The 111,060-nt window shown below is 35.4% G+C and overlaps 7 protein-coding genes and 1 long non-coding RNA gene across 10 annotated transcripts in view; 5 read left to right on the top strand and 3 right to left on the bottom strand.

The window, feature by feature from the left end:
- Positions 1 to 16,664: 16,664 nt before the first annotated feature.
- On the top strand, positions 16,665 to 18,175 carry LOC117329132. Its single transcript, XM_033886877.1, has one exon. The coding sequence runs from the start codon at positions 16,703 to 16,705 to the stop codon at positions 18,029 to 18,031; it is 1,329 nt and encodes a 442-aa protein (XP_033742768.1). The 5' UTR covers positions 16,665 to 16,702; the 3' UTR covers positions 18,032 to 18,175.
- A 10,027-nt stretch (positions 18,176 to 28,202) lies between these two features.
- LOC117329131 lies at positions 28,203 to 33,810 on the bottom strand. The gene is made up of 4 exons (XM_033886875.1): positions 33,749 to 33,810; positions 33,160 to 33,190; positions 29,415 to 30,231; positions 28,203 to 29,172 (listed from the first exon to the last, which is right to left on the bottom strand). The coding sequence occupies exons 1-4, from the start codon at positions 33,754 to 33,756 to the stop codon at positions 29,099 to 29,101; spliced, it is 930 nt and encodes a 309-aa protein (XP_033742766.1). The 5' UTR covers positions 33,757 to 33,810; the 3' UTR covers positions 28,203 to 29,098.
- A 10,086-nt stretch (positions 33,811 to 43,896) lies between these two features.
- On the top strand, positions 43,897 to 54,776 carry LOC117329129 (kinesin-1 heavy chain-like). Of its 3 annotated transcripts, none has more exons than XM_033886872.1 (18): positions 43,897 to 43,960; positions 44,580 to 44,730; positions 45,190 to 45,303; positions 45,701 to 45,843; positions 46,344 to 46,385; positions 46,617 to 46,655; positions 47,102 to 47,281; positions 47,697 to 47,981; positions 48,461 to 48,658; positions 49,083 to 49,187; positions 49,885 to 50,001; positions 50,214 to 50,306; positions 50,581 to 50,664; positions 52,309 to 52,425; positions 52,900 to 53,113; positions 53,231 to 53,311; positions 53,434 to 53,523; positions 53,812 to 54,776. In XM_033886872.1, exons 2-18 carry the CDS (start codon positions 44,602 to 44,604, stop codon positions 54,103 to 54,105), a joined length of 2,325 nt encoding a protein of 774 aa, XP_033742763.1. In that variant the 5' UTR covers positions 43,897 to 43,960; positions 44,580 to 44,601; the 3' UTR covers positions 54,106 to 54,776. The 3 variants fall into 3 exon arrangements, with proteins under 3 accessions (XP_033742763.1, XP_033742765.1, XP_033742764.1); XM_033886874.1 differs by having other exon boundaries at positions 53,838 to 54,111; XM_033886873.1 differs by lacking the exon at positions 49,885 to 50,001.
- Positions 54,777 to 57,524: 2,748 nt separating this feature from the next.
- LOC117330080 lies at positions 57,525 to 69,481 on the top strand. The gene is made up of 9 exons (XM_033888299.1): positions 57,525 to 57,532; positions 60,760 to 60,877; positions 61,097 to 61,237; positions 61,892 to 61,959; positions 64,926 to 65,198; positions 65,901 to 66,105; positions 66,458 to 66,547; positions 66,658 to 66,753; positions 67,329 to 69,481. Exons 1-9 carry the CDS (start codon positions 57,525 to 57,527, stop codon positions 67,623 to 67,625), a joined length of 1,296 nt encoding a protein of 431 aa, XP_033744190.1. The 3' UTR covers positions 67,626 to 69,481.
- A 4,361-nt stretch (positions 69,482 to 73,842) lies between these two features.
- On the bottom strand, positions 73,843 to 78,683 carry LOC117330079. Its single transcript, XM_033888298.1, has 2 exons — positions 75,702 to 78,683; positions 73,843 to 75,600 (listed from the first exon to the last, which is right to left on the bottom strand). The coding sequence occupies exons 1-2, from the start codon at positions 78,681 to 78,683 to the stop codon at positions 73,843 to 73,845; spliced, it is 4,740 nt and encodes a 1,579-aa protein (XP_033744189.1).
- A 3,325-nt stretch (positions 78,684 to 82,008) lies between these two features.
- Positions 82,009 to 100,383, top strand: LOC117330078. The gene is made up of 18 exons (XM_033888297.1): positions 82,009 to 82,083; positions 83,118 to 83,238; positions 84,013 to 84,153; positions 84,401 to 84,489; positions 84,873 to 85,061; positions 85,570 to 85,863; positions 87,062 to 87,266; positions 89,366 to 89,458; positions 89,558 to 89,650; positions 90,100 to 90,393; positions 94,632 to 94,805; positions 95,059 to 95,130; positions 95,436 to 95,500; positions 96,753 to 96,917; positions 97,984 to 98,158; positions 98,652 to 98,735; positions 99,124 to 99,216; positions 99,848 to 100,383. The coding sequence occupies exons 1-18, from the start codon at positions 82,076 to 82,078 to the stop codon at positions 100,139 to 100,141; spliced, it is 2,649 nt and encodes an 882-aa protein (XP_033744188.1). The 5' UTR covers positions 82,009 to 82,075; the 3' UTR covers positions 100,142 to 100,383.
- Positions 100,384 to 102,195: 1,812 nt separating this feature from the next.
- Positions 102,196 to 103,194, bottom strand: LOC117329128. The gene is made up of 2 exons (XR_004533110.1): positions 102,968 to 103,194; positions 102,196 to 102,353 (listed from the first exon to the last, which is right to left on the bottom strand). It is a non-coding gene; the product is annotated as an uncharacterized LOC117329128 (long non-coding RNA).
- A 2,992-nt stretch (positions 103,195 to 106,186) lies between these two features.
- The window catches only part of LOC117330077, a gene marked incomplete in the record, with an annotated part of 14,712 nt that continues 9,838 nt past the window's right edge, over positions 106,187 to 111,060 (top strand). Inside the window, 4 exon segments of the mRNA XM_033888296.1 lie at positions 106,187 to 106,204; positions 107,612 to 107,767; positions 109,162 to 109,244; positions 110,391 to 110,442. Coding sequence (XP_033744187.1) covers positions 106,187 to 106,204; positions 107,612 to 107,767; positions 109,162 to 109,244; positions 110,391 to 110,442 — 309 coding nt within the window.

Raw genomic sequence — 111,060 nt, 5'->3', positions numbered from 1 at the left:
GTCGGGACACCTTAACCATTCAGCCACCGCCGCCCCCTTCCAGTACTACAGGGGGAGACTGGAGGTTTGTATATAACCTCATTACTACCCCTCCAGTACTACAGGGGGGGGGGGGGGACTGGAGGTTTGTATATAACCTCATTACTACCCCTCCTGTACTACAGGGGGAGACTAGAGGTTTGTATATAACCTCATTACTACCCCTCAAGTACTACAGGGGGTGACTGCAGGTTTGTATATAACCTCATTACTACCCCTCCAGTACTACAGGGGGGGGGGGGGGGGACTGCAGGTTTGTATATAACCTCATTACTACCCCTCCAGTACTACAGGGGGAGACTGGGGGTTTGTATATAACCTCATTACTACCCCTCCAGTACTACAGGGGGAGACTGGGGGTTTGTATATAACCTCATTACTACCCCTCCAGTACTACAGGGGGAGACTAGAGGTTTGTATATAACCTCATTACTACCCCTCCAGTACTACAGGGGGAGACTGGGGGTTTGTATATAACCTCATTACTACCCCTCCAGTACTACAGGGGGAGACTAGAGGTTTGTATATAACCTCATTACTACCCCTCCAGTACTACAGGGGGAGACTGGCGGTTTGTATATAACCTCATTACTACCCCTCCAGTACTACAGGGGGAGACTGGGGGTTTGTATATAACCTCATTACTACCCCTCCAGTACTACAGGGGGAGACGAGGTTTGTATATAACCTCATTACTACCCCTCCAGTACTACAGGGGGAGACTGGAGGTTTGTATATAACCTCATTACTACCCCTCCAGTACTACAGGGGGAGACTGGCGGTTTGTATATAACCTCATTACTACCCCTCCAGTACTACAGGGGGAGACTGGGGGTTTGTATATAACCTCATTACTACGTACCCCTCCAGTACTAGAGGGTGAGACACGAGGTTTGTATATAACCTCATTACTACCCCTCCAGTACTACAGGGGGAGACACGAGGTTTGTATATAACCTCATTACTACCCCTCCAGTACTACAGGGGGAGACTGGAGGTTTGTATATAACCTCATTACTACCCCTCCAGTACTACAGGGGGAGACTAGAGGTTTGTATATAACCTCATTACTACCCCTCCAGTACTACAGGGAGAGACTGGAGGTTTGTATATAACCTCATTACTACCCCTCCAGTACTACAGGGGGAGACTGGGGGTTTGTATATAACCTCATTACTACCCCTCCAGTACTACAGGGGGAGACGAGGTTTGTATATAACTTCATTACTACCCCTCCAGTACTACAGGGAGAGACTGGAGGTTTGTATATAACCTCATTACTACCCCTCCTGTACTACAGGGGGAGACTGGGGGTTTGTATATAACCTCATTACTACCCCTCCTGTACTACAGGGAGAGACTGGAGGTTTGTATATAACCTCATTACTACCCCTCCAGTACTTCAGGGGGAGACCGGAGGTTTGTATATAACCTCATTACCCCTCCAGTACTAAAGGGGGAGACTAGAGGTTTGTATATAACCTCATTACTACCCCTCAAGTACTACAGGGGGAGACTGGGGGTTTGTATATAACCTCATTACTACCCCTCCAGTACTACAGGGGGAGACACAAGGTTTGTATATAACCTCATTACTACCCCTCCAGTACTACAGCGGGGAGACTGGAGGTTTGTATATAACCTCATTACTACCCCTCCAGTACTACAGGGGGAGACTGGGGGTTTGTATATAACCTCATTACTACCCCTCCAGTACTACAGGGGGAGACTGGAGGTTTGTATATAACCTCATTACTACCCCTCCAGTACTACAGCGGGAGACTGGGGGTTTGTATATAACCTCATTACTTACCCCTCCAGTACTACAGGGGGAGACTGGGGGTTTGTATATAACCTCATTACTACCCCTCCAGTACTACAGGGGGAGACTGGAGGTTTGTATATAACCTCATTACTACCCCTCCAGTACTACAGGGGGAGACTGGGGGTTTGTATATAACCTCATTACTACCCCTCCAGTACTACAGGGGGGGGACTGGGGGTTTGTATATAACCTCATTACTACCCCTCCAGTACTACAGGGGGAGACTGGGGGTTTGTATATAACCTCATTACTACCCCTCCAGTACTACAGGGGGAGACTGGGGGTTTGTATATAACCTCATTACTACCCCTCCAGTACTACAGCAGGAGACGGGGGTTTGTATATAACCTCATTACTACCCCTCCAGTACTACAGGGGGAGACTGGAGGTTTGTATATAACCTCATTACTACCCCTCCAGTACTACAGGGGGAGACTGGGGTTTGTATATAACCTCATTACTACCCCTCCAGTACTACAGGGGGAGACTGGGGGTTTGTATATAACCTCATTACTACCCCTCCAGTACTACAGGGGGAGACTGGGGGTTTGTATATAACCTCATTACTACCCCTCCAGTACTACAGGGGGAGACTGGAGGTTTGTATATAACCTCATTACTACCCCTCCAGTACTACAGGGGGAGACTGGGGGTTTGTATATAACCTCATTACTACCCCTCCAGTACTACAGCGGGAGACTGGGGGTTTGTATATAACCTCATTACTACCCCTCCAGTACTACAGGGGGAGACTGGAGGTTTGTATATAACCTCATTACTACCCCTCCAGTACTACAGCGGGAGACTGGGGGTTTGTATATAACCTCATTACTACCCCTCCAGTACTACAGGGGGAGACTAGAGGTTTGTATATAACCTCATTACTACCCCTCCAGTACTTCAGGGGGAGACTGGGGATTTGTATATAACCTCATTACTACCCATCCAGTACTACAGGGGGAGACTTGGGGTTTGTATATAACCTCATTACTACCCCTCCAGTACTACAGGGGGAGACTGGAGGTTTGTATATAACCTCATTACTACCCCTCCAGTACTACAGGGGGAGACACAAGGTTTGTATATAACCTCATTACTACCCCTCCAGTACTACAGGGGGAGACTGGAGGTTTGTATATAACCTCATTACTACCCCTCCAGTACTACAGGGGGAGACTGGAGGTTTGTATATAACCTCATTACTACCCCTCCAGTACTACAGGGGGAGACTGGGGGTTTGTATATAACCTCATTACTACCCCTCCAGTACTACAGGGGGAGACTGGGGGTTTGTATATAACCTCATTACTACCCCTCCAGTACTACAGGGGGAGACTGGGGGTTTGTATATAACCTCATTACTACCCCTCCAGTACTACAGGGGGAGACTGGAGGTTTGTATATAACCTCATTACTACCCCTCCAGTACTACAGGGGGAGACTAGAGGTTTGTATATAACCTCATTACTACCCCTCCAGTACTACAGGGGGAGACTGGGGGTTTGTATATAACCTCATTACTACCCCTCCAGTACTACAGGGGGAGACTAGAGGGTTTGTATATAACCTCATTACTACCCCTCCAGTACTACAGGGGGAGACTGGAGGTTTGTATATAACCTCATTACTACCCCTCCAGTACTACAGGGGGAGACTGGGGGTTTGTATATAACCTCATTACTACCCCTCCAGTACTACAGCGGGAGACTGGGGGTTTGTATATAACCTCATTACTACCCCTCCAGTACTACAGGGGGAGACTGGGGGTTTGTATATAACCTCATTACTACCCCTCCAGTACTACAGGGGGAGACTGGGGGTTTGTATATAACCTCATTACTACCCCTCCAGTACTACAGGGGGATACTTTAGATTGGTTTAATCTTAGTAACCCTCATGTATGACTGAGGGATGCTCAAGCATTGTATTTCATAATGATCTTGTGTTGATCCCCTCAGATGCTGCCAAATTTCGTTCGTAGGTAGATTTGTAAATCTTTAGATATAGGCATGTTGGCCATGAGTGCACTCTAAAATTTAGGCATGTCTTTATTTTATATCTACAAGGTTTTGTCCCTGCATTATGTTTTGTTGTCAAAGTTTGGAGTCAAATGATCTCTTGCAATATACTCTCATTTTAGTTTACCTTCATTTTCAAGACATAATTTTTTCTCGTGACTTTCGTAGTTTTCAAAATTGCCCATCGTATCATCATTACCTGTTTCAAAAGGTGCTTTTTGAAATTAAAATAATTTCTTTACTCATCCGAGTGAGGAAATGCACAGCTTTTTTTGTTAATTAACAACTACATCTATGTACAAGTGTTTGTGGTATTTAAATTACAAATATCTCCATGTATATATTTTTGTTAATTTAATTACAACTGAATATGTATATATTTGTATATATTGTTTTGTTAACTAAGTTAGGGCTACATTTGTATGTATATTGTGTTGTTAATTAAAAAATATATTTAAGTACAATTTAGATAGTTATCTTAATTGATTTACAACTACTGGTATGTACAGAATGCTGTGTTTATAATTCAATTAGTTGTAAATGTGTACAGTGTACAAGTGAGTCTGTGAGTCTGTTAATTAAGGATTTATCTGCAGAGGTCTGTAAAAATTATCCTTTTCAAAAAATATATGTATCAAAACAAAATTGAAAATTGTCATATATATGTTTAAAGATATCTTCAAATCGGTATTTAAAAGTACTAGTTACATTTTCATATCATATGTTTACAGTCAAATCAGAAGTTGTATTATGAATATTTGTCACCCAGTGTACATGAAAAAATGATTGAAACATTTACAACTGAGTTTTAATGCAGATTTGAAATTATACTCAAATCTTTTAATCTTGAACTCTGATCTCTTGAAGAGCCAGATTTACTCGAAATCAATATTTAGTTCTAATGGTGGAAATTCTATGTAAAATATGCTTGAATACTCAGGATATCTCAAAAGTTTCATGGCCCTATTAACTTTGAGTGAACAAGGTTCTACTGTATAGTTGGTGGTTCGAACATAGCACTTACACTGTATCAATGAAACCTTATTAAAACAATTGAAATTAAAATTCAAGCTTGACAATTTTATTAAAAGCTGAACTTTTAGAGGAAGTATAGGTACATTAAATGCTTCTCATAGGTTTTGACCAATTGCAAAAAAATTTAACAAAGAAATTTCTAAAATGGTTTGCAGAAGTCAGTTTCTACAAGTAATTGAAATGTGAATTTTCTTTAAACAAGAAGGTAATACAAATTGAAAAAAAGAAGCTTTTATCCATTTATAATAAAAAATTATTTGATTAGGTAAGTCTTTTAAATCTCTCCTTTAGAAAGAGATTTTAACCATAATTGAACATCCTTGAGTGAATGGGGCAAAGTATTGTATTTATAAATGAGCGTGTAGTAGCATGTGGCTATCTAAGGAATTTAATCAAACTTATCCTGGAGCATCATTGCACCAATGTATGTTTTGTGTTAATGTTCCTCTGTCCTGGGGGCAAGGGGAATGGAACACAGTACTGCAAAAACCAAATCTTTCTTCTTCATTTGGAGGAAAGGATTTAACCAAATAGAGTTCAAAATTGACAATCATTCCTGAAATGAACTGGTGCAAATCTTTAATATCCTTCTCTATATGTACAGAGTGGTTGATAGGTCTCACACGACTAATTCAGCCAATCAGCTGGTGTGGTCAGTGGTTGATATATAGAAGGTCTTACACAACTAATTCAGCCAATCAGCTGGTGTTTCATCTGAACCAAGTCCCTAAAGAAAATGTGTTTCTTAAGTTTGTAGCCATCTCCTGAGTAAATAACACATGAAATGGACACTTTCCATATACGAGAATAAAGATTAGGGACTTGAGATTTTAAAAATCAAAAATATACACTCCTGGTATAAATAGAAAGATGAAGGATTCCAGGTGTAAAAGGCCGGGGATTCCCCAGGTGGGGGTTCCCCTGTCCACTGTAAATATCAGAATCACTGTCTTCCAAGTCCATGTGTTGTTCTTATATGCTATTAAACCTATCCAATAATATCATTTTTCTGGTAGGGAAATCTTCAAACTTTGATTTGGTATAAATTTCACATTATTTGAACTTCAAATAAGCGATTGAGGGGATTTAATCATTGGTTATAACAATACATATAGTAAACTGATTAATGTATGAGACCTGATAACAAGTAGGAGTAATATAGTCCTAGACCAGTTCTCTCCCTGAGTTCTGTACTCTAGCTCTCACCAGGGCTGTACTCTGCTCGATGGATTCTTAAGGGAGGTAACTGATCATGAGGAGTGTACCAGTCTAATATTGTCCCTCAACAGGTGACAGGGGACAAAACAGAGGAATGGAAGGTAAACCAGAAGATGCTTTTGTTAAGATAGAAAAAATGACCAATTTAATCTAGAATATCCATAAGTTGTAAAGCTCAACAATGTGTTATGATCAATAGATTTTTTAAAGATTTTTTTTTAGCTTTACTTAATTATTGTATAGCTGAGAATTTTGCTCCAAGAACTGTAATACAAATAATTTAATGAAGTATGAAAGCATTTTATAGGGAATACAAATATGAAAAAATGAAAGATGAAAATTGATTTCATAATCATATGTGAGTAGTTTAATAATTATTTCCGAAGATGATTAAACCAGTATTTTTGAACTTATTGTTCTAGATATACATTAAATCATCTGCCTGTCATAAACAGAACATTACATTATTTTACTTGTTGAGAATATGTTTGGTTTTGCAGCCACTTATTGAAACTTTACAGGAGAATGTAGTGGATATCCATTTAATGGAGGTCTTAAGGTTTTACTTTCAACCAAGGCAAGTTGATAGTAACTTTCTATCAATTATGTTACTTTTAATAATTCTGCATGTATAATTACCAAACTTTACATTGAACTGGATTAAATAACTTCTTTGATTAAGTAATTCTCTCATCCATTTCATCACACTATATGTCATACTAGATGTTTGTGTTGTGCTTCATGTGTAAATGTATGAGTGCTAGTTGTGTAAGTAACTTTACAGGGACGTACATACAATGTATGTCTCTGGTAACATATACTGACACTCATCACTGTCAAAGTTCACATTGTAAGTGTAATCCTATTTTAGCACTTGTCACATTGAAAGCCTTCCCCTATATTTAAGATTGTGCTAGTTGAGGTTTCTGTATACTAGTGGCTTCTATTGTGCACTATTCATCAATGTGTAAATTTGTTTAAATTTAGTTTTGTGCTGAAATTTAGAATACCAAAATAACTAGGTTTACAGTTAATTGTGTAGTATGCCAACCTAGATAAATCACAACCTTATCTAATTCCTTTTTCATTCTTATGCATGTTTCCCCTAGACTATATAATCTAATGGGAAGTTTTAGCACCCCCACCATCCCTTCGGTATTAGTGGTTGTGTCCTTGGACAAGACACTGTAGCCTTGTTGTTCTAGATGTATTGTGACGTCTTCCTGTGTTGTTCAGAGAGGTAGTCACAAACTACTGCAAGCATACCCCGCCTCAGAATTACACTGGCTCCAAACAGGCAAATCTTTACATATCTGACTGTTTAGCACTATAACTGATGCATGGTAAAATTCGGTAGCATATACCATTATTGATGGTGTCTGATGTTGTGTACTAATAACAGTTATCAGTAGAACAGTTATACTATGTTTCTTAGGGGCAGTGATTAGATATAGAATTCGAACACATTACATACGTAATTATATATTAATGTAATTAAACGATGTAAATGGTATTGAATATCACAAGAATTTAAAAATGAAGAAAGTTTATTTTTATACTTTAAATTATCTCAACTACACGTAGTTGAAATGAATAATGTGATACAACCTTCGTGCTATGTTTACTTGTTTTGTTAATAAAGAAATGTTGAGTGCCGTTATGTTTACATACAGTATTCATTTATATATTGTACATGTTACCGAAGTGTTAACAATGGCGCTTTTAACTTGTTCTTATACTGAAACCAATGTACCAAATAATCCTTTGAAGAATAACAAGAACAAAATGAAGGTTTACAGCTGTCTTTGAAAAAAGAATCGAGAAAGATAAGCCCATCTGAATGCACCAGTGCCAGTTTGCTACGATGCGAGTTATGATGAAATCGAGGTTACACAACGACTGGTTGTTAGCTCAGCGGAGGTGAGCTTATGCCATATCGTGGCATCCGTCGTCCGTCCGTCTGTCAACAATTGACTTATTTGACTTCTTCTTCATAACCCCTGATCGGAATTTGAACAAATTTGGTCAGAAGCATCCCTATGGGTAGGGGACTCAAAATTGTACAAATGATGGGGCTGACCCCCTGGGGGCCTCTGGGGCGGGGCCAAAAGTGGTCAATTTGGCGATATTGATATAAACGACTTCTTCTCTGAAACCAAGCAAAGGCTATCGCTCATATTTGCCTGGTAGCATCACTATGGGGTGGGGATTCAAAATTGTACAAATGATGGGGCTGACCCCCCAGGGGCCTGAGGAGTGGGGCCGAATGTGGTCAATCCGACTATATTCATATAAACGACTTCTCTGAAACCAAGCAATGGCTATCGCTCATATTTGCCTGATAGCATCATTATGTGGTGGGGATTCAAAATTGTACAAATGATGGGGCTGACCCCCCAGGGGCCTGAGGAGTGGGGCCGAATGTGGTCAATCCGGCTATATTCATATAAACGACTTCTCTGAAACCAAGCAATCGCTATCGCTCATATTTGCCTGGTAGCATCATTATGTGGTGTGGATTCAAAATTGTACAAATGATGGGGCTGACCCCCCAGGGGCCTGAGGGGTGGGGCCGAATGTGGTCAATCCGGCTATATTGATATAAACGACTTCTTCTCTGAAACCGAACAATGGCTATCGCTCATATTTGCCTGGTAGCATCACTATAGGGTGGGGATTCAAAATTGTACAAATGATGGGGCTGACCCTCTGGGGGCGGGGCCAAAAGTGGTCAATTTGGCGCTATTGATATAAACGACTTCTTCTCTGAAACCATGCAATGGCTGTCGCTCATATTTGCCTGGTAGCATCACTATGTGGTTGGGATTCAAAATTTTTTTTTTTTTTTTTTTTTTTTGTGCTCAGACTGTTGGGCTCATCATTTCAATTTTGCTGGATTTTTTCCTTACATTCTCATTTCTAACTATTGCACACTCCATACTCCAATATATACTATGCGCATCATCCTGCACCTTATGCCAAATTATACACGCACTCACATACGCCCACATAGGATTACGCACACACACACGGTATCATGCACTCGCACAACACATTCACCTATACAGTCCACACCTGCTCAATCAACAATCTCAGTAACACACAGAGAGCGTGCACGCATACAAAATATATTCACACAATATGCATTTTACATACTAACCCGAACCAACAATCTCAGCCACACACAGAGGACGCGCACGCATATAAAACATATTCACACAATATGCACTTTACATATTTAACCCGCTTCCAAAAATAACCACACGTACAATACACATACAAACAAATACACAAAAGCACATGCTACATACTCAATTGCATTCACATATATTGTTCACATGCATTTTGTAATTTATCATAATGTTTTTTATTATAGGTGCGTGGCACCAAGAGCCTCCAGGGTTATCATCATAGCACTTTTTTCTTTATATTATTTTTTTTTTTAATTGATTTAATTTTTTAATGATAATTTATACATTTATTTTTTGTATTACTTGCATTCATTCATTCATTCATTCATTCATTCATTCATTCATTCATTCATTCTATAGTTCAATTGTTGTTTCTATAATAAAGCATTTAAAACATTCTGAACATAGTTTATCGTCACTATTTTCTTTTTCTTCGATTTAATGTACATTTCTAAATTACTTACTAATAATGCTTTTACCTTTTCAAAGATGGAAGCGTCAGTCAATATATTTCTATTGTATTTTATATCGTTTCGACATTTCCAAATAGTCCATTTGTATGCAATTAAAGCAGTATTAAGGAGTATAGACAGATTATTATTCTCTTCGTATCCCAAAATTACAATTTCTACCGTTAACATTTCTTCTCTAAATTCTGGGATATGTTTTAATATTTGTGATGAACACATGTTCAGAATATTTTTTACAGTGTTACATTCATAAAAAAGGTGTACAATATCTTCGATATGTGTTTTACAGAAATGGCATTTGCCATTTGAAGGACTAAACATGCTAATTTTTGATTCAGTGTAAAGTACATTGTGGACACATTTCCATTGAAACTCTTTCATTTGCATCGTAATAATAGTATTTGTGATATTTTGCCATAATAACTCCCAATTAAATTGTTTTTCAAATTCAAATTCCCATTTATCTTTACATCTTGGAATTTCGTCGGCTTTTATTTTACTTGTAATCATTTTTGGTTTAAGGTTTTTACATGCTATCGGCTTCCCATCTTTTCCAATTATATCTAGATTAGTGTCTATTATAGGATATACACATTCTATCACTCTAGTATCATTTCTTTTCAATATATTTAACCATTCTATAGGGAAAGCAATTTTGAATTTTGCCAATTCTGATATACAGTTTCTTTTATCTGTTAACATATTAAAAATTTCGAGATCGCCTTTAAAATTATTTCTACGCTCGTCCCATAAATCTTTGATTGCAAAAATGTTACTCTTTAGAAAGGAATTGAAAAATATAGCCTTCCTTTTATACTGAATGAAATGATTTCCAAATATAGGCTGTTCTAAAATTTTATTTCTACTAAAATCAGAGATGCTAGATTTTTGAAATTTTGCCCACACTTCTATAAGTGTTCTGTTAAAACTTGGAATTTTTGATAAGTCCATAACTCGAACGTCAGAGAGTTTGCATAAAAAATTCTGTATTCCGTATGTTGTATCCTTGTACCCAATCCAATATTTACCAATGGCATTCCATGTGCTATTTTCACATTTTATTATTTTATATAATGTTTTATATGTCTACTATAAATGTAATCGGTAATATTAATAATTTCCATTCCACCATCTTTATATTGGTTAGATATGACCTTACGATTGACTAAATCTCTCTTTTCATTCCATACAAAGCCCCATATTAATGCATCTATTTCTTTAGCATATCTCTCTGGAATACCGCGAGCTTCTATTTCGTAATCTATAAGCGATATGATTAAGGATTTTATTACCAGACTCTTACCGTATAGTGTTAAGTTTCTGCTTTTCCATACCTGCACACATGCTTTGATTTTTTTAATTTTCTCCTCCCAAATTGCTTTGTCATCGATAATGTAACCATGATGTACCCCAAGTGTTTTAACAGAAGTTCTTGACCATGCAATGTTTGTATAAATTGGATTTTTATCTTTCAAAATTTTACAAATGATGGGGCTGACCCCCCAGGGGCCTGAGGGGCGGGGCCAAATGTGGTCAATCGGGCTATATTCATATAATTGACTTCTTCTCCTGAACCAAGCAATGGATATCTCTCATATTTTACTGGTAGCATCACCTTGGGGTAGGAATTTGAAATTGTACAAAAAAGGAGTCAAGTTGGCTAAATTGATTTAAACAACTTATTCTCTGAAACTTAGCAATGGTTTGACTGGTAGCATCCTATTGGGGTAGGGATTCAATATTGCATAAAGGAAGGAGCTGACCCCCAAGGGGGCAGAGGGCAGGGTCAAAAGGGGCCAATTGGTCTAAACAAGTTCTTCTCTGAAACTAAGCAATGGATATCACTCACAAATTTGTGTGGTAGCATCCCTATGGGGTCGCGCCAAAAGTCAATTTAATTTCATGGATTAATGCACTTTTTGGCATTTTTAGTATTAAAATAAAACCAATGTACAGGTACCCATATAAAATGCTTATGATATATATTGACATAGCAATACCAGCGACAAATATACTTAAGCATCATTCTTTTCTTTCATATATCATGAAACCAAGTGATCGATACAGGCCCTCTGGGCCTCTTGTTGTATATGGTATTTCTTTCACTCGAGTCCGTAATTTTTCAAAAGTTACAAAAACACGAGCTTAAGCGCGTGCTTTTTGTAACTTTGGAGAAATAACTAACGAGAGTGAAGAAATAAACTCGAAGCATAAAGAACCATGTATTATGACACTGTTAAAGACTGACATGTCCTGGCAACGGGACAGAATCGATAACCTTCCTCACAAGGGGCCACAGGGCCATGTGGTTCAACAAATGTGCACATACCCTGAGGTATAGGTTCTGTAATTGGTTGACTGGTAAACATAATGTTTATACAAAAATGAATTCTGTTATTTGTTACTAGTATACCATTGGTCGATATTGATAAAACAACAACTTTTTTTAAAATAAATTATTTGTTCGTATGTACATGTAAGGGATTTCCGTAATTATATTCTTATGTCAATACACATTTTTGTTGAACCAAGTATAACGCGGAATTTAGTTCGGCATATAGACGATCTTTAATTTGATCGTAATTCAATTCAGTCAGAAAGCTGTAATTTTCCTCGGCAGTGACCTCCTTTATAACTTAACTGCGTCATTGCTGACCATATTTGTTACACCTATTGGAACCATGTAGGCGTTAATTGGTATATATATACAATCTTTAATTTGCTCTTTATTCAATCCAATCAGAAAGCTGTAATTTGCTTCGGCAAGGACCACCTTCAAAGTAACTACGTCACTGTTTAATGTATTTATTACACCTATTGGAACCTTGTTGGCATTAACTAGCGGATGAATATTCTTGTTGGTTTCACGAAGATTCAGTACACGGACGACTTTATTATCACATCTGTGTCGATGCAAACGTGATATTTCACAGGCGTCTGCATCTGGTTAGTTTCTTAAGACAAAAATCAGCTCCTACTCTGAATGGTACAACAAAATGGCTCTCTCGTTTTGATTAAGCCCTCCACATTTCGACTTAAATCCTGTCAAAAAGAAAGATTTATGAAATATGCGATAAAGTTTCTTAAAAGTGTGGTTTCAAAATAGCCCAAGAAGCATATACAATAGCTTGTGTGTGCTATTGGTAGCGTCTAGTCCTACATTTAAGGCTAAACATGTACATACAAAAGTACGCAAACATTTAGCGCCCTTTTTGTGCTCAAAATGAAAACATATAAGTTTACGGAGAAAATGCTACAACATAATTTTTTCATTTTTTTTGAGGAAACTAAATAAGAACATGCCGATAATAACATGTTAGATATTATACATGCAAAACAAGAAGTTACAAGTTCGAATAAATGAGGAACTGGAGACAAAACATTTTCTTAAGTTTAAAAATACAACTTCCTATTGCAGTCCAAGTATTTGGGAACGTCTATTTTGCATTGAAATATTGTAAACAGAACTGAAATAAAATGTTTATAGTTGGTTTCATTAGTACACAGGGACTGACAACTACACTTATACCTAACTGAAGTGGAATTTCCACTTGCAAAACGGCCGTCATATTCCCTGATAAACATAAATATTAAATGTTCTTACAACTGCTGAATCAATTTTCTGACAAGAACGCTACATGATAGATTTTAGTTGGTTTACACATGAAACCACCTAATCCGAAATCCAATATGGCTTCCTCGTCCTAGAATCTGATTGGCCATTTCAGTGTTGGTCTACATCGTTGTTCTATATGTCCTAGACGACCATACCTGATACCTGGAAGATGACGGTTGGTAGCGAAATTTACATCATATGATATTTGTTTTGACTTTTGGATGTAAATGCTTACTGGTTACCAAATGCACGTAGTGCCCTAAATATTACAGGATACTGGCTACGGGAACACATATCCCATGGTTCTCTGTCCACTGATGTAGCCAGCTGCAACTGATAGTTGGTATGTGCCACAGGATATTGTCGGAAGGTGTTCCATTTCTAACTTTGGACACCGCAGTCGCATCTAGTTTGGTTAATAGTGACTTGGCCCTGGTAAGATCTGGCACGTCTTTCACACATTAAGCTAAGTATTTGTGAACACTAATGCACGTTAATTTTGTCAACGTGCATCCTATCCTTTGCCTCCCGCTCTGGTGTTCGACTTATATGAGTCATCGGATTCCATTCTAACGATTTGCCTTGATGCCATTAATGAAGCAATGGAGACAACTTGTGATGTGAAAAATATCCATTGCTTGAATCGAGTGTGATATGACTGCAATACCCAAATGGATTAGTAATGGATACATCAGCTTGTAGGTCGTCATGTTGAGTCTGGCAAGGTTTTAGAGATTGTCATCTTTCTCTAGTCAAGAGAGACTACCATGGTGACTTGTAATCTTCGCATCATTACCGCTTCAAGGTCTTACTGTGTCCAGAATGTAACCATTACGCAGGGCTATACTAATGTGCTACAGAATGTCTGCAGTAGAAGATTCTCTGGAGCTTGTGATCAGAAATCGGGAATTGAAATATGTCTACCGTCAAGTATGACAGTCGCCCGCTTGCCAAAACATGCTTCGCAGAACACTATGTTATGCTCTAGAATGTTTTCCTTTGTAAGATGTTCCTGTCCAAGGAACAATGGAACAATAGTTAATGCGTTTACTATGGAATGACGTGTGCTTGGTATATTGGAAACTGACATCTTAAAAAGAGTTGAACACTGTTCCCAGGAGATATTCGTCTTCCCTTTTATCCAGAACAATATCAGTGCGTTATCGTGGTTTGGAGTGTAAATACCAGTGTCAGTAGAGGACGAACAATGTGAAAGAATTTCTAGAAACTGTGTTCTTGTCCAATCTGACCAGGCTTTACAATCTGGATGGAAGTCTCCTTCATTAACAGCATATGTGATATCTCCAACATATCTCCTTTGATCTTGAAGGTATCCGGGAAGTAATCATTGTACTTTCCTCAGTTCGAATGTAAACGTCAGGATTAAGATCTTTAACTATGATATGACGAAACACATACGTAAGGACCAAGGGCACCACAGTCTGTGATACTAGCTGAGTTGATGTTTTGCACACTTTGGCAAAATAGTCGAGTTTTGATTGAAACTATTTATACATAGTGTTCATTTGGCGTTGGAAGACTGGTCATAACATAGATCGTTTATGGATAATAATGGGATGTTCATCCACGTATCATCATCAACACCAACGTTTTGATCTTCAGGTTGCGACTTTCGTTTCTGATAATTTTTTAAACACTTCGCACACATGTCAATCTCTTGATCATCAGTAAAGATATTGCCGTCTGCTCTTGAAACGTCAAGCAACCAATTGTGCTGAGAAAGTCTTATGCTTCTAGCATATTTCTTGTTTTTTTAATGATTTTCCTAAAGACAACAACTTCACAACCCGCACCTTCACACATATCTTTATTGTGAGAACGGTACGGTACGGTATAAAGTTTCCGTCAGACGCGATTTTGTTAAAACTGTAAAAAAGGACATTTTCGCGCGTTGAAATTTCCGCTTAGTCAGCTTCTAAACTGTTCGCAGTGTGGTTATTTTCGTGCTGTCAGTCGTACTTCAAATATATTTTCGCATTGCAATGTCATTGGTAATGTATATTTAAATTTGAGTACGAGTTATCTCGGACGACAAAACGTTTGAATGGTTTACCACCAGGAACTTGCGTCTTGGGTTTTGTTGTATTTAGTTTATTTGGTGGAATTATTCGCTTGTCAATATTTTCACGTGTTTTATGTTCGAATATGGCTATTTTCGGGTAGATTTAATATGATCGTGAAATAAGTGAAAACTTCCAAGCCGCGAACATTTCCATATTTACAGTAGGATAGAAGCGGCGCTTTGATATAACATTTAAAATCACGGACATAGAAACTATTAACGTGAAGAAATGTAAAAGGTGATCTCAGAAGAACGGGGTATTGGGGTATTGCAGGATTTGGTTAGTCACTATCGTGTACAGTAATATCATGTAGTATGCCGTATTTAATGTTCTGATTATAATTAAAACTGATGGCCATTTAAGGACGAAGCCAATGTCGGCATTATTTGTATGCTATGCGTATTACGGGTTGTTATATATAAGGAAAGCCACATGTGTGCATTAAGGTTTGTAGTCTTTCTGGGTGGTCTGTTATGTCCACTAAGTTTTTTTTTAACGAAATACTTAAAAATAAAGTATATCGGCAGTAGATTTACTGTTGTAATATTTCGGTATTTAGTTTATGGTTCAAACTTTCCTATTTCGTTAAAATAAATCATTATTTTTTATCTGTTTCATAACAATCTGCGTTCTTACTTTAGTTATCAAGCTGCGTAATTAGTTAATTGGGCAAGTGCATCATCATTTTATTTGGGCTAATTGTAAAGCAGAAATGACATATCTATCTGCTTAATACTTAAAAATGAGTAAAGAAAGGTTCAATACGTTAAAAGTATTCTTTTATCATTTAATACTCGTCAGAAATGAAGTATGAATTTATATTGTGTAATACATATACGTAAAGTTGCTCAATAACTAATGTATTTCTTTGATTCTGTTAAAACGGTATGCCATTCATTCCATTGTCTTGATGTAAATATAATGTAACACTATTACTATGTTGCGGTACAAGTAGATAAGAATATAACTTAATTTGAAATATCATTGTCGGATGTCACTACTCCCACCACACATCAACGTACATCGGGTTTTCTGAAACTAATATGAGGCCTTTACACTTAAGGATGAGTCACATCTTATCTCTCCTAAACAAGCAAGAGCCCGGATGTTCCCCATTACTGTATCGTTGGCTATGTTTCCATCGTCCTCAATACACACTTACATCTTGTGGTATACACTAAACATCATCCAACACCGTATCCTGCAATGGCTAATTGCTTTGTAGTCGTGTTGTTGTCCATGCAATGTTTATACGGGTTATGTATTATTCAAAAGAACGTTAATATTCGTCAAGGTATCTTCACATGGGAAGATGGATTCAATCAACCTGGATGTCGTCTACTTGGACAGGAGTTAACTGGCGACAGTCTGAATGAAGTTCGCGTTCTTGGTCTGTCAGAAAGACGTGGCGGTAGTTCAAGGAGCAAGGAATATTGGATAGCGGCGCGTGTTCAGTATACAAAATGGATGAGGCTTACAGGGTGTTTTTTAGTTAACATACGCAATTTTATATCAGTCACAGGAAATAATAATGTGAGAGAATGTACAGCATATTGTGAGGGATCACTTTTCGGGTTAACCTCGGAGCGTTGCGTGTGTATCAATGCTTCTAAAAAATTTGAAGAAGATGATGATAGCTATTGTAGAGCCGCCAAGTGCCCTGGAAATGCTGAGGAATTTTGTGGCAATGTTGTTTTCGCTACTCGGAGCTGTGTTTGTGTCTATGAACCGTTGACTTTAGTTAGTGATGATGCTATTGGGAATTGTAAAACTATAGAGCTAAATCGACAAGGTGGAAAGCTCCAGACAAATGACTGTAGCGATCGACATACATTTCTTTGTCAAGGAGGTAAAGAAAATGAAGTTGATCGTTATCGACAGAAAATGAACTGGACAGAATCTGGATTTGCCTGTTATCGCGAGCATGGAAAACAATTTTACGGCGGATATTTTGATATCAGAAACCCCCCTGATGGTCAACATTGGGTTGGGGTTTTCCGCCAGGAAGCATTTTATTGGGGGAAAGTGAGTAGCCAAGATGGTGATTTCGATTGTGTGTCCGTTACTGTTGATGCAGATGGGCGATTAGAGAAAACTGTTAAGAAATGCAGCTCCCTGCTACCCTTACTTTGTGAAACATTTCAGTATTCAGACAATGAAATTGATTCAACATGGAAAACATTTACGACCAACTACAGTGACACTTTGACCACACCTACAGACATGTATGTTAAGAACACAGACTCGCGTGATCTGAACGTACAGTCACTGGTGATAGGACTTGTAGCAGGAATGGTCATCATGCTGGTCATCGTGTTAACGACCGTAGTCATTTTACGACGTCGGAAGAGCGCAATCGAAGCTAGAGCTATCGTAAATAGACATGTTGATAACAACATGGATGGCAATTACGACCAGTTAAATCCTAATAGAGAAACCGGCCATTATGCTGAACTTCAAAACAATGCCATAACGTATGATTACATATCAACAATAGACACTAATAGGGACTATGTTGAAATCATTGAAGGATGACGTAATAGTCGAAATCTCCCGAAGGCCATGCGATAATCAAAAGTAAATAATGTCCTTGAGATGGATATACATAGTAATAATAATAGAAAACACAAACCAGAAAACCACACGCGCTTTCACATGCTTTGAGAGCAAGCTCTTCAAGTGTAATTACACCTGAAGAGCTTGCTCTCAAAGCATGTGAAAGCGCTTGTGATTTTCTGGTTTGCGTGTTTTATTATTATTACTTTATATATATTTTTTTTTTCAAAAGAGTATTTTAAGTATTTCTCGAATATTTCTTAACTCACTGATATAGAAATATATATTGTGGAGGTAATATAAGAACTAGATACATGTACGGTGCAATGGTTAAATGCTAAATATGATATGAAAAATTCAGATACGAGGGAACAGGATGAGGGGTTTTAACGTGTAATACTCATGTGTAAGATATTAAAATCGATAACATATGTAGCTCATCAAACTTGCAATAATTAAAATACAAACTTACATTAATTGAAATAAGCTGTTTCAATAAGCTTTCATTACAATGTTGTGCGGAAAATCAAACATACGGCAACAAAATCTAACTCAGAATTTGTTAATATCTTTTGTGTCGTTTGTACAGTTGATACTCCATTATTCCATACTTTCAGCTTTTCTAAACATGATATCTCCAGCAATGTTTTGCTTTCACTGTTGTCGTTCCTTACTTTCTGATATTTTCGTGTTAGTAAGATGAAGTCCGAAACTAGGTAAACGGTAGTTCTTAGCATTACGGATGTTATATTGTGAATTAAGCTGTAAGATAGTTTGGCGTCCGATTAGCGTAAATTTTGTAGAAAAAATGCAATTTGCTCCTTTTCGTTTATTTACTAGTGGTTCTAGACCATTTTCTGAATATAAGAGGGTGTTCCAATAATAACACGAATATACTTAGTATTAGTATTTTTAACTAAAGACTTAAATTTGCAACAAAGACTTTCAGCTGTCTATCACTAACATAATTATTTAAATGTAAACTTTATTTTACAACAATTGCGAAACAAGTTATATTTTCTTATATTAATCATGCATGTTTGTCCGGATGTAAGCGTGAGGGGTCTTACTGTGGGATGAAACCCGGGGAAAACCCACGTGGTCTGGCAGGTGACCCCATACCTTTTCACGTCCGATCAGAGAATCGAACCTCGGTCACCTAGGTGAAAGGCAATTGTGTTACCACTGTGCCACCCGACCACCCATATCAAACATTATTAACCAGCCCCGCCATTTCTTGTGTTATATGTCCATAAAAGGGAGTTAACCTAATGAAGTGTCAAGCAGAGGCATTTGGATGATACCACACATTTTATCATACAGCATATTTATTATACATGTAGATGTCCTGAATGTATTTGTTAAGTAGATCCTAAAATGCACCAGGGACTATTTTTTGTAGAACTGTTTACGAATGTCAAATTGTTATATCCAGTTCATCTACTCCTATATCTAGCTAAAATACTATTTTAGACTATTAAAGAGTTAATGGCATTTGCATTGTTTGTTATGTATTGTTTGTTATGTATTGTTTGTTATGCTTTGCTTGTTATGTATTGTTGTGTATATCGAGGGATTGTTCGTTATTGTTATCACGTCAAACTAAACGTTTAGGTGGTAATGTATTCATTGACAAGTTATCTTCGTATTTTATAATATCACATTCAATGTTAAATGCAGCTGTTCCACCTTGTTTAGGTAATTGACTACCAGGATGGTTGTTTGTAGGCATCAATTCAGTTCACTGAATTGTTAACCCGAATCAGACATACAAATTATTTTTAAATTCAGATTTTATAGTTGTTTAAAGTTGTATCATAATTTCAAATTAATTCCAACGGTAATATATATATATATAAAGGTATCCAACAATTAACGGACAGAACAATGTTGTCTTTGCCTCAATTATAACCTACGTCATTCCAAATTCACAATTCGATCTGTATCCTGTGACTACACACTACTGATATGCTGTTTTGCCTGGTCCACCACAAATACAACCTATGATAGCTGATTGGTATAATGTATCCATAATTTCAAACAGTTGGTTATCTTTGCCGGGCACTCCCCAATTACATCTTTGGCCTTTAGACTAACACCAAGTGATTAGTTAAAGATTACATATAGATGCACTGAAATGATAATTACATTAAGCTATCGATATTTTTCATCCTAAACAGTTACACGGATCATCCCGAGGTATGCCATATATATATATTTTTTTTTTTATATACATTTTTATATACTCGTTTTTTTCTGTAACATAGGTGTATTTTGTTTGCATGCGTCATCTGTAATTTTGATTTGCCCAAATTCATCTTTAAGATGAGGTATACTAGTAGTATCTGTTGTTTAGTTAGTCAGGGGACAATTAAAAAAAAACATTTTATTGACCTGATAACGTTGGTTCCTGAAATAAGTAAGGCTATTTGAAGTATGATTTCTCGTATTAAGTTAGAATTTAACCAAGGTTTGTCTTTAGGTCCGTATTATCACTATTTTTGTCAGTATACAATGTTCACTCCCTTGCTTTATTCAAATATCTAGATGTAAAAATGTGACTTATGTCATCTGGGACTTGTCCTTGAAAATAGAATTTGCAAGTCTGTCTCTAAATACTCCTTATTTTGCGTCACTATAACATCTTACTTTCCTTGTATATGTCGTAACAATAGCATTCTCAACAGTCATCTCTACACTCGACCACTGGTGGTCAGAAATGTCGTTTTCGATGTCGATTACGTCAGCCAAACTAAACGTACACTTGACAAAAAGCTGTATTTAGTCTTTATCAGTCTGTTTGTTGAAAACTTTCGTCAAGTGGAAGGGGGGTTGATTTTTTCACAAATTACATGCGTATATTCTGCATAAAAACAACATTGGCATTATATACTATTTCTGTATATGGAGTTTCATACAGAGCGCTATTTAATGAAAGTCAAATGCCATTCCAAAACGAGTGGGCGCTATTTTGAGGCCTGTATAATGTACTAGAAGGAATCTCTTGTTTAGAAACTGGATCTCTGTCCAAATAACTTCATCCGCCTGAAATTCTAAGCTTGCTCTACGACGGATGTATAAGCAATTAGATGTGTTATCAGTCATCCTCCTTTATCATTGCGTCAACGTTCATAACCACCCAGGAGTATATCACCGTTAGCTATTGATGTATTAAGGTTAGTTTCGGTGGCACAAACTATATCACTATCGTGTGCCAGTAACGGAATGCTTTTTTAATGATGGCAGGCCATCATGATCACAGAAGATAGTAGTTCACTTTAAGCTACATAATCCCTTATTCATATGAACAATCTGACTGAGAAAAGTACAAAGTCTAATTCAGAAACATTTAAAAGAAAAGTCTGCGAATCATTCCCAAAGTTTCGCAAACTGCATAACTCGCCATCAAATCGTGATTCGCCTTGGACTTTGGGGCAATCAGATGAGCTTATCTCTATCAACCTTGTCCCCATTTACCACCGCCATTACCCACATTCATACATCCTTTCATGCTTACACTGACACTCTCTCTTACCTATTTCCTATATGATGTATATAAAATGTATATAGATGTACCTTATCAGGGTCATAACTGATCACTTGTATAATTGTTCAGACATCAATGTATTCAATTTTAAAGGGTTTTGACATGCAGTTTAACATTTAAACTTCACTTTGTATTACGTTTTATGAACTTTCAGTTCGATTTGTATACATCTTGTAGGGAGTTATCGGCAATCATTTATCAGTGATCATTAGGAATTGCCACCAATTGGTCATATATCAATTATTACTTGACCTATTTCAAGTCATAAAATGCACATCACATCATCAGTGATCATAAGTTTATAAGTACTAATGATGCTCATAGAATAACGATCGTTAAATACCAATTTACATCATTTTGTATAAATGATCATAAGTTTATCAGTACTAATTTAATGGTGCTCATAAAGTAATGATAGTTAGTTACCAATACACATCAATTATTTGTATTAATTTTCATCAGTTAATCAAAACCAATAAGGAAAATAAAGTAAGGCTCATAAAGTTACCATCATGAGTCATGATGTATCAATCAATGATAAAGTTAATCGGTTTATTGATAGCTTTAGAAATCAAAACCTTTAATAAATCTTCCAGTCTTTGCTGTACTTTAGGCTTTTTTACTCATTAGTTGACCATTGTTAATAATTTTATAAATAAAAAAAAGTAACATCATGATTACTGGAGAAATTTATCGGGACATGCTTACTTTACGCACAAATTCATGCTTAGCTAGAATTCGTATAAATTCCACATAATTCTGAATCTTTGTTTTAATGGTTTAAAAGAGCGCTTATTTAAACAAATAATTTATAAATCTGAAGAGAAGAGATGGGCTTTGATCAATGAAAATCGACATCAAGTTTATTGGGAATTAGCAATTGGTCAAACAAAAGATGTTGATACAATTAATAATTTAATTCTTGAGAAAATAAAGACATTCACTGATATTACTATTCCTCCTAAAACAATAAGAGTCCGATCTAAGGACACACCACGAATGCCTATGCTAATCAGATCCAATATGAGGGGGGAAAAGACGTCGTGAAATAGTAAAATATTCAAAAAAGAATAATGACTGGTTAAAGTTTAGAACTATACGTATTGAAGTTTTTCATCTTATCCTTGAAGCTGGAGGTGATAATTTGATAGAAAATGTAAAGTTTCTCTTGTAGATCAATCATATCTTCAGGAAAAATGGCGGAGAATAGCCAAATCTATAGGTAACATTTTATAGATGAATGATGTGGTGTTGAAAATGAAAGGTCTGGACACACGTATAGATGAATGAAGATTTATTCGGAGACAGATCAGCATAGATGTTGTTACTCTGATTCCAAGGTAGTCTGACTTTACATATACACGTGTATAATGACCAATATTTTTGTCTAAAACATGTTTCGGTACATTCGTCCCTTTCTAAAGAATGATGGCAGATTAGAAATAATCTGGCTTCATTGATAATAGGGGTACATTAACAAGTTTTGCAGATTTAAACTTCCTTCTAATCTTACGTAAACATTTGCCGTACATTAAAAATAGTAATATCGTAATAATGCCTTGAATTGCAATTACGCATGTAAAATGTTGTGTAAAACATTATTTAAAAAAACAACAAATACTAACTCAATTGTGAGATAGATAGGTAATAGAATTAAATATTTTTTATGGTGTTTTTAAAATATAGGGAAACTATACATTGTAATTTCCAAATTAACTATACTGTATACATTGTAGCACTACATGTCGCTATTTACTGATAGTGAGAAAAACACATAGCTTGAGGGCGTAATACCGCCTACTTATTCAAGCTTAATATACCTCGCACTCCAATTAGGCTGAGGCTAAAAAATGAATGTAATGAATTACAAGACAAGAAAAAAAAAAAAAAAAAAAAAATAGCAACAAGTTACGCTAGAATTGTACGAAATTACTTTGATTCATTGAAAATTAACTTTCATGAAATACATAATGTGCTAACTGTTTCAAAAATGAAGATATGAATAAAAAAAATGTGCTTGTTGTGTCGTCTACCGTACACACAATCAAGCCGTGATGTATCGCACTCCAATTAGGCTGACACTAAAATAAAATAGATGAAATGAAATTTACCAGAAAAATTCCTAGTTATGTATTTGTGTTATACATGTATGTGTACATTCAGATACTCTCGAAACATATAATGTTCGGCATAAATTCAAGAGGTATTCCAAAATCCGTAGTAATACATTTATAAATGATGTTCTGGTCGGAATACATTGAAACCGAGTGTTTCTGATCTGATAGTGCACGTGTATGTGTAGTGTGTTGTCAAAGGAGAACAGTAGATTTATCATACCATGTATATATTATGTGTGCGTAAAACCGCATCACTATCTCTTATCTCCGACAATATGACGATGTTTCATTTATTATATAATCCCCGTGTTAAATCACGTGGGCGAAACTCATCATAGGATAATGTGTAAATATGTAAAATTTATATGTGTAAAATGTAAAAACAATTAATATTGAAGTATCGTATGAATTTTCTGGTAATGATATGAAAACAGCGCGATTTCGATAATTCATAAAAAAAATAATTATAGTAAGAAAAATGTTTTAGATGTATAAATAACCTAAAGTGATTTCAAAAACATGTATATAGCTATAAATGGCAAATGTTTATGAAGAAAGCCAGAAGTCAAATCAACGTACCTGCATCTTGTTACCATGGAATTTCCCTGTCACCGATGATCGTATAGTGGTTTCGTGGACATATAGTTTTACTTCACGTTGTGATGGCATCATCCCAGGGTGTCCGATGTTATACGGCGCCAGTATAGATGAATTATGTGGTGTTGAAAATGAAAGGTCTGGACACACGTATAGATGAATGAAGATTTATTCGGAGACAGATCAGCATAGATGTTGTTACTCTGACTCCTAGGTAGTCTGACTTTACATATACACGTGTATAATGACCAATATTTTTGTCTAAAACATGTTTCGGTACACTTTCTCTGTAGTGTAGCTGTTACGGCAACGGATGTTTTGCGTCGTTCCCGGTTCTCGATTCGAAGGAAGGAATCGTCGTCAGTTATTACTTTACAAGGATTTATAAACCACTGGATGTACCTGCATTTAAATGTTGATGATCTTTAGCTGTTCAGTGCAATAAATCAAGAGGAAATTTGTTATAAGCTCACAAGAACAATTTACAATGTTTTTTTCCCCTAAATTAAAAACATTAAATCCTTGAGAACCAGACAAAATTTGGTATCATTAAAAAGGTCATGTGTTTTCCCCATCGATATATGATACATGTGTATTGAGGCAGTAAAGAGCTTGAAATAGCCAGTTGAGTTCGACTGGTGAGGTTTGTCATTGCAACGGTTTTGTTAAATGGATCTCACAAAGATGCAACGGTTCAGTTTGAGTGGCTGCAACGGTTCGGTCCAGCTTGATGTGGGTTCTTTGTAACGGTTTGGAACTTCCGAGCATAGATATCAAAACTCTTTCAAGAGGGCACTGGAATATCATTAGGCTATCATGTGGCGAATAAACCGATATATTTTCAAAAGTAATGGTGTATGGCTTACACTTCGTGATTCTATTCACAAAACATAAAGCAATGGGACGTATCTGATGAAACTCAAAATATAAATAAAATTACTGGCAATGTTGAAATCAAAAGTACACACATTGCAAGGTTCATGTTCAGGCATGACAATCTCACGTAACTTTGTTTTTTATTATTTAGCATTATTTGCTAATTTGTCCTATCGTTGGAGGTAATTTCATTTCATTATACAGGATTCCTGATAGACCAGCCAGTGTGTAATATTCCGTGCCGAATAATTGGCGAGAAGCTACACTTTCTATCTTATTAATGTTTCTAACATGACGCGACCGCAAGGAATCGAACGAGGGACCCACAGTTCGGGACGTCTAACCCTCATCGTTTCACCTTCGTGAAGATCTAAACAATGGCTTATGATGCCTTCAAAAGAATCGTGTCTTTTAAAGCAGTAGCTGCACATAAACGGGTCTATTCGTGAAATTGAAAATTAATCCAAAACGTACACTTCTTTACGAAACCTTTGCAACAACAATCTTAAAAACCATAATTAATTTCATATTGAAAAATAATTGCTGCCCCAATATGCATGTTTTCTATATCAATGGAAAGTTGATAATGTGAATATGATTCATACGTTTGTTATCTATGCGTTTCAAGGCATTAACTGATGCTATGTTGGGATGAATCCAATAAATAATGATATATTATCGGAAACAGTCGACAAGAAAATCATTTCTCTAAACTATTTAACATATTTCTATGGATCCTTTGGTTGACAAGCTGCATACGACAGTTCTTTCAATGTACAAATAACACAACAATTACCAACTACCTGTGAATTTAATGTTCAACACTAATTTTGACTAGACACTCACCTTGTTTTCCCTTCGAAGCAGGAACCGGAAAGACTCAAAATCCATTGCCGTAACAGTTACACTACAGTGAATATACATAGTAACAATCAATGTTCGGATACATCCTCTTGATCAAGTTAAAGCTTTTCATGACTTCTTTACATTTATATCTTACTCAGTTGACAATAATTGTAATGAAACAGATTTACCTCCCCTTAGTCAACTTGATTTTAAGGATCATCTATATAGCAGAATAATGTTGAATTTCAAACACGATTAAATAGCTTAAAATTGCACAAAAATAGTCATGTAATATACCAAAATGTTTGTTTGGACATGAAGTGTCTTAAAATCACAAATAATTTGATGTAGATGCTAACAATTTCTTCTCTAGAGTTACTTTGTGGTAAGTTGTAGCATGGAATAATTCTAAGCCACAAAAATAGCCAAACCTGAAAAATAGCCCATCTGTCATGCTCACAAGTGTCTATAGCATAGGGTAGTAGCATTTGTTTGACCGGATTTGACTTTATGTAGGTATAAACACATATTTAGTTTTGACCTTGAAATGCAAATGGCGGCTGTGGATGATATTACACAAATATGGCATAAAGGGAGGCATTTCAGCCATTAAAAATGCTCCTATATAATACATTTAAGACATCTGATTATAGTAAGAATGACCATTTTAAGACAAATTGTCAAACTGGTGAGTTTTGGGCCTTTTTCAGAAATATATATCTTTTACCCCAAACTCAACGGATGAATTTTTTCCCCTAAAAACAGTCTTCCTGCCATGTCTAGAGTTCTCTATAGTATCTAATATGAGCATGACATAATTGTCTGATCTTATTCACAACCGCGATTTGCATTTCAAGGTCTAAATAAAATCAGTGTTAATACATATCATAAAGTCCAATCTAGTCAAACCAATGCTCCTATTTTGTGCTTTAGACCCTTGTGAGCAAAACGACATTACTGTTTTGCACAATAAATGAGATACAAATGAGTTAATTATGTCCCTCTGAAACATGCATTTTTCTAATGTTTTGTTGACATTTACGAACTACTGAACAAATTGAATGTCAACAGCAAGGCCCACAGTTTGACATGATACATATCAAAATTTTATCAAGTTATTTCTATTAAATAACACCCTAGTAGGGATGTATAGCCTTGTAAAATATCAACTGTTTTGGCTGGATTTGCTGTTTAGATGCCCCTTAATGATATAATAATCAGTGACCAATTGATAATAAACCACCGGGACCTGATAATCTTTAACTAGTGACAAGTGACAAAATATCTCACATTTGAAAATACTATTAAAAACCCCCACTGCTCTTGGTATGATTTCATTGTCCTGGAAATCTAATTTAAATACTTTTCATAAAGGAAAAGTGGATACTGATGACTCCAGTAATTAAAGGCCTACTTGCAGTTACATCCTCTTTTATCAAATTACTTTAAAATTAAATATGTATATATACATGTATGTATCAGTGAACACCAAAAAGGATTCCAAACACATGACTCAACTGTTAAACAATTATTGTTTCTATATAAAACAATTTTAGAAAAATCTTGCTGAAGGGAAAGATATTAGATTTGTAATATGTGGTATAAGTAAAGCCTTTGACAGAGTTGGCACAAAGGGCCATTATACAAGCATGACAGTATGGAATTAAAGGTAATCTCTTTAAAGGGTTTCAAAAGTATCTTTTTCTTCAAGGCAACGAGTTATATATGAAGTTATAGTTCTAGTTTTAAAATATCAATCCTGGTGTTCCTCAAGGAATAATAATTGGTCCCTTCTTCTTTCTACTCTTTATAAATGATAAAACTCATGAAATATGAACCTATTTAAAATTGGTCGTTATATGTTGTTGAGGATGTGGTTACTCCTTGTAATGAACTGAATGAAGACTTTGAATCTGTCAATAACTGGGCTATTCATTGGAAATCTTAATCCTGATAAAACAGTTATTTTTACAGCTCCAAGGAAAACAGAAATCTTCCATCTCTTATATTTCAGAATCAAATTATAAGTAAAAATTATAAACACTTGTATTTAGGCGTCTCCTTCGGTTCCAATGGTACACGGATTGATTATAATATTTATGCAAGATATTGATGATCAAGCTTTTAAAAGATTATATGTATTAGGAATACTCAAACACAAAATTGATAGAAGTTCTCTAGCAGCTTTATGTGATACCCATATTCGAATATGCAGGTAGATGACAATTTGTGTATGTGTAGGTCTAGGTGTGTAGGTGTGTTTGTGCCATGTTCCAAGAGAGTATGGAATATCTGTATATTTTTACTTTTTGTAGATATCTATTATTTTGTTCAAACCGCCATTATTATAAGACTAGTATAGGCTTTGCCTGTTGTCTGATGCAGTTGTATTTTTCTATCAAGAACGATACAATTAGTTAAAATGAAAGTTAAATGGTACTGATTATGAGGGGTGGTATCAAAGATCACGATTTTACCATCACAGATCATGACATGATGTTGTATCAATAATCACGACTTTACCATCACAGATCATGACATGATGTTGTATCAGTGATCACGAGTTTACCAGCATAGCAGTCAATTCCGCGCTTCAACGGGCCTGCATAGTGAAGCAAAGCAGACATATGTACTGCATTTGTTAGAGCATAGGGGTTCGTTACAAAATATATGATATATATACAAATGTATTGACAAGGCAAGAAACAAAGTCATTGCCAACCTGGGGCGCCATTTTTTAAACAAACAGAGAGAGAGACATAAAATCTTAATTAAGGATGATTTCCATTTTTTACAAACTTTAAGTACTCGACTGGTCATCACTGAGATCAAGTACATCTGATATAGACCTTGCCTTTTGGTCGATCATATTACTTAAAGACATACAAATTTTCATTAGTAAAGATAAACTCTAGGTTTCACATTGTTCATCACTAGATATTTCTTGATCATACATCACAATTTCATCTTTAGAGATGGCATTTATATCCTGGTAATCTAGCTGCAGTTGTTGTATTTGTACGTCAAATTGTGTGTAACGCATTTATACATATCCAGATTAAATCAGTTATCAACAGATCCACTCCTCAATAGTGAAGCACACATTTCCCTGCCACGGCTTCCGCGCCAGGCCCGATCTGCAAAATGATATTAACACAATGCCGATTAATTTGATAAAAACTGCAACAATGCATTCTGCCAAAATTGTAACTCATTGAGAGTTAATTATTACCATAGTAAACACAAAAGTCCATTGTTTTACAATAATATATGCTATTGAAAAGGAATTATTGTATTCCATATCTTATATACCAGATAGCCCTTGTCGATAGATAATTACATATCTCTCCTGGCGTTTCTATAAGAAGATTGAACTTACACGCAGCTAGGACACTGGTCATTTCGGTCTCCAGTTCATCAGCAAGATGGCGCACTGCATTCGCAGATTCGTGTATGGAACCATGGTAAGTCTCTATTGATGTGACGACAAAATCGTGTATGTCTAATGGCAAAAGGACAACAATGAATGCGGCCCCTACTTTAGATGCGGCGCGTGCTCCTATTGCCGCACCTGCACCAATAGCGCCACCTGCTTCCCTTGCAGCCTCCATTCCAATAGCTTGTGCACTCGCTTTAGCTGCAGCACATGCCCCTATTCCAACAGCTTGTGCTCCTTTTGCAGCCCCTGCACATCTAACAACATTTGCCCCCACCCTTGCTCCTACATCAGCACATCCACCCACAGCAGCCCTTCGAGGTGTAAGAGGTGCTCTCAGAACGCGTCCAAGAGCACCTGCAACCTCCATTGGAGTAACATTAGCTTCGACAACACATTCTCCATTTTCATCTGTTACATTCAATTCTTCGTTCAGTCTTTGACTTGTTTCTCTATCATCATCGATTGCTTTCTGGACGTTTTGCATGATGTCTTTCTCTGTGAAATACTTTCCGATTAAAGTTCCGATGCTAACAACACCGCTAAATACTCCAACACCTCCAAATCCTACCATGGCCAAGGTCGACACACCACCCGTGAATGGAACCAGTGCAAGAGAGGCAAGCGTGCCAATACCTGATACAATAGCTGTAGTTGACCCGGTCAATCTACCAATATTTACTTTTCCTTGCATGGAATCCAGTTCATCTGCAAGCGTTCGCAGCAGTTGTATGGTTGTTCTCCTTCGGGACTCCCACACCTAATCAAATCACAGTTAAGGACATCATTGACTATATGATTAATTGATATATCAAACTGAATTATCCGTCTTCCAAACCAAATTATATAGCTATATTTGACATAATTACTCTTTTCTTTGAAATTTATCAAGGCAAATATTCACGGAATGTATGTTTTAATAGTTTTTTTATGTGAAAAAACAAAATCCTTGAACTCGATTTTGAGTTTAAAAACTTTTCCCTACATTCAAACATACCTTTATATACATCAGTGCATTCTAAATAAATAATTTACCTGTTGTGTTGTGCTTTGTATTGCATGGGACCCTTAGATATATACAAAATGTAAATACACGCTCATACAAAGGATGCATTAGTGCGGTGATACTCAATCGTCCTATTTGATATATAAGCATAAATACCGCGCCATCAGCAACATGTTGCAGGGCTTGTACCCATTGTGTATTTGGAGATAATTTATTTCTTTGTTTTTTTAGAGTTTATATGTTTATATCTTCCTTTTGATCTATTGATATAGTATATAATTATATGCTAAATAAAATTGAAAGTGACGACGTCTATAGGGTACGTGTAACCAGCTACATTTTGCACACATGAATTTCATTGTTTCCCCAAGTTTGTTGTAACAATACGCATTGCTATTTTTTCTAGTCAATTCGAAATCCAAAACAGCTGAAAAAAATCCAACATTCTATTATATTGATTTGAAGCAAATGACGCGAGCCCATTTGGCCACTGTCCTCTTGTGAAAAGTAACTGTGCATTCCTGGATGGTTATAGATGATGCTCACGTTATTTTCAGGAATTGTAGTGGCTTTGAGGCTTAAGCATGATCACAGTTCACCATTCCAAGATGACCGTGGGAGAGCCCCTAACTATGGTAGTTTTAGTGCATTATGCTCCAATTAGTGGTGGAATATCTACATTTACTATAGTCTGGTGGGGGTAGTTAAGTAAGTATATGTTATTGCATAGTTTTCTAGCCACAAGAGAATGTGTCATCAGCTGACTCAGTTGTCCTTTCAACAGTATTGACTCATTTTTACTAATATTCTCCTAGCAATATTAACAGGTAAGCAATATTTTGAGATCGTCGAGTATTATGATCACGCAATTCATTGATTCGATTATTTAGTATATCTGTTAAATAGGACATCTAGCTATTTAACAGATATACTAAATAATCCATGAATGCTTTTATGTAGCTGGATTATTTTATGGTAGCGTGTTCTTTCCGACAATGACTCTATTCCAGTTTCCTGGTAAAGGGAATCATGACTACCTAGTTTAATGACACCACATATTATTCTAATAGCTTCAAGTTCGATACACTCTAACAGTTTTACATATTCTATTGTGAGCGTGTCCCACACTTTTCTATATGTCACAAAGGTACAAGATATTGAAACCATTTCATACTTAAGAATTATCAATACCTAAGGAATTCTCATAATTCTAATCTTTAACATGAGAAATGGTATATATGGAAATGTGTTTTCAATCACGAAATTATCATTTCTTCTTATTTTAAAATGTGTCATCAGCTGACTCAGTAATCCTCTCCACAGTAGTGACTAACTTTTACTAATATTCTCTTTCCTACTACAGTTCCAAAGAAATAGATTGCGTAATGTCCAAAGGCAAGCTTTTGTAACATTCATGTAGGGGCTGAATTCCATTATTTAGTCAAGTAACAGACGTGAAATGAGATGGTTGAAATGAGAGAAAATATATACATCGTTGTATTATCGTGGAAATCCATCTATAGATCAAATGTGTGGTATGCTGTAAGGTTGTTACAAGAAATTAATGAATGGAATTTGTATCCTTTTGAGTAAGCTGAAGAAATATTGGATATTGTACATGTAGGTTTAATTTGTGTATTTACGTTTTTACTTGATTAACATGCAATTGCATTAAATGACTATGTATATAACCTCACGCTGTACATTTAAATGTATCTAAGAAGAACTAATAAGCTAACTGTTGAAGCTGATAATACCCAATATGATGCATATGTCTAATAATTACTTATAATTACAGTTTGTTATATCTAACATATGAAAGCTTTGCTTGGATGCAGGGGCACTCAGTCTGAATCTAGCACACTAAGATGGATGGCTACTGAAGGAGGAGTAAGACATTTTATGCCTGAACATCTATAGTGCTGCTGGATTTAAGGCTGGGTGCCAATCCTGTATCTAAGCAATAGCTATTAACTGAGAACAAAATCTTTTTATAACTCTGTAACATGATCATAATTTGACAAAGGATATACTAGAACCTTATTACCTCCCTTTTCCACTAATTGTTAGTTCTTTTTATAATTACCTCCCTTTGACCATATATAAAAATCAATATATTCATAAAAAAAATTCTATCTCCATAGATATTTCATCTCCATTGACTTAATTTATATACATATTTCTTATACTTCTCCACTTTCAATTGTTTTAGTTTAATTCTACTATTGTTCTGTCTGTATTGGGGAAGACTTATATAGGCCAAGCCTGCTGTCTAACCCATTTGTATAAATGTTATACAATAAAATATGTTGAAATGAAGAAATATGTCTAACACGTGAGGTGAGTCCTTATTGCAGATGTATTTACACGGGCTCGTTCAACGTTGGAAGCATGCAGTTTAAGTCAGTTATTGTATGATATCTCGTCACTCTTTGATCAAAATCCAGGCGATAACCTATATTTACTTCATTGTTGTCACAGTTAACTGCGCACGCACACACGAGTGTTAATGGCCATGTAATCATGATAGGCCATGAAAGGGGATTATGTGTGCAGTCGACTGTGGTAGTAATTGCTTGATTACACTTTTACATTGCGAGAGTTGAGAAGTATGTAGTAAGTGGACACTAAGAATTAAATACCGGTATTAGTAGTGTAACCTGTAATAGCAACCGTATACTTACTCAAAATGTCTTCCTCGTCAGAACCGTTGCTATACAACATAAAAATATGTGTTACATAAGGAGCAGCCTTTCTGGTCCATACTTCATACCCGAGCCGATGGTACAACTATCTCATAATACATAGATGTGTTAGGTCCCTCAAAGCGTGCCACACGACCTAATGCTTCAATGTCGATTTAGTAATATATGCATTTTGTACCAATTAATGAATAGATATTTTATCATAACATTGGTTCGTTCTTCGGCTTGTGAGGCCAGGAGCTAGCATATTAAAATCAAGAAGGGGAGTTATAAAGAATGGGCGTAAACAGATCTCATTTAATGTAGTCGGTTGCTTTTAACCAACATAACTTCATCAATTTAAGTTTTGGGTATCTAATACATTTTTTAAAGATGAAATAGTGTGTATTCTTGGCCGGTGACAACATTCTTTATAATTTCAAGTAAGCCTACATATTGCACATGGCTACTGTAATACGGGACTCTACAAAATCGACTCGCACATAAATATTATGCATTTGAATGACTAAAATTTGCAATATCATCTTAAAGATAAGCATTAACTATATAATTTACTGATGACTTACCTCGCCATATTCACAGATGTATTTAACTTCCTCGTCGTAGTTTTGAGAATTGCGCACTTGAAAATAAATTGTTCTACGAGGTGTGACGGAGGTGTACAATTAGAAGCTATAGTGGGGACTTACCTGGCCATAGTGAACTGGTATTAATTCCGAGAACAGGGTACATGATCACAATGAGGTGCACATGGTGCATGGCGTGATATTATCAAATTGAACATATTTGAGTATACACCGTGCACTCAGTATATGTATGACTTAAATCACACATTTTAACTATGAATTACATTAGACGAATTTCCAGTCAATGGTCCGTATATGTATTAAAGATTCAAGGGTAGTTACTCCCTGGAAGAAATCAGGTTGAAATCAACAAACCACGTATGTTTTTGTCTTAATCGCCATTTTAGCTTTCTCCTCCGATGATGCGGTAAGAGCGTTTCATTAAGTAATAAAATATAGTATTTAAAAATAAAAACGAAGAGTATCTGATTAGTTCATTTTGTTATTGTAAATCTTTTATATTAACCCGTATTGCAAAGCTAGAACATTAGATCAGCTATATATCGTAAAGGGAACAATCTTTTGGTTCAATGAACCGATCTCGCGGCATAGTTGGATGAGAAGGTCAATATGACGTTGTCCGTAAAAGCATACGTGGCTTGTTAAATCGACCCGACTTCTGCGCCAAAGACGGATCATAACAATATCTCATTAAGGTATGTGAACTTTATTCATTCATATATTAAACGGCATAACAAGTGTCAATTTCGTGTATTTGGTCCTGATAACTAGCTGCCAATTAGCGACCTCATATTCGGCGGAAAGGGATACATCTACACAGCCATTATCCACCTACTTTTTTTCGATTACGTTATGCCATAACTTACTCAGTACTTGACCAATTTCTGCATGTAAAACATTTGTTAGGAAAACCAATATTTTATCTTAACGTTGATATATAATTTAGAGGGATCAACGAACTGTAATATATAAAAAGTACAGTTTTAAAACGTCCTATTTTTGTCTTCCGAGGGGTTACTTCCTTGATACGTTTCCACTCGCACGCACGCACCATGAAGAATACGTATTACACTCTAAGAGATAGTGCTTTACGGTTTCAATTTGACCGCAAGTACAGAAAGGATTTCCAATCGTCTTTTTTTTTGCGAATTAGGTGATATCGAAGAGAGCTATATTTTAAATGAAGTCTGGCATGATAAATTTGTCCCATTCTTTTTCCAATAAAATAGTACATGTACATGGAAATGTTCACCTATTCAGAGTTGAGATGAAATTTCAGAATAGAAATGGAAGAATAAACTTTTATGTTAGTAGACAATTTATTCCATAAGTTAAGTGTAAGAGGAAAGAAAGAGCAGTCATAAAACGTGGTTCTAGCCTGTAGGTTAGCAATATTTTGAGATCGGCGAGAATTATGATCATGCAATTCATTTATTCTATTAGGTAGTATATCTGTTAAATAGCTAGATGTCAGTCCATGAATGATATTATAAAGCTGTCAACTCTAAATTTCAATTTTCTAAAAGTGTTAATACGATATGACACTTTAGCAATAATATTGGCAATGTGCTGTTTCCAATCAGCGTTGTTAGAGATAGTTACACGTAGGTGTTGGTGAAAATTGACTTCAGAAATAAGGATGTTCGTGATGAATTTTTGGTCAAGATCCGACCATCCTTAGTACTCTAGAAATGATGACAGAAACGCCTTATGACCTGTTCACTTTCAGTCGCATACACGTGGTTCTAAGTTAATCATTCAAATGAGTACCGAGTCGACTCTTTCAATTGATTTTTAATGTTTGATTTCGGTTTTCTGTAAGTTTTTCATATAAAAACCTTGGAATCACTTTTCACATTTATCCAATTTATGTTAAAACAAACAAACTACATGTACTTTAAGTTAGAAATATGGGATTTACCCCAAATCTTCATTGCTACCCACAATTTTGAACGTGTTCTGTGGGACGCAATGAACCAGCTGCGGGGGTAAAACAAAAGCATTTGCTGCATAGCACGCGCTGTCATCACACCGGCTCATCTTGCGCTGTAATCATTTTAAAACTTTTTATTTTGACTATTTATGTATACCATCTGTACACCACCTAAGATTAATTACAATATTTCTATTGACCATGGTTTGGGAATGCATACCAAGCTCTTGAAAAAGACGGTAAAACTACTGTTGTCGCGTTTCAACAAGTCAAATTCCAATTTCAGATTTTTCTTCTTTATTTTCTAATTCATCCTAACATATATATCCAATTTACACGATGTTCTCCTTTCAAGTTTACTCTCTATTTCTGTATCTCTTATATCTCTGTTCTTTCTAACTCTCCAATATTCTGTCACTTGTTGTTCTCTATCATTCTCTGGTGTTCTCTCCGTTCTCCCTGTTCTTCCTTTTCTCTCTTTGTTCTATCTATTTCCTCCCTTCTTTTCTCTCTGTCCTTTTTCGCTCATGTTTCTGACATACATATAATGATTCTCTGATCCTCAGAGAAGTCACCCCCTTAAGGCCACCTACCAATCCACAGGTTTACCTCTGCATCACCAGTACTGTGTTTCTCTATCATCTTTAAACTTCATTATTTACAAAAACCAATACTGATATTAAAAATCTATAATCCAGCATCTCTAGATGACACGCTCTAGTTAATAACCCTATTAATAACATTTTCCTTGAAACATTTTATATTCATTCAATTTAGACTTTAAGTATTTTTAGATACATCAAATGGCATTTTACTCAATACAGTGCCCAAACTACTGCATTGTTAAAAATAATAAAAACAGTTCCATCAACTGCATAACTTACTCTTTAAAATGATATCAACAGTATTATCTAAATGATTATTATCAATTAGAACTGACAACTTTAATTCAAAAAACAAAAACAACTATTTATACAGGTAAAGTGTCAAGCCTATCTATGTCCCTGTGGGGTGTCACCCATCTGACCATCATGATGCTGGTCCAGAATGACACTAACTTTCCGAACCCAAATCTCAATTAAGAACACTTACATAATTTACCTGGCTAACAGGATTCACACTACTACACTACGAAGGAAAGTGAAAATCAATATAGATATTTGCTATTTTCACAAAGTAAGCCAATTTGGTTGTTATTTATATTTTTGCGCAATAAGTTTAACTCCATCAAAGAGTATCAGCATGTCTGTACATAAATCATCTAGTAATGAGAACAATAAAAAATATACATAATTATTAAATGTTTGATATCAACTGATTATTTATCACAGTTTCTTCCTTTTTACTTAGTTTTTACTTTCATTTTTTACCTTACTCCCTTTATGATAAAAGATTGGATTAATGGTGCGTTTTATAACCAAATTGTCAATTAGAAATATCCCGCGTCGTGGTTAATATATGAAAAAAGTTATAGAGCAAAAACTAATGGAGTCAATAAATATACAGACCTAATATATGCAATTATTAGAGATTACCTCCTATTAGTAATTCTTTCTTAAATGATATCAGATGATTTTTCCTCTCTGAATCTTATTGTTTCACTACTTCATCTTGATCTCGAAAAGCAAGATAGGCATTTCTAAACGACGCAATCCATCCGGGATGCGGTTTTCAAAACTCGGATGACCGGTACTTCTAGTTGTTTTGCCTAAATTTAACCATTGTCAACAGGAAAGCTTTATCTGCAGGCTCACATTGAAAAGGATATTTGTCAACATAACCACAACCAGATAAGAAATAAGCTTATTTCATATAGTTTGGTTTGGTTTATTTTGTTTAACGTCCTATTAATATCTAAGGTCATTTAAGGACGGCCTCCCGGGCGTGTGACATGCATGCGTGTGGTGAGTGCGTATGTGTGTTATGGGAGGCTGCGGTATGTTCGTGTTAGGTCTCCTTGTAATAGGCCGGAACTTTTGCAATTTAAAGTGCTACCTCACTAGAGCATACTGCTGAAGACACCCAGCAGGACACTCCACCCGGTCACATTATACTGACAACGGGCGAACCAGTCCTCCTACTCCCAATATGCTGAATGCTAAGCAGGAGTATCAACTACCATTTTTAAAGACTCTGGTATGTCTGGGCTTGGGGACAGAACCCAAAGCCTTCCTCACAACGGTGAACGCTCAACTAAAGGCCAAAGGTGAGGCATTGTCAAGGGAGACATTAGGAAGAAGAAAGTTGTTCAGAAAGGAGAAAAGATAAGATCACAAATTTAGCCGCCTCTTACGATCATGCAATAGATGCAGCAGGTACAATTCTTACGCCCGACCTTCAGGGCCCATTTCATATAGGATCCAAGTGTGAATTACTAGCTTCGCGTCGTTAATTCCTTTTTTTCAATTATCTTTTTGTGTACCTTGATTCGTTTGCCAAAGGAATCAATCATGAGAATATGATACTGGTCAGAAAACGTCATTACAACAACTTAACGTACACAGAATGGTATTCTGCAGTGTATCATATCGGTCCTAAATATGTTAAATTAAATAATGTGGTGTGCTGGGATATCGTCAGTGTTTTCTTGATATCGACGGGAGGCATACATTTATAATGCAGTAGATCGAAAGACATTGTCAAATCAACCAAATAAAGAAGACATTTTAAAAAGGAAGCTTAAAAAAATGAACTGAAATAAAAAAAAAGTTTGATATATATATTTTTTATTTAGCAACACAACTGACGACGAAGGTTGACAACTTTTTGACTCGTGTCCTGACCATATATATATATCTTTGGATGGGTTGATGATGAACATTGATCTACATGTACTGAATGTCCATTGCATTTATCTTATGCTCATCATCGGTGCCCTCATTTGTACCCCATCTCTGTTCCTACATCATTATATTCAGTAAATACACTCTGTTTTTCGCATAACATCAAACATTATTCATGTTGAATAATGATATATTGTGGACTCGCAAAAGTTCATCAGTCATTCTATAAATGACTTTTTAACAACAATATAATTTTTGTTGTCTTTGCTATTCAACTTTTTGTAATAAACAAGCTTCAGTCTCTGAACCTGATCCAGGCTTACACAAATATATTAATATTCGGCTATTCGTATACACAGTAAATAAAACATTTCAGCGAATGCTTGTGTTAGATAAAAGTTACCCCTTTCGTATTACGAAGAAAACCACAATAGTTAGTGAATTAGGCAGATAGATCATTATTTGATTTCACTGAAATGCATTGCCAAAGTCATGAACATTGATGATCCAAGCATGGACCCGATCCTGCCCCAACAAGGAAACATTCTTTTCTTTTCGTCACGTAGCTAAAAGCCCCATTTTATAAATATTTTTTTTTGGTTTTGGACGCCTTTAAAAAATATAGTCATGTCCAATATTACGGGATCAATAAAACCAGAGCAAAACAATAAGACAAATATGAAATTTGCATGCAGACCCGTGGAAAGGTACAGGTACAATGATAATATAACCTGACGTTTCTGAGTGTTAAGTGACTTCTGTTTAGTAAACGACAACAACGATACATTTCACTTCGTCCCAAACAAAGATAAAGAAATATTCCAAATGAGATCATGATGTCGACCAATGTCATCATCAGCCTTCATCTTGGTCAATCGTGATTGTGGGAACAAGTTTTTGATTATCTTGTCAAGTTGGATATGTTAACAACGCTGATATAGGAAGAATGAGTATTACTATCTATAAATGTAAAATTAACAATAAAGGGAAATTGAGTTATACGTTGTCCCTGCTGGTTACGTTGTAGACAGATATCGAGGTAAACAGCTGATGACGAAGAGTCTGTAGTGTCCTTGATTTTAAGTTCCAGAAGTTATATCCGATGGACATGGTTTATAAACGATCATTATACAATCAATATTGTGCCCACTCTTTTGAATATCAAAACGTTTACAATAATTTTCTTGTGTTTCGAATGTATGATCAACTTACATTTTCTCTATTTTTTATTTCATTAGAAGTCATGGAAATCCTAACTATATTGACACTGATTTTGTCTGAATTACAAAAAGACAGTTACTTCATGACGTGCAATTATGTATTGGTAAATCCAGGCGTTTTAATTTCTAATCTACCTCGACTTTATGATTTTGATTTCATTTTGTGTTACTTGATGAGATCCTTTTCTGCTAAGATAACGTTCTGTTATTCGATTCCATTAAAGATATATTGAAGTCTTCTGTTGATCATGTTTAGTTGATACTCAATCAGTTTTGTTTTACAGCATTCATTTTATCCATTTTGATCTATAAGATAGTAATAATAATATGTTTTTAATCAAATTTTAGATATAATAACAGTAACGTTCAGTACAGTATTTACAGCTATGCCCAGTGCATATCTGCACATGGACTTTTGGTCAATGTCTATCAATAACTGAGTGACATGCAGTCTTCTTAATAATAAAAAATAGCTGTACTGTATACCTGGTATTTTTCGCCTCAGGTTATTTTCGCCCTTGAGCAACACAAAAGATATTCGCCCCGTTTTAATTTGCCCTTAACTACTTTTAAGAAATGTATTTTCCTCGTCCACAATCGGAAAATTCCGTTCGGAATTCTCGATACAATTGCACTCGGAACACTCGGGATTTATCCAGTTCCCCCATTTTCTTTTCTTCGCATATCCCGCTGAGGTGTGAAATGTAATCAGGTGTGAAATATACAACGTTTACCTGTGTTCAGATTTACTTTAGCCTTTATTGATTCAAATATTATTAGGTATGCCTGGTCGATTTTAAGCAAACACGATGAGTGGTAAGTTCACCGTGCCGTGACTAATTAGAAGGCTACTGACCAGTGTTTTCTTTTGTTCATTTGTCATCAATTGAAGCCACAAGCGACGGTGTAGTCATAAAATCAGCCTTCACAATGGCAGAGACCTATTTGTGTGCATAATTTTAAAACATGTTTGGATTTTGAAAGTTACTTAGTATTTAAAGCTTTTGTTTAAAATCAAATATACTAAACCTAGTACGCTGTCTTAGCCGATGGTTTCGATTTAACTCCACGTGATATCGCAAATTTGCAAGGCCTATATTTAGATCTAGATTTTATTTCACATGCACAGATTGGAATAAAACAATTACCTATTTTATAAACTAAGTGTAAATATATAACACGTGTTGCCTGTAATTGTATAGGATATAACACACTTGGAAAGTACGAGGGTATGTTTTGGATCCGACTACAAGTAGCCTACGTACGATAGCTTGTAAATCATGCAATTGAGCTTGAAATTTTCGCCGTCATCTTAAATTCGCCCTATCATCAAAGGGCGAAAATGGCGAACATTAAACGGGGGCGAAAATTACCAGGCATACAGTATTTGAATTATGTATGTGTGTGAATTGTTTAATGTACACACATATGTATCATGGGTTATCTCCCCTGGATTGTTAGTATTTTACGACTCTCATTTCAAAATTTGATATCTTATTACACAATGTCTATAAATACACAGTCGGGGAAAATCTATGCCGGCTTTGCTTGCTATTCGATACCATTTGCTTCAAACTTTCTTGTAAATGAAAGTGTTGAAATGAAATAAGCGGCTGATATTGAAAAGTTTGTACATTAGTGTACTTTATTTTAGATTCTAGACGTGTTCAATAAACTGTTTATTTGAATACAACACATCTTCAATATACCGATAGATAATGAAAAAATGACTTCACAAGGACCCTGTTTTGAAAAGCTCTTTAATATAATCAACTTCGTACGGAAAGAAAACCAAGTTAAATATCGAAAATGTTATTGAATAAAGAAATTTAATTGATTAACTTTTTATTTTGTGATATGAAGTTAGACTCATTAGATCCTAATAGACTCGCCTTGTGGTTCCGTTATCATTTATTTTGAGAATGTGATATAACCGGGATTAGACTTTGATTTGTATGGCGGCTGTAATCGAAGAAGCAGACACGCTTACTCTCTCGGAACACCTGGTCATATTCTACTTGCGTCATAATTACTGTTTTGTTATCATGCCTGTATTTTCGCTCATCGACAGGAGGTGACTGGGGTTTCTTCCATGTCATCTTTCTTACTTAGAATACGTTCAGCTAATGCCAACAACACCACTTAAATTGTGATTCCAAACTCCACGAAAAAACATGCCTACTATAGACAAATCATCTGTGGAGGTTGCGAGGAAAAGTAAGGGAAGTATGCTGACACATGATACAATGACTATAGATGACCCAGTCATCTTAGTGATATTCACCTTTGATAGGATTAGATCCAGTTGATTAGTTTTTATCAGCAGATTTACAGTTGATATTTTTACACTCTCATTCCCTTACCGATAAATGCATAGTACAACAGTAAAGCATGCGTTTTGATCTGAATAAATTCCTTTATTTTATACACGTTAACGATAAATTTCGGACTGCAACCAATAGATAGGTCAGTGAACGGATGCGTAAAGGACCTTTATACACATTTGTGTAACGGAAATATCAAATACAATTAGTGTTTCATAGAACAAACCAAATAAAGCCGGAAAGATGTCAAAGTATCAATATAGGGACATTTAACATGAAGCGGAAATTATAAAATTGAAACGCCCATATCAACAGTGTATAATAGCACATTAAATACCGATATATCATCCGGCTCATATGTGTAAATAGCTCATCATCACATGTAGTTTAATCTTTCTAGTGATTTTTTTTATCTTTAGGAAAGACCTTAGAAGAAAAAAGTAAAATTGTTGTAAGAAGTTTAATGGCTTTGGTTACTAATAAAGAAAGCTCCTGTGAATGATTTAAACATTTCAACAAACTCTCGAAGCAGTTATTGAGATATTACACAAACCCTCATAACAGTTATTAAAATATTAAACAAACCCTCAAAAAAGATATCGAAATATTAAACAAACCCTCAAAATAGTTATTGAAATATTAAACAAACCCTCAAAATAGTTATTGAAATATCAAACAAACCCTCAAAACCGTTATTGAAACATTAACCAAACCCTCAAAACAGTTATTGTAATATTAAACAAACCCTCAAAATAGTTATTGAAATATCAAACAAACCCTCAAAACAGTTATTGAAATATTAAACAAACCCTCAAAATAGTAATTGAAATATTAAACAAACCCTCAAAATAGTTATTGAAATATCAAACAAACCCTCAAAACCGTTATTGAAACATTAACCAAAACCTCAAAACAGTTATTGTAATATTAAACAAACCCTCAAAACAGTTATTGTAATATCAAACAAACCCTCAAAACCGTTATTGTAATATTAAACAAACCCTCAAAACAGTTATTGAAATATTAAACAAATTCTCAAAACAGTTACTAAAATATTTGATTAAATATTTAACAACCCTTTAGCCAGTAGGTACGAGTACATATACATTACATATCGGTGAAGGAAGGTCCAGTAAGGACATCTTCCACCTCATCACAAATTACATTTTGCAAACTGTTTATTATATCATAATGCTTGTATACACGTGGAAAAGACACTTTCTGTCATGGGTTATATGCATAGTTTTATAACGTAGTTTTGTCTAATACGGAAATATTATGTCCGAAAGTATTTTGATAATGCACCATTAATGTAACATCCGGTAACTTTGATATATTGTCAATGTATGTAAACAGTGATACATAAGGTAAACAACATCAATACTGGTATGTTTCATTTTAATGGTATCATTGAGATAAAAAAACAAAAAAACTAATAAGATTTGTCTTACCTTATTTTTGTTCTAATGTCTAATTATCGAGTAAAACAATAATGATATAAAACAATCAGTATCTGTTAAATCTGCTTTTTATTCAATATACAAGTGTAGTCATTCAAGTATAATGCATATACATTCCATAGAGATAAGAGATATATATATACGAATACCCAATCACGAATCGAAGGTTGTAAGATGTTACTCTCTGGGTTCCATACTATGAAAATAAAAACTAACAACCGTGTCTACATACTGTGTGTATGATTATATTAAAGACAAAGTATATAGCGTCTGCCATGTAACATCCAATTAGACTATAACACCATTTACACCCAATGTTTACGTGTTTACCTACCGTATCCTACTAATATCTATCTTTCGGTGAATACCGTGAAGTCTAAAAATAAACATTTTCCAAGTATTTACCTCGCCTTTGGACCCCGGATGTATATTACATCTGAGTGCACCAGCACAATTTAGAAGTGTGAAAAGGTAAGGTATTCTTTCAAATATTACCTTTCTATTTTGCTAAAGATTGTGTTACTTCACTACTGCTATTGAAGCACAATTGACACCGCGGCACAACACTTCGGCATGCTACACATGATAAAAAGTCTATAAATAGGACATACTTGTCATTGATATACATATTACTACAAAATACTGAAATAGGAGGTGATGTGATAATACAATGCCTTATATATAATTGTGCCTGTTTAAATGCAGGTTTGTCTTTAGGTTACTATATTTTTAACCATCACATGATTACATACAGAGATACCAAATCACTCTCTGTAATTTTATTTACTACAGGCGAACACGCACCTAAGCGTTTGAATGACTCTGATCAGAAACCGGGTTATAACGCGGGAAATTGGAATAAAAGTTCGAAACATTATTGTTCATACTAAATAACAGTTAGTTAACATCATATATAATGAGATACAGCTGAAATGGGAAATCAATATAATGCGTGACGGCAGTATTTTCCCTATACAGCGATATCTGTAGAAGGACAGTCCTTTTTTACAGACGCTTTAAAAAGAAAACCCATAAAAAGTTGCTGTTTCAATCATTAGTGCTAATTTGTATTACCTATATCCAATTGAAGGTGACAGCGGAAAAGACTAAACATGGCTCAACAACTACCTGGACACCAGCACGTGTACACTGTAAAAACTCTTAAAGAAGTTTTGACAGAGGCTAAAGTGTGGGAATCCTCCAAGGAGGACTTTGCTGGCATTTGTAAATGCATCGAAAGGGTATGATAACTGATGCTAATTGAAATTGAATAATAATTTCATAATTTCGTAATATCTCCCCAGATCATGATCAGTGCTGGCAAATTTCATACAAAAAAAAAAAATATTTTTCATATTTGGCAGTTTGGTTTGGTTTGGTTAAGTATTGATGAACGATCTATGACGTCACACAATGAACTGTTGTTACTATGCACTTGAGAATCTAAACAGTGACACCGGTTGTGCAAAACACAATGCCTTGGACTGTCGTTTACTATATATATATATATATATATATATAGAAATACAAGTATGTAGAGGCAACAGACAGAATAACTGTCACATGTAATGCTCTTTTTCTTTCAAATAAGGATGGCGGAAGATATGAACATATTTCATATTTTGTAAAGAACAAAGATATGTATTTCCTATTTAATACATTTAGCAACTTCTTAATTTGAGTTTTTTTTTATTTGTTAGTATCTGAATAGACGGGAGAATTTGGAAAATATTAAACCATTTTTCAAAAATCTGGACAAAAGATGGAAGAAAGTACATGCTGAGTATGGGAAAACGAAATCAAATTTATGTAATGTAAGTATTTGCGTAAAAACAATACTTTTAAACATTTCTTTTTTAGAAAACAAAAACCAATATTACGTCGCAGTTGCATTGTCATACGTGGTATGGTTTAAACATCCAGTCTTGTGACAGTGTCTAGCAAAAGTTGCCAGCAAGTTAAAGTAATTTAATCGTTTAATCACATGTTACTTATGTTCCCTTTGTAGTATTTCTTACATAACGTAGATTGTGCGAATCACGTGTCATGTTCATTTTAAAGTTCTCACCTGACAATATTAATGTATTATATTTTCAAATGCAAAACACTCACCTGTAGTAAATCAATTTTATGCCTAATATCCTCCCTCATGCTGTTATATGTTATTCACAATTAAAGCTTGTTAAAATAATAATGTGTTACTTTCAACAGCCTAGCTATTTGTTAAAGTACCGGCAACCCCAGCTCGTAGATCTCAGTGATTTAGGATACATCAGCGGGACAGCGAGTTACCCCGTATTCACCAGCGATACAACGGTTCAAGAAAAAGCAACATCGGAAATGCCCATCTCAAAGTTAGTTGATCCTATAAATGAAAGTATAAATTACATTAAATCATAGTCATATGTAATTAAATCAAGGATATTCTAGATTTTTGGCAGGTAAAAAAAAAATCCGTTGATGCATCTATTTTTTTAAATTATTTATCCCCCCCCCCCCCCCCCCCTTTAAAACAAGATTTTGCATTAATAACAAACTTTCTATATTATTATTCTATTTAAATATATTATCATTTTAATCTTGTTATTGTTTGTGGGCTGTAATTGGATGTACTCTAGTAGTTAAACATTGATGCATAATGTAGCCGCGAAAACAAAGGGATCAAGTGCATCAAGAATCTTAACACCACACAAAAACGGAATGTTCATACACTACAAAAGCGACATCTTAAAATCATACAAAAATATGAGGACATAAGCTGTTATATAGTATAAAGAAAATACATGAATTCCAAAATATACATAAGTGAAAAATGATGACGAATACATGTTTTTTCTCGTTCTCAATTAAACAGGGTTGCAGAGGTGATCGAAAAACTCACTAATGAACTTGAATTGTAAGTAATTTTGATTATAAGCATCTTCTTACAAGAGCTACTTCAATTTTTAGTAAACAAAATACATTTATACTTTGTTATTAAAAATATACCAAATTTTTTGATATTGATAATACCAAAATCTTAATAGATTGGCTCGTTGTTAATTAAAGAACTTTGAAACAAGGAATTTAATATTTGATTAGATTTCAAAGACATTGTAACATATGAAATTCGTATTAACTTATTCAGGGAAAAGAAAAGGATGTCTATTCTGGAAGAGGAAAAAAGGCAAGTTATTGTATATTCTGAAAATATATTAAATACGAATTGAAATCGTGTTCAAAGCAAAATTCACAAAAGTGTAATATCTTACTTAATAAAGCATTGTATTCGAAAAGAATAAAATGTTAAATTGTATTATTTATTCAGTTATTAAATGTTTTATATCATCCAAATAAAAATACCGAAACATTAATTAAAAAAACCCAAACGTTTTAGTATTTTTTTAAGGATAATGTTCATTATGTAATTGCTAGTACAATATACAGCAGAAGGTACACTATAATTATTGAGCACTCGGTGTGATTCTTTTTATTTTCCCTTGTGGTTTTACATTATGTAGTTTCATCAGTTGATAATAACATATTTGACTCTCTCCTTTAGTTAACATCAGAACTTCATTGCGTTTTCGTTATTTTGTCGTTATTCACTACTATTTCTCTACACTGTCACAGGGGGAGTAGCATTACATTGCAGACGCTACTTGACCAGTGTATAGAATTAGAGGATTCCCTCTCAACGACCAGGAAGGGGAAGAAAACAAAAGTTAGACAAAAAGAAGACGGAATTACCCCAGGCGACAAGTTGTCTGTCTGCATTAAGGAATCGTTAAAACGATGTGAAGACAATATTGAGTGAGTATTCATATAAAGATGCGTCAATATTTTTATTATCTGGTATATCATTAATACTGTACAAATGAATCAGCATATATTGACACAGGGAATATATTTCCTAGAAGATGATAATGTCACTCTGTTGAGATACTAGCTGCAGCCTACCCAAACAGTAGGCCATTAGACTAACACACCCGGATTGATCCCAAGTATAGCGGAAACATAAATTTAATTATTAATGGCAATACGACAATTCTGTCCTTTTATCAAATATGTGCCATAGCATTTTATAAATTGCTACTTATTTTTGCATGAACATACGGTGGCTATATAACACACACATGAGGTCATTTTGTTGTTGTTGATTATACCACACCAGATAGTTTTATTGTATATAATATTTACAGCTAAAGTACTGAATTTCTTATCGCAGAACTCTTAAACATGATTGCAAAGTAAAGGGAAGAGAAATAACCTGTCTAACGGGCCATACCTTAGAGCTTCACGCTGTGGCTGCACCAGTCTCAAGTATGATTGATAGTTTCAAAATCCAATGGCATGAACTAACGAATGCGTCACAGAAGAAGAAAAAAGGAAAAGGTAAAGCAAAGAAGTCAGCGCTAAAAGCTGAGGCGCTTGAGGATTGCACCAAAACTTCAGCATCCGACGTGATAAAATCCACGAGTCAGGCTCTGAGCGAGATAAAACATATTTTCCCGTAAGTGACTAAGCGTAGATACACGAACTATCTTCGGTATTGAAGGAAATCTGCAAAATCTAATCATTATCTTTATACGAAAATTAAAAATTTGAATTATAGTGATATATTCCAGGAGAGATGAGTATTACGAAAACAATAATTCCGTCATCTAATGAGGAAATATATACGCATTATATACACCTATTATATTCATTAATAATCATTATCTTTATACGAAGATTAAAAATTTGAATTATAGTGATATATTCCAGGAGAGGTGAGTATTATGAAAACAATAATTCCGTCATATGATGAGGAAATATATACGCATTATATACACCAATACATGTCTGTTATATAAAGTAAATTACAAGAGCTGATGGAATGTCAGAAGGAAATATATACACCAATACATATCTATTATATATAGGAAACTAAAAGCGCTGATGGAGTGTCAGAAGAAAATATATTCACCAATAAATGTCTATTACAAATAGGAAAATACAAGAACTGATGGAGTGTCAGAAGGAAATACGCGACATGGAATCTTGGATTTCAGCATCAGCGAATTCTATCAAGTCCGGAATTGCAGTCCAACTAAAGTGTGAATCATCCAGTACCAACAGAGACTCCCTGCTGGAAATCCCTCACAAAATCTGGAAACAAATGGAGATTTTCTTTAATGATTATTTAGGGTAAGTGATTTTCCATTTAGTAAGCGACTAGCAGATCAAAGCATTAATTATACCAAGAATTATATATCATAAAATGTCGATATTGAATAAAAGTTTGATAAAGACTAAGTGAAATATATAGATTTGTCTACTGCAGCTCAGATGGTCCTGCCGATAGATAAAGCCATTAACGATATACTTTATATAGTAAAACATGCACAACTTTAAGAATTATGACCGTCGTTGTTTTACATCATCGAGAAGATTTTTGAACGCGACAATCGCAAAGGTTCCTCGTATCAACCGGTAATTTAAATACCAATGATTTTCTTTCACAACCGACTGATTGTTTTTTCATATTATTTCATTAAGTAAACTGGATATGATGCATAGTAATCGAATTTTTCATTAATTAAATCCATTAAATGTATTTCCTTTTTATAAGACAATGTGACGAGATATCTGGCCTAAAGGAAGACATCCACCGTCTGCAGCAGGAAAGAACTGAGATCGATGTCAAATGTCAACAAATAGAACAGGACCATGCAAAGTATGTAGTGTATTTATGTAAAACATATTCCTACAAAACCAGACAGGCGTATAGAAAAATGTACATTTTAAAATATATGGAACATATACAAACTCTTATGTATATTACAAAAAGGCATATTGTTCCAATATACAAACTCTTATGTATATTACAAAAGCCATATTGTTCTCTGAATCTTTTTTTATATAACGTCTGATGTCTTTAGCTTCTGTTAAACATTGTAACATTATGAAATCTGTGATGGCATTGGTAAACGTGTGTTATTCCTTTAAACAATCATTTTTATTCGTTTTCACATGTTTTCAAATAGTGCGCGACGTCATCAAATTCCACTTCCTGTTAGCATCAATAAGTTTGCCACAGAAACTTTGCAATCGAGATTACCTGAATTTACGTTGTACTGTGGTTGTTGTAAATATATCTTTGTAGAGCCACTGTAAACTCTCTGGTATCTCTTAACGTATTTTACGTGTGTACATGTCTTTTGAAAGTAACAAGCACAAGAACATACATGTGTCTAGTTAATTTTGTAAATATGAAAGGTCGGAAACCTGGACAAATTCCTATATCATGGAGATTTAGACACAAATGCTAAACCATCAATATATTTTGATCAGAAAAAAACTGTTAAGACATTCAGAATTTATACATCTTGTATGAAGTTGGGAAGTGATAATAAACCAATCAAATTGAATAGATTTGAGGCAGAGATGCTGTCAAAAGATGATGACATGAGAATGCTGAAGGAAAACATGTCAAGTAGAGATCACGAAATAGAGGATCTGAAACAACAGAATGACATGCTACTGCTCAAGTAAAAATCATCTTATCTATTAATCAATAATACATAATAGCATGGTAGACAGTTGATTTTGATGTTGACTTTAAAGCGGTTATGTTGATACACGCGGAATATTTATATATGTATGGTATTTGTGGTATTGTAAAATAAGCACATATTGATGTGTATTTCTCAAAACGTTTTGAGATATTCATTAAAAAAATTCTACATACTTCTCTCCTCAGACAAGAACAAGGAATGGCGGCTTTATTGCAACTGAAACAAAATATGGAGGACGCTGCAGCGACTACTCGGGAGAGACAAAATCTACAGCAAACGTAAATTATATCAAAGGAGTTTACTCTATAACTATTATTTCCCTTCAATAAAGCCAATTATATAGTGTAAAATGTGGTCAATTCATAATTCTATAGAGTCTGAAATTGCCTCCCTATAAAAACTTTGAGTTTTAATGTCTATTGTCACATCAAATCCAGCCATTTTTCACAATGTAGTACTGGGTGTTTCTTGAAACACAAGAGTTATGCTTCGTATATATGAAGTATATGTTAATGTCAACATGTAAATAATACGTATATTACTGTTTCATAGTATCCATCAACTGAAAGAAGAACTTGCGAATAGACAGAAGAGATTACAGCATGTGGTACACGAGAAAGAATCACTTTCCGAAAGGTCTGTGTGTTAACATGTCAGCTATGAAAGGTCACAAATGCATACCCAGTAACAATTAACAAGTGTTATACTTTATATTAAATAGCTAGTAAAGTGAGATATTCTCCATATCAATGTGACACCGTCTAAAAATGTATGTATGTTCCATGTACCGACTAATCAGCGAATTAACAATACTGTTCATATTCAAAGAAGAACAGAATACCACCAATCAAACACACAGTATACTATTACATTACTATGATAAATCATTATAACTAGTAATGTTGTACTAGTCTGATTCGCGGTCATTCCAAGACTCGATCTCATATTGAGCTGCGTTCTTTAATAATTTATTATGACTAATGCGTTATACATTGTCAGATATCTGGTATAACTTTACTAATAACATCGTCAGATATCTGGTATGACATTACTAATTACATCGTCAGATATCTGGTATGATTTTACTAATTACATCGTCAGCTATCTGGTATAACTTTGCTAATTACATCGTCAGATATCTGGTATGACTTTACTAATAACATCGTCAGATATCTGGTATGACTTTACTAATAACATCGTCAGATATCTGGTATGACATTACTAATTACATCGTCAGATGTCTAGTATGACATAACTAATTACATCGTCAGATATCTGGTATGATTTTACAAATTACATCGTCAGCTTTCTGGTATAACTTTACTAATTACATCGTCAGATATCTGGTATGATTTTACTAATTACATCGTCAGATATCTGGTATGATTTTACTAATTACATCGTCAGATATCTGGTATGATTTTACTAATTACATCGTCAGATATCTGGTATGATTTTACAAATTACATCGTCAGCTTTCTGGTATAACTTTACTAATTACATCGTCAGATATCTGGTATGATTTTACTAATTACATCGTCAGATATCTGGTATGATTTTACTAATTACATCGTCAGATATCTGGTATGATTTTACTAATTACATCGTCAGATATCTGGTATAACTTTGCTAATTACATCGTCAGATATCTGGTATGACTTTACTAATTACATTGTCAGATATCTGGTATGACTTTACTAATTACATCGTCAGATATCTGGTATGACATTACTAATTACAACGTCAGATATCTGGTATGATTAAACTAATTACATTGTCAGATATCTGGTATGATTATACTAATAACATCGTCAGATATCTGGTATGAATTTAGTAATTATATCGTCAGATATTTGGTATGATTATACTAATTACATCGTCAGATATCTGGTATGAATTTTCTAATTACACCGTCAGATATCTGGTATGACATTACTAATTACAACGTCAGATATCTGGTATGACTTTACTAATTACATCGTCAGATATCTGGTATGAATTTACTGATTACATCGTCAGAGATCTGGTATGATTAGATTAATATTTGGTATGGTTATAGCTATTACATTGACAAATTTATATATATTTCTGAATTGCACGTTCTTGTGTCAGTCACGTCTCAGTTAAATAATAAAGCAAGAAAAACTCGTGTTTTCCTTTTCCTCTGTATAGAATATTCTATAGAATAATAATTTGCAAGTTACTCTTAAACTCTTAATCTGTTAAGTTATATCATACATAATATAACTAATGAGCCGTTTTATATGAAATCTGTCACAGCTTCGAGACTGAGATGTTATCAAAAGATGCAGAAATCGGTAAGCTGAATGAAGGTATTTCAAGCAGATCTAAGGCAATCGAGGACCTGAAAACACAGAATGGCAATCTGCTAAACAGGTATACAGTCAATTAATTACTTACATACTAATTTTATATGGGTATCTAATGTGATCAATACATATATTCTATATGAGTCTATTCTGTTATCATTAACATCATGTATATATTTCTGAATACCCTATCATAGTCGATTGGGAAATTAAGGAGACAAGTTATAGTTTCAGTTTGAAATTAGATAAATCTATCAGAAGTAAGAAAGACTAATGTTTTTTTTTTGATATTTTATAACTTTAAAGGTATGCATTAAAATGACACTTTAAATTAAAATGAATATGTTGCTTTATCAATCTCCTAAATTTTGTATTTGTAGCATTCAATGTCTCAGATGAAACAAAAACAAATTGAAATAAAGAAAGAAAACTTTGTACTGTATTTAAAGTTCCATCGTTCAATCTTTATCTGTTTTCATTAAATTTTTTTACCAGAAATTCTTAACATATTAAAGGAATAGTAATATTTCAATGCTTTAAGGATCAGCAAACAAGCAGAAGCGAGGTTAACAGATGGTAACCATGACATCACCGACCTAAGCGATCCCAACCGTCCGACCAATCTTGCTGAGAAGTTCAGTGAATTGTACGATAACGAATGGACAGAAGCATTTGATGAAGTGACGGATAGCAAACAAAAGACAACAAAATTGAAGGACAAAGAAGTCATTGCTTTTCTTTTAGACATACTTTGTGTAAGTTATATAAACCACGTAAAATATAGATTCTATCAATGTAGAACGACCTATAATGATTTACATCAATATCAGTAACGCCAATTGCCTTGTAAGTCTGATTTCAATTGTCAACAGGTTATAAACGAATACTGCAGGATACAGGCTGATACACAATGGAGACAAATACTGGGCGCAGTGTGCCAACAATCTACAGATGTAAGTACGACTCTGTAACATTCAGCACCAATCAAACAAAATCATATGAATATCGAAATGCTCTTTATCATTTTGGCGACATTTGAATTCTGGTCTTAATATTAACACATTTTTATTTCTAGCAAGAACCGCAGATTCCTGCAATTTTAATCAAAGATTTACGCAATGTGAGAAAATTGACGGGCAATATCTCAGCTGAAGGTGTCATCGAGGTATTTATACCCTTTAGTCTAAATTGCTAACGAAAAAACATTTGTAAACAGGACGTGGAAAAAGTAATGTAAAGCGGAGAGCAAAAAGTTATTTTAATTTTTCTTGTAAAGATCTGTAATCGGAGATGTTTGAAAGGAAGACTTATAAAAAACACGCAAAATAATGCGTTAAATGTTTAAAATACTATGAGACGCCTTGTGGGGTTTATATCTATTCCATTTAAAACATATTTGTTACCTCGGGTTTGTTATTTTTTTGTATTAACATGTAATTCGTAATTTCTGCAGAGATTCTTCGCTTCTGAACTCTCCAGGATAAACCAAAATCCAAAGGAAGTAGGCCCTAACCTAAAACTGTACATCCAGAAGTGTGTAGAACTGTGCTGGTTAATGTGTACCCAGAACCCTCCACTCTTTCTCTACAAAGATGTGAAATTAAACGACCATTTTGAACAGGACTACTTCAGATTCTACACATGTGGAGGGACGAATGTGGATTTTTTAGTCTGGCCAGCTTTGCTTTGTAATCAAAACGGGAATTTACTTCGTAAGGGTGTTTGTCAGGGACTAAAAAAGAAATAGTTATCATTTCCCTATCGTGCATATCGTTTTGTAAAGAATGTAGTCAAGGAAGACAATCTAACCGGCAACTCAAAATGAGTGACTGTAAACATTGATTTATACGTTGAATCTTTATTACCTGTGACAATTACAACTGCTTCTTTCCTTAATATATTATACATTATTGAAGCTATTGAAATCGCACAACGTACTAAGCTAATGTTCCCTATCTTTATCTGCAGTGTTTACGTAAATGAAGTTACGACATCTTTTTCAGGTTGCACCATCAATAATATGTTAATACGCCACTGAAGATGTTTCCAAATGACCCAATCAATTTCCCAATGATGCAAATTCTTCCTAAACAAACACAAAAATAATGATCCTGTTTCTGGATTAACGGATGTTGTATCAAATGTTCTCTTTTAAAATTCATTGAGAAGAACATACACGATCGAGCTACATAGTGTAGGTTAACAATGGACATTAAACATGACTGGAACATCGAGGTTATAGAACCTATAATAAATCATATGTATATTTATGAATATTACATAAACATCGAAAAGACGTACATGCTTTTATTACATCTCCCTTGACACTGCCGTTCGAGCATTGGGGTTTGAGCTTCCGCCCATGCTAGGAAGAACATACCAAAGCCACCAGATGGTACTTGACGTAACCTTACTGAAGCTCAGCAATGACATAAATGAATAAGAAAGCACATATTTTCCATCCGTGTTGACATGTCTCTTTATTGAATGATGATTAGTATGAAATGCCAGCATTATTTCCTAATCAGAGCATAGTCTAATGCGAAATATCAGACAAGTTTGTGCAACATATAAGAGACCTATCTACCCAACCGCACAAAGTATAAGTATCATACATTTTGTGGGATACCCCAATCGTCAATTGAAGTTGTTAATAAATACTGTGGATTAAATTTCCATTGTTTGTTAATATTTTTTTTTTATATTAGTCTTGGTCGTTAATGAAGCTATCGAACTTAAGACAACAAAAGACAAAACACAGGAGATGAAAGAAGACACACTTCTACGTTCAGTCAGTCGTAACATCTAATGTAGTAATTACTACATTAATATATACTTTATTTCATTCATAATTTAACATTAAGTTAATAACAACACAGAGTACAGTAAATAAAATAGGGTCCGGTAACAAGTTGTAGTATCTTATAGATATCCGTTTCCTGATATTATCTAATCTAATTTGGACATAACTTAACGGCTCCATTACTGAAAGACACATACACATATTGTTACAGTAATTTACTTGTAAACGTTATTTGAGTGGGTTTAAAGAACAAATTGAGTAAAAGGGAGTGTGTGTGTGTGTGTGTGGTGGTGGTGGTGGTGGGGGGGGGGGGGGGGGGGGGGGGGGGGGGGGGGGGGGGGGGGGGGGGGGAGTTAGACGTTAAGTGATTATTCAATTATGTTGGAGAGTATAATGCATATTGTAAAAAATATCATCATTTCAAAGCCAGAAGTTAGACGTTTAGTGATTATTCTATTCTGTTGGAGAGGATAATGTAATATTGTAAAAAATATCATCATTTCAAAGCTCGTCGTTCCCGAACAAGAGTAAATATATTGAAAGCGGGTAGTTGTTTTTGTTTTATGTCCGAGTACGTAGTTGAGAAAATAGACAACAATGTAATAGATAATGTTCGTATATTTCATTCGCTTGCATGTATAAACTTTGAGGATTATCAATAAGGTTTCTTTGGAATAGATATAACTCTAGGAAACATGATTCCATTATTAACCTAGCGTGATGAATTTCCCCAGTCGAGTGCCATTAAAGTAAAATGTTGGATTTTTTTAGTGGGAGTGCGTAGACAGGTTTTAAGTTTATAAATTGAAGGGTCATTTTTAATGAAAATTGGCTAGGTGTTCCAGATACTAATGTCACAAACTGGAGAACGGATATTACTACCCGCGCGAGTATCATGGTTGTGGTAATTCCTATTCCACTGAGGAAAAATAGTGAGAAGATATTGAGGAGCAAGACCATGAACCATTTTGTGGAATAAAATAAGTTTGTGCTGCTTTCGTTTTTCCTCGAGGGAAAGCCAGCCTGTTTCAACATTTAGTTTAACTCTTCCGGTTAGTCCAGTGCCACCAGTGATATTGCCTGCTGCTTCTAATTATTCCAAACAACTGCGATTTAGCTTTAGTAAGACAGTCTCAAACGATACCACCGTAGTCAAATATTGGTCGAATGAGAGTAAAGTACATAGTTTGTAGAGTATAAATGTACTTAACATATTTATATTCGGCGAAACCTGATATTGAATTGTTGATGTACGCGTTTGACGGACAATTTTCAGAGAGACAGCTACCTAAATGTTTATGAGAAGTAAATTCAGAGATGTTAGCATTGTTCCTATTTAAGTGACGGTGGAAAGATATTATGGTTTTTCTACTAATGTGTAGGGTTACTGTTTTAGAGGATTAAACTTCACTAATCGTCTTTGCGACAAGTTATGCTTTTAAAATTCGTTTCGATACGTTTCCGACTCCAATAGGTTACATTTAATAGTATTTAAAATTGCTTTATCAATGCACAATGATTGGGCCCAGATCAAATTGAAATGATGTGTTGAAACAAATAGGACACGAATCATTGACGTCAAAGGATGTCAACAACTGTATTACCACCTCAGTATAGTGTAACATTTACTTCAGATCGATACGTATGAGAGTAACAAGATACGTCATATAAAGTTAAGTCCATAATTGAATTTGATATACGAAAGTCTATTCATAAAATTTATCGGATTTCAGACATTTTGTGTAATGAATATCTCAGACATATAACCTAAATGCTTTAGTTCAGAGGTCAAGATTCAAATCAAAACCAAATGATTGAGGTCATATAAAAGTACCAGTGTAGTTTTAGTGCTATGCTGAGAGATTACCGTCAGTAAAGCGAAGAAGATAACAGTTTGTTGGAATTAAATCAAGTGTGAGTTATAAAACATAGACAGTCCATCGCCTTATCATAATTTCAAAATCATATTCAATATGGTTAACTCCGGAATGTTCAATTTAATTTTGCATCATAACCTACCGTTCGTTTTACATATATAATCAACAAACACACCGATGGCACACTTTAAAGTAGTAAACTGTTTTACTATTGATATGTTTACAATGATAAGTAAATGTTTGGTGCGTGAGCAATGATGTCGCACCGACATATTTCTAGTTTAAAATTAATGTATGAAACAGCTATCACGGTTAGATAATATGTACCGTGCTCAAGTGCGTGTATAATACACATATGTGAGAATAGCAGTAAGTCCGCCGGTCGATATTCAAATCTACATCATTGATTTATTTATTGTATATACTAAGAAACGCGTATATACATTTCCCCGAATTACAACAAGGATGTCAGTTATACCAGTCAAAATGGCGAGGTAAGTCTTTATCCTACAATGCTAAACATATATATTACCATACGCATTCGTTTATAATTGTAAGTCCAGTAGTATACATACATCTAATCAAAGCTTTGTAAGATACGAGAGTGTTGATTTAAGAAGTGACTTTAAATATATACTATTTTAGAGACAATATTTAGAATGCATGCTCCACTTCACTTTTGTTAGAAACAATGTACCATCTCTGTAGGTTTTAGAATCAATTCCTTGCTGTTGTCTGCCATGTTTTGTTAATGTTTTGAAAATACTTATATGGAGAATACACCATGATAGTAATTTTTATACCTTATTGAAATCCACAACAACTCATTGATGCTGTGCAAGCTAGGAGCATGCCTGATTGGCTAAAATGTCCTAACTCCAACATGTTTTCCAGTTATATACATATACATGTACTTAGTATTGACTTAAATGTATAAAATTTGCATTAAGTGTATTTTTAAAAATTGTACTGAGATCGAAATGTCTAACAAAAACCATGATAAAAGATTAAAACTCGAACAGGTAGTGTGTAAATTGGTTGTGAGATTTATTATAAAATATAAAACACAACTGAAATAAATATTTCATTGTCACAGGAACTAACTTGCGTATAAAGTGCACTATGATTATATAACCGATAATAATGTAATTCTTGTATGTCGAAAAATCAGTTATGGACAATTGGAATTTAATATGGTAAAGTAAGAGCTTGACCTCGAATTAGATGTCAGTCGTACGAATGGTTTAATGCTCTAAAAGTCAATAAGGTGAAGGGTTGAGAATGCTTTATCCTATACTGTATATTAATCTTAATATAATTGACACAGACATTAAATTGATTACCTACAAAAGCTCAAATCTTTAAAAATAATGAGTCAAATCAAAACGTGATGTAATTTATCAAACTGATGAAACACATTTTCACTTAGCAGTAAAAATATAAGTTTTGCAATGAAAACATATGTTTTCTTTTTTGACCAATCAGAGCGAACATTTGTATTCACCTCGTTGAAATTTGCCAATTTTTTCCAATCGAAACGAAGAGAAATAGATGCGTTATTTTGCTGTATTTCTGAAATATGCAGACTAGTTTTTGACAAAATACTCACTTGACCTTAGCTGTTCATGCAGATTCTCCAATAACAGCAGAAAACGCTTAAATTGCGCTGACCTGTCTTTCCAAAATTGCGCCGTCAAGTTGACGTGGAGTAACGTCACAAAGGGACGACGTCATGAATTATGCAACCGATTCCTGCGTTTTTAACCAATATTATTTTTTCGATGTTTTCAATTTAGTTTTTAGCATAAAAATGCACTAAAAAGAAATTTAATGGTTGACCGTTGAATATAACATACATTTCACTTGTAGGACAAATATATATCGATATTTTTCACTCGTGTTTCGCACTCGTAAAAATATCGATATTCTGTCATATACATGTATATATATGTTATATTTAACGGTGAACCATTCAATATCCTCTATATGTTAAGAGAGGAAAGATATTAAGACCAATAGATAATGTTCAGGTTTTTATTGATAAGCTTTGTTGAACATTCGAAAAAAATATCATCTAAGCTCCCATGATTTTCTAGGAAAGCCTAAGACACAAGAAGATCAAGATCGAATATGACATAAAAAATGAATGAATGAATGAATGAATTTGCTGAAATATGCAATTCATGCTTATAGATTTATGATAATTATGACGAAATAAAGAAACTCGAATGACTGAATAGACGTACAGGAGAGCGAATATATCTAATAAAAGCCCAAACATCCACAATTTTCACTTTAAAATCAAAGAGAAAACAACCAATCTCTCAATATGAATATAGTTCAAATTAACTACGATGCCATGCGTTAGTATTGATATAACAGTGATTGAAATAAACTCTTTGTAAATACGCCATTGAATTAACGATAGTGGTCAAACCGAAGTCGGGAAATCATTTAGACGCTTCAGTGAGAGGACGGGATGTTGTTTACAAGGTTTTTTGTGACCATTATCGATTTGTATACTAATGTAATGATCTTTCGTTATTTTCATGTATTTCTATGTTCGTATCAAATGTTCCAAAATAGATACTGCTTAGCTTAAATACGTATTACTGAAAAGGCATTCTTTAGAATGTTTTATTTGAACTTGTTCTGGTCTAAAAGTCTTGAAAACGGAAAAAAACCGATTGCCAACTGTCACCAAAGTCGTGGTATGATATAATCACGTTGACACATTGTTAATGAGAATGTATAAACTTTGCAGTATATGTGTACATGTAGATTACCATCTGTTTTGATCAGATGTGAATTATCTGTTGTTATTGTTATGTACCTATATATAATATTGCACAATTGATATACATGCATAAGATATGTGTGTGTGTATATACATAATACATAAAGGGATATGACTGTTTAGTTAAGTAGGTCAAATTTGCAGCACAGTAACATTAAGTATGATAACTCTGCGCTGTCGTTGTATTAAATTAGACGGTTATTTTGTTATCAAACACGAAAATGTGATGTTACTGTTTTGTCAGTCATGGGAGAACGGCGTTATAAATTTCTTAGTATAAAATCACAAATGTTAAAAATGTGTTAAAATGTAGTCTATGATTGGTGACGAAGTTCTGTTAGTCAGAATATTAAGATCTTGTATCCTTAATCATGTGTTAAACTTTTATCTGTTGATAGTAACAGTTATCAGTTTATCAGCATAAGATATCATATCGTTAATCATGTGTTACAATTTTGTCTGTTGATCTTTTTCAATGTAAATAAATGTCATTGAATACGACAAAATGGTCAGACATCAGGCAACACCTATTTTTAGTCTTCTCCATATAAGTATTTATACAGATAAAACATTATGTGTTTAGCCTGCATGTAACACAAAGTATGTACAAAATTTACATACATAGAAAATGATACATAATTCAGTAATAGATTACAGTATAAAAGTAATAGTGAGATCACTCCAGATATAATTTTGACCATTTGTAATAATGTTATTGACTTATATAATCTGTTAATGTGACAATACATGTATATTAATTTAGGTATGATCCGTATATGCATATTTGGTGTCTATAGGGACGGGTATTGAGTCGCTATGTACTCGTTTATTATAAGACATTTATCGATATTGATTTCAACAGTGATATTTTTGGATGTAAATGTATTGGAATCAGTGATTGTTATTAAATTAATTGATTTGCAGTAGACAGCAATCAGACATCGATAAATTGGAAAAACATTTAATGGGGAAACCAAATAACTTCTTAAGCAGAGGTGAAGTTGAATCAGTATGGACGAATCTTAAAGAGCGTATTAGACATGTAAGTACAGTTTTACACCTTAACACGTATCCAATACTTAAGAGGGGTGTAAGTACTCGACGTACTAAGACGTCTCAACAGAAGCATTGTATGAACATGTCGATGTTGATTCTAAACTCATTATAAAAAATCGGTCTGATTTAATAGGCAAGTCAGTGTCCTTAATGACAAAAATTGCATTTCATTGAAAACACTTGTTTGGCTATTTAAAATTTACAGACAAACGGAAATGTTGGAAGTGCTTTTGCAGACCTCGAGAATGCAGTAGAATTACAATTCAAGAAATCTTTCCTAGAAAAACGAAAAAAGAAATATTCAACACTGAAAAAATCAATAATTGCTGCTTGTAGTGAGAACAAGGTAAGCAGAAAATCACGAACATAGAATTTTGTTTGTACAAGGATTAATTTCAATATGTTTTTAATGTTCTGGAGATATAACACAAAAAGAAAAACCTTGAGTGTTCTCAAAATAAACCATAAAACTGTTTATGGTGAGAGTACGCACCGTTTTTACTTTTCTTTCCTTTCTTAACTTGTGTGTTAAAAGCTCCATAGCATAAACAAACATATTCAAATTAATCTTTATAAGATATTTTTAGACAATTTCTTTGGAAATCAACTTTTACTGAAAACAAATTTTTTCTCTTAGAGTTTCTTACGCTGCTGTATCAGCCAACCAAAAGCTATGTTACAAACGGTGAGGTCATTTTTTTACGTTATAGGTAAATGTTTCAGGCAATTGAAATGCTTGTTACAGACAAAATTAACTTATTTCAATACGGACTCCATTGAAAAGAAATTTGGGTTTTCAAACTGAATTTATTTCAAAATCTTAATAATTCATGATACTGTACTTTAAAGGTTTCCTAGTAAATCTTGCAATTTTGTCCAACCTTGTCCTTTTCCATCGATATTTTATACGCTACAAAACTTAATTTGATTAACACAATGCTACAATTGCATTAAGTTAAAAACAATTACTATTGCTAATTGTGGCTATCTTAACGAGCAGTCGACAGAGGAAGCAAGAGGCAAACAATTGACGCAAGCACAAGAAACTTCACCAGCAGCTCTGTCAAAGTAAGTACATGTCTGTCCTTGGTGACGTATATACTTGTGATTTTATATATTTGTTATCTTTATATAAAATGTAAATGCATCTTCAAAACTGTAGCAGGAGGTTCTTGGGGCATCCATTGCCCAGCTTATTATTTCAGCGATAATGACAAACCAATCTAAATCCAGCTACAAATATTTTCCCCCATTTTTGATTTGCCTCCCAGTACTATGCAAAGCATTCATATTCTTTGACTAGGATTAAAACAAATGAATTGAAAACACGCAACATTAAAAAAACAATTCCTATCTCCTTTATTGGGCCTCGTCGCAATACTGCCTGGGGGATATTATATTCTGACAACTGACATTAATTTTAAATATTCATCAATTTACTGATTAAAAAAATAATTTTGATGAAGTCAATATGGTGCTATCCCTGCCTGGTGAAATCCGATGTCAGCATTTTTCTACCAGGTTGACAAAACACCATATTAGCCAAAATAAATTTCATACTTGGTTGATATGTTTCAATAGCTTATGTTCTTTGTTGAAATATATGATGCATGCCATCAAAACGCGCGTTTGTATATCGTTTAGTCTATCACACAGGCTGGATCATGTTAGCTTTGTAACTGTATCACCCGACCAGTTCTGTTAACAAATCAATACTAGAACCGGAAGTGCAGAATTTCTGATTGGGGAGGTCTTGTAAATAATTGTACAAACGAAATTGAGAGGCATGCACTCTATCAAAACTCTTTCCTAAAACATGTAGAGAGACGATAACAAATTAATGTATAGATGTTTTGTATATGCATTCCCTCACCACATATACAATTCAGTGATGCTACTTACACAATTTCCTGACAGGCTACAGGATACTACGGATACTGAATATCTGATATATTTTATTGTCGGGATTTTAATCAAAGCGGATTTCCTGACATATACAGTCATGTAAGATATGTATTATATATCATAGCAATGTTTTGTTTTGTCTTATATTAATGTTGATTTTGTACATTTTAGATACGCATTTTTCTCGTTTTCCAGTCATTCATAAAAATCAAATATATACCATACTTTTCTTTGAATTGTTTTGTATATATATATATATCATATAATATTAAATATATATATCACATTGAAGCCGGGCCGAGTGCTTCTTTTAACACATAACACGAAAGCGTAGCGTCAATCACAGTTCTTATTAGAGATGAAAAAACCATGAATTGTAGAACAAATACAATATATAAGCACACGTACAATACAAATTGAATGTCTACATGATACAATGATCATCAAATTGACTTTGAATACAATATACAATATTCGTTACAATTTTAACACAATATATTTAAATATCTACATTGTATACATATTTATTAAAAGTATTTATCAAATTTGCATAATGACTATTGTAAATGATTCCTACGTAATGATTCTATGATTGTGTTGGAGAAAAAAACCAAACAGAATTTAACAGTGTGTAGATATTTTCAACCAATCACTTTAAAATGCTTTAGGGAATTTCAGTTTCCATTGTTATTATGTAATCCACAGAGTACGTTAACAAAGAATGATATTTGAACTTAAAATACTTTGACACTTGCAAATATATTCATTATATGAAGGTTACCCAAAATTGTCATTAAAATAATGTAATACTAATGTTTCAAACAATTACCATGGAATAGGCAGACTGATATTCCCCGACGTCGGTAGGTATATTGTAGCTAGTATATTACGTCTGGTGTGGGTATGTCCAGTAGGTGCTCGAACGGACATGTGACCACGTGACCCGGGAGCCTGAAGTTGGTTTCGAGTTCCGAATTCCGAGTTCCGTTTAAGGCAAACGGAACTAGGAACCAGTTCCGAGTTCCGTTAAAGAAAAACGGAACTACTATGTAGAAGTTTACGGGTTTTGGTCACAGTTCCGAGTTTCGTTTAAGGACTCACACAACTAAATCAGCCAATCAGCTGGTGTTTCACCTGAACCAAGTCCCTGAGGAAAATGTGTTTCTTAGGTCTGTAGCTGTTTTCCTGAGTAAATAACATATGGAATGGGTACTTTCTATGTACGATAATAAAGTGTAGGGTCTTGAGGTTTGGAAAATCAAAAATATACACTCCTACTGAAAATAGAATGGCGTAGGATTGAGGTGTAAAAAGGCGGGAATTCCCCAGGTGGGGGTACCCCATTGTACTGTTAATGTCAGGGTTACTGTCTTTCGAGTACCCGTGTGCTTTAATATGCCATTAAACCTATACAATAACAACATTTATCCGATAGAAAAAACTTCAAACTTTAATTTGATATATGTTTCACACCATTTGAACTTCAAACGAGCGAATAAAGGGATGGGGTCACTAGCAATAACATATAGAAAATTATTTAGTTGTGTGAGTCCTTAAGATAAACGGAACTAGGAACCAGTTCCGAGTTTCATTTTTTCTTAAACGGAACTACTATGTAGAAGATTTACGGGTTTTAGTCCCAGTTCCGAGTTCCGTTTAAGAAAAACGGAACTAGGAACCAGTTCCGTTCACGAAAATATTCTATGTACTTTATCTCAATATGAGACCCGAATCTGAAGAAGAAAAACAATATGTGTCGATGGGTGCAAAGGCAGTTATCAGTCATGTATAAATTTCACGGGACTTTGTTCTAGTTTTCAAGAATAACGAAACTAGGAACCAATTCCGAGTTCCGTTTAGAAAACGGAACTACTATGTATTCGCTTTATGGGACTTTGTCCCATTTCCAAGTTCCGTTTAAGAAAAAAGGAACTAGGAACGAGTGCCGAGTTCCGTTTAAGATAAACGGAACTCGGAAATCGGAACCAACTCCAGGCTCCCACAAGGTATTTAATTGACAAAATAGTACATGTAACAAACACTTAAGACACATTGACCAGACCACAATTCTGATTCCGCAAGGCTTGTAAACATTAACGATAGTAAACTTATGTGTGTTCTATATCCAGCTTGTCAGATAATCAGGAGAACAAGACACCATCCAGGCAATCCAGGGGTCCATTTGGTGAACAGGAGACTCACCCAAAGCCTAGTACAAGTGGTTATGGATTTTCACCACGAAACGACAAACAACCAAGTGGTGATGTGAGAAAATGTGAAGGTATAATTCAGACCCTACAGGATAAGCTGGATCAACAGAGAACGGAAAATGAAATAAATAGACAGGAATTGAAAGATGAAATTAAAATCCTTAAGCAAGAAAAAGACCAGTTGATGACAAGGTATGGACTGTCTCCCAGTTATTAATCTGTAACTCTACTCACCTTGACGTGTAACCGCTGACATCCCCAATAGGGTTTTATAGCTCTTGTAGTTTTTTTGAATGAGCGTTGAGATGATTGTGTCGGTTTTTAGATATCATAAGTTTAACGCTACAGCATTTGTTAAAACTAACTATGGCATATTCAACTTACGTTTCAATTATTTAAATCTGGATTGCTTCATTGTTTCACTGAAAGAACTTCAAAAAAACATGTGTTTAATTATCAGGGACATCGCCTACAGCCGTCAACAGATTATTCTGCAAAGAAATTTCCATTTTCATAGTTAATTATAATGTCACATCATATGTAGGTAGATTTGGTGTGGTGGTGCAGATGTAGCCGAGGATATTTCTGGTTAGGCGATTTGGTGCTGTAGATCGCGAGTTGAAAGCCCGGCAAAAACAATTGTAAAATTGTCTTTCTTTATCATTTGCGTTTCCATGTATATAATTTGAATTAGTCCACTTATACCTTTTTTCACCTATTACTTTAGAAAAAAATCCTATCCAAGTGGTCAAACTTTGAAATGCGATTTTGGATTAATTGCTTTGAAAGCTAGACATCTTTCAGTGAATATATAAAGTAAACAAGAAACAAATCGTTCGTACCTGAGTTTATCCACCTAAAGGAGTATCCAGATGCTATATTTCTAATCAACAGGTTGAGTAAAATGGCCGGAGACAAATTAACACACAATAATCCTGGTATCGCAGATCTGAGTGACCCTAACCGACCACAGAAACTGGCTGAAAAGTACGGCGAACTGTACGATAACGAATGGACAGATGCGATCGAAAAGTTGAACTCTAAAACAGACGACAAGGAACAACGTCGATGTATAGACGTCCTGGCAGACATACTTGAGGTTTTTACCTAATTCTCTCATTGGCCTAACTCGAATGCGTAATTGAATGTGTGTGCGTGGTTAGGGAGGGGGAGGGGGTATAGTAATTTAACTTCAGTTCATTACAGTTGGTTTGTAAGACTTTTGATAAAAAGCAAAATTCGCGTCAAAACATTTGATCTGCAAGCTTTTGATTATTGACAATTTGTTCAATGCCATCAATAATTACGATTTTTTCATTGCTATGTCAGGTATAGACGTATCCACCACAACACAACGACACGATTTCTAAAAAAAATTCTAATAAAGAAACGTTTTCATATCTATCATACTATTTTTACACTGATCAAAATGTTTCATTATTTTTCACAAGTTTTGTTACCGTGAAAGTGAACGAGTCGCTGAAAGCCAGTTAACCCAGCTGCAAAATGATTGTTTCACTCTTCCACCAACCGGGAAACAGGTAAAATAAACGCTAACAAGGTATTAATATGACAAGATATTTAAAATCATAGCACGTGTTCTTATTATCAACCACACACCTAGTGAATAATTACATCATTTTTTCCCCAGAAAGGCGTCATCCAGGATGCACCTGATTCTGCCAGACGTCATCTTTTAGAAGCACAATATAGTGCATCTCGTTTCACGATGAAAGCTGCCGTTGACGTAAGCAATGACAACAAAACTTCGTCACATTTCGGCTATTGTATAAAGGGAACTGAATCAGTCTTTGTCAGATATTGGCTTTCGATGAACCGAATATACCATAGCAACATAGCTTGGAATAACATTCTCCTGTAGTAATCACTTCTTTAAAACAATTCCGATTTTTTTTGTTTTAAAATTAATCAAATATTGATGTTGATTTATACAAAGTTAGCAATCTTGATCACACGTGCTATAGCATAAGTGAGTTTTTCTTATATCAGGTACACTTGTAAGTGACTAAGGACCAAAATGTAGTTAGTATACGGTTCATTTCAATGCTGTTTCGGTGTCGTTGATATTCACAATGACTTCTGTGTCAGATCCATATTTAGAAAATATGCTTTGGGTTTTTCGGAGGGTTGGGTGGGGGACTTGAAATACCTTACGGAACAAATTTTATTTATAAGCATGAAGAACTACTGTTACAAATATAATACACAATAAGATGTTACATCTTCGATAGGCATTCATATCCATACGGCACAGTAATATCATACGAGTTTAAAGTGAAATTTGCCTCATTTTTATTCCAGATTGTGACAAAAAGTCTTCACAAGCAAAGGAAATCAAAAGGAACAGCGAAAAAGATACCACGATTCACAGCCAAATGTATTGAGATTTGTTGGAGCATGGTAACAAACCAACCGCGAATGGTTTTTCTGTGGCCTGATAAGAAGAAAACAAGCAAGATAGACACCAGTATGTTCGACTTATACACAAGGTCAGGGGACATTTTGGACTTTGTTGTGTGGCCTGCTATGCTAAGCTGTATGGACGGCCCATTGTTGAGGAAAGGAACCGTACAACCGGTAGCAAAACAAGCTACATAGGCAGCATTTTATGGAAGAAGCAATCTCATGAATTGGATATGTAACATAATGTATTGTAGTCGTAGAAGGATTCTTATTTAAGATGTAGGGTTTATCAGTCGATGGAAGCAATTTGAGACAGTACGTGTATTCCACTTTATACTGTCTCTACACATTTCATTTTTCACACACTAACGTCAAGGTATCGGGAACAAATATAAAAATGTGCCATAAACGACGAAATCCTGACAGAAGCCTAGATAGATATATCATAATGGAGATATCAATTCTACAGAACAATTTAACATAAATATCAAAGGCAAACATATGATGAATACATCCTTGCACGACTTAAATTTTGCCGACACTTTCCCACGACTTACCATGGGGCAGTAATCTCACAAGACATTTGTTTCAATCATATTGTACTTGTTGTTTTGTGTGATCAAATATGACAAGAAGTCGTTGCAATAATCTAATTACATGTACATAGTAGAAGGAAAACTAATGACATGCTCGTCTTAAGATGTGATACAAACTTATAATAATCTAATTACATGTACATAGTAGAAGGAAAACTAATGACATGCTCGTCTTAAGATGTGATACAAACTTATAATAATCTAATTACATGTACATAGTAGAAGGAAAACTACTGACATGCTCGTCTTAAGATGTGATACAAACTTATAGTGTGCTTTGATGCAAGCTTCATCGTCATATGACATGATATCAACTTAATTATCAATCAAAATGCAACAATAATTGACGAATGCATTATGTCGATATTTTATACATGTACGTAAATGTGGGTTATAAAGATACCAGAGAGACCTGGACTTTATACTTAAATATTTTCATACATATACGGCTTGCTGCAGAAGCACAAATACAACCAGGTATTTAATATTCAACAACGACATAATATCAGACCATTCAAATATTATTAGATTTGAAATCACTATATCGAAAACAGTATTTCAATTGTATTTGTGTTATGTTTTATTATTATTATTGTATGGAAATATATCGTATATACCTGTATCGATCCAATACTCGTGTATAAATAACCAAACACACATATGTGTGGTTTATATTTTTATTGACGTAATGAATTAAACGTCATATTTTGTCGTTCCCTCGTGTCAAATCAAATTCTTGTCAATAATATCAGGCTCTATAGTGAGTACCATGGTAGAATATGTAATAGAGAAATAAACAACACACTTCTTAATATTCATCAGTTATTTTGCTCATATAAACCGTCATATCACCAGATATTTTGTAACTTTATAAAATAGTGTACGTCATTAGCCGATATATCCGATGAACCTTATTACATTTTTTTAATTTCTTTATTGCGCATGCTATTATATTAACTATTATCTTAGAATTTTGCTCTTTTTGACATTGATGTACATCTACAGTGTAGCTTCAGATTTGTCTTTGGGAACGTTTTTTCGTTTCTTTTTTTCTCTCACTTTTTTGCTTGTCTTCATTGCTCACATATGCGTCGTTTAATCTGTAATATTACATTGGGAAGCACATGTTCAATTTAGTTTGGCATATGTATTTGTCAAATCAATGCATGAAAGTGTTTATTCCGTATTTTGTAAAACAAAAAAGAAGGAATTGTATTAAGTGAAAGGATGTTAAGTCTAACTCATATTATCGTCTAAAGCATATCATCTACCATATGAAAATTCATTTCTACGAAGAAACTCGCTATGCGATATTCTTCCTTTCTTGGAATATCGGGATACTGTAACACATTACAATGCATATTTTAAGCATCAGCGCTTTTCATGATGTGACTTTAGTGAAATAAAATGCGATGATAAATACATTTGAAATCTTTGTCTTATTTCAATTTTTACTACAACATATTTCCATCGGATTACAACAACGTTTCTTTAAAGAGAAAAAATCTAAACATGAGATCATGACCCATCTAATGAAAAATAAATAGAGAAAACCGACACATTAACAAACCATAACTCCACTGATGAAACGAGGACAGAATACTAACCAAAATATCGACTACCTTGTAAATCCAACCCAAAGTGCAAGTAGCACAGGCATATTGGGTATTGCTAAAACAATGCATGCCCCCCTCCCTTACCGGCATTTCCTAGATATCGCTCTGTAATGATTTATAAAAAGGGTGCCCTTTGGTGTTAATTTGGGAAACGAAAAAAAAGTACATGTAAACAATAAGCTTATAAGTGAAATTAATGTTATAATGCAAAAAATGTAATGTTAGTATCACGACAAAGGAATTAAACAAAATGATAGTGGGATTTTAGAAAGATTTTAAAACTCGTACAAGATAGCGTGGTCATTTACAAGTGTCTGAAGTTTGATCAAAATCCCTCATAGAATAAAGCAGCTAGAGTACTGGCAAAGGATTTTCTAAAAATAGTTACGGTGACCTTGACCTTGAGCAAATCTTGAAACTTTTGTTGAGATATTACGGTCCTTCACATCTGTGCGAAGTCGGATCTAAAATTTTACTAGTTACCAATTTCTAGAACCCTAACAAAGGATTTTTTTTTTCAAAAATGGAAAAGATGACCTTGAACGAACAACCATGAACCTGGAAATCGACCGCGATATGATGTTCTATGTAAGTGTGTAAAATTTGATCAAAATCACTCAAGGAATGAAGAAGATGGATTGCTGAAATAGATTTTCTAAAAAAAAAAAAAAAGAGAAAAAAGTAACGAGGACCTTAATCTTGACACAACATCTCTGACATTGAAAGTCTCCAACATGCTTTATTACTGTGTAAAATTTGATAAAAATTCATCAAGAGCACTGATTACGGCTTTTCTAAAATATGAAACGGTGACTTGACCTAAAACATGAAATTGGATCTAGTCCGAAATATCATGCTCCTTTATATTTTGGTTTGATCAAATTTTCAAAGGAAATGAAGCAGCTAGAACGCTGACAACCTTTGGTGTTAAGTTCATACCCCCTCCTACACACACAATCACACACCCCCACGCACCCTTACAAAAACAAACACACACACATACACAAACACACCTACCCCACCCCAGCCTTCCCACTCACTGACGAGGCCAACTATATATCACGGTAGGGAAACTACGTCACAAAAGTTAGAGAACAACAAGATGGCGGATGTATCTCTCGCTTCTCCGTAAGTCTGTCCTACTTTCTACTCTTACCCCGCGGCTTCTGTGAACAACCGATGTCAGTCAAAGAATCTTGGATGCATCAAATTTGCATGTTCGACCGTATCGATCATAAGAAGTTGCGAGATAAAAGTAAAAAGTATGACGGGCTTACCGAGAGATGCCTCCGCCATCTGGCTGTTCTCTTAGTAACGTTTGTGACGTATTGTCCCCATCGTGTATATTAGTGAAGTAAACAAACAATAGAGTAGGCCTCTAGAGCTTTATCGAAGACACCTGCCATGCGATTTTTAAAGCCGGGGTCAGTCACATTGTAAAAATAAGAACTATGGTAGTGACAACAACAGAACTACTAGGCGTATCAATAAATGATATTTTGGTATTGCACAAGGTAATTTATCAAATGAAATCATGAAGTCCACCATAAAACCTTCCTATTGTCTTAATCAGCCGACTTCAGCAGGTAGTCGACATCTCTCATTAAAATCGTGATAACTGAAAAATTAAAATAGAGACATTAACTTCATCACGTTCATCACACAGCTTGGATATACGGAAGCCAGTTAGGGTCACAGCGAAAAAATATATTATGTCGTAATAACGACTTAGTCGTTATTACGAGATACTATGTCGTTACTACGACATAGCTAACTCGTTATTACGACATAATATATTTTTTCGCTGTGACTCTAACTGGCTTCCGTATAGATATTAGCTGTTCTTAGTGGTAAAGTTGTAAGTAAAGATCGATGATGAAGAGTCTACAGGTTTATCCAATCGATATGGTCAATATTTTATTATTCAAATGCAACACATTTTTAACGTAACCGACGTTTACAAATTATTACCAAGTATTACTTTGATTGTGTTTGTTTAACGTCCTATTAACAGCCAGGATCATTTAAGGACGTGCCAGGTTATTGAGGTGGAGAAAAGCCGGAGTACCCGGAGAAAAACCACCGGCCAACGGTCAGTACCTGGCAACTGCCCCACGTAGGTTTCGAACTCGCAACCCAGAGGTGGAGCAAGTATTACACATATGTCTTTATAGTCATACCATTAAACGAAAGATGCATATCTGACAATAAGATTAATCACGTTTTTGGTAATCACCGCAGCTATAACACGTGATATTATCTTCAACAATAATAGATAGGTCTAAGATAGGAATTGAGTGATTTGATATATAATACAGTGACTACATTCTTATTTGATATGGTCCACGGAATCTACGAGTCTGTAACCTGACTTAATATCCAAACAAAGATTAATTGCTGTTTTATCAGCGAATTGTTTCTTATCTAGATACTACTGTTGAACACAAGACGACCCCCCCCCCCCCCCCCCAAAAAAAAAAAAGAAAATCTTATTTTTACTACTGTTACGTTTGTGGCGTTACTGACCAGAGTTAACTAATAGTTGGATCCAAGACAGCTACCCCGACGTTATCCAGTCCACAGAAATTCACTTCTTCACAGGCCATAAAGTGACTTGAAAAGAAAATATCTCGGGCCTGTTCGATCCATCTATCTGATAGTACAAGGGAAGTAACTCTTACATAATCATGACAATAGACTCACAAGTTGATCGAAAGTTCAAAAGGGATAACATTTTTAATGAAGATGATAGCATACTTTTCAGATGGCTTATATTATACTGAGCGTTGGATTGCTTTGAAATTGAGTTAACATGCAATTTTGCTATTTTAACATACACCTAGTCAGTAGGAAATAAGTTCTTTAAGTTGGGCAATAACCACTCTTAACACATGTATTAGTATAATGATTCCAGTCTGTTATTAAACATAAGAATCGCTCAGTCCAATGAAAATAGCTTAGCCGAACGGCATGCATTAACTTCACATACGACATCCGTAAAAGTCCAGACCGAGCTGATGTAACTCCAAAATCTTGCCAAATCCCGAGCATCGGTATCCTGGCATATGTTGGGCACAGCATTTAGGCAGACAGCTTCTGTCCCGTCCGGCACAAAGACGAAAGTGATGCAGGTGACAGGCAACCATCAGCTGAAATAGTTTTAAATAAATTACGTAGATGAAATTTGTATCGTTAATTATTGTATAGACCACGAATTCTGCCACTGCATAGTCGTATATAACAAACACAATAAACCTAAACAAACAGAACAGGTACAATGAAAGACAATACCCACCTCTGTTTTCAACCGTAAGGTAAACATATCTCTCTTCTCTGCTTTATAAATTCTTTTGCCAAACTTCTTTCATTTTGAGGCAATGGACAGCAACATGTGGAATTGGTGACGATATATCTCCGTGTTCAAAAATCAGTCTTTTTTATATATATGTATGTGGGTGTGTGTGCAAACAAGATAGTACTTGTATACCAGTATTCCTGTATCAAAATATAGCTTTTGTTATGACAGCTAACCAAATTATCACGCGGCATACATTGTTGACAATTCGGTGAAAAACTGTAAAATACAAAAACAAATCCCATTGATTATTGTTACTAAAAATAGGTACCGCCGCATCAGAAAATTTGGTTACAAATACTAGATGAAATACCAATTGACAGCTATTTTGCATGGTGTCACTGGACAATTAGACTGTTAAACATCTTAATTAAACATATTTGTAAAAGACTTACACCGTGCCTAAGCAAGGGATTGCTAAAATTCAACAGTTTGACACACCGTCGACCATGCCGTTTTTGCAGACAGGAAAAACAAAGAGCAAACTAAATGCGGACTAAATTCCGGATACTTAATAAAATAAAAACCGGTTACACAAATTCCGGAATTATAATTATTTATCAGTAACAGAACACTCCCCGTCTGATATATCTATATCACCTTATAAAATAATAAAAGTTGCCACACAAAGTTCTCAGGTTGATAAAGTTTGTAGATGTATCTACAATCAAGAAATCATCAAAGATGATGACACTAATTATACACAGGTTAGTCCAACAATTTAACTAAAATCAAAAATATCTAATTATACTGTCTCGGCCCGACTACATGTAGTGGGTTTATCACTTTGGTTCTTGAACACAAGAAAACACAACTTCAGTTCTGGTAGGCAAGAAAAGGCGCTTTCAGTTCTTGGACACAAGAAGCACAACTTCGCAGGCTGGTCTCGAATACACCTTATTATCGGCTCCCACGCAAATTTCAATCTTCCTTACACGGCCATCCTCACTAGGTATGGCCCTTTTTACAATGCCCATGGGCCACTCGTTCCTGTGAACCGCTTTATCATGCATCAGCACCACATCGCCTTCCTGGAGATTCTTACTGTCTTCTCTCCACTTTCTTCTCTCTTGCAAGTTAGACAAATATTCTGTTTGCCATCTTTTCCAATAGCGATTTGCTAGAAATTGCACACACCTCCAGTGTGTTTTGTAAATGTCCTTGAGAGTGAAACCCTGGACGGTTTCGAAATCTACCGTGTGAGTAGTTTTCAAACTCAAAAGCGTGTTGGGTGTCAAAGGCATTGGAGACATTGGATCGGCAGATACACCTGCTATTGGTCTCGAATTAATAATCGAACAAACCTCGGCCATAAAGGTTACAAGAACTTCGTGTGTTAAGTTCTTACTTTGCACGTCCAACAGCAGTGAATCCAGAATCCTCCGACTGATGCCAATCAGTCTCTCCCAGACACCCCCCATGTGTGAGGAATGTGGGGGGTTAAACCTCCACGTGATACCCTTTCTTGTCAGGAAGCTTTGTAAGTTTGGCTCTTCAACATAGATAACTGTAGCATTGAGTTCTTTTGCTGCTCCGATGAAGTTTGATCCGCAGTCTGAACGTAAGAATTTTACTTCACCACGAAGCGCGGTAAACCGACGCAGAGCGTTTATGAAACTTGAGGTTGTCATCTCTTCGATGACTTCAATGTGCACCGCGCGTATTACAAGGCACGTGAAGATTACAGCCCATCTCTTGGAATGTGCTTGACCACCACGAGTTCTTCGCGTTACCACAGTCCACGGTCCAAAAACGTCTATTCCAACATATGTGAAGGGCGGTGCAAGATCCAGCCGCTCTGGAGGTAAGTCTGCCATTTTAGGACACTGCTGCTTTCCACGCAACTTCAAGCAACGTACACAATTACGAAGATGAGTGTTGACTAAGCGACGGCATCCAACTATCCAATAGCCAGCAGTGCGAATTGCGCCTTCAGTGAAAAATCGACCCTGGTGCTTAACCTCTTGGTGATAGTGCGCAACAATGAGTTTAGACACGTGATGTGCCTTGGGCAAGATTATTGGGTTCTTTTGACACTTCAGAAGGTTGGAATTCTTCAGGCGTCCCCCAACACGAAGAAGACCATCGTCATCAAGGTATGGATCCAAGTTGAGAATTGAGCTATTTCTCGGAATGTTCTTTCCGTGGCTGAGCGATTGTATCTCCTTATGGAAAGCTTCACTCTGAACAACTTTCACAATGAACTGTTCAGACCGTTTGACTAAATTAGAGTCATGCGTAGCAGAATGGTTGGAATCCTGGCCCTTAATGGTCCTTGTCCATCTAGTAGCGAGGTGTTTCACATTGGTGATAGCCCTAACAAGGCGGTACCAAGAAGAGAAGTAGCTGAATCTGCTACTGTCGAATCTTTGTTCTGAAGTTTCCTCAACCTCGGTTTTGCAGGTACGTATTTCGATATCCTCCTCGGGGCTGACCAGAGGATAATCAGTGTCCTCTCCCAAGTCAGGTTCATCTATGAGGATATGAGACGGTCCGTTGAGCCACATACAATTCTGGAGGCGATCCGCAGGCACTGACCGAGTGGCCTCATCTGCGGGATTGAGTTTTGAACAGACGTAGTCCAGTCTTCGGGGCGACTGCTTCTGCGAATACGCTCAACACGATTTTCCACATAGACAAAGAAACGTTTAGTTTCATTCCGGATGTATCCGAGGACAACTCGACTGTCAGTGAAGAATTGCACACGATCAAATTCTATGTCCATCTCATCGCGAATGGTGTCGTACAGTTCTGTGGCCAAAACGGCGCCACACAATTCCAACCTTGGAATAGTATGCCCGTGTTTGGGTGCCAATTTTGCCTTTCCTAGCACAAATCCAAGGCGTTGAGACCCATTTGAGTCAGTGAGCCTGATGTAGACAACAGCAGCAATCGCCTTTTCCGAGGCGTCAGAGAAAATACAAAGTTCTTTTTTTACAGTCTTGCTCATAGACATGTTGCCGTAAGTACGTGGGATCCTCACATTTTGTAAATGTTGCAATGACAGCTTCCATTGTTCCCATTTGTGCAGACAATCCGCTCGTAATGGCTCATCCCAATCTGCTCCATCGGACATTGCTTCGCGAAGAATTGCCTTTCCAGCTATTGTAACTGGTGCAAGAAAACCTAAAGGATCAAATATGCTGTTAACACAAGAAAGGACAAATCGTCTGGTGAAGGGTTTTTCTTCAGGTTCTACATGAAACGTAAACTCATCGGATTGGAGATCCCAGCGTATTCCTAAGCTGCGTTGTGATGGAAGTACCTCTGTTCCAAGTTCCAAGTCTTTCAATTCCTTGGCTAGATCGTCAGTGTTGAAAGCGTGCAGCACCTCAGTTGAATTGGAAGCTATCTTATGTAAGCGGAGATCGCCAAACTCCTTGAGTGCAGCACATGTACGACTCATGAGGTCAATGGCTTCCTCTACAGAAGCAACGGAGGATAACGCATCGTCTACATAAAAATTGCGATGAATGAAGTGTTTGACGTCCGTACCGTATTTTTGTTCAGCGGCATCGGCGGTTTTCCTCAATCCGAAAGTGGCCACAGCCGGCGACGGACTGTTCCCGAACACATGGACTTTCATTTGATAGTCTACTAAAGGTTGGTTCAAATCATTGTTTTCGTGCCAAATGAAGCGTAAGTATCTGCAATGGTCTGGATGTACCAAAAAGCAGTAGAACATCTGTTGCACGTCCGCTGTGATTGCCACCGTTTCTTTCCGAAACCGCATAAGGACCCCGATGAGACTGTTGATCAGGTCTGGCCCCGACATTAAAATGTTATTCAAAGATGTTCCTTGAAGCTTTGCCGAGGAGTCGAAAACACCTCTGATTCTGTCTTTTTTCTGTGGGTGGTATACCCCAAACAAAGGTAAGTACCAGCATTCCTCTTCCGGATTAAGTGACGCAGCTGGTTCCGCGTGGCCAGAATTAATCAGGCCTTCCATGAACTCCAGGAAATGTTCTCTTTTGACAGGGTTACGACGCAAGCTTTCATCGAGGCTTTTGGCTCGATCCATGGCTTGTTTTTTATTGTTTGGCAGGCGCGATCTGTTTTCCTTAAAAGGAAGTGGTGCAATCCATTGACCCGTTTTATGCTTTTTCATCTGGTCTTCCATCAAAGACAAGAAGTTTTTATCTTCCACAGACCTTCCCGGTTTGTTGTCCCTTTCAGTACGATGGAAAATGTCAGAAACACAGATCTTACTGTCACACGGCCTTAAGATTGAGTCTGGTCCTGTTGTAGGATTTAATAATGTTTTCAGGACGTTTGCTTTAGATGTAGGTGCATGAAGTCCATTTAAACAAGACTCCCCGACGATTACCCATCCGAGATGGAGTCGCTGAGCGTATGGTTGTTCCGGAGGTCCGACCTTCTGTTCTAATACGTGGTGGGCAATCAGCAGGTCTCTGCCGATTAGAAGTAGGATTTCAGCGTTGACAGCCAGAGGTGGAATACAGTCTGAAATATCCACCAAATGTTGGTAGTTGGTGGCCACTTCCGGTGTGGGTATTTCCTCCCTGTTGTTGGGGATAGCATCACACTCAATAACATTTGGCAGTTTCAGTGAAGCAGTGCCATCTATGGACTCTTTAATAAATCCAGTGGAACGTCTACCGCTTGTTTCCACCTTACCACTGCACGTAGATAAAAGATAGTTCTCTGGTGCTGAATGAGGATCAAAAGTATCAAAGAGTTCTTTTCTACCCAGTGTCCTATTACTCTGCTCGTCCAGAATTGCGTAAGCTAGTGTAGGATCTTGGTTACTGGCCTCGTGACGTACAGTTACAAGAACTATCTTTGCACATGATTTTCCCTCAAAATACTTTCCACAAATTTCAGTACATTTTGTGTTTATTTTCTCCTCCCCGCCATGATTCTGAGGCGCCAATGAACTGCGGTCAAAATGCATTCCTGTCGCATGATCTACACTTTTACAAATGTCACACTTGACCGATTCCTTACAATCTTGTTTCCTATGTTTCCCATCACAGCACTTGAAACACTTTCCATGTTTCCTCAGTAAATCTCTGCGTTCGCTAATGGGTTTCGCTTTGAATGATCTGCAATCATTTGTTGAATGTCCTGCGTTATGAATCAAACACCTAGGTTTATCTTGTTGGTGATCAGTACCTGAGACGGCCGTCTTACGTACGGATATATGGGATCTCTTCCCATTGCCATGTGAAGCTGGGGTGTTGGTGTCAGTATTTCCAGTAGATATGTAATCAAATCCTGGGTCGTTCAAAGTTGCTGCCAACTCTTGGATAAAGGTACAGAAGTATGAGAAGGGCGGAAACGTCACATTGTGGGTGCGCTTGAACGTTACAGCCCTATCGCGCCATTTATTCTGGAGGTTGGCAGGCAGTTTCTGGATAACAGGGTTTACACCTAATGATGTGTCGAAGTACCCAAGGAGGGCGCTGTATCTTTCATCATCTTTTACAGCCATAATTTCATTAAGCGTATCAGAGAGTTCGAAGAATTTGGCTTTATCCTTATAGGTTAGCCTTGGTAAGTTATTTAGTTTCTGTTTAAGAGCGTGTTCGACTCTTTCTGGGCTGCCGTAAAAGCTATCTATTCTTTCCCATGCCTTCGACACGGCTCGTTCCCGGTTCCCAGCGTTTGCCGTTTTAATACTAGCAACTTGAGAGCTTGACTGCGGCCCCAGCCACTTAATCATCAAATCAATCTCCTCTGACGGTTAAGCTCCAATTTCTTTAATAACATCTTTGAAGGTGCCCTTCCAAGATAGGTAAGTCTCAGGTTTGTCAGAAAACTTAAGGAGACGATCAGTGACTAGTTCTCGTTTTATTAAATACTTGGAGAGCTCCTTTGTAGTAGCCTGATGATCCTGATGTCTTGAAAAGATGGACTGTGCAAACTAGTCGTTGTTTGTACTCTAGGTGACTGACGGGCTTGTACATCGGGTACATCAAACACATAAGGATAAGCTTTTGTTGGTACAAGGGGTGCTTGTTGAGCATAAACTGTAGGGAGAGCTTGATGAGCATAAATTTCTTCAAGAGCTTGTCCAACATGAACATCAGGGGGAGCTTGTTGAGCATAAACTGCAGGGAGAGCTTGTCTGGCATGAACATCAGAGGGTGTTTGTTGAGCATGGGCAGCTTTGGGAGCTGGTCGAGGATAAACTTCAGCGAGAGCTTGTCGAGCATGCACATCGGGAAACGCTTGTCGAGCATATGCAGCCAGGGGAGCTTCTTGAGCATAAGCTTGAGGGAGAGCTTGTCCAGCATGTACAGCCGGAGGAGCTTCTTGAGTAAAGACATGACCAGAGAGAGCTTGTCGAGTATGAACATCAAGGGAAGCTTGTTGAACATAGGCAGCTGGGGGAGCTTCTTGAGCATAAACTTGAGGGAGAGCTCGTCGAGCATGGACATCAAGGGAAGCTTGTTGAACATAGGCAGCTGGGGGAGCTTCTTGAGCATAAGCTTGAGTGAGAGCTTGTCGAGCATGTACAGCCGGGGGAGCTTCTTGAGTAAAGACATGACCAGAGAGAGCTTGTCGAGTATGAACATCAAGGGAAGCTTGTTGAACATATGCAGCCGGGGGAGCTTCTTGAGCATAAGCTTGAGTGAGAGCTTGTCGAGCATGTACAGCCGGGGGAGCTTCTTGAGTAAAGACATGACCAGAGAGAGCTTGTCGAGTATGAACATCAAGGGAAGCTTGTTGAACATAGGCAGCTGGGGGAGCTTCTTGAGCATAAACTTGAGGGAGAGCTCGTCGAGCATGGACATCAAGGGAAGCTTGTTGAACATAGGCAGCTGGGGGAGCTTCTTGAGCATAGACAGGGTGTTCAGAATGCGAAAAGGTATTAATTTTCAATTGGTTCTGTACATAATTAGCCGTTCTCTGATAAATGCTCGATTCCGGCACATCTGAGTGCCCGTCCTCCGAGATATCTTCTAGCTCTTCCATTACAGCATTCATTTCAGCACTAGCCACCTTTGTTTCTTGTTCAGCTTTCAAGGTCTTCAGTGTTGCTTCAATGTCTGCATTTTGGAGTAGGGTCTCCGCCTGTATCTTAGCTTTCTGTTTAAGTAAATCAGCTTCTCTCGCTGCGAATTCCATGCCAACCTTAGCCCCTTCCAGCTTGGCCTTCTGACGCGCTAAAATTAAGCTCGCTGATGATTTTTTTGTTGAATTATCAGAGTTTCTTGATGACTGTCTTGTTTTTCGGGCACTTCTTAAGCACTCTGATTTCTCAATCAGTTCTGGTCCAAGCACAACACTCAGTTTCTGTTTTAAAGAATTAATAATAAGCTTATGTGATGCAAGTTCACGTTCACTAGCCGCAGTGTTTTGTCTATGTAAATAATCTATGTATTCTTTGGAAACAGCCAAATATTGCTTGTAGGTGCCTTTGAGAGAACTTACTTCCTTTCCCTGTCTGTCTGTTCCCGTTGACAGTAACGTCGTGAGAAGCTCGTCCATATCTCTGTTCAATTTGGAGAGTTTCGCAGTGTTTTTCATAACTTCTAATTCAAATAGTTCTCTAGCCTTTTCTGTGGGTTTGTGGGTCCTTTTTTCCTCAGTGGTGTCATTATGTTGATCTCGCTGGTGCAGCGAACCGGTATCATGGGATCCCTGGTACAGGGTGTCTGAACACGTAGGTGTTGCCATTCTAGTTGTTTAGGTTTTTTCACTGTTATGACAGCTAACCAAATTATCACGCGGCATACATTGTTGACAATTCGGTGAAAAACTGTAAAATACAAAAACAAATCCCATTGATTATTGTTACTAAAAATAGGTACCGCCGCATCAGAAAATTTGGTTACAAATACTAGATGAAATACCAATTGACAGCTATTTTGCATGGTGTCACTGGACAATTAGACTGTTAAACATCTTAATTAAACATATTTGTAAAAGACTTACACCGTGCCTAAGCAAGGGATTGCTAAAATTCAACAGTTTGACACACCGTCGACCATGCCGTTTTTGCAGACAGGAAAAACAAAGAGCAAACTAAATGCGGACTAAATTCCGGATACTTAATAAAATAAAAACCGGTTACACAAATTCCGGAATTATAATTATTTATCAGTAACAGAACAGCTTTACCTTATTCTAAAATAGCCGGGAGATTTCAGGAACATTACATAAGTTAGTGATAGTGTTATGGGAAATACAAATCAGGATGAAGGGATGTATTGAGAGACAGAAATGAAGATATGTCTGTGATATGTATATATACTTGCTGAAAGATTCTTTGACGATATATTCAGAGTGTGGGTTTCTCGATTATTTCATTATTGTTGGATACATTTTGATGGTTTGTGTTGTCCTATCACAGACGGTGTTTGCGTGAATTCCGTTAAAACAACGGACCACCTACGGCGTTTCCCGACCCAAATCAGTAGCTTGTGTGCCCATCCCTGGCATTAGTCTTACTCCCCTTAACATCGACCCCATCAAAGTGTTTATTATTGCCCATTAAGGGATGTTATTCCTCTCCTAGCCTGCGTGATTTGAGCGACGTTATATGGGCCGTTGACTTACATCCTAAACCTCCTGTCTAGCTCATCCCGACAAATGCTCGATTAGGGACTGTATGGCGGTCAATCTAGAACTGTAACGTTGTTTTGAGCCAGAAAGTCACGACAAACCCTAGCAACAAGGGGTCATGCGTTGTCCTCCTGCAACAAAAGGTCTTTCCCGATCCAGCAATTTTACGACTTAAGTCGAATTTTAACTCGGCTAATATGAATTTAGATTTCTCTCCTGTTTTACCCAGACCCCTGTATTACAGTTACATGTATAAGACATATATTACATAAATGTGTAGACGTTAAGACATGTATTTCATTGATGTGTAGATGTCTATCCTGATAAAGTCAGAATACCGTATGACAGTTACATGTATAAAACATATATAATGTATAGATGTCTATCCTGATAAAGTCAGACCGCCGTACTACAGTGACTACAATAAGGTTTCCCCGTCGGTCTATATTTAGATGTCCATTGTTGCTTTACTAAACATTTACTATGAAACGCGTAAACATATTTCTCCGAATTACAACGAGGATGTAAGTTATACCAGTCAAAATGGCAAGGTAAGTATTTATGAACTAACTCACACACTGAAGGGAAATTATCGGTTTATTCTCACTTAGCCAATATTCTGAAATTTACCTGTATTACCTGGCCGCAATGTCAAATCACAAAGACATTCTTATAAATGCTGGAAGTTTCATGAAGCAGTCTATAGCCTTACCTGTAATTATCTCCTATTGTTTTACCTTTCAAACTTAGTCTCACATGGCCAACAAAATACCTTACCTGTCGACCTCAAATTCAGAACGTTCCCTACAGTAAGTGAGAAGACACCAAAGACATATATTGACACAACAAATCATATAAGCAAATTATTTTGATAAACGCATTCACCTATACGAGTGTTTACATGCACAAAGACCCTGACAAATAATCTTACACATTAGCCTGTACATTGTGTGGTGTATGTGCGTACGTGTGCAGCTCAATCTCGCCCTTTAACACTATTTTCTTTATTGATATAGACATCTGTATCTAAGTTACTGCAATAATTGAAAGTAAACACCAATATGGGAATACAGTCATAGGCATGACCACTATTAAAGAAATAAAACGATAATTTCAATATTTCATAGGTTTTGTAAATATTATTCCGTTCATGGCTAACCGACTGGATATGCTTTAACTCCAGCATATATATACATGTAATTATATCTATCAGACGGAGTTAAACTAGTATCAACAAGATAGAAAAATCGCAAAAATTGTAATTTTAGAATAGGCAGACTTCCTGTATTTTCATTAAGTTTTTTAGTTTTGTGTTTGAATAAAAGATCGAATTGCGTAGACCAAATGACAAATGCCTTGATCGATAGTGTGTTCGATTTGTTTACTGATCTGTTAAAGTAATCCACGAGTTTGTTACTATCTTGTTAATCATACACCATATTGCACTTAAACCAAAATCAATCAATTAACAAACAATTTGATTCACAATGAACAGAAATTCACGCCGATTTTGTGGATCATTTTCTAAACACATTGTTGTTCACATTACACATAGCTTGAAGTAAAAGTAATGTATTTTTCCTAGCAGGGCACCTGAAGTAAATCAATTGGAAGAGTTGAAACAGGTTTTAATGAGGCACCCCGACTACTTAGGCAATCGAAATGTCAAAAAAATATGGGATGATCTTGGAAAATGCGTATCTAAGGTAAGCACATCACATTGTGAATCACATACAATGTATCTAATGGAAGTACAACACATTGTAAATTACATACAATGTATCTAAGATTAGTACATTACTTTGTAAATCACATATAATGTATCTAATGGAAGTACAACACATTGTAAATTACATACAATGTATCTAAGATTAGTACATTACTTTGTAAATCACATACAATGTATCTAATGGAAGTACAATACATTGTAAATTACATACAATGTATATAAGATTAGTACATTACTTTGTAAATCACATATAATGTATCTAATGGAAGTTCAACACATTGTAAATTACATGCAATGTATCTAAGATAAATACATCACTTTATAAATTACATAAAATATATATAAGGTGAGTACATTACTATGTGTCTACGTGCCTTGATAACTTAAAACATGTTCCATATATATCATTATGCTCTTTGTTTAATTAACTTCCGCAACGCCAATGCTAATAATATTTAAGGCTTTAGGATTATTTCTTACGAGCACATAGGTCGATATTCACCTTAATGGCAGCAAATAAGTTAATTATATATACTTACATGAGGTAGCATATCGCCATTACCATACATTTTGTTTTGTTTCGGCGGGACATCAATTTTCTATAATCAATACGAGGCAATAACATTTTGAGCGGCGGGCATTTTGCATTTATGTACTTTTACAGGTGTCACAAGTCAAGAAATGATCATATAGCCGAAATGAAAATGTACTTTTCGACGATGACATACATTTTGCTATTTACCATTTACAGAAAAAAGATGTCGGAGGCGCATTTGAAAACCTGGAAAAAGAAATAGTGAACGTCTACCATATAAAACGAGGAATACTTCAGAAACGCAAAGAATATTCAAAACTGAAGAAGTCGATAGTTGCAGCTTGTCAGATAGATAATGTAAGGAAAATGTTAAGTTACTTGTATGTATGAACTCTAAGGAGTTTTAGTTCTGACATTGCTATATCTATGTGATAGCAGCTTACGTATCACAAACTCGTAGGTAATCGCATAAACACGATGCCTCTTAATCCTTTCTAATTATTTCACTATAGATCATCTGCATTTTTCAATATAAATATGTAAGAAAAAAGATAAACAAATAAGACACAATAATTTGAAATATTTTGTGAAAATAATATCCTAGGGTGGCCATCATTCAGCAGCTCTGAAAGTCGAGGGGAAAACCCAGATACAAGAACAAAAAGCTAGAGTCTCAGGGGGAGCTTCACCGAAGTAAGTACATGTTGTCATGTGGTGACAGAAGTATTAAACATTCATGAAATTACTGTGACTCCGAAAGGTGAAAGTAACGACTGTCTGTTCAAAACATTAACCGGTATATATTTAAAATCCCAAGTGCAATATCATGTTGGCTACACTTTCTTCTAACTACAATCAGAGAAAAGTAACCTTAACTGATCAATGGTCTTTGTATATTTATGCAGGTTCATATAATTTATAATTAATCATGCGAAGTTGGAACCCAATACACACTGTCTATATATGTTTGCTAAATAGATACAGTGTAGCATTTTAGGAAAGTTATGCTTCATACGAGCTTATGCTTAATTTATATGTTAAATAAAACATATCTATTGGATGTTGTTCTTCCTCAGGAAAGATGATAGCAGTGCCTCCAATGCGTGTGCCAGATTGTGCAAGCTCATAGAATGCTTATATCGCAGTGTGACCAGCAAAACCGATTTACAACTTCCAGACACAAAGGATATGAGGCTTAATGAAGAACACACACTCATGTATAATGAGGCTCAGAGATTGATATTAAAAATTAGAGACAATACAATGTAGGTCTTTTTATGTTTTATACCTGGTAAATGTGTTAACGTGTCAATGTTTTTTGTTCATTTGGTTAGCTGAATAAATTTTTTTCTGTGGAAAATACGGATGGTATGACATTTTCAATGTATTAATATACGACTGTTTGTTTAAGGTTTAGAGCAAAGGATTATTTTAGCTTGGCGAATATTGGTAAAATGTTACAGGAACGGAACAAAAACTGAAGTAGAGTTTATAAAGAAAGCTATCTCACATATAACACAATGATGTTACTCAAATCGCTATACAATCTCGGTTTCTTACTTTCGACTTCAACCTTAATAGTACTGGACTTATTTGTTTGTATATTTTTTCGTCAGGTTTTCAAATGAAATACTTGTAATAAAATTGATGAAGAAAGCACAATCATGTTAAACCAATACTTTAGATAAGCTTCTGTGTCTAACACTAATACTTCAAAACGAAATTTGTGTTAGCTTTTTATGCTTTAATATTCCTGTTTATCTACATTTGCAGGCTGACACGTAATCAAGAGCTTAAAACCGTACCAACAGCAATGACATTACATAATAAGATCGAGGATCCATCAACTGACCGAGATACCCATTCAGTACCCAGTTACAGTGGCCAAGGGGAATCAACACCAAACCACCAACCAACTGATGCTAATGAGAGAACATTTCGAGACGATATGGAAAAGAAAATGAAGGAAAGGCTGGAACAGCAAAATATGAAATTTCAAGAAGCAACGCAGAAACTAAAACAGGAAATTCACATTTTAAAGGAGGAAAAAGACCAGCTATTAACGAGGTAATGTATGTCTCTCACTAATCAATAATGTACTGATCTCACCAACACGTGGTCTTTAACTCATCATACAAACACGTGGTCTCTTACTCATTTCACTAACACGTTCTCTCTTACTAATCAATGCTATACTCATCTCACCAACACGTAATCTCTTACTAATCAATACTGTACACGTGGTCTCTTACTTATCAATACTATACTCATCTTACCAACACGTAATCTCTTACTAATGAATACTGTACACGTGGTCTCTTACTAATGAATACTGTACACGTGGTCTCTTACTTATCAATACTGTACTCATCTCATCAACACATAGTCTCTTACCTACCAATGTTGTACTTTTTTCCACAAAAACGTTTTTCAGATGGTACACACAAAACAAAAACCACTATTTCGTGTCTGAAGCCAATGCAGTGTCTAACAATTATCCATACACTTACTAACGGAGGCTTTGGAGATGTAAAGTGTCAGACTTATAGGTAGAGTGATAACATGTTTTCAATAGTTCATCGTGTAGGTCGACATTGGACGTAAAACCAGAAAGGGCTGTGTTCTTACTTTTTCTTCATGAAAATCCATGGTAAGGTAGCAGTGTACAGTAAATATGCCCAATTCTGAAAAATAAGGCATATGTTTATATATGTAAACGTTGCCAGTTAACCCTACATATTACCTATAATAAAGCATATACCTTTGTAATCTATACAACATTTGCAATCTTAAAACAGCTCTGAAGAATAAGTAAACTTATTTTTTCTATGTTTTTCAGACTTGTGAATACAATGGTAACACATTTTAAAAAACTTTCAAATTGCAAAATATTATGATGTTTGACCCAAAATGACAATTCTCTACAGTTTTTTTTCTGAAACCTATTTGAAATTAAATATCTCTATCCCAAAGACAGAATCAATCTTGTTTTGACATATGTTGTAAGTTAAGTTTCCCCGCAATCTTAACTTGATTATGAGCCATTTATTTTTTTTCATTTTTATGCATATCATAAAAACAGGAGTCTCTCTGTGGTCTGCTACCTAAGCTATACAAATGAAAAAGATCTGCTCATCGAAGCTTTTTCAATTTAGAAAAAAAAAGTTAAAATCATTCCAATGTAGGAATGCGATATCACTACATATTATCTTTAGCATCTATTCATCCAGCTGGATTAATATTACACTAATGTATTAATTAACAGAATGAGCAAAATGGCCGGGGACAAATTAACACGCAATAATCCTGGTATCGCAGATCTCAGTGACCCTAACCGACCACAGAAGCTCGCTGAAAAATATGGCGAACTCTATGATAACGAGTGGACAGACGCCATAGACAAACTGAACCCTAAAAGAGACGACAAGGTTGAACGCCAATGTATAGACGTCCTGGCAGGAATACTTAAGGTCGGTATCCTACGCCTTCATTGTTTTACCTCCTCTTTTCATTTACAACTCTCTGAAACGCATCTGATACATGTTTGTACCGAATACAGGTTGTCAAATCGATAGGTTTTTGAAGATTATTTAACATGCACTTTTTTGTATTTAGATGTACAAGTCATTGCAGTCATATTTGACATATTATTCAAAGTATTACTTGTAGAAAGGAAATTTGTCGAATCTACGTTTGCAGAGTGCACCACTGTAGCATACACTGGTTCAAGTCGACTTATTAGCCACCAACCGGTGAAACGCACGGCCTACATAAGTCCATCATATCTGTCTGTCTGTCCGTCTGTCAATCCGTCTACTCAGTTTTCCGCACTTTCCTCAGCCATGCTTCAATGTATGTTGGTAACAGTTGGTATGTAACGTCAGTATGAGTAGCTACAGATAATGTTCGAGTTTCAAGGGGCTTCGGGTCAAGGTCAATGTCGATGTTACTATTTTTAGCGAGGGCAGGAAGGGGCCATGTATTGCTTTTACAACATTCAGCATGCTTGTTTTAATAATATTATATAATCTTAGCAAATAGTTACACCTGAACCTAAGCTCAAATGATCAGCATAACCCCCTACATCAAGGCATACCATTTGAAACAAAGATCAATCTAGCGCAGAAGGAATATATATCCGACCAAGAATCTTCGGACAGGACTCCGCAAGCAAAAAGGACTATTCGACCGAAGTGGGCAATGCATGGGTTAATGTAATTCTCACCACCAATGTGCCCAGTCAAAAAATGGCAAGTCAGTGGTCGACCCGAGCCATCCCAAAAGAGCATAATCACTTCCCCCACTATCACTCAGCACAAGAGGAGCGACACCATCCCTACATCAGTGGACTTTCCGTCCCGGAGATCATGCAACACATGCGACACAGAGCGAGAAACCCCGGACCATTCCCAAACTTCGTCAAGACCTATTCTAAATGTGTGAGACACACCCGGCACACCAAATCCTTCATAGTCACTACTGTTCGATATTTTGCAATGCTTTATTCGTCAATATAAAGTGCTTTATCCATCAAAACGAGATGACCTGTTCATGCACGAACTTTGACCTTAGGGGTTAGTCAACACTCGTACTCTGTTATCGTCTGAACGACCTCCTTTCCCATCTCGGTAGGTTGATCCGATAGCGCAGGACAAATAATATTTGTTGTACCTGCGTCATCGAAGGTGATTTGAAAAGTATTTTTCTCATCTGGCGCATATTTCCATGTCCTTTTCTACACAGATGGTACATTGATATAAGCAAACTTATGATTGACTACACGGAGATCCAGGCAGAAATACTGAGGATTTTCAGGAAGAAACAGACTTGACATCCTCGTCAGATATTGGGGAGAGGGAGAAGTGTGATCTGTTTTCCTTTTCCCTTCTTTTTTGAATAATAAATTGCAGCTTTATATAAAATCAAATTTCATTTTTCCTAATATACTTCTTTAGTCCGTACTTAGACAGTGAACTAAATATCTCTTTGGGCCATTACCGTACTAACTCTGATAACCAGCAAATAATTCATTCAATCGACTGTCTCATAAGCAAACATCGTCATTTTCAAATACATTAACACGGCTTGTTGACAACAGAAAGTTCCAGGAAAAACTCCACTGTCCCGCTAGTTATTTTCTGTATTCTTTGTGTCCTTTTCCTGTAATATCTTTTGAGTTTCTAATGCTGATGACAGACGATAGCTTCCCGAAGCCGCAATCTTCTCTGACAGAAAAATAAACAGTATACCTGAAACATCTTTACCAATTACATGTCACTGCTAAAGACTACTCAAAAGAAGCTCACGAAGGGATGCCAGAAGAGGTTCACGAAAGTGTGACATTTCATGATACAGTATTGTCTTATTAGAAACAAGTATACATGGATGAGGTATAATTAATCCTATTATCCTTTTATTTACAGATTTTGCTGAAAAGAATAAATATAATCAAAATTTTCAAATGTAATCTCTATTTCTAGTCTATCGAAACAAAACAATGAAACGTGTGTATCTACATGTCTTTTATTACTTTTGATTATTGATTTTTATTCCTTGTACTTTTCCCAAGTTTTGTTACAGTGCCTGTGAACAAGTTGCGGACAACCAGTTCTCCCAGCTGCAGCAAGATTGTTTCATTCTTCCGAAACCAGGCAGACTACAGGTATGGTATTCGAAGCAAGTTATTATGAAAACTTGCACATGTGTAAAATTATAATGTATGATATTATTTACAACATATTACTCAGTATTATACTTTCAGGTAAACACCCAGGATGCACCGGAGTCCGCCAAACAAAATCTTTTAGAGGCGCAGTATAGTGCGTCTATTTTTACAACGGAGGCTGCCGTTAATGTAAGTACATGTATTACAACATTTTTCGGTAATTTTAGAAGTTAGTTATACATCAATTATTGAACTTTTTGGTAACTGTAGTAATTATCATTTTATGGTGTAAGCTGTTTTGAAATTAACACTTTGAATTAATTCTGTACTTATATCACTTTATAAAAACCGTCATTTGAACGAAACCGTCACTAAAAATTGATGAAACATTGGAAAAATAGGAACAAATAAATTTACATAGAAACCATTGAAATGCACAAGCAGAATAAAACTTGATTTGTTTAAAGTATCAATTTTAGCGTCGTGTCGATATTTTAGCATTAGCATTGTTCTATCTTGATTTGTAAACAACATGACACCCCTTTTTTGGAAACTATTTTATATAAGAATTATCGCATCTTCAGTATGTATATGTGTCCACGATTTTGAGGTAAATGTTTTCATATTTTTCACACCAGATTGTGACAGCAAATCTCCTAAAAGAAAGACAATTTAAAGACAAAGCAAAACAGATACCACTATTCACAGCCAGATGTATCGAGATTTGTTGGAGCATGGTGACACACAAACCACGGCTGATTTTGCTGTGGCCTGATCAGAGCAAAAATAGCAAGATAGATCCCAATATGTTCCAGTCATTCACGATATCGGGGGACATTTTGGACTTTGTTGTGTGGCCTGCTATGCTAAGCTATATGGACGGCCCATTGTTGAGAAAAGGAACCGCACAACCGGTAGCAAAACAAGCTACATAGGCAGCATTATGTGACTCTGGTATTCAATATTTAGCATAAGGTTTTATAGTTTTATTAAGCAGTAAATCAACAATATACCATTGGCAATTTTTCATTAACACATCATGTCCGGATGGCAACAGATCTTACTACGTCTTGCACATTAGCGTTACGGCACATCTTTTTGTTGCTAACGGCAAGGTGTGGGATGATGCGGATAGAACAAGCATGATGGATTGTGACATTGACCCAAAACATCATGAAACTGGATCTATAGCTATACATAATAAAGTGACATACCAATTTTCACAACATATACTGAAGCATGACTGAGAAAAGTGCTAAAAACTGAGTTGGGAAACTGACATGCAGACAAACGGAGAGGCTGTGTGTGTGTGTGTGTGTGTGTGTGTGTGTGTCTATAGTCCGCCGTGTTTAGTGCTTTTATAAGCTTATACACATATGTATATATGTATAAGAGTGGATATATCAATTCCTACAGAACAAAAGATAATTAATGCAATCGGTATACATGATAAGACGAATTAATTCTTGCACGGATGGTTTTAATGACATATCTTTCCGACCTGGAAACATTTATTGTGAGGGAGCAATTATAGAGCAGCATCTGTATCTATTTTGTATGAATTGTGTGATTGATATGGCACTTGTTTTATTGTGTGCTTAGATTTAAAAAAAAAAAAAAAAAGTCTTAGCAATAATTTAGTTTTATGGCAGAAGGAAAAACATATATGCAGTTTGTCGTGGCGCATACTTCATAATCTTTACAATCAAAATTAATCAAGAATTGACAAATGCAATTATGTTAATACTTTAGACATATATGTAGATATAGGTTATATAAATACAACAACATATAGTATCTATATAGGCATCGGCCACGTAATCTCAGTTGAAGTACATGGTTCGCCGCTCCCTGTGCGTGTCGGTTTGTGTTTCTAAAGAAGCTGCGAAACGTGCCCGTCTGTACTGGTGTGATTGTGTCCATGGACAAGACACTTAACCTTAATTGGTTTGGATGATGTGCAACGGGTCTCCCGTATGATGTTTAGTGAAGAGGTAGACAACTAATACAAGGAGACCCCACATCTGACTCTGACTGTTCATGGGGCGATAAACCCAGAAAAACGACAAGCAAATACCTGTACAATATACTATAAAATATGCCAAAAGCTTTTTCATGCAAATATGAAATGCTGTAAAAACTAAGTATTTGATATTCAACTACGACATAATAGTAGACCATTCAAATACCACTAAATATGAAATCACGTTACCGAAAACAGTATTTTTGTTGTATTTATTGTTTGTTTTTTTTTTGTATGGATTTCTATATATATATGTATTGATCCAATAAATCAGTGTGTTTTATATATTATTGTTGACATAACAAACTAAATGTTACATTCACATGGAATCATGCCTCGAAAAATCAACAGGGAATATCGTCATATTATCAAACCCATATGTATAACGACTGTGTTCCGCAATAGAGAACGTCTTCTGTGTTATCGACGACACCGGCCATACGAATCTACGTCCAATCCGGATTAAGTGTGACAAGTATCGAACCCCACTGACTTAATATCGCACTTTTTTTTTTTTTTTTTTTTAAATCCAAATGAGAAAATGATATCCACAATAAATTGTACTACTGTCTTCATCTGCATCTCGTCCGTACTCTATCATAATAATCGTGATAATGAGAACAAGCCCTTGGTGAATTAACTACAGGGAGATTTAATTCATCACGTTAATCACGCAGCTTAGATGTGAGTTCTAAGTTGTCTCTGTTACCTTGTTAGTAAAGATCTAGATAACAGGCTGATGAGTCTTTGATGTTCTTGATTTTAAAGTTAAACAGGTTTGAGCAATCTTTATGGTCCATAATGTTTATTATCATTTGAAAACAACCCAAGTCATTACGATTAGGATAATGCATAAACGATAATAAATTATTTTGATCTTTAAGGCCATACGATTGTATAAAACATTAATTAACATATCCACATGTACATCTTAATGGACAACATCTTCCAATATTACTTTAGTATAAGCTGTCCTCCCAGGTTTCTTCAGTCTGCTATGGACACCGTACAACTATCATCTCAGTACTCGTTAAGTTTGCTAGGAACAACATGCAGCTTTCATTCTAGGACTCGTCATCGTTGATAGGTACACCATACATCTGGTACGTGTATGTCGTTATGTCTAGGTATCGTCAGTGAGGTTAGGAGCGACATACAACTGACATTCTAAAACTCATCATTGTTTCTAGGGATCAAGGCTATCAAAATATATAACATTTATTGCAATATTTATATTTTTGAAGATATCAGCACATCATTTAAACATGATAATTATCTCCCTTAACGATATATAGGGCTAAAGTAGGAATAACATATATCAGCCATTTAACATGTACATATGTAAAGTGTTTGTTTATAGTAAACTGTAATGACACTGTATTAGCTCTAACTGTCAAAATTGTTCTGAAGTACATATCACGATAAACATGAAATGAGTTTGGATCTTTATTATGGCAAGTCCTCTGTGGCAAAGCCAAGTGATATTAAAAAAATAGTTGATTACATGGTGTATGTGGAGGGTTAACGCTACATACAGGTTTGTATCATATTTCCCCAGAACGACATTTTAAAGTGTAATATTTAATTTAATAACTCTAATTGTTGCAGTTGGAACCAAATTAAAATCTGATATCATATGTTTTAATATACATGTACTGAGTAATTTGATATACGAGATAGTGTGTGAATTCTAATAATTTGCTTAACTTTTTTTTTTTTTTTTTTTTTTTTTACATGTAATTGATTTAGTCACTTTAATTCTTTGTATGGGAAATATATTTCAAGGTCTTCATTAGCATTCATCAATGCATTCGTTGAAAAGGTTAATTTATTTTACAGTGATTTCCAAATGAATGTTTTTATCATCATTATCACCATGGCTTTCATATTGATGATTTATTTTATACGCTAGTCTGGAAGCCGTTTTTTTATCTTACCTTTTCAAACCTGGCCCATACTCTGAACTGTGAGCTAATTATGTTTTTGCTAACGAAGGAGGTTGTATTATATATTTTTTCTGCAAATGTATACGTAGGTCAGATATATCACTCAATCAAAACTAACATCAATTGTTCGTTCATCAGGGAAGTGTCTCATCTAGGTACCGTTGTGCATCTTTAAATCCTTTTACACTAAATTTTAATTAAATATCGTAAGACAAGTCATTCAGTTAAAATCACACATCGAGTAAAATGAACAGGAACAGCGATATACAGGTAACTGTTTAGACAAAACCTTTATTCCACACGTGTATACATACACATAGTACCACTTCACAGTTTAATGTTTTCTCGATAAGACGTTTACACTGCTATATACGATTAAGGTATTGTTGACTAACATGTTATTGTAGTCTGTCTGAGGGCCACTTAAACTCGTCACAAAATTCTCAGAAAAATCATTACCAGGAAGTCTGTAACCCCTGGAGCTGACATGCCAATGTGAGTCATAATTTGTTACTTGTACATATTTGAGTAACTTTCTAGAATGTGTCGTTATGTTGAGATTGTAGGTAAAACTATTGCTCCTTTTTATATCATGTCTGTTTTGTATAACATGTTAATTATCCTGAAGTGTTTGATGTAATTAGTATGACCTGTCTAGGTTGAACAATATGATTGTTTTAGAGGAAGTCATTCAGGACGGGTAGGTTAATTCACCTGTATTGTCTGTCACTAAAACGTGATTATACCAAACACTGTATGTCAAACAACTATAAAAAAAAACACACACTCATAATTCCATATGTCTGACAAGATAAGATTTTAAGAGGACAGATGAAAACATATTTACTTTCCAATATTGATAAATGTAGGCGAGATCGATATATATGCTGTAGTGTGTTATGAAAAATTATATTTTTTTTCTTTATCTAGAAAATAGAAACCCAGAAAGTAACACGAAAACAAAGTGTGATAAATCGCGTTGTAGATTATCACTTTTAACTATTGGTTCTACGTTTTTGTCAACTCAGAAAGTATCTTTCAACGAAGTAGGAGTAAATGTCACAGATTGGGAGATAACCATGTATGTTATATCTAAGTAGGGAGAATGTCCCATAATATGAGATAGCCATGTAAATGTATGTCTCATCATAGCAGGGTAAATATCATAAAATGGGAGATAACCATGTGTGTCTCATCCTAGCAGGGTAAATATCATAAAATGGGAGATAACCATGTGTGTCTCATCCTAGCAGGGGAAAATGTCACAGAATGGAAGATAATCATGCAGGAAAGACAGGTGAAACCAAACAATAAAAATTTACATGCAAGAATGGACAAAATCTCTCAGCAAGGGGACATAACCGACTATATAAAGGTATTTTTAATGAAAATGTCAGTATACTCCATTAATAGTCAATAAGTAAATATAGCGTTGGAATAACCACCTGATTTTAAATGCGAATTAGAAACAAAAACAGCACCTGTCGTATGGTAATGATAGCTTACAGGAATTATTACATGCTTCAACGATACTCAGAACAGATGTGAAAATACATAATTAACATATAACCAACGGCGACTTTAATTTTAATCGAAAATTATCTTCTCTGTGAATGTGCTAATTCCAGCAGACGGATAGAACGCGTTACACATCATACAGACGGGGATGGGTTCTGGATACAACCTATGGATTTAATTCAGTGAGTTCAACATTATACAGATATCATATGAAATTAATGCCATTTTAACAGGTACTATATCATAAATAACCATGAATGCGTCCGGTGAAAATTTGGTATTTGAAAACAGAGTATCATTTATTTATTATAATTTACCTTAATTAGGTATTATTTCTAAAATAATGTTGAAAAACCAAGTGTGTTAATGATGTGAGTAATTATGTACACAAGGACTTATATTAATTATACTTTATACCTTTTAACTAAGAATGTTAATGATGTATTTCCGTACACTAGGCATTTTCTATATACGATATAATTGATAGACAAACCATGCCAGAGAAAATAACGGAAAAGTAGACGGAACAACGACATCGACATCGACAACACGGTAAGTTAGCGGTTGATAACCAAGATAGTGTCCGTATAAAGTGTAATGTACGGCCCTGATAGTTTTTCTCATTCTGTATACATTTATAGCTACAGTCCGACTTCAGAAAAGAGCTCTTGTCTTTTAACATCAATAAATAATATCTGTAGACTAGCATCAGATATGGATAATCTTTGAATACACAGGCAGAATGTCTTCAGGAAAATTTGACCTGAAAAATATTACTCTGAATGACCTGAAAATAAGGTCAATTTCACATGAAGAAATGTTCAGCTCAAATTCAGGCCAATTCCAGGTCAATTTCTTGACATGAATTGACTATTATGCTCTTTTCAATGTCAATTTGACCTGAAAACATTGGCCTGAAGTTTACTTGAAATGACATAAAAACATTTTGTCTGTGTATGTCAAAACGTTAGTAGGTATCTGGGCAGGAATATGTCGTACGTACCTAGATAGTTCATGGGAGTTAGCATCATATATGCTCATACATCACATTGTAGTCTTAGAAGTAAAGCATTCCTCTTCTGTCAATTGTCGCCATGAAGTGGAGAATTATTGATAATGTATTGTTAGTATAATCATCGAGGTAAATTATCAACACAATCTTAACCACGAGGTCATACAACTAATCAGGTTAGATTATATACGTATGTGCTGTGTATATGTGTATCAGAACTAAGAAAATGCTGTCTTCTCGAGTGATGTGATAAAAAGCATATAACACTGCAATTCTGGGAACAATACATGTTGGATCGATTGCGAATCTGTTTATTAGAACTAGTGTGTCTAAATTATCCAATAATTCACTAGTACTCTTTTTTAAACAATGTTAATTCACAAAATAAAAAAAAATCACATTTACCTACCAAATAATCTCTGTGTGACTATTTACAATAGGCTTCCAAAAACTAACAATATCTAAAATTCGAATTGTAAAACAGGGCAAACATAAAATGCGTTTGATATTGATATTTTGTTGAGATAAATAAAGAAAAAAAAAGACGTGATATGTTTCACAAGAGTAAACATCACCGGACCACCGATGAAAACTGCCATAGTGAAATGGCTACGGGGAAAGGAAGTTATGACCTACGCGTTATAGGTCTTATATCTCAAATATATATCAGTATATTCACACTTGACTGTTTTGGATGGCATTAATTTTGGACATTTTAAATTGTAAGAAGGATGAAAATCAATATCCATTTAACGTTATTGGATTAACTGCATTAGTTCATTACTGTTAAAGCGAACACGCACGCCGCCCACACACTGTACATGCGACATATCGACCAATCGAGAAAAAGAAAACTGGGTATCTAGAGCAGAAGATGTTTGACTTAGAAAGACAATTGCAAGACACAAGGGCGAAGTTACGTCAGGCAGAGGAGGACAGAAATTACTGGATCAACAGGTTAAGTGATATACACATTTATATACTGTATATATGTATTTATCCATTAAAAGAAAAATAAAAAATAATTTTCAAAGACATGAAATTAGAATTGTACTAAAGACATACACGTAAAAATATCTTAAAAAATATATGCTATGATGTATACAATATCTGCCAAAATATGTTTGAAAATCAATTAAAACACATTGTATATTTGAGATCATTTAAGGACGGCCTCCCGTGCGTGCAATATGCATGTATGTGTTGAGAGGAGCCTGAAGTTAGTTCCGAGTTCCGAGATCCGTTTAAGTAAAACAGAGCTCGGAACTGGAGTTCCATTTTACGTAAACGGAACTCGGAACTCGGAACCAACTTCTGGCTCTCTGTGTTGAGTAGTATGTGTTTTGGAAGGCTGCAGTATGCTCCTTACTGAAGCATACTGCCGAAGACGCCCTGCAGGGCATTCCATCCGGTCACATTATACTGACAACGGGCAAACCAGTAGTCCATCTCCCTAAAATGCTGAGCTCTAAGCAAGAGTAGTGACTACCATTTTTCAAGACTCTGGTATGTCTCAGCCATGGGACAGAACACAAAGCCTTCCTCATAGGGGCGAATGTTCAACTTAAGGCCAAAAATGAGACTTTATCAAGGGGGACATTAGGAAGAAGAACGTTGTTTAAAAAGAGAAAAGATGATATCTCAAGTTTAGTCGCCTCTTACGATCATGCAATGGGGGCAGCAGGTACAAATCTAACTCCCTACCTGCAGGGCAGACTTAATCAGCCGTACGTATAAGTTGAAATTCATCAGCCGTACAAAGTACGTAAAATAAAAGCATATGTTACAATATATCAATCGTAAGTAAGATCAAAACACATGTTAGAATCCATCAACCGTAGGTAAACTTAAAACATTTGTTATAATCTATCAATCGTAGGTAAAATTGAAATAAATGTTGAAATCAGTCCGTTGTAGGCCGTCATCGTCACTGTCACCTCCCGAAGAGCAACACCATAGTCTCGCTTCTCGATTCGTCGTATTACCAATACGTCTAATTTAGTACTATGTGTGTGTTCCACAGAATGAGTAAAGTGACGGATGGCCAAAGTGACCCCATGCCACCCTCACAACTAGCAGAACAATACAGTCAATTGTATGATAAAGAATGGATGGATGCAATGTTGATCCTTACTGAAACAAAGAAAACAACACTCAGTGAACGTAGCGGAATTGACATCTTAATTACCATCCTTCAGGTACAAATATTCTTCACACGTAGGCTTTTGTCAATAGTATAGGTACGTTTTCAACATGACCCTGGTCCAGTCAACGCTAATTTTTTAACTGTACTCACTGAGATGTCACTATTGGAGATAATCATGGCGTTAATTCGGTCTTTATTTCTTCAGTTGATAATATTTTTCATAAATATAACCTTCTAGCCTGTTACTGATAATTTCCGAAAAAAACATTTTAAGTGATATCTTATGTTATTCAGCAATAACATTTCGCCAAAATGTGTTCATACACAAATACTCTGTGAAAGTAATTAGTTAAGCCACTCAACCATAACGATTTTCTATTGGTACTCCTTGGTATTCCAGTTTGTCTTCACATTAAAGCATACTTCGCTTTTCACTGGAGGTGATTTTATGTTAAAATATAATACATAATCAAAAACGGTATATTAAAGAAAATACAATTGCGATTTATTTTCATATTTGACCTTGTGAACTTTATCCTTTACAGAGAAGTCATGAAATGTGTCAACAAACTGCTGATGAGCAGATGAACGAATTAATAGATATAGTCATGTTACAACCGAATATGGAGGTTTGTTTGATATTTTTATATAAAATAATATTCTTCAATCTGTACACTCTTTTAAAGTACACTATATAACCTGCTGTTAAACCAGCAACAGTCTCAATGGAGTATGTGATGATTACAAACAATTTAACCTAAAGTGTGTCAATAATAGCCAATTCACATACCATAATCTGAGATACTCTATATTATGTTAATTGTCATGTCACTGCGAAACGTTCTACTAGATGCAATGCAGTAACGGCCGATCACTTAATTACTTCAGCATACCTACCCTAGGTAATAACAATTACTTCTGTAATCGTATTACGTTACCTATAGATACTTTGCATCAGTTATATATGTGTAGGTATTATTTTTGAACCAGGATTATTTCATCAAATTATTTTACTAGAAATCATCTGTCAGATGTCCTATTGAAGTCCGAAGAAATCTCCAAGTTGCTCAACAACAGGCGTCTAAGCGTACACTACCGGCAGTACAAAAGGTACGAGTATGATTGTACTCCAAAACATTACATAACGTCGTTTAAATCTTTGTATAAAGTCTTAAGCTGAAACTATCTTTTGGATGGCTATTTTAAAGTCAGTATGTGCAGTATATCAGTGATGTTTCGATATTTATTTTGAAAGAGGCGTGGCTGTCATAGAATGATTAGGTGTATGTACACAATTTCAGTGAAAAGGCCGTTTAAAGCTGACTAAAAGAGTTTTCGGATCGACAAGATTCACTCTGAAATCATAGCTAAAGTGTCATAAACCTGCTATACAAATGAAAGTAAGTTCAGTGTATGACGTTGTTTATTTATTTATTAATTTTTAATTTCCCTTTTTACTAAGTAAACTTTTCTCGATTTTCCATGATATTTAATGTTAAGTTTAGATTCGAACATTCGACATCTCTAACACGAAGATTCTGGATGTCCTCCGTCCTTGTCAAAGTCAGGTATTGATACCTTGTTTGGCTATATCTATTTAAATTTATACATGTACGTTTTAATACTCTTGATTCTTTGTAAAGTCATACTCATAACCATGATAGTTTAAGACTTCGAAGTTTACACTGTAAATCAAGACTAATAAAAATTATAGCTGTTATATCATTTTCATACATTTCAGAAATTACATCTCCGGTTGGAATCGCTGATGGAAACATTCGGAGAATTTCCAAAGGACAGGCTAAAACCTTTTGTCGATAAGTGTACCGAGATTTGTTGGGGTATGGTGATGCAGAGTCCGCGCGTGGAGTTCCTTATTCCCGAACGAGGAGTCAAATTCAATAAAGATCACTTCAAAGAATTCAAACAATCGGGTGTTACTGTCGAATACGTTGTATGGCCTGCAATGATCGCACACAAACAAGGATCTCTCCTTGTAAAGGGTATCATTCAGCCTGTCGTTGTTAAGCCATGAGTGCGAACATTTCATTTGATAGATTAAGGTTTTGTCCTACAAAACTAGATATTTTCTGCTCATTAATTTCGATTGATTGTGTGTATGAGCTTTATAAATCTGTCTACTGTGATCAATTGCTAATGCTGCATAATTTGTAAAGGTTCAACAAGCCTGGTAATTAAAAAGTTCCTTTATACAATAATTACATGCAAAAGGTCAGAAGGTCATATACAAAAACATTAAAGGTTCTTATTTCTACATACAGTTTTGTTGTTAGTTTATATCGTATCTTGAAATATCTTTTTTCCACATGTGATTTATAATTAATTGAACCCGTATGGTATAAAAAAGGAATAATATTATCCCTGTGTATGGAGGTCTCTCCCATATTTAAACATAAAAATATGGTTAACATTGTACAACATGGTGAATGTGCTGGAGCCTCCACAGAACACGAGGGTAGACTTTACAGATACAATGTCCGGTTTATAAAGTTGTGATACACGTAATAATTTCCGTGTCACCTCGCTCTTGACACGGATTTTCATATTTACTGTACATTTCGTAAGTTGATGGTTCTAACAAATAAATTGACATGTTGAAATTTATAGATATGTATATATATATATATATATACTTGCATGTGAGTATTCTGTCAATTATTACGGAATCCATGATACCCCTTTCATCTTTGTAAGGGGGGGGGGGGGGGGGGGGGGGGGGGGGGGGGGGGCGTGTTGAATATTAATGTAATGACAGTTGTCTTCTTTTCTATATCTCGTAGATGGACACTGTTCTCTTTAATGGTGATGTACAGCATGAGTTATTGTAAAATATGTATATATTTAATGTAAATGATACATTTTTGAAGCACCTTCCATCAGCCGGGCTCCGATTACTCGATCATATTTGAATACGTATGGTTTACCTGAAAAGTTAAAGTATGTAGTAACTGACGATGCATTTATAAATGACCATATTTCATGCAACTTAAAAACTTATATGATGAAATAGTATCTTTACAACTAAACTGGACTTTGATCAAATCTAGATACCTGGTAATAGGGAAAATACCTTGAGTTGTAATGTAGTAAGGTCCACAGCAATAATATATCTGTATATAAATGTGTTACAAAGGTTAGATCGATTGACAAGAGAGTCACGAACACAATAAATCAAAATCTTACACGAGTGTTGAGATAGCCCTTTGATTATTTCCCCAATATACTGTAATTAAAGCAAGAACAAATTGTAAGGTATCGTGAATCTTTTTACCGCGTCATCAACGTCCAATGAAAACGTGCGTCAAAGTTGAAGACGTTATCAATACGCAACACGGTTACGCTACATAAAATCATGACGTCACGCTATTGTGAGTGGCGTCATAGTGCCTGACAGCTGTCTTTACCTACACCATGGGAGACTGATAGAATCTCACATGGGTCTGTTCCTTGGACAGGGATATCTCAACCCGAGTGTAAGAGATTGACCAGACAGCATGAGGCGTGTTATTATTGTTTATAGAGTTGTCCACAAATCAGATTGCCCCCCCCCCCCCCCCACCTTGCATACCACTCACAAATATACAGACTACATACGTTACACAAACGATGCATCGTCGGCTATCACAATCGCTTTTGATCTATCTTCTCATCTTTAAATGCATTGATATTTAAGGATTCTAAACAAAAGTACGTTACTGAAGTTTACGTACATTTGATACTTTGATCGGATTGAACTTAGATCCAAAGTGAATCGAAGGTCACCCCCACCTCCGCTTTTTAGAGTGTCACCCCTTGTCGATATAGCAGGAGTGGGGCTGATATATTTTTCTTCTAATACTAACCAGAAGCAGACGCCTTTGACTTAGTCTACAAATGTAGCCAAGTATGTATCACTTAGTAATACTAGATTAAGAATGTAAGAATACAAATACTACCAGATTAAAAACGTACCACACACAAACTAAGGACACACGGTTAGAGGAAGACTATACAAAGACTTTTGATAAAGGTCAGTCAAAGGCAGGTGTAACTGTACACTTTCAAGATAAACTTGACTCAAAGATGAAGTACGTGTTGGTATTGGTTTTATTGTAGTCGATTTCCATCCAAATTATCCAGGACAACATAAATCTGGTGATCATGATGAAAAGACTTGAACTTTAACCTCAGTAATGGTAATAGTCCTCTAATAACCTCTTTTCTTGTTATACTTGTAATAGTGAAGACTGTAACATACAGAAACAAACATCTAATTACATTTTGGAATCAAAAACATATTACTAAATTAATAATTATAAATTGACATAGTTGTTCTAAGTAACCAGTATCAGAACCTATAAACATCCATAAATGACCGATAATAGCACTAATTTGGCTATAACAATACACAGGTCGACCTGTATGACAGCATAGGAAGGAAACTATAAAAACTCCGGTTTACAGAGGTTCCAATATACAGAGGTTCCGGTCTGAACAGGTTACATCATAATTTGGCACTGTGCCATATGGCTACTGACTAGACATGTACCAGTTATAATTACACTTAACAATCATAATCTATTTACTATGGCATTATAAGACATGACTGACGACTAAACTTAATATAATTCACAATAATTCTCCCTTGTCTGTCACAGAACAGCAAGTTTACAATATAAAATAAATGCGAAAATGCACTACCGAGTGTCTGGGCCGAAATGACTTCACGCGGCCATGTGCTTCGACAAGTATGAGACAAAATACAGAAAAGTATGGAAATTATCTAAGCATTAGGGGTTCTAAACATCATCAATTAAACATACATGATTTCTGCCTTATTTCGGCTTGATTTGACACTTACATTCATGGCTCGACCAAGCCTATATCTACATTTCAATAGGAATCAAAACAACGTGCTTCATCGTTGTAATGGCCGACTGTTCACAATAATGACGAAAAAGAGTTCCACTAAGGGCAGTAACTCGCATACGAAGCCTTGAATGTAAGGAAATATGTACAATGAAAATAGTACTTAAAGGGAGGTAACTCCTCAGATCTTATAAACAAAAATGTATCCAAACGGGTAGCAGAACAGCAGGTGTCATCTATATGAATATATGGATTAATAATGAAAAACAAATTGATGCAATTAAGTATATTTTACAAATGAATGTAATCTTAACACCTGCAGTTTATTATTTCAACGACGACGATCGGTCCTATCATTTCATTTAATGTTTAATGTAACCATTTGTACCGACTCCAATTCAATGTTCAAAAGGAATCATATAGTTTATAATGGAAGCACACCTTTATTTCTTTAAACTTTAACTATATATATGTTGTGTGATCAGAATAAACTTAATAGCTGGAAATGTTTTTCTCAAATCATAATCATACATATATCAGTTCTTTGTGTACTTTATTAAATCAACAATTATCAAAACTGATACACCCAAACTTCAGATTAACTTGTTATGTGGGGCAAACCTACTCAGAATTCATTTTGACTAATTAACATAGTTTTAGTACTCGGTATTTTCAATCAAGTTTATTTGAAAAAAAAAAAAAAAATCACAAGTACGCCATGTACTAAAAATAAACTCTCGACAATAAAACAATATATTCGCACCTGAAGTATACCTCCCCCACATGTGACATCAGTTTTGAGACCGCCGTCATATCACGAAATTATGGTCGTTTTACCTTATTTTAGCAGACACTAAGACTCTAAAAATTGAAAAATAAAATCTCATAATGAATGTGCAATATTTGTTTTTACTTTTCCGGTTTGTTGAAGTAATTTTGTCTCACGTCCATTAAAGACTTGTAACAGATAAACTTCGTCTAAATACAAGAGTTCATCGTTATTTTTTTGTTGGGGGTAGGGGGTCACTTATTGTGTTATCATCTCGCTTTTAATTTGGTTTATAGAGTAGTTAAGACTTTGAAAATTGGTTGCTTTAAATAAATCATATAATTACGATGAATAATAAAAGCTATATTCTTCGAGTGTTCGGGTGTTGTATACCTGTGTGTTGTTTTGAAGGATATGAAACCTTTCGACTTTTTTTCTATTATTAAGGTTCATTTACATAGAATAATGTTTAATTTTAAAAACTAATTATTATCTACAAATTTTACAAAGCTAGTCATGTAATACATACGTTGTAATGTTTGTCTGGACAAACAGTTTCTCCAATTCAATAATTTTCTGTAGACGCGAACAATTTCTTGTGTAGAGTTAGATTGTAAAAAGATGTCGCAGGGAATAATTACAAGTCGCACAAATTACTAAACCAAAAAACTAACCATGCTGGTCTGCTTATAGATGTTTATAGCATACAGTAGGAGCACTCTTTAACCGAATTTGACTGTATTTACGTATAAACAAACAATCAGGAAAACAATTATAAAAAAAATACTATATCTAACATGAATGATATTAATTTGTATTCATGACATCAATGGTTACATACATTTATGTAGCTTATGGTTTAAATTGACAAAGTTTGGTCGGTATAATTAGTCATCTTCCATTTACGTATCTAGGAAGTGTTTATAAACAGGCTAGTATTAACAGCAGCAGACAGTTATTGATCTATACCATTGATTATTCACGCACATTTATACACGTAATAGTTAGGTAAGTTGTTATTTTGTCACCAGGACATTTAATTTATACACGGTGCTTGTGGTATTGGTCTTATTTTAAATAGATTTACATGTACAAAAGATACAGGTACACATACGTTAAAACTTAGCCAGAAATCTGTAATCGATCGTGGCCCGCTTGGTCTCAATACCAGTGTACGTGTGAACGGAATAACCAGGAAGTTCAATACCCCTGCTGTCAATATGCCGACGTGAGTACTTGTTTTTGTTTCTTTATTACATTGTTGTTTCATATAACGTCTTATATCCATTTGTTATTCAGATAAATATTGAATAGGTTACTGACAGTTCTGTCACATTCCATGATCGTTGATGTATATTACTATATTGGTAGTCATTGATAAACTCACTCAATGTACGAGTGTACGTCGTACACTCATGAGGTGGTTTAAAACATTTAAGCAGACAAAACTGAGAGTCCCGTGTATTTTGTACTTCCTATATACAATATATATCCAATTATTCAGACAACCATAATTCCACAGTTTTACCGTATGCTAATACTTTAAAGAGCAATAATGATTGTCACCATTAGCAGCAAACCTCCCACTCTTTTACTGTATAGTATAATGACTGGTGATGATCTATGATGAAAACATACACAGAAAAAGACGAGGATAATTGACCCTTTAATTATCATAAACAATGTTTACATACTACTGTCGTGTCGTTGTTTAACTTCTCGTCCGAGTATTCCCATATTTTGTGATACATAGAACACATGTGTATATCAAAGTACCAAATAACATGAACCATTTTTAGATCTGATAGCAATTGTAGATGGAATTCGCTCTATATCAAGTTAAAAAGTGCATTCAAGGAGAGTGTATTAATATTGTCTCTATGCTACTAATAAGGATAACTCTGTTTAATTTTACACAACAAAATAAAATGTATTAAAGGAACAATCTAAAAATAGTCATGGAAGTGTCGTATCATAATACAATACATAAATTTACTTTTAAACTGTTCTTCTAATTGATATACCTTTGACTTTTACTCATGTAGGAAAAAGGAAGTCCTGGGTTGGATCGGACGCATGCAAAAGGATCTGGAGATCACGAACAACAGAAATTTGATTGGAAATGACGAAACAAAGGCAGCATGGGAGGATTTAGAACACGACATAAAGGCAAATAAATTTATAAGTACAAATTAAATGTAAAAAGACTTTTAGCGATAATGAAGCGAACGTTTTCCTGTAAAAAATGGATCGGCTAAGACATTACAGCAGTGTTGTATTTGTAAATTTAATATCGAAATGTGGCATTGCCATTTTGTATTGTGATGGCTTTATTGTCTTTATCTCGATGAATACAATTACAATATCATAAGTTAACAATTAGCTTTTCACTTTAATACCATTGTAATTATTTTTACATTAAATCTGTAGACTAGTATTAGAATGGCAAGCATGTACCAAGTACTATAACTAGTGTTTATCTAACGACCATGTACCATAGCCAGTGTTTACGTTACGACCTTTACCATTATAAGTGTTTACGTAACGACCATGTACCATAGCTAGCGTTTACCTAACGACCATGTACCAAAGGAAGTTTTTACTTAACGACCCTGTACCATAGCTAGTGTTTACGTTACGACCATGTATCATAACTAGTGTTTACGTAACGACCATGTACCATAGCTAGTGTTTACGTAACGACCATGTATCATAACTAGTGTTTACGTAACGACCATGTACTATAGCTAGTTTTTACCTAACGACCATGTACCATAGCTAGTGTTTACTTAACGACCATGTACCATAGCTAGTGTTTACTTAACGACCATGTACTATAGCTAGTGTTTACGTAACGACCATGTACCATACCTAGTGTTTACCTAACGACCATGTACCATAGCAAGTATTTACCTAGCGACCATGTACCATAGCAAGTGTTTACCTAACAACCATGTACCATACCTAGTGTTTACCTAACGACCATGTACCATAGCAAGTATTTACCTAGCGACCATGTACCATAGCAAGTGTTTACCTAACGACCATGTACCATACCTAGTGTTTACCTAACGACCATGTACCATATCAAGTGTTTACCTAACGACCATGTACCATAGCAAGTATTTACCTAGCGACCATGTACCATAGCAAGTGTTTACCTAACAACCATGTACCATACCTAGTGTTTACCTAACGACCATGTACCATAGCAAGTATTTACCTAGCGACCATGTACCATAGCAAGTGTTTACCTAACGAACATGTACCATACCTAGTGTTTACCTAACGACCATGTACCATATCAAGTGTTTACCTAACGACCATGTACCATAGCTAGTGTTTACCTAACGACCATGTACCATAGCTAGTGTTTACCTAACGACCATGTACCATACCTAGTGTTTACCTAACGACCATGTACCATATCAAGTGTTTACCTAACGACCATGTACCATATCAAGTGTTTACCTAACGACCATGTACATAGCTAGTGTTTACCTAACGACCATGTACCATAGCTAGTGTTTACCTAACGACCATGTACCATAGCTATAATCGTATAGTGATAACTTAAGGACCATGTACTATAGAGTGTTTATTTAACGACCACACGTCTGAAGTTACAATCATGTATTAAATCATACTACCATATAATGACCTTAAAACTACCATCATATCGACGTATCACTGCCATATAACTTACATCTATGACGACCGTATAACTATTGTATAACTACCATATTACTACAAGAAACCAGTGGACCAGTTCTTTTCAAACATTGATGAAGAGTTGAGTTTGCACATTAGAAATATGATTTCGACTTAATACTAGTTTTAAATTCAAATGAACGATTTTTTTTATAGGAACAGAACAAAGATAAGTTGAAAGAAGGTTTTGAGTACCTGGAGAACGTAATACATCGTGATTTCAAACAGCCGCCATGGAAATTGATTCAGGAAAGAAAACAATACGCCAAGGGACGAGACTTGATTCTGTCTACGGCTACCGGAAGTAACTCTGTAAGTGATGTTTGGTATGGTTACAACGTAATATGTTTACAATGTGTTAACATCATGCAATAAATGGCTTACCTAGATGATAAAAAAAAGTTTACATGATTTCCTGAAACAAAAAAGTTTAATAAATCATAAAACCTCTTTTAGAAGCTGTTAAAATAAGTGTATGCATGCCTACAATACGAATATTATACACTTACGTATAAGAGGCTTTCCGAGGGTTTTGCCTTATTTTGTTATCCCGGAAGTGGAACATCCTTATCCTGCATACATAGTGAAAGTGTCTTTTTCTCTCTCATGTCATTACCAAACTTCTGGTGAAAATGTCTCCCAACCATTCATGTTCTTCACTTTATTTGAGTTTTTTTTTTTACCAAAAATACTTCTGATATTCTGAAATACCATACCCGTTTTTGGTAAACTGTAATTTTGCACACAAATTTCATTCCTTCAATGGTTAGGGTATGAACAAATACAAAATTCATCGATAAAAGATGCCGTAATTTGACAAACTTTTGATCGAGAAAATCGTCGGAGATCTCAAATCATGTAAATGGCAAGCACCATACCTCCATTAGCTGTAATGCTGTGTCTTGTGTTTGGATATTAAAATTAACTTAAATGAGTTAATTTCTTTTTTCTTTCACACTGATTATACATGTACCCTGCTGTACTATATTATCCTGCTCAATAATCAATCCTTAGTGTTATGTACAGTGATATTTCATAGATTATGGTTATACTAGAATATAGCTCAACTCTGTTACCCTGTCTGGTAGCTACAATGTATTTACTTTTCTTTATTTTGTATATCATTGTATCTCTACTCTGTTACCATGTCTGATAGCTACAATATATTTAGTTTTCTGTATTTTGTATATCATTGTATCTCTACTCTGTTACCCTGTCTGATAGCTACAATATATTTACTTTTCTTTATTTTGTATATCATTGTATCTCTACTCTGTTACCCTGTCTGATAGCTACAATATATTTATTTTCTGTATTTTGTATATCATTGTATCTCTACTCTGTTACCCTGTCTGATAGCTACAATATATTTATTTTCTGTATTTTGTATATCATTGTATCTCTACTCTGTTACCATGTCTGGTAGCTACAATATATTTATTTTCTGTATTTTGTATATCATTGTATCTCTACTCTGTTACCCTGTCTGATAACTACGTCTATGTTGTTTTCTATTTTGACACAGTCTTGCCAACATACGTGTTCCCAGAGAGAAATACAAAATCATCCATTTCATTAAAAAAATCCAGTTGTTATGATCACCTTGAAAATCCGGCCCTTATTTTTATTTCAAATCCGGATGCCAGCTATAAATCAAGTGTAAATAATGTATTGTATCAAATATATAATGTTTATATGACTTATAGCCTAACACAGGAGAATTGAGAAAAGACTCAAAGGTGCATGAGGCAAAGAAACCTGCTGGAACTCGTACCCCGTCAAATAAAAAGTAAGTGATGATTAAGAGGAATAATTGGTAGATTTTTATAGGCACTGAATTCTTTTTTATTATCTAACATCATAATGTATGAACGTATCTACAGAGTCAATATTTATTGGATGTTTGCTGGTGTCATTTATTTACATCGGAAATGTTAGTTGTCGTATATATTTGTCTTCTAGTGATATATCACTGAGGTATTCAAACAGGCAATGATATAAATCCCATGGCATTATCGTTCCGCCGAAATACTTTGTTATCCACAATCACGAACTCCCCCGGGCATTGAGGTAAGGGTATATATCTAGAGAGAGTTAGATACTTAAGAAGGAGTGGGAAAAGGCACGGCCAGACCGAGGTTCGAACCAAGGACCTCCGAACACTAGCGGGATGCTCTACCAATTGAGCTTCCTGGTCGCCGATGATTGACTCAATCCAGTTCCGCCACATTGTTGTCTTTTCACTCAGTTTGCATTGAAGTTTTGATTTTGATCTCAATTCAGTGTCATCGTGTTACTTTAAGTGACTCCGTATACATATGTAGCATATGTGTCCTAAAGCGTTAGTAGTCGTACTTTTGCTGTATTGTTCTTCAATTAACCCTTAAACATGTTCTGTAGATATGGTAAAGACAATTGTTCTGATAACAGGAACATGTTTAAGGAAAAAACCTAACATTCCATCATGATATATTCAAACTACATTGTATATCATACTCTGTTATATAACGGCAGCAGATTCTATTCAAATCAGCTGTAGCTGTTTGTTGAGTTATCGGGTAAATGTATTAAACATTTAACCCCGATTCAGCATCTAATAGTTTAGTTTAAACTTTCCTTTATTCAGGCATTTCAAAACATGTATAGTTACAAAATTGAATGTACAGCATCTATTAAATACTGACTAAAACTTAAAGTGGGAATTGAGTATTCCTGTCGCATATACATCATATATATATATATATATCACATCACATATATCACATCACATGTATACATTAGATCCGTAACTATAAACTATTATCTCTTCATACTTTTGATCCTGATATTTTGTATCAATTAATTCAATTTTATATTTTGTTACATTGTGACTTAATATGAATTTACATGTATTCATTTCAACATTATTGAATAAATCCGTTGATTTTTATTTTAGAGGCCAAGACACGACCACAGCTCAGATGTCCCCGGTTAACCACGTTGAGATGGTACGTCTTTTAGTAAATTGTAATGTTTCCTGATAGCATTTACGTAGTGAATCTTTTCCATAGCAATTCATATTGAATTTGGCTTAAGGTTAACTCCAATAATCACTTAATTAAGACGACAAAACAGTTTTAATCGTTAACTTTCTATCCAACACACTTGTTTTAATCCGCAGCTAACACATGTCTACTGCGCTCCCAAAATACGCGATCACTACACGCATGCGTCCAAATAGACAGGAGATGTCGTCTTTAATGACTGCAAAGATGATTTGTTTATTTGTTTTTTGTTTACCTTCCTATTAACAGTCAGTGTCATTTAAGGACGTGCCAGGTTTTCGCAACCCAGAAGTGGAGGTCTAGAGGGCTCGCCACACGCATACATGTCGCACGCACGGGAGGCCGTCCTTAAATGACCTTAGCTGTCAATAGGACGTTAAACAAAATTAACCAAACCATGCCGTCTTTAATGACCAAAGCTACAGACAGGGGATGCCGTCATTAATGACCATAGCTGCGGACAGCGGATGCCGTCTATAATGACCATCGCTACAGACAGGATATGCCGTCTTTAATTACCATATCTACAGACAGGAGATGTCGTCTTTAATTACCATATCT

This window comes from Pecten maximus, chromosome 6 (genome assembly GCF_902652985.1).
Source record: "Pecten maximus chromosome 6, xPecMax1.1, whole genome shotgun sequence".
NCBI classification, from domain to species: Eukaryota; Metazoa; Mollusca; class Bivalvia; order Pectinida; family Pectinidae; genus Pecten; species Pecten maximus.
This window is presented reverse-complemented; position numbering and strand designations above follow the sequence as displayed.

Excerpts from the sequence above, each read along its gene's own strand:
- LOC117329132 (XM_033886877.1), top strand. The coding sequence starts at position 16,703 with ATGGCTAATTGCTTTGTAGTCGTGTTGTTGTCCATGCAATGTTTATAC.
- LOC117329131 (XM_033886875.1), bottom strand. Across the intron at positions 30,232-33,159 it reads ACGAGGAAGACATTTTGAGT|GTGTGGGAGTCCCGAAGGAG; the intron begins AAGTATACGGTT and ends TGATTTGATTAG. Across the intron at positions 29,173-29,414 it reads GACCAGTGTCCTAGCTGCGT|ATCGGGCCTGGCGCGGAAGC; the intron begins GTAAGTTCAATC and ends ATCATTTTGCAG.
- LOC117329129 (XM_033886872.1), top strand. The coding sequence starts at position 44,602 with ATGGCTCAACAACTACCTGGACACCAGCACGTGTACACTGTAAAAACT. Across the intron at positions 46,386-46,616 it reads CTCACTAATGAACTTGAATT|GGAAAAGAAAAGGATGTCTA; the intron begins GTAAGTAATTTT and ends TAACTTATTCAG. Across the intron at positions 50,307-50,580 it reads AGACAAAATCTACAGCAAAC|TATCCATCAACTGAAAGAAG; the intron begins GTAAATTATATC and ends ACTGTTTCATAG.
- LOC117330080 (XM_033888299.1), top strand. Across the intron at positions 66,106-66,457 it reads TCCTGGCAGACATACTTGAG|TTTTGTTACCGTGAAAGTGA; the intron begins GTTTTTACCTAA and ends ATTTTTCACAAG. Across the intron at positions 66,548-66,657 it reads TTCCACCAACCGGGAAACAG|AAAGGCGTCATCCAGGATGC; the intron begins GTAAAATAAACG and ends TTTTTTCCCCAG.
- LOC117330079 (XM_033888298.1), bottom strand. The coding sequence starts at position 78,683 with ATGATTAAGTGGCTGGGGCCGCAGTCAAGCTCTCAAGTTGCTAGTATT. Across the intron at positions 75,601-75,701 it reads TGGACATAGAATTTGATCGT|AAGCAGTCGCCCCGAAGACT; the intron begins GTGCAATTCTTC and ends GCGTATTCGCAG.
- LOC117330078 (XM_033888297.1), top strand. Across the intron at positions 83,239-84,012 it reads TTGGAAAATGCGTATCTAAG|AAAAAAGATGTCGGAGGCGC; the intron begins GTAAGCACATCA and ends TACCATTTACAG. Across the intron at positions 85,062-85,569 it reads AAAATTAGAGACAATACAAT|GCTGACACGTAATCAAGAGC; the intron begins GTAGGTCTTTTT and ends CTACATTTGCAG.